This window comes from Sphaeramia orbicularis, chromosome 15 (genome assembly GCF_902148855.1).
Source record: "Sphaeramia orbicularis chromosome 15, fSphaOr1.1, whole genome shotgun sequence".
Lineage (NCBI taxonomy): Eukaryota > Metazoa > Chordata > Actinopteri > Kurtiformes > Apogonidae > Sphaeramia > Sphaeramia orbicularis.
In genome coordinates, this window is record NC_043971.1 from 2,008,440 (window position 1) to 2,144,486 (window position 136,047).

General features: G+C 40.3%; 1 protein-coding gene across 3 annotated transcripts; it reads left to right on the forward strand.

The window, feature by feature from the left end:
• Positions 1 to 6,835: 6,835 nt before the first annotated feature.
• Positions 6,836 to 117,697, forward strand: LOC115434568 (latent-transforming growth factor beta-binding protein 1). 3 transcript variants are annotated; one of them, XM_030156602.1, is made up of 25 exons: positions 6,836 to 7,198; positions 26,640 to 26,837; positions 31,944 to 32,242; positions 34,407 to 34,509; positions 38,606 to 38,665; positions 48,626 to 48,748; positions 55,301 to 55,468; positions 61,650 to 61,817; positions 69,447 to 69,533; positions 70,645 to 70,770; positions 72,261 to 72,386; positions 77,332 to 77,451; positions 85,815 to 85,937; positions 88,273 to 88,398; positions 89,763 to 89,891; positions 91,408 to 91,536; positions 96,126 to 96,263; positions 99,865 to 100,026; positions 100,289 to 100,378; positions 101,247 to 101,375; positions 106,127 to 106,264; positions 108,785 to 108,961; positions 111,427 to 111,588; positions 112,669 to 112,818; positions 116,838 to 117,697. In XM_030156602.1, exons 1-25 carry the CDS (start codon positions 6,955 to 6,957, stop codon positions 117,020 to 117,022), a joined length of 3,660 nt encoding a protein of 1,219 aa, XP_030012462.1. In that variant the 5' UTR covers positions 6,836 to 6,954; the 3' UTR covers positions 117,023 to 117,697. The 3 variants fall into 3 exon arrangements, with proteins under 3 accessions (XP_030012462.1, XP_030012463.1, XP_030012464.1); XM_030156603.1 differs by lacking the exon at positions 72,261 to 72,386; XM_030156604.1 differs by lacking the exon at positions 55,301 to 55,468.
• Positions 117,698 to 136,047: the final 18,350 nt, after the last annotated feature.

Sequence of the window (136,047 nt, forward strand, 5' to 3'; positions counted from 1 at the left end):
TAGAAATTCAGTGTCTTTTATAATTCCAAATCTGATGAGACAGATTTACTTCCATAGTTTTGACAGATTTGACGAAAAATTGGGTTTGAAAGTCTCCCGCAGCTTTAAATTGGAACATGAACTATCTATATCCATTTTTCTATTTGGTTTTGGAAATGAATGCTGGGAAAATACAAGTGATTCACAGACTTGAGTTCACATACTTTTTTTGTGTAATGTTCTGTAATGAGAAGTAGGATTATAATAGTTGGTGTTATTAGCTGCAGCACATTGTGATTGGTTGTACTTGTGACTCAGATTAAGATAAAAAAAAGTGGTGCCAGGCACAACAAGCCCCGCCCCTCACACTTATTATAGCTTATTTTGGCATCGATCCAGCTGATGTCATCATGTCTGTGTGTGCTGATGTCAGCACAGACCAGTGGTTCTAAATCTTTTTCTGTCGGCCCCCCCTTTGGAGGATGAATAATCTCCAGGCCCCCCTCAACCCCAATAACATTGTAACAGTGGTGCAATTATAACTTTTATTGAAAGAAACATCAATATTGTAACAATGCTTTTTGCTTTTCCTTGAATAATTTGTTGTGCAAATTAAAAATAATTTAGATTTTTGCTTGAACAACACAAATAAACTTAACATGACTGCTTGTGAGAGAGAGAGAGAGAGAGAAGAAGGTGGCGATGACCCTCACAAGGAAGTATCAACAATAATACAAACAGTAATAACCATGGTGATAATTATAATGGAAACAGTAACTAGAACCAGAATTGAGTAAAACTGGGCAGAAGAGAGAGAAAAAAACCAAACAAACTACAAAAAAATACAGTAAATACATAAGACCTATGAAATGATGAATATAAGAAAAGAAAGCATGAACAAAATATCGTATACCACGTTCGCACAAATAATACCTGTAACAGATAATCCTAGTACCAAATCCACACAACATCAGTTGTTGACATTCATCTGCTGTGACAGAGTGAACCAGGCAAACAGACTGAGTTGAAGAACACACACATGCAACCGCAGTAATGTTTTATGTAAAGCACTTTGAACTGTCTTGTACGTGAAATGTGCTATAGAAATAAACCTACCTTGCCTTGGCCAAGAGAGATCCCATGCCCTCCCCCCAGGGGGGGGCCTGGCCCACAGTTTGAGAAACTTTACTGGCACAGACAAACTTTGACCATTATGAGTAAATGGAAAAAAAAAAAGGTTTTAAAAATGCATAAAATATTTGAACTTTGACCTACTGTTCCCTGTGATGTAATCACATCTATTCTGGGTCACTGGCAATCTATAAACCCAGTATGATATGAATTCAAGCAGTAGTTTTCCATATGTTGGTGCGTCTGTACTGATTCTTTTCCGGGCCTCCTGTGTTAATGCTGGTGAACAGAATCCGTCAGTAGCAGCTGTGTATTGTGTATTTATGCCTCTGGATCGTTACTTGTGTTAGAGGCGTGGGCCGTTAGTGTGATCTATAGTGTGACAAAGAGAACTTTAAACACACCACCCGGGTCCAGGTCTCAGGTAATGTGGGTCAAAGCAGGTCTTTGAAGTCCCTTCAGTAAATCAGGACCGTTAAATACTGTATTCTCCAAAATATTCCCATTTGTGTGTTATTAGCCAGGTCATGTAATGGGGTCAGAGGTCATGTTGGGGTTAAGCTGATTGAAGAGCTGCTGTTTGAGGACACACATGTTTTATCTGTCCTCAGGGACAAAAATGAGGCAAGATACAGGACCAGATGGTCTAACACCTGGACTGAAAACTGTCGGTTAAGGCCAAACATCACTTTCAACCGCAGAAATTTGAAGCACTTTTAAACAAGACTTCGAGTTTAAGAATATATAATCATATTAGGGCTAGGGCTGTGCATTGGCAAGAATATGGCGATATAATACAAATCACAATACTAGGATCATGATACGATATATCACGATATGATATAGCACAATACTGTTAAAAAGGCAATTTTTTCACTTGTTTCTTTTTTTTAATGATTATTTCCTTGAAGAACTGAATTACACCAAAAATATGTAGAAATACTAAACACATTTTTATTTGATCAGAACAGGATCTAATGTTCTATCACCAAATGTTCAAACTGAAATTCTGTTTTCCAGACCTTCCAGTTTCAGATCCTGTTCAAATGTTCAGATTCTATTAGTTCACAACTAACATCAGAACAGGATTTGAGTTCAATCCCAACAAAGGAACGAACATTATTTAATAAGAGTGTTGAATGCTAATAAATAAAAAAGTAAAACAAAAAAACAAAAATTAACCTCCACAATATCTGCATTTAAATAAATACCTAAAAATATCGACAGTACTTTTTAATATCGATACAGTATTATGAAATGAAATATCGCAATATACTGGAGAACCGATATTTTCTTACACCCCTAATTAGGACTGCACGATATTGGAAAAAACTGACAATGCAATTTTCTTTAATCCTGCGATATATATTGCGATATGAAAAAATCCTCAGGAGGATACAACAGCTGTGTGGTGCTGATGTAAATGGTCAAACTAATTAGTTACATTACTTCTCGTTGTGTCGACAGGTGCATTACGGCACTATCGACACAGAACACGTGTTTCAGTTTCATCCTTCTGTAGCTGAAATAATTCCAGATAACTGACGTTGCTTTTCTTTTTGGGACCAAATCTTCGTTTTCAGTGATTTTCTCTGTTTTTTTTGCTCATTTTTCAACGTTGTTACCAGCGACTCACTCCATGTGCAGGGTCTGTTTCAGCTAACTGGTTAAGAACGATTGTGATTGGTGGAACGCTGTGCGCAGTGCCTGTCAGGTACTCAGGATTAGGACTGTTAGAAAATATCGGTTCTGCGATATATCACGATATTTCATTTCACAATACTGTATTGATATTAAAAAGTACTGTATCAATATTTGTAGGTATTTATTCAAATGCAGATATGGCGAAGGTTCATTTTGTCTTTTGGTTTTCTTTATTGTTTATATCTTATTTCTTATAATTTAACTCTGTTTTATTAAATAATGGTTTTATGAAGCATCCTAAAAGCACTTTTTTCTGTCTGAGAGGCAGATTTTAGTTCCTGTGGTGGTATCGCACAAAAATACTGTTCTGATGTTAGTTCTGAACTAATAGAATCTGAACATTTGAACAGGATCTGAAACTGGAATGTCTGTAAAACACAATTTCAGTTTGAACACAGGAACATTTTGTGATAGAACATTAGATCCTGTTGTGGTCAAATAAAATGTGTTTAGTATTTGTGCAGATTTCTGGTGTAATTCAGTTCTTCAAGGAAATAATCCTTTGAAAAAAGAAACAAACAAAAATGGCCTTTTTAACAGTATCATGATATATTGTGATATATCGTATTGTGATCCTAGTATAGTGATTTGTATCATATCCCCAGATTCTTGCTGATACACAGCCCTACTCTCCAAGTTCAGACAAATCCACCTGACAGTACTGAGACTACGTGTAACTGGTCACTTCACCGCTGCTTTAAACAACATAAAAACTGGATTCTACACAAACTTTGACTGGACTTTTAGAGCATTCAAACCAGTTGGAAATGGGCAGTTTCCAGTTGTCTCCAGTGGGTGAGGCTTTCGTTTGGTTTGTGAATTTTGTCTGTACAGAAGTAAGGAGGCTCACTTTCCCCTTTCAGAGCTACCTTGCCACACTCTTTTCCTTGTTTATTTCTTTTTGGAAATAATCTCCCCACCAAAGGGAATTGGGCGAACCATGTTTAGACTTGAAGTCTTGGATGGTCAAATCTGATCCTGGCAGCCTTTGGAAAACCACCTTTCCATTGGCATTTGGTTTTAACCACTACATCATATTAGGTCCCTCTTTAATAGTTAATTTTTGCACCTATTAGCAAATGTTTAGGTAGCCCGGGATGTCTTATCCAGCGGTTTTTTCCTGCCTCTCAGGTTTAGAAGACATTCCTTGGCTTGGCTTGGCTGGGCTCCATGCGTCTGAACAGCTGACAGCCACAGACAAAGCAGAGAGCGCTGGAGACAGGGGTTTGGACCTGACACCGGGATGCCAAGAAGCATCGCACAGGGCACAGATGTTATTAAAAGATCAGGAGAAGTTAATGACTGAAGAAAGGAGCTGAGAGAATAACAGGAAAGAACTAGAATTACTGGAGGAGACAGACCAAAATAAAGAAAAAAAAAGAGAAAAGTTTCAGATTGGATGCAGTGAAACGTTAAAGTTGTCTTTTTCTTCAGTCGTCTGTGTCATCGTAGTGAACAGAACCTTAACCTTCATTATCTGAAATAAAACCAGTAAAATGACAATAATCCAACTATCTAAAACTAAGATGATCTGCAGGTCTTTCTTCATATTTTGCCCCAGGGTTAATGGGTCCTGGTGAGCAGGAATCAAATGTAGAGACTTCAACAGCAAAACCATCAATGGGTCCCATATACCAGGACTGTCAAACTCATTTGAGTTCAGGGCCCAGATTCAGCTGAATATGATCTGAAATGGACCCAACCAGTAAAATAATAACAGAATAATATAGAAATAATGTCAACTCAGAACTTTGTTCTGTGTTTTAGAGTGAAAAAAGTTAATTTACTTTATGAACAGGTTTACATCTACAAACTATCCTTTCAAAAGATGTGAATAACATGAACAAACTGAAACAATAAGTGTAATTTGAACAGTATTCTGCCTCAGTTTATCATTTCCACATGTACATTGTAACTTACAGATCACAGTGGATCTACACACACAAAACATTTAATATCAGGCAGAATATTGGTAAAATTGTACTGACTTTCTAAGACATTTCACGTTATTCACATTTTTTTGCAAAATTATACATTGTTTTAGTGTAAATACATGAAAATATTTACATTTACATAGAGAAACATTTGCAGTTGTCATTATTTCTATGTTATTATGAAAGTATTTTACTGGTCCTGTCCACTTGAGATTGAATTGGTCTGAATGTGGAACCTGAACTAAAATGATTATTAATATCTTAGTGTAATTTTTGCATTTCACAAATCCATCCCAGGGCCAGACTGGATCCTGTGGTGGGCCAGTTCTGGACCCGGGGCCGCATGTTTGACACCTGTGCATTAGATCCTGTTGGGATCAAGTAAAAATGTGTTTAGTATTTATGCAGATTTCTGCAGTAATTCAATACTTCAAGGAAATTATCATTTAAAAAAAAAGAAACAAACAAAAAATTGCCTTTTTCACAGTATCATGATATATCGTATTGTGATCCTAGTTTTGTGATTTGTGTCGTATCGCCAGATTCTTGCCGATACACAGCCCTAGCCTTCAAGTGGATATTCAGTGAAGTGCAGGGTTTGTTCTGATGTTGTTACTTAGATACAAGTCAAAGCTTTTCTTATAATGCCTCAAAGAAGCACAGGAACTAAATAAAAGACTGATGTAAAAGTAGTCAGTGCATAAAATGAAGCTTCTTTTGTACTTGTAAAGCTAAACTAAAATAAACTAAACTAAAATACAGCCCCTGAAGGTGTCATCACAATAATAAGTGAGTGTACCGCGTAGGGGTGAAAGAAAATATCGGTTCTGCAATATATCGCGATATTTCATTTCACAATACTGTATCGATATTAAAAAGTACTGTATCGATATTTTTAGGTATTTATTCAAATGCAGATATTGTGGAGGTTCATTTTTGTTTTTCTTTTTGTTTATATTTTATGTATTATTATTTCACACTCTTTTATTAAATAATGTTCGTTCCTTTGTTGGGATTGAACTTAAATCCTGTTCTGATGTTAGTTGTGAACTAATAGAATCTGAACATTTGAACAGGATCTGAAACTGGAATGTCTGGAAAACAGAATTTCAGTTTGAACACAGGAACATTTGTGATAGAACATTAGATCCTGATGGGATCAAATAAAAATGTATTTAGTATTTGTGCAGATTTCTGCTGTAATTCAATTCTTCAAGGAAATAATCATTCAAAAAAAGAAACAAACAAAAAAATGGCCTTTTTAACAGTATCATGATATATCGTGATATATCGTATTGTGATCCTAGTATTGTGATTAGTATCGTATCGCCAGATTCTTGCCGATACACAGCTCTAGCCTTAAGTGGATATTCAGTGAAGTGCAGGGTTTGTTCTGATGCTGTCGCTTAGGCTTTTCTCATAATGCCTCAAAGAAGCACAGAAACTAAATAAAGACTGACGTAAAAGTAGTCAGTGCATAAAAATAAAGCTGCTTTTGTACTTGTAAAGCTAAACTAAAATAAACTAAACTAAAATACAGCCCCTGAAGGTGTCATCACTATAATAAGTGAGTGTACCGCGGCTGGTTTCATAAAGGGAGGGGGAAAACAGGAGTCACACATGAGTCGCTCAGATAAGCTTCAGTCTTACGCAGCTTCTTCCTGATCTCTGTACGGACTTGCCACAAAGAATCTCCGGGGCTTGGAGTTTTAATTTTAGGTGATAAACTCCCACAGCCCAGTTTTGTCAGAGTAAAAAAACCGAGAGGACAAAGAATGAACGGGAAAGCGGAGAGGGAGGAAAGGAAGCGCAGAAGGCTGAAGGTGGCATGAACGCTGTGGGTCTGCTGTGGGCAGACGCCAACATCCACCTCTCAGACTGATGAGGAGGATTTGGAAGACTTCCCAGAGTTTTGTTTGCTGACTTCTCCCTCTGCCTCATTTTTTTTTTTTCCTTAATTTCTGCTCACGTTTCAGAGGCGCCACTGGATTTAGGAGCCGTGGAAGAGGAGGAGAGTCTGACAGACAGGGCTAGTTTCAAGTGTTTAAGTGCAGGGAGGAGACACAAATTACCACTTTTTTTTTCATATTTGAAATTACTTTGAACATTTTTTCGTCGTCTTTGTTTTGACTGGAGACTCGCCATTTGTGTGTGACGAGCTCGAACTTGAAGGGGTTTTACTTTTTTTAACTTTTTTTTTTCCTCAATGGATCAAAGTGTAATCCGAGTGCCTGTGTGCTTCCTCCCACTTCTCTTGGTTTGTACCATGTTTTCGGCGGCAGTTGGGAACCATACAGGAAGGATCAAAGTGGTCTTCACCCCCACCATCTGCAAATTAACCTGCATAGGAGGCAGATGCCACAACAACTGTGAGCTGGGAAACACCACCACTATCATCAGTGAGAACGGCCACGCCACCGACACCCTGACAGCGCCCAACTTCAGAGTGGGTAAGTCCAGTTTACAGGCCGCACCTGCACTCACCTCTACCTGAACATCTGTCATAGCGTGTGCTTCCATGACAACTTTTATTCCTGGTTTAATCTGATTAAAGGTTCGATCCTATTTCAGATGTCCATGTAAACACCTTATTCCAGTTGAAAAAGAAAAGTTCAGATTAAATTTAAACCTGATTAAAGTCAGTGGTTTAATCCTCTTTTAGTTGTGGTCTAAATTCTTCCTGGACATGTAAAGCCTTTATTCCGTTTGGACTTTATTCCTTCCATTCTGCACATGCTCAGTGTCTTGTCCTGTGGCGATGACGCACACATTCTGCGCTGGTGGAAGAATCTGCACTGCAGTCTAGTCTTCCCAAAGCGTTCCAGTGGAATATTCTGATGGGATCTACCAGCCTGGAAAACCCTGAAGGAACAGTTCAACACTGGCTTTGGATTCATTCATTTGTCCTGAACTAATGAGTTCCACAAGTGGGACAAACAGTTTGAACTGCAGCCCTAACGTTAGCTTAGCTTAGCCTAGCTTAGCATAATGGCTTTGTTCCTCTGCTCAGACGTAGCCAGGCTTTTAGAGGTGATTTGTAGTATTTTAGGAGTGATTCTGGAAAATTCAGTTCTCCCTAATCATTCCTTTAGTCCGCTGGGGTCAATATGATCACAAACTGAGGCTCAGATCATGGTCATGTGACTTACTGCAGGAAGAAAATCTGGGAAATAAAAACTAATGCAAAGCTAAAACACTAAAGCAAAGCTAATTTAGCGCATGCATCCCTTCAACAAAAAGATTTTCCAACTTCCGTCAACACAACAGTCCACAGATTGTATGAGTGCAGTAAGTCGCAGATCTAAAGAAATAATTAGAGAGAATCGGATTTCGCAAAATCACTTGTACATGTGACCATGGAAATGCAGTGACTATGCTAAGCTAAGCTAACAGAAGGGCTGCCAGAACAAGGCAACGTCAGCACTGCAGCACAAACCCTTGTGCTCACTGATCTACCTCATTAATACCTCATGTAAACGTTCATTCGGGTTTAACATTTCCATGGAAACAGAAGAGAAAATACTTTAGTTCCGAATTAATTTCTTCTGGAAAAATAAATTGGATTTAAAAAAAACATCATGTAACTGTACCCATAGTGGACGTGCTCAGAGATGACAGGGATTTTTCATATTCCAACCACCTAAAAAGCTGTGTCTTTTTGAGTAAACTACCTTACTTATAGGGATGTACCAATCTAATACAGCACAGGTGTCAAACATGCGGCCCTGGGGCCAATCCGGCCCACTAGAGGGTTAAATCCGACCCCTGGGATGAATTTGTGAAATGCAAAATTTCACTGAAGATATTAACAATCAAGGACAATCAAGGATGTTAAAATAATTTTAATTCATGTTCCATGCACAGGGCAATTAGATCCCAACTGAGTCAGACCAGTAAAACAATATCATAATAACCTATAATATGACAACTGCAGATTTTATCTTTGTTGTAGTGTAAAAAAGTAAAATTACATTAAAATGTTTCTATTAACAAATATCCTTTTACAAAAAATGTGAATAACCTGAACAAATATGAACAACCTGTAATGTCTTAAGAGAAGCAAATGCAGCTTTACCAATATTCTGCCTGTTATTAAATGTTTTGTGCATTTGTAATCGTAATATAAGATATAATGCACATGTATAAATGATAAACTGTTAAACTGAGGCAGAATATTGTTAAAATTGCACTTGTTTTTTCTTAAGACATTTCAAGTTGTTCATGTTATTCAGATTTTTAAGGAAATGTTGTAGATGTAAACATTATCATAATGTCATTTTTCTTTTTTCTCTGTTCTTCTTTTACTGGTCTGGTCCACCTGAGATCATATTGGGGTGAATGTGGAACTGAACTGAAAATAGACAATACAGGGTGTATGAAAAAAAAAATTACATTTTTAAAAATTACCCCCAATTCCGCATTTGATAATTTTTGGAATTTTCTTTTCTGGACGTCAGTAGGTAGGGGATTGGTGGATATTCGTCCAAATTTACAGACCCCAGGTTTTCATGCATGAGTGAGCAGGGGCAAAACTGCACAATCCAAGTTAAAACTGGTTTGTGCAAAGTAGCGTTGGGATTTAAATCCAATCAAAGGTCATGGGAGGGGCCAATGGGAGGGGCCAATGGGCATCCATCTGGTCTTCCACCAAATTGCGAGGTTACAGCATGAATACTTTGGACACCATGTCAGTTTCATTTCTTTATCCATGGCAGCTGCTCCTGCCTTTCAAAGTTAATTCACTTGTTTAGGCCTGACAATGTCACTGAGGACCGGACAAGTCAGGGTTAGGGTTAACCCTGCCATACTCATCTTTCTGTATCGCTCTCCATCCCATTTCCACTCCTAAACAAGTGAATTAACTCTGAACGGCAGGAACAGCTGGTACCAGCTGGTAGCTTTTTCAAATCAAATTCAATCAAAAATTTTATTTGCTAGCGGCATTGTACCCATGGTGCTATTGTACAATAGCATGAGAGGCTAAAATTGCCCAGCATACCTCACAACATTTGAATACGGACATAAAAGTGTGCGTAGTAGATAGTCAGGTAATGTTTGTATTCATTTGGTGGTGATCTGGTCTGTGAAGGCTGAGGAAAACCCGTGCAAACGCACTCCTGAGCTGCAACATCGATCGGACAAAGACGTACCGGACAAAGATGCACAGAACATCCATTGTAGTAGGATATAGCACCAAATCATAATAAAAGTTATCTCATGACGCTTTACATATAGAGTTGGTCCAAATCAGACTCTAAGCCAATTTACAGAAACCGAACAGAATCCTCCAGGAGTAAACACTAGTGAGTGGAGACAGTGGAAGAAAAAAGTACCTTTAACAGGTTTAAAACCTGGAGCAGAACCAGACTGAGGAGGATGGACGAGTGACAGGAGGAGAGAGAGGGTTAAAGAGAGAGAGTAAAGGAGAAGAAAAAGAGAGAGAGATAGAGAGAGACTGGGGGAGAGGGGGGGAGAAGGGGGGAGGAGGGGAAGACACACGCTTTTGTTCTACAAAAAACACTACACTGAGTCAGGTCATGTAAAGAACTAAATCCAGTCCAATCCAGTATTTGTGGTTTATTATACCTCTTATAAAAATAAAAAAAAAAGAAAAAACCCAAAAACTTTTAAAATAAGATTAAAAAAAAATAATAATAATCAAGCAATCGGATAACTTAGATTGTACATATAAAATATCAGGTAAGCACTAACCCTTGTATTCTCTTGTCCATTCAGTTTCGCTGCAGCCTCTCATAGTTCTCATACTCGGTCTTGTGATACTTTTATTTGTGACAGATCTAACTGGTTGTATTAACAGTCAGCCCTGGTGCTCCCTCCTTACCCAGTTTACACATCTTACAAGTTGCTTCTTGACTTTCATTGCTTTCCAGTGAAAAGTATTCCCACACAGCGGACATGTTGCATGATGTTTTTGTTTTATTTTCTGCGCCGTTAAGCGGAACCACGCTGAACGCTCGTGTGAAAACTGGATTGGCCCGATCACGCGACTAAATCCGATCCAATCTGATCTTCTAAAACATTCCAGATCTTCAGATCGGATCAGGACATCCCTCACATTTCTATGTTGACAATGATGTCAGAGTTGTATTTGCTGCTGTATCTCACACAAGTCTCCAGTTCTGAATCTACAAACGGAGTTTACGTGTGCACTCAGATTCAGATTCAGATTCAGATTTATTAATTGTCATTCAATAAGAACATCCCAGATGCTGTTACAGAACGAAAATAGCAAAATGCACAGCATGAAATAAAACATGGAAAAAATCTTAAACACAAACTAAAAACAACCCATATATATGATAAAATACTTAAAAATGAATAAATAAATAAATAGTAAAGATAACAAAAGAAATACTGCACGATGGAGGGGTCACTATTGCACCTATTATTGCACATTCTTGTTTCACTTCACCCCCACAACTTTTTTTAAGCAGTCTTATGGCTGTTGGATAAAATATGCACTTTAAGGAGTTTAATGTGGGAGTGTTTAACCCAGTCTAGTTTAGTTTCCTCATCGCCATAGTAAACAAACTATTTAACTTTGTCAGATACTAGAGCGCTTAAAGCACAGGTGTCAAACACGCGGCCCGGGGCAAATCCGACCCACCAAAGGGTCCAATCCAGCCCCTGGGATGAATTGTGAAATGCAAAAATTATACTGAAGATATGAACAATCAAGGATGTTAACATGATTTTAGGTCAATTCAATCTGAAGTGGATCAGACCAGCAAAATACTATCATAATAACCGATAAATAATGAAAACCTGCAAATTTCCCTCTTTGGTTTTGTTGTGAAAAAAAGAAAAGTAAAATACACAAAAATGTTTACATTTACAGACTAGACTTTTACAAAAAATGTGAATAACCTGAACAAATATGAACAACCTGAAATGTCTTAAGAGAAGTATGTGGAATTGTACAGTATTCTACCTGTTATTAAATGTTTTGTGTTTTTTGTAGATCCACTGTGATCTGTAAGTTGTGATGCACATGGTATAAATGATAAACTGAGGCAGAATATGTTAAAATTGCACTTATTTTTCTTCAGAATTTTCAGGTTTGTTCCTATTTGCTCATGCTTACGTTCAAGTACAGTTTGTAGATGGAGAGATTTTCATTATGGAATTGTACTTTTTTCACTCAAAAACATCAGGGAAAACTGTGGAGATGACATTATGTCTAAATTCTGATTCTATATTTATATTATTTCAGTGGTCCGGCCCCCTTCATATCATATTAGGCTGAATGTGGCCCCCTGAACTAAAATGAGTTTGACACCCCTGGCTTAAAGATTCCCAAGTATGGTGGCTTGATCATGTCTGGTACGTTTTCCCTGGACACACAGGAATTAAATCGATATTCCCATCTGACTAGTTATGGATAAGGTATTATATTGCCCTGAGATGGAAGCATGAAAAGCATAGAGATATAAATCTGTCAGTAGGTTAGTGCAGTCTGCTTTAGAAATCTGGATCCTTTGGATTGGAAGAGGTTCCCTTCACAGAGTAAATCTGAACTGGAGGAAATGTGGGTGACTGGAGTGGAAGTCATGAAGCAGCTTCTGTGTAATGGAGCACATGACGTGGGTGTTCTTTAATGTTTTGCGCAGACGTGGACGGTAAACTGTGTCTGAAACCTGCTTTGTCCGAACACCGAACACGTCGGTGCGTCTGACACAAGCAGAAAACATGGGACGAGCGCAGAAGGTGAATTCCTGCGTGACTCAGCTGAACTAATGAGTAGAGGTGGAGTTAGAGTGGGACCAGCGTGGAGCGAACAGACGCTCTGATGACCACAGGGCTGGTTTTCACATGTTCACAGGAACAGACCTGTACGTGTGCTGCTGCTGCGCCGACACTGACATGACAAATAAAAGTACAGTCTGGAGAAGGAAGACCTCGGACCAGACCCCACAGTCCTGCCATCCAGTCAAACAGCCCTTTTCCTGGAACCAAGCTGATGGAAAACAAATCCAGCTTGAGCATCGTGATATCTAGGGATGGGAATCGAGAAACCGGTTCTTTTTGAGAACCGGTTCCCAGTAGCTAGATTCCTTGGAATCGTTTGCCTGCCTGCTTAACGATTCTGCCTTCGTTGTGCATGCACGATGACGTCACATGTATGCTGCATTGTTTGGTCAGAACTTAGCCAACATTGGTGTTGAGGCAGAAAACGGTCCAAACAGACCACAGCAGGTCCAAACAGACCACAGCAGGTCCAAACGGACACACCAGGTCTAAACAGACCACACCAGGTCCAAACAGACCACACCAGGTCCAAACGGACCCACAGCAGGTCCAAACAGACCACAGCAGGTCCAACGGACCACAGCAGGTCCAAACGGACCACACCAGGTCCAAACGGACCACAGCAGGTCCAAACAGACCACACCAGGTCCAACGGACACAGCAGGCTAAACCACAGCAGGTCAAACAGACCACAGCAGGTCCAAACAGACCACAGCAGGTCCAAACAGACACAGCAGGTCCAAACAGACCACACCAGGTCCAAACAGACCACAGCAGGTCCAAACAGACCACACCAGGTCTAAACAGACCACAGCAGGTCCAAACGGACCACAGCAGGTCACACAGACCACAGCAGGTCCAGTTGAACACTGTCAAAGCTTCCATTTCTTCTAAAGGTGGAATCCCTCCAGTCTGCTCAAACATTTGTCCACATGTGATTCATTTACAGGAATGTCATGGATTTGATTCTCTACTTAGCGACGCTTGTGAATGTAGCAGCAGAGTGAACACCGGGCCTGGTTCCGGTGCAGGCACCACACGTCGTACCCAAATACAATTTTCCGAAGGTAGGGGAAAGGAAATGAGGTGCACAACAACGGGAGATGAGCTGAGTCAAACTGGTTCCACGTAGTAGAAAAGTGGCAATAGAGGGAATTAGTAAAGAGTCTGGAGTTTCACTTTCACGGCATCCCGCTAACACCCCCCCCCCGAACCAGGCCTGGTGTCATCTTTATTATTATTTGTACATATTGTATATGTTCTATTTTCTGTGCAGAAGGAAATATAAAAGACAGTTAATGCAAACACACCCGTTTGTACTCTTTTATTCCCTCAGCCAGTGAGAATCAATAAGAGAATCGATAATGGAATCAGAATCATTAAATTCTTAACGATTCCCATCCCTAGTGATATCAGGACTCTCATAAATATACACACCACTTTTAATTAGCATGTTATCTGTACACATTATAAGTGTTCTGTGTGTATGTTCACGCTGTTATCAGCCCCCTGTCCAACCTGAATCGACGCGGTCAAATACCAGGCACTGAGGGTTTGGGTTAAATGAACTGCAGATCTTGGATAAATTGACACACAATCAAATGGTGTTGAATAACATGTGAAAGGTGGAAAATGCACAGGTATAGCAATGCCATCAGAACTGACGTCACATACAACACCATTTCATGAGCTCAGTCTGGCCTGAGCCCTCCTTTTATTTTATCTCACACACAAAACCACAAACCTAGTGAACATGGACAGAGGCAGGGTGCCAGTAGCTGTTTGAGTCTTCGAGGGTTAAGGAAACAAGAACACCACAACTCTTATTTTCATGTGATGAAACACTAATGAAAACATGTTTGTGAGTGGATTCTGTTTCTGCTGAGATGGTCCTGAACACTGAGCTCATACAGCTACAGTTGGTCAGAGGTGTTTTTTGGGCTGTGAACTAATGCTGAAGCAGGTTGGTGCATGAGGATGGTTTTCCAGACAGGATCTCAGAGCGCTGTAAAAGGTGCTGTTTACTTTTCAGAGGTGCAGCAGGAAATCATCAGTTTGGAGCGGTATTAGTAAGAAATGAGTCCAGCTGCCATTCAGCTCCAGAACAGACTGAGGACAAAGCCGGTGTGTCTTCACATGTGGTCCTCCAGTACAGACAGGCTGAGCGGTCAGCAGGGCTCCGAATGGAGCTTCTAATGCCACAGCTGTCAAACATGCGGCCCCAGGCCAAAGCGGCCCACCTAAGGGTCCAATGCAGACCCTGGGATGGATTTATGAAATGTAAAAATTACACTGAAGTTATTAACAGCTCAATGATGTTAAAGTCATTTTAGGGTCAGTTCAGTCTGAAGTGGGTCAGAGCTGGAAAATACTGTTCAGAATAACTGTAAAGACAGAAAACTGCACACTTCTGTTTTAGTGTTAAAAAAAGGTACAATTACCTTTTCCTCCTCCTCATCTTCCTCCTCCTCTTCTTCCTCCTCCTCTTCTTCATCATCCTCCTCCTCTTCTTCCTTCTCCTCCTCTTTCCTCCTCCTCTTCTTCCTCCTCCTCTTCTTCATCGTCCTCCTCCTCTTCTTCCTTCTCCTCCTCTTCTCCTCCTCTTCTTCCTCTTCTTTCTCCTCCTCCTCTTCCTTCTTCTCCTCTTCTTCATCATCCTCCTCTTCTTCCTCCTCCTCCTTTTCCTTCTCCTCTTCCTCCTCCTCTTCTTTGTCGTCATCCTCCTCTCCTCCTCTTCTTCCTCCTCTTCTTCATCATCCTCCTCTTCTCCGCCTTCCTCCTCCTCTTGCCTTTTCCGTCCTCCTCTCGTTCGTCATCCTCCAACTCCTCTTTCTTCTCCTCTTCCTTTCCTCCTCCTCCTCTTCGTCCTTCTTCTTCCTCCTCCTCTTCCTCTTCCTCTTCCTCCTCCTCCTCTTCTTCCCTTCGTCTTCCTCCCCTCGTCTTCCCTCCTCCTCCTCTTCTTCCTCGTCTTCCTCCTCCTCCTCCTCTTCTGTCCCTCTTCTTCTTCCTCTCTTCTCCTCCTCTCTCCTCCTCCTCCTCCTCCTCTTCTCCTCTTCTTCCGCCTCCTCTTCCTCCTCCTCCTCCTCTTCTTTCTCATCTCTCTCATAGACCTGGGCCAGTTTATTTTTGACAGTTTATTTGCATTATTTCGGCTGAGTTTCAAAGGTCACAGTCAGAATGCAATCATCACATGTGTCTTGTTGATCACACGGCCTGATGACAGAGGTTTGGAAGGAGGAGTGTCGACTCTGAGCACAATGGAAGGAAGAGGTGGACATGTTCAGATGTGCCCACAGCCACTGTGACATGGAAGCCAATAACGCAGATACAGAGTCCACCAGACAAGACTGCTGATGATTTATCAGCTGCTTCTGTATTTAACCTGATTGGAGGAAGTATAAAAGTCTGCCATGCATTGTGGATGTTTTTAGTGTCTTGTATTACAGTATATTTATTTCTGAAAGCACATCCTACTGAGGCTGAACTAGAACCAGAATACATTATTAACCCCAGGGGGAATTGTTGTGTGTTCCAGTTGTTCCAAAAGATGGTCCTCAGTTTTACACAGATGTTCTTGAACGGTATCAGCACTTGCAGAAGTGGACTGACCCAGTGGAGCATGGTGCTGTTTTAGGACTGGCCAGCCCAGTGTCAGAGCCGCTTCCAGCACCAGTTCCACTGGGAACCAAAGTGCTTGACCATGAACGATCTGCGTTCATTGCTACTGTTTTGTCCCTCGACACTTTACCGTAGATGTAGTAGAACTGACGCATGATGGGATAGGTTGTAGAAGAAAAACCGCAAGTCTGCAACAGGATGTATGAGCGGCAAAAAAGAGGACACAGAACTCTCAAAAGATGGTTTTTATTTAATGCAAACAGAATGTTACAACCTCGGTTTCTTGGTCAAATATTCAGTTCCTGAACGCTCTGACTTTCAGTGTGAACATGGCGGTTGTTTCGAGTTTAGGTGCAGAACCGGCACTGGCACGGTTCTCTGTCGGTCTGAAAACGCCACTACAGTATGTGCATGGTTCTACAGTGTTTCTGTTCCATTCTGTATGGATTCCAGATCATTGGCTTCAGTAGCGTAGGCAGAGGGGGGAGGGGGGAAGTTGGTTGGTTATGACGCCAAAGCATTAGCCAAGTTGGTTAACTAGGGGCTAACGATTTGCAATAAAATTTTGCACATCATTCATTCATTCATTCATTTTCTGAACCTGCTTTATCCTCACTAGGGTCACGGGGGTCGCTTGGGAGCCTATCCCAGCTACATAGGGGCGAAGGCGGGGTACACCCTGGACAAGTCGCCAGTTCATCGCAGGGCTTTTTGCACATCATGTTACTTCAAAATTTTTGTTGTTTCTTGCAGCAGCAGTGCTGAGGAGTCAGCAGCAGCGCCGCTGCAGAATGTATTTAAGGAAAACGGTGCAGATAGGTTTGGCACATCCACTATTATTCCCATACGGGGGAAAAATCATCAGGTTTTGTTTGGCCAGTTTACATTTCATTCAACAAATCACACTCCTGTTAAATGTTGCAGGATGCAGTCACAGTTAGGGCTGTGTATCGGCAAGAATCTGCAATACGATACAGATCACAATACTAGTGTCATGATATGACATATTGTGATATATCCTGATGCTGTTAAAAAGGCAATTTTTTGTTTGTTTCTTTTTTAAAAAATTATTATTTCCTTGAAGAATTGAATTACACCAGAAATCTGCACAAATACTAAACACATTTTTATTTGATCCCAACAGGATCTAATGTTCTATCACCAAATGTTCAAACTGTGTTCAAACTGAAATTCTGTTTTACAGACATTCCAGTTTCAGATCCTGTTCAAATGTTCAGATTCTATTAGTTCACAACTAACATCAGAACAGGATTTGAGTTCAATCCCAACAAAGGAGCTAACATTATTTAATAAAAGTGTGTTAAATAATAATAAATAAAATATAACAAAAAAGAAAAGCAAAAAAAGTAAACTGAACCTCCACAATATCTGCATTTGAATAAATACCTAAAAATATCAATACAGTACTTTTTAATATTGATACAGTATTGTGAAATGAAATATCATGATATATTACAGAATCGATATTTTCTAACAGTCCTATTTCTAAGTGTGTTTACTGACCATGTGACATCATGATACTCTGCTATATGAAAACAGATGAGTCTATTGGTCAAATACTCAATAATGTTCTAGGCTTCGTGCGGTCGTGTCAAAGGTGGAATGAAAACGTCTTTATCGCTCAATGAGGGGTTTTTGATTGTAGAAAGTATTTGGAATGACTTTGGATTCATGGGGAGGGTTGTTTTTTTTTTTTTTCTTTGTAAGTGTGAATGCCTGGGCCTGCGCTGTGTGGACCCTGCAGCCCCTGGGACAGTGAACTGAAGTGGTGTTTTTCCAGCTCCTCTGGCACATTTTCTCCCAGGTGAACACAGCGGCCGGCCAAGTGCTGAGAACTTTCTGGCCCTGGGCTCGTGCTTCCCTTATTAAAGATGCTCGGAGCTGCCAGCTCATTTGTGTCAGCTGCAGTCCAGACGATATCCAATCATTTACAGTCGGATTAGAACAAATTGAATTTTTTTTTTGGGTGGGTTTTTTGTTGTGTTTTTTTAGGAGGTATGGGAGATGAGCTGAGTGTAGAAAGGCGGGCTGGTCAGCTTAAAGGAGAAAGACAGGTGGAGCGCTTTATTTAGGGGAAAGTATTCTGGCAAACTGATTGACATGCCTTTGATTTTATATGCGTCGACTGCTGAAAATATGTCTGTCGGCTGCAGAGAAACATCTGGATGGTTTTTTCACTTTGCTTTCATTATTTTTTTGTTCTGCTGGTGACTGTTATAAGTTTGTGTTGAGTGGCAAATGGCAAAGCCGACCCATCGAAACACTGAGGTGCCAGATGGGAAACCTTAGGAGTTCTATTCAAATATAAACTTCATCTTGAGCAGTGATTCCTTCTATTTAAAGATGACACACTTCACAGTCTTACATAACCTCCAGGACTTATGATGCCTTCAGGTGCTGCCGGCAAGATGAGCCTTTCCTCTAGTGCAGGGGTGTCAAACTCATTTTAGTTCAGTTCCACATTCAGCCTATTACGATCTAAAGTGGGCTGGACCAGTAAAATAATGTAAATGACAGGATAAAAACTTAGAAATAATGTCAACTCCAAAGTATTTTCTCTGTTTTTGAGTAAAAAACAAAAAGTCAAATTCCGTAATGAAGATGTTTACATCTACAAACTGTACTCGAACATAACATTTACAAACAGAAACATTTGGAATTGTTATTATTTCTGTGTTATTATGATAGTATTTGACTGGTCTGACCCACTGGAGATGGAATTGGTCTGAATGTGGAACCTGAACTAAAAGGATTGCTCATATTTTAGTGTAATTTTTGCATTTCATACATTCATCCCAGGGGCCGGACTGGACCCTTTGGTGGGCCAGTTTTGGTCCTCGGGCCGCATGTTTGACACCTGTGCACTAGTGAATTCAAAATTCCGACTGCATTGTGTTCAAGTGGTTTTGTTGTCGTAGTGAAATGAAAAAATGGCTGAAACACAGTTTATCTTGATCTGTTGTTTGGATCAAACAGTTTTGGAGGTGATAATTCATCTGATACAGTATTCTGTTTTTGTAGCTTTTTTTGCAAGTTGTATATGCTATAAATGTGCAAAGTCATTCCCTAACAGCAGCAGAACATTAAAAAAAAGCACTGTTTATCATGAATCCCTCGTTTCTCCCCGCTGTGTTGAAAAGGTCAAAGGTTAGTTTCATCTCGTTGATCAATTTTTCCCAGTTCTTTAGTGGCAATAGGACATGAGGGGGCGTTCATGTGCAGTTTTCTGGATGAACTAGTATTTGCCATAATTCCCATAGCATGTGAAGGCAGCATTAGAGTTGTGATGTAGTTTGAAGCAGTGGTGTTAAATCCAGTGGCGTTACTGTCCAGGACGTCGAATCAGAATTGGTTTTATTAGACAGGTGTAGAAGCCAGTATGTAATAACAACTGATAACGTAATAATGGCCGATAATGTAATAAATTTGGTATTTTTAAAATGTAATAGGCTAATAATGTAATATCTGGCCAATAATGTAATAAAGTCCTAAACCAATAACGTAATAGCTTTTGGCCAATAACATTATAACTGATTACGTTATTGGCTCAGTTATTACATTTGCAAAGAATTTTTTTTTTTTTTTTTTACCAGGCTAATAACGTAATAACCAGCCAGTAAGTTATAAATAATAATAATAACAATAATAATAATACATTTTATTTATAGGCGCCTTTCAGGACACTCAAGGTCACCGTACAATGTTGTTAAAAATAAAATAAAACACAATTAAAACTACACATATACATATATAAAACACATAGGTACATAAAATGGCAGTAGATAAAAATGAAATTATGGAATTGAGTCGGCCTGTCTGAATAAATAAGTCTTAAGCTGCGATTGAAGGTGGTAATAGAGTCAGAGTTTTTTATGTGTTCAGTGAGGGCCTTCGAGAGGCGGGGGGGCTGAGCGGTCTGAACGCTCTGGACCCCATGGTGGTCCAGCGGGCAGGTGGGAGGGTGAGCTGGACAGATGAAGATGACCTGAGACTGCGGGTGGGAATAAAAGCTACAAAAAGCAAAATATCGAGGATAATATTATAATAAATGATGACAAATCACTAAAGAAAGGTTAAATATAAAGATGAAAATATTTTGGAACTGCCACAAAAGTATCACTGGGCTTTTATGGGTTAGACTTACAGGTCAATGAAAGCAGGAAATGGGTAACACCCCCCCCCCCCATGAGTTTAAACTGCAGTGGAGCGATGCTGATAACAGAACCAATGAAGACACATGAACATCTGAAGGATGGGGTGGTCCAGGGAAGGGGTCAGAGGTCAAAAACACAGTTGGACCGTAGCAAATGATACCGACGGCTTTTATGACGACATGCTGCAGAGTAAAACCAGGACATGACGTTAACTGACACAAAAACACAGGAGTACAAAACTGAAGGGCTGGGGGGGGGTGTAAGCAAGGTTCTAATAGTTTGGGATTTTTAATTATGGTTTAGTTTTATTTAGTTTTGACTTTTTTTTCTCTAATTCAGTTAGTTTAATTCGTTTTTAAAGCAGGTTTTACTAGTTTTTATTAGTTGTCATTTTTTTCTGAATGCTTAGTTTTAGTTTCATTTTTTTCATATATTTTATCTTCCATCCTATTCAAAGAAATAATTGAGGTTACCCTGGACCCTTTATTTGGGGGTGGGGTTAGGGTGGCTCTGACTGAGCACAGACACAAACACATGGATACATTCCGTATAGCACACAGGTGTCAAACATGGGGCCCGGGGCCAAAACCGGCCCGCCCAAGGTTCCAATCCGGCCCGCAGGATGAATTTACAAAGTGCAAGTTAGGACATCAAACTCAAAAGTAACATCATAATAATATATAAATAATGACAACACCATTTTTCCTCTTTGATTTAGTGCAAAAAACATTAAATTACAGGGTGGGGAAGCAAAATGTACAATATTTTGAGGCAGGGATTGAAAGACAGTGTATGACCAATTAGTTTATTGAAAGTCATGAGAATTTATTTGCCACAAGAAAATGTCCATAATAGAAAATGTTTTTATTCTATGTGTCCTCCTTCTTTCTCAATAACTGCCTTCACACGCTTCCTGAAACTTGTGCAAGTGTTCCTCAAATATTGGGGTGACAACTTCTCCCATTCTTCTTTAATAGTATCTTCCAGACTTTCTGGTAATAGTTTTGCTCATAGTCATTCTCTTCTTTCCATTATAAACAGTCTTTATGGACACTCCAACTATTTTTGAAATCTCCTTTGGTGTGACGAGTGCATTCAGCAAATCACACACTCTTTGACGTTTGCTTTCCTGATTACTCATATGGGCAAAAGTTTGTGAAAAGGTATGGATAATAGTGTTAGGTATGATTATGACGTCAGTATATGTTTGGGTTCAAAACAACTGACGTAGTGTCTGCTGAGAAAAAACAACTAAATGTTCAGTGTACATTTGGCTTCCCCACCCTGTATGAAAATGTTTACATGAACAAACTATAATTTAACAATAAAATGTGAATAACCTAAAATGTCTGAAGTAAATTAGGTGCAATTTGAACCATATTCTGCCTGTTACTGAATATTTTCTATCTTTGTAAAATCGGATCTGTGATGCATATTGTATTTATATTTCTTAACAAATTTCATTTTTTTCAGGTTATTCACATCCTTTTTGTTTGGATAGTTTGTAAATGTAAATATTGGCAGAATTGAATGTTATTTTTGCACTAAAACAATTTGGAGTTGTCATTATTTATTGGCTATCATATTATTATTTTACTGTTCCAGCCTACTTCAGATTAAATTGGGCTGAATGTGGTCCACAGAAGAAAATGGGTTTGACAGCCCTGCTGTTGCAGTTTTTAGGGGTTAATGTAGGTGGGGGTGAGATCCATACACAACGTCACTTACATGAAAATGTTACTGAAACTTTCCATCCTTTCACTGTTGGCCTCCAGACTTCTGTACCTCTGTTATTTCCACTGATCTGAGATAAAATGTTCACATGTTCTATTCTATATTAACACTGACAAAGACGAAAACCAAGGGAATTTTATCCATAATTTTTATCCGTTTTAAGTTAGTTTTGTAAACACACGATACAGTTTCAGTTAGTTTTTTTCTGTTTTCTTCTTTTTTTTTTATTAGTGATAATTAAGACAATGTGGACAGAAAAATAACAACACATAAACAAAGGGAAAATCAAACAAATAAACAAACAAACCAAAAACAACAACAGCAACAATGACAGAGTATTGACAAACAACAACGACAACATCATATTACAATGAAAAAGATCAGAAATGTTAAGAGCAACTAAACAGTATCTCTTGGTTAGGGGCGGTAGGAAAAAGGGGACGAGGGGGCGTGAGGGGGAAAATAAGAACTGTTGTAATAATACAGAAATATATCATAATAATACCAGTTGCCTAATTTGCTAGTAATATTGTGGCGGTGATATCGTTTTTTTCTTTTAATTATAGTTTTTATTTATTTCAGTTAACAAAAATGTTTTTTTTTTCAATTTTATTTTTGGTCATTTTGTTCGTTTTCGCTAACGATAATAACCTTGGTTGTATGTATGTGTTTGTGTCAGTGTAATGGATGATTGGTAGGAAGTACAGTTGGGGGGGGGGCTGCTGGTGTGGACAGTTATCTCATAAGGAAAATGGTGCAGTGACCCCCCCCCCCCCCCCACACACACACACACACACACACACACACACACAGGAGATAACTGCAGGAGAATGAGGTGAGGACCGGCTGCTGCAGTTTTCACCTGTGACTCATGAGCACGATCACTTTCCCTTTCCCAGGTTTGGGTTAATTCTTCGCAGACGCTGTGAAACTGAAGTGTCTTTGGAATGGAGAGATTAGAGGAGAGAAGACATGAATCAGCGAGGGCCGGGGGATGTGTACGTCCACTGCAGCTTCCAACCATGTGTGTGTTTTGTCTGTGTCTGGAAACGTGTTTTACATTTCTTTGGAACTCATTACAGCGTTTAGAGAAGAGCACAGCAGTGGAATGGAAGTGGAATGCACGGTCATGGAGCTGAGAACAGGCCTGTTTTTGGGTCAGCTCATTCAAATGTCATGTTTTACAGATAGCTGCTTCTGTACCACTGAAACATGGGATGAGCTTATAGAAAAGGACGCACCGCTGTGGATGAACGACTTTATGAAGCGCTTCAAATGAACTGAACACAAACCCATAAAAACCCAGTGTTACTTTAATGTTGTTGTCTTTATATTTAACCTTTCTTAAGTGATTTATTACCATTCTTATAATATTATCCTTCGTATTTTTCTTTTTTTCAGTGTAAATCATGTATTTTCCTATTTTTAATTCACTGATCATGTAGATGTTCATAAAAGCTCAGATTAAAGTTGAAGGTTATTATATAAAAAAACAGAGAAAACTGAATAAACTGTCTTTTTCAGTCCAATCTGTCATTAACTGAACACGAACCTGTAAAAACCCAGTGTTACTTTTGTGGCTCTGCCAAATATTATCTTTATATTTAACCTTTCTTAAATGATTTATTACCATTTATTATAATATTATCCTCTGTATTTTGTTTATTTTTTCAGTGTAAATCATGTATTTTCCTATATTTAAGTCACTGATCATGTAAATCACAGGTGTCAAACATCCATCCTGGGGCCCAAATCCGGCCCTCCAAAGGGTTCAGTCCGGCCCTGGGGATGAATTTGTGAAATGCAAAAATTACACTAAAGATATGAATCATTTTAGTTCAGGTTCCACAAACAGACCAGTGGGTTGGATCAGTCAAATACTATCAGAATAACCCATAATGACTCACAAATCCACATTTTGTCCTTTATAAATGTAAACCTTTTCATGTCATTTTACTGTATCTACACTAAAACAGACATTTCACAAAAACGCAAAAAAACCTGAACAACTAGAAAGCACCAGAGAGCGCAGACCTCCGCCAAGGCAGATCAGTGCTTTTTAAATATATTGTTATCACTGATCTTTGAACCTGCCCCCCCCCCATTCAGTCCAGTCACACATTCATACCTAGTGACAGAGAGGGAAGAACAGTGGTTATTGCACATTATTGATTATGGTTATTACACATTGGTGTTTTCCATTATTACACAATGTTGATTGTGATTATTAATTATTGTTGATTTTTCATTATCGCACATTATTAACTAGAAAAGCACTCGGAGAACGCAGACCTCCACCAAGGCAGATCAGTGCCCCCCCCCATCACCACCAAAACTTAATCATTTGTTCCTTGTGTCAGTATCAACATTTCCTGAAATTTTCATCCAAATCCGTCCATAACTTTTTGAGTTATCTTGCACACACACACACACACCACACACACACACACACACACACACACACACAGACACACACACACACACACACACACACAGACAGACAGACAAACCAACACTGACAAAAACAGAACCTCCTTGGCGGAGGTAATTATTACATGTGGTTTGTTATTGCAGAGTTCAGTGTGATGATTTCAACATTGAGCCCGTTTCCATGACTGTATAAATCCGATAACTGGGACTAATCTCATAATTGTCGTAATCAGATGTGACACATTTACAGTCACTTCAGAAATGCGATAATCTTAAAACCCTGGTTTACGTGTTTCAGTCCATTATTTGATTTTTTTCAGAGTACGTTCGTACGTTATGATGTAAGACGTGCACTTCCTGTCATTTTCAAAACATCTGGTCTTGTCTTGTTACCATGGCAACGCCTACGATGTCAGCATTAGCTGTCCTAATGTGGGAGGAGCTAATAAGACTACAAAATAGGTCACATGTTGCTGCTATCTTTCATTTCATTTCATTGTTTGTATATCTTTTTCCTTCGGTTCACGGTGTCGCTGCATAACTTCAGTTTATATAGATTTATTTTTACACAGATGGAAAAAAACCCAAAATAAATCGGTTAACCTGTATACATGTGTGAAGACATGGGAGTACTGGGGACAAATCCAGGTGTGTTAATCTGATTTCTTATAATCAGATTACTGCTGTTCTCGGATAAAGATGGTCAGATTATCCTGTTTACATGATCAATAATAATCTGATTAGGGATGTAATTATATGAAAATTTCATATCATGGTCATTGTGACCAAAATTATCAGTTATCATTATTATCACGGTATTGTTGAAATTGTGCTCAAAATGTTCAAAAAGTACTAATACACACACTGAAATAATTTAACCAAGTTGTGTTTTGAAAAAAAGAGAAACAAAAAAAACCAAAAAAACAACAAATAAAATAATTGGCACAATCTACTTTCTGTTGCAGAAACATTCAATATTAACATGTAAATATCAAATATACAGATGTGCATTAAAGATGGAACCTTGTGGACACTGTTTGACCATTTTCCAGATAAAGTTTGAGTTGAAAGTGCGGTAATCAAACACAGTTATCATGATAATTAGAATTTAAATGTAATACAAACCATCAGGAATTTTACCGCGGTTTATCGTTATATCGGTAATCGTTAAATTCCTTAATCTAATAACTCCAGAAATCAGATAATGATGGGAGTATTGGTGTGGATGTAAACGGGTGCACCACACAAATCCACTCAGATCCAAAACAACCTGTGTTTCACTTTTTCCCAACGATGTTTAGCAGAGCTGGAGCTGCTCCGATCTGACGCTGACATCCATGGGCCTAATTACTGTCTAGGGATGTAACGATTACCAGTATAATGATTAACTGCAGTAAAATCGCAGACGGTTAGTATTACCGTTTGAGTTCTAATTCTCATGATAACCGTGTTTGATTACCGCACTTTTAGAGGAAAAACCCTATGTAAAGATCTGCTTTTATGTCAAATATTTGAGTATAGTTTGAATTTATTACAATTTTAATTTTCTATACCTAATATTTGGAACCAATATTCACTTTTAAAGTCTGTGAAAAGGTTCATTAAGCATCTGTGTGTTATTTATGCAATAAATTATATACATTTTTCAAATCGGATTTTTTTCTTTTGTGTGTGTTTTCTGTCCTTTTATATTTTTATAGTAGCTTAAAGTGAAAAAATAATAGACAGATGATATAAATGAAGTTGTGCTGAACAAACAGATCCAAACATGGGTATAGTAAACATTTGTTTATATAGTATATAAAGGCCAAATCAAAAGGACTGAAAAACAGACAAAATAGACTCAGACCACTAAGGGTTAATATTGGAATGTTTCTGACACAGAAGGGACATTGGGTCTATTATTTTATTTGTTTTTTTAGTTGTTTTTTTTTTTTTTTCCAAAATACAACTTGGTTAAATTCTTTCAGTGTGTGTATCAATACTTTTTGAACATTTTGAGCACAATTTCAACAATATTGTGGTAATAATGATAACTGTGATAATTTTGGTCACAATAACCATGATATGAAATGTTCATCTGGTTCCATTCCAATTACTGTCAAATGTGTTGAACATGTGTTGAACTCATCCTGTGTTCTTCTTCTTCTTCTTCTGTCCTCAGTGGTGTGTCACCTGCCTTGTATAAACGGAGGGAAGTGCAGCGCCAGAGACAAGTGTCAGTGCCCGCCCAACTTCACCGGCAAGTTCTGCCAGATGCCGGTTCACGGCGGACAGCAGCAGAACGCCGGCGGCTTCAGTCAGAGCCAGGTCCACTCCACGCACACTCTGCCTCTGACCTACAGCAACGGCCAGACACCCGGTGAGTGGGCGGAGCCGACTGGCCCACGGGCCAATGAATGACAGGCTTCTGTGGAAACAAACCCAGTCCAACTTTCCTCTTCTTTATCGTTAAACTTCCTCTAAATTAGGACGCATGGTTTGGCCAATTTAGTTCAAGTCATGCACTGCAGCTGCTGAATGTCAGGAAAGAACAGAACTGACTAATGGAGGAGGAGGAGGAGGAGGAGGAGGAGAGGGAGGAGGAGGAGGAGGAGGAGGAGGAGGAGAGGGAGGAGGAGGAGGAGGAGGAGGAGGAGAGGGAGGGGAGGAGGAGGAGGAGGAGGAGGAGAGGGAGGAGGAGGAGGAGGAGGAGGAGGAGAGGGAGGAGGAGGAGGAGGAGGAGGAGTGGCAGCATTCAGGAGAACATGAGCTTTGACATAAACACCAGCTCAGTGCTTCAACAGGAAGGTTTGAACTCTTTCATGTGTGACGTCCATGTTTCTGGACACACAGTTTGACCCACACAGACCCAGTGTTACTGTCGTGTCAGTTCCCAAAGGGATTTTTCTCCATATTTAACATTTCTTAAGTGATTTATCACCATTTATCATCATATTATCTTCTTTATTTAGCATTTTTTCTCGGGATGCACCGATACCACTTTTTTCCAGACCAAGTATGAGTACTTCCATCTGAGTACTTGCCGATACCGAGTACTGATCCTAGTCCTTAATAATCCCATTCCAGTTGTTAGTTCCTTTTGTAAATGTGCTTTATTGTCGTTGTCATTAGTCTGACTGGAACAAAGTGCTGCTGCTGACATTTAATGTGTTGGAATGAGCGTTTGTCCATTAATCCACCAGGGGGCGCCGCTCTGAATTAACCATACTGGACAAATACCTCGAAGAAGAGGAAAGTTTAATGAGAAGAAGAAGAAAGTCAGTAATAACAAACCTGTAGACGACAGAGGAACACTACTGTGATACTAATGTTAGTGTTTTCTCTGTAAGGTTTAAAAGTTTAGCTTCAGCAGGAAGAGAACAGACAAATGAATGATCAGTTTGGTTTGCACTTCCGCTGGCGGCGGTCCGCACCGCTCCGTACTCCCGCTGGTATTCTGTGTCTGGGTACTCATCCTCCATCAGCTGGAAAACAGATGGAATGTACTCAGATTACAGACAGAAGGCTGCGTCTGTATCTGTCTGTGTCTGAACGCTACTGTCAGTCAGCCTTACTGTGATCAGCCTCATTTCTTGGTTCCATCTCCACACTCTTCACACTCACACACATTATTCCTCCTCCTCGTACCTGCTGCACTGAACTGGGAATGTCACACGGACACAAGTGGTACCAGTGCATTTGTATCGGATTACTTTTGTACAGAATAACCTATAAATAATGACAACTGCAAATTTATGTCTTTGTTTTTGGTGCAAAAAAAACCCCATTAAGTGATGAAAATACTTACTTTTATAAACTATCCAAACAAAAAAGGTGAATAACCTGAAAAAACTGAAATTTCTTCAGAAAAATCAGTGTAATTTTCTCAGTCTTCTTCCTCCACTTCTCATTAGTCCATGTGCATTCTGGATCAGATCTCCAAAGACACTAAACACTGAGGAACAGGAAGAAAAGAGTTCAAACTGGACTGAATTTAATACAGACATTTCAGGTTGGACACATTTGTTCAGGTTAGTCACATTTTATTGGTACAGGAGAGTTTGGAAATGGAAAGATTTTCATAATTTAATATCATTTTTTGCACTAAAACAATGAAAAAAAATTGAAGTTAATTCAACATTTTTTGCTAAATCTGAGATTTTCTTTTGGCTTAATTCAAGATTTTTTTTTTTACTTAATTGAAGATTTTTTTTTTTTCTTAATTCAAGCTTTTTTCCTTAATTCAAGCTACTTTGTTTTTTTCGCTTAATTCAATTCAAGACTTTGGAATTTTTGCACTTTGTAAATTCATCCCAGGGGTCGGATTGGAACCTTTGGTGGGACTCATTTGGCCCCCGGGCCACATGTTTGACAGCCCTGGAGTGGGCTGTCCGTCTGAGTGTCCCAGGTCCGTCTGCCCTGCCTCAGATCAGACATGTGACGGCCCACCACCGCTGGATCTGGTTCAGAGGAGGCTGGAGGCAGTGGGCTGTTTGGAATGTGGCAGTGCTCATTTCTCACACGGACTGTCTTGTTCTTAAAAATGTTACAGTACATAATGGAATCTATTTATTTATTTGCACATCACAAACAATAAGAAAAAAAAAAGAATTATGCAAGTAACACCGTTGTGCAGGAGAGGTTAGAAGCCAAAAAGGCTGATATAAATAAACACCTCTGCAAACCAATAAACTAAACACACAAAAAAGAAAAAAAGAATGAAAATTTGATATAATTAAAATAAAAAATCAAATGGTATAAAACACAACAGTTTTTCATAAATTAAAGTCCTTTTCATTTGTTTTTAACTCTTTAAGTCCCAGACAGTTAAGGGGCTAATAAGCCTTAAAAGTGCCACAGATTTTGGCCGTTTTTCAGTATTCCGCGTCGTTTTATAATATTTGAAGAATCCTGCAGGAAACCGCTCGGTAACATCCGACCGATTGCTGATTAGATTCAAAACGCACCAGACGCAGCCGATTCATTATTGACCGTAATTTGCATAATTTATAATAATAATAATAATAATAATAATCTTTATTTATATAGCACTTTTCATACATTAAAAACTGTAGCACAAAGTGCTTTACATATCAGTTTAAAAATCAGTACCGCCCCCCACCCACACCCACCCACTCACCCGCACACACACACACACATACACACACACAGACACACACACACACATATACATGCAAACCCACAAGCTCACACATACTTAAGAAGACTGACTGAGCACGGGTAGACCAGAACAAAAATGTACAAGTAAAAGTAAAACATCAGTTTAGGAGGCGCTGTCTCAGGGAGCCATCCGCACCAGGAGGCAGCCGCCGACCCCGGCGACCAGGCACCAGCAACACAGCCCCGCATCCCAACTAGTGGGAGAGGGCCAACTGGGACCCCCACCCACCAGAAAGGAGCGGACCCCAGTGAGAGAAGGCGCCACAGCCCCCGGAGTCCACAGCCGCCCCCCGGCATGGAGGGCTCCCTCTGATGAAACACCAGAGAATAAGAAACATTAAAAAGATATAAAAATATTATTCGGTCGCGTGACCTCAAATTCCCGTCTGCTTGGTCTCAAAAGGGGGACACAGAAAGAACGTCATCGAAATGTGAGAAAGAAATGGGGGTGGATGGTTTGTTTGTACACAAATGTGGCGTGTTCTCCAAAGCCGATCTGATCGGCCCGTGGCACTGAAAGAGTTAAATAAGAATAAAGAAGATGTGGTCCATGATATTTTGAGAATACTGACTGGCAGAAGTTCGGCAGGAAGGAAGATCACATTAGTTAGATCACCACAGGTGTGAAACATGCGGTCCGGGGGCCACATCCAGCCCGCCAAAGGGTCCAGTCCGGCCCTGGGGATGAATTTGTCAAATGCAAAAATTAGAATAGAATAGATAGAATAGTCTTTAGTGTCATTGTACAGACAACGAAACTGAAAGTGCAAACCTTTAAAGTGCATTTAAAACATAAATAAATAATATAAAAACAACATACACCAACTGAACCAACAAGTATAAGAGCATTATAAAAAACTGTCAGATTTAAAATAAGACTAAAATTATTTGTGTACTGAGTTCAGTGCACAAATAGCATTAGCATAAAAACTGTTCCTGAGTCTGTTTGTTTTTGTTTTTTGCACTCTGTACTGCCTGCCTGATGGCAGCAGTTTTTACACTGAAGATATGAATCCTTTTAGTTCAGGTTCCACAAACAGACCAATTTAATCTCCGGTGGGTCGGATCAGTCAAATACTATCAGAATAACCGATAATTACTCACAAATCCACATTTTTTCCTTTATAAATGTAAACATTTTCATGTCATTTTACTGTATCTACACTAAACAAACTGACATTTCACAAAAACGCAAAAATCTGAACACATATGAACATTTGAAATATCTGAAGTGTAATTTTAATATTCTGTTTGTTATTAAATGTTTCGCGTATTCGTTGATCCACTGTATGTTTTAATTTAATGTGTAAATGATAAACTGAGACAGAATATTATTAAAATTACACTTAGTTTTCTTAAGAAATTTCAGTTTGTTCATGTTATTCATATTGTTTTAAAGAATAGCTGGTAGATGTCAACATTTTCATCACATAATTTAACTTTTTTCGCTCTAAAACACAGGTGTCAAACATGCGTCCTGGGGGCCAAATCCGGCCCTCCAAAGGGTCCAGTCCGGCCCTGGGGATGAATTTGTGAAATGTAAAAATTACACTAAAATATGAACAATCCTTTTAGTTCAGGTTCCACATTCAGACCAATTCAATCTCAAATGGGTCAGACCAGTAACATACGATCATAATAACACAGAAATAATGACAACGCCAAATGTTTCTGTTTGTAAATGTAAATATTTTCATGTATTTACACTAAAACAAAGTATAATTTCGCAAAAAATGTGAATAACCTGAACAAATATAAACAACCTGAAATGTTTTAAGAGAAGTACAATTTTAACAATATTCTGCCTGTTATTAACTGTTCTGTGTGTTTGTAGATCCACTGTGATCTGTACGTAACTGTACACTGTACACTGATTTTTTCAGTTTGTTCATGTTGTTCACATCTTCTGAAAGGATAGTTTGTAGATGTAAACCTTTTCATAATGTAAATTTACTTTTTTTTTTTCGCTCTAAAACATATAGAAAAGTTTGGAGTTGACATTATTTATATATTATTCTGTGATTATGTAACTGGTTGGGCCCACTGCAGATCAGATTTAGCTGAATGTGGAACTGAACTAACATGACTTTGACAGCCCTGAGTTAGAGTATGGTGTAGGATAATTATGAATAACAGAAGAAAACATAAAAAGTTCTGGAAAACTTTAGGAAGGTCATGAGTAAAGCCTTGGTCTGTGTGGTGTTCACTGACGGGTGCTGTGTTTGTGTGTGTTGTGTGTGTGCTGTGTTTGTTGTGTGTTGTATATGTTGTGTGTGTGTTGTGTGTGTTGTGTGTGCGTCTCCAGTGTTCAGCCCCAGCTTCGTTAACATCCACATCAAACATCCTCCGGAGGCGTCGGTCCAGGTCCATCAGGTCTCTCAGCTGGACAACTACCACAACAACGGACGCACGCTCAAAGGCTCCCAGTCCGGCTCCGCCTCCTCCACGTACACCTACCACCACAGCGAGAGCAGCCAGAAGGTCCAGCACCACGGCTACAACGTGGTCTACCCCGGTCACCATGGATACCACGTCCCTCAGTACCAGCCGGTCTCATCCAAGAACACACTGGGCCGATGCTTCCAGGAGACGGCGGGCAGTCAGGTAGGCACTGCCGCCGCAAAAAAGGACCAACCAACATGTCAGTGAACATTAGGGCTATGTAAGAACCTGGTGATACAATACAAATCACAATACTAGGATCGCAATTCGATATATGACGATATATCGTGATACTGTTAAAAAGGCAATTTTTTGTTTGTTTCTTTTTTTTAATGATTATTTCCTTGAAGAATTGAATTCCACCAGAAATCTGCACAAATACTAAACACATTTTTATTTGATCCCAACAGGATCTAATGTTCTATCACCAAATGTTCAAACTGTGTTCAAACTGAAATTCTGTTTCACAGACATTCCAGTTTCAGATCCTGTTTAAATGTTCAGATTCTATTAGTTCACAACTAACATCAGAACAGGATTTGAGTTCAATCCAAACAAAGGAACCAACATTATTGAATATAAGAGTGTTAAATGTCACGCCCCGGCCTAGGGGTTCACCAGGGCCAACATAATATGCTCTACTTTGTCTCCTCCCAGCTCCTAAGCACACACGTCAGTCAAAAACTAAAGTTCACAATATTTATTTTTTTACAACTAAAGAAGGGTTAGGGGAGGGTGCGGCTAAAACAACAAACAAAATATCTTCTTCACAGTTCAAACTAAATTGCCTACTCCAAAATAAATGCAAGAAATAAAATACAGAAAACTAACCTAAACTCCCTAAGACAAAACAGGAGAAAACATGAAAATAAAAGAGCCGACCTCCTCTACCAGGAAAAAGGATCGATTTACAAAAACTCTATTTCCAACTATCTACAAATACAAATTATCACATGAAGGCACGAAGACTGACAACCACACACAGAAAACACAGTTGGGAGCTGGCAGTAGACAAGGAGAGAGAGAACGGCTGGTCCAGGGCCATTTAAAGGGGCCGGGCAATCACACTCCACCAATCAGCTTCCTGCAAAAACAAAAGACACAAGACACACACAGCACACCTACAGGACAGGGGGAGAACGCACTACACAGAAAACATATACATATAAACACAAATAGACAAATTATGACCCAGGGTGACAACATATATAAACAAAAAAGAAGAACAAAAAACAAAACTGAACCTCCACAGTATCTGCATTTGAATAAATACCTAAAAATATCCATACAGTACTTTTTAATATCGATACAGTATTGTGAAATGAAATATGGTGATATATTGCAGAACTGATATTTTCTTCCACCCTTGGTGAACGTGTCATCTAATCTGGACTCAAACAGACCCAGGCCTTCTGTTGTGGCAGTTCCAAAGTCTGTTTTTCTCTAGATTTAACTTTTCTTAAGTGATTTATCACCATCTATTATAACAATATCCTCTGTGTTTTGCATTTTTCAGTGAAAATCTGGTATTTTCCTCTTATTTAATGTAGTGACCATATACTTTACTCATCGTACTGAGATTATATTTGAGGGTTATTGTATCAACAACAGATAAAACTGAATAAACAGTGTCTTTTTCAGTCCAGTCTGTCATTAACTGAACATAAACACAGTGTGTCCATCCACTGGCATTGATGTTGGAGATGATGGTGTTTCCATGGTAACTACGGAGCCTCTGAACGTCCTAATGGGTCATATCTGATGCAAGGTTATTATCATTAATGAAAACTAATGAAATGACGAAAACTAGAATTGTAAAAACATTTTCGTTAACTGAAATAAATAAAAACTATAATTAAAAGAAAAAAATGATAACTAACTGAAACTGTATTGTGTGTTTATAAAACTAACTAAAACGGATAAAAATTATGGATAAAATTCCCTTCGTTTTCGTCTTTGTCAGTGTCGGATTGATATAAAATGGATTTCTTTGTCTCTCAGTTTTCTGTGCTGTCTCCATACGACACTTTTTGCTCCGTCACTTGTGTTCACTTGTGGTTTCCAGTCGTCTTCTGGTCCCCACTCTACCTGGAAACATCAGGTCCAAACCAACATGTACAGACAGTGAAAACCAAGTGTGCTCTAATAACCAAACATGTAAAATAGTCCAGTCCATGTGTAGAATGTCCTGTCGGACATGGCTCTTGGATAAATCAGTGCCGTTCATTCTCTTCTGTTTCTCGGAGGTTGTGTGGTTCAGGTGTAGAGCAGACAGATTTGGACTCATGTGTGTGTGTCCTTTTACATGTCGTCTTCTGTGGGTCAGTGTGGGAAGCTTCTACCTGGTCTCACCAAACAGGACCAGTGCTGTGGGATCATGGGGACGTCCTGGGGCTTCCACAAATGCCAGAAGTGTCCAAAGAAACCATGTGAGTACATCCAAAGTCCACCTGGAACACTTTAAACCCTGAAACTCTGTCCTTATTTATTCACTTCAATTTGTATTTTATTGCCAAATGTACAAAGAAAAGGTTTTCAGTGGTTTCACAACCAGTGGAATTGTATTTTATAAATATTTGCAATAATGAACATGCATTATTATTATTATTATTATTATTATTATTATTATTATTATTATTATTATTATTATTATTATTATTATTATTATTACACTGCAGAAAAGGCCTATACAAAAATAAGAAAATTAAACTCATTACTGGTTTAAAATGTTTTGTTTCAAGTAAAACCATCTGCCAGTGCAGCAGGAAAAAACTGCACTCATCAGGTTTTCTTAAAATAAGAAAATATTATAAATATTATTATAGAATGATCAAATTCTTATTTTAAGTAGAACACACTTGTTTCAGAACTGCATAAAGCCAGTTCAAATGTGTTGAGGGTAAACAGTTCCTGTGTCCTCCATCCTTATCTTCCTACAGTGGAGCTGGTTTTATGATAAATATTGTTTAAATTAGTTGTAATATCTCAGTGGGGTAGAGCAAGAAGAAAAATCTTGAAAGAAATCAAATCATCTGAACAAGATTAAGACTCAATAATTAAATAAATGTAAAAAAAAAATATATCTTTCAAGATAAATATTCCAGATTCAAGTCACTTTATCTAAGTCAGATTTTCCTTTTTTGCAGCGTATTATTATTATTATTATTATTATTATTATTATTATTATTATTATTATTATTATTATTATTATTATTATACCAGGAACTCCATCCATTTTAGATTTTTCTCCATCTTGCCTTTATATACTATATAAACAAATGTTTACTATTCCCATGTTTGGGATCTGTTTTTTCTGCACAACTTCATCTATATCATCTGTTTATTATTTTTTCACTTTAACCTACTATAAAAACATAAAAGGACAAAAAACACACAAAAAATATAAAATCTGATTTGAAAAATGTATATACTTTATTTCATAAATAACACACAGATGCTTAACGAACCTTTCAAGACTTTAAAAGTGAATATTGGTTCCAAATATTAGGTATAGAAAATTAAAATTGTAATAAATTCAAACTCTACTCAAATATTTGACATAAAAGCAGATCTTTTCATAGAGTGTTTTCCCCTAAAAGTGTGATAATCAAACACAGTTATCATGAGAATTAGAATTTAAATGGTAATACTAACCGTCTGCAGTTTTACTGCTGTTTATTGTTATACTAGTAATCGTTACATCCCTAATTGAATGTATTATCAAAGGCTCACACCATCATTTTGAACTTTAACCTTCTGATCAGAGCAGTGTGTGATGGTTGAAGTAGTTCCAGCATGTGTGTAGTTTGTATTCTGGTTGGACTGGCGTCCACACACAGGACTCTTCCAGTCAGTTCTTCACTCCCTTATGTCCAGAACAGTTCTGCTCATCGGGGTGGAGGTGGGGGTGGGGGGTCCGTGTGTTTGAGCAGCGGTTCATGTGTTGAAGGTCAATGTGTTTCCATTAAGGATGTAACGATTACCGGTATATAATTTTTTTTCAAAATACAACTTGGTTAAATTATTTCAGTGTGTGTATTAGTTGTTTTTTGAACATTTTGAGCACAATTTCAACAATACCATGATAATAATGATAACTGTGATAATTTTGGTCACAATAACCGTGATATGAAATTTTCATATGGTTCCATCCCTAGTTTCCATGTCATACTTTTGCTCTTTTGAATGGGGGGGGGGGTACTGAAGGGATGTAGTTCTATAAAGGGACAAAGGTTGAATAGTCAGCGACGACATAAAAAGCCCGGCCTCATTCAGACTGACCCCCCCTCCAACCACACACACTGTATCTGGGTAACAAGTCCTTTAAAAAGAGCTGTGGAGCAGGACCCCCCCACCCCCACCCCCCAGGCATTTACTGCTTTTCCTTCTCTAGAAATAACTCCACAGTGAAAGTCACCTGCCTTTTCATGCTCGGAGCAGCACAAGGCTCGTCTAACCAGTCCTACTGACTGTAGCTCAGCGTCTTTATTTTGCTGTTGAAGACAGTGACAGTCAGAGGATCTACACTACAGCAGGGGGTCAAACTCATGTTAGTTCAGTTCCACATTCAGCTAAATCTGATCTGCAGTGGGCCGGACCAGTAAAATAATATAAATAAGAATAAAATATAAATAATGTCAACTCCAAACTTTCCTCTATGTTTTAGAGCGAAAAAAGTACAATTATGCGATGAGAATGTTTCCATCTACCAACTATCCTTTAAAACAATGTGAATAACATGAACAAACTGAAATTTCTGAAGAAAATTAAGTGTAATTTTAATAATATTATGTCTCAGTTTATCATTTTAACATTAAATTAAAATGTACAGTGGATCAACGAATACACAAAACATTTAATAACAAACAGAATATTGGTAAAATTACACTTCAGACATTTCAAAATGTTCGTATTTGTTCAGGTTTTTTGCGTTTTTGTGAAATGTCAGTTTGTTTTAGTGTAAATACAGTAAAATGACATGAAAATGTTTATATTTATAAAGGACAAAATGTGGATTTGTGAGTAATTATAGGTTATTATGATAGTATTTGACTGATCCAACCCAGTGACATTATTTATATTTTATTCTGTTATTATTTCACTGGTCCAGCCCACTGCAGATTAAATTTAGCTGAATGTGGACCCTGAAAGAAAATGAGTTTGACAGCCCTGCTGATATACTGTGTGTGGTGTATTAGGTGATAAGGATAGGTTAAAAAAATAAACTTTTGCTTCTAGCCTGTTCCTTTTTTGGTTTTCATGTTTATTACAATTAAAGTACTGAGTACAATGATTGATGTAAAACTAAAAATGAATTCATTCATTCATTCATTCAAACTAAAGACAGTGCATTACCATTAATTTAAAAGCAATGTTAAACGATGTAAAAAGTTAATGCATGAACTAATCAAAGAAAAGACAGCAGAGACAGCACACGATGGTGGTAACAAACAAAGACTAAGAGGTGAACAGGAGCTGGTACCGCAGCAGCTCCATTAATCTGGACAAATAAGAAGTCAAAGTGTAAATCTGTACACAGAGCAGCTGCTGCTGAGGCACCGGCCGAGAGGTGGTACCAAATACCTGAAAGCAGATTGATAAGTTACTCAACTGAGGAACAAGGCCACACTTGTTTGAGCGCCAAAGCCAATGTATTTACCAGCAACTGGTGGCACAATGGAGCGATTGACTGGAAAGGAAACAAAAAGACCCAAACGCTGCTCCTGCTTTTGTCCTGCGGGGTTCACAACCTGGTTCTGCTGCAAAATATTAACGATCTGATGCAAAAAAAGCACAACAACAACGTCTATTATTTCTAAGCTCTATCTGTGCCTGTCAAAAGGCAAAGGAAAGTCAACAGATTATATTAAAAAAAGATGGGAGAGAGAATTGAATATTGTTCTATCATGTGGACCATGGGACAGTTTGTGTGAATCTGCTGCTTCTACCTCCTCTTCTTTTGTCGGAAAAATTTAGTACGGTTCTTTATAACACCAAAACCAAGGTTCTAATAGTTTTGGATTTTTCATTCTAGTTTAGTTTTATTTAGTTTTGACTTTTTTTTCTCTAATTCATTTAGTTTTAATTCGTTTTTAGAGCAGGTTTGCTAGTTTTTGTTATTTTCTAAATGTTTAGTTTAGTTTTAGTTTAGTCGTCTCTTTTCTTCTCTGTCGTCATGTGTTCACTTGTGGTTTCCAGTCGTCTTCTGGTCCCCACTCTACCTGGAAACATGGAGACTAAAGCAGCAGAGTCCTGTCTGGGATTGATTTGAATACGACGACAGAGAAGAAGAGAAAAGAGACGACTAAATTAAAACTAAACTAAAACTAAGCATTTAGAAAATAATGAAAACTCATAAAAAATAGAAAACCTGCTCTAAAAACGAATTAAAATGAACTGAATTAGAGAAAAAAAACTAAATAAAACAAAACTAGAATGAAAAACCCAAAACTATTCGAACCTCACTTCCAGTGTCTGTGATGAGACTAAAATGTGTGCCCTCTTTTCTGTTTCCTCTCTTCGCAGTTATTCCTCTGATAGATTGTCCTCAGGGCTACAAACGAGTCAACAGCTCTCACTGCCAAGGTAAGAGTCTGTGTGGGAACTTCAGCGGGGTCCTTTCCTCCTAATCCTGTGTCTCCGAAGCTCATGTCCCCATGAAATTACAAATCCAGTTCCGTTTAGTTATGAAGGTAAAACGCATCCTGCATCTGTTTTATTACACATATTTTCAGTCCTGTCAATAAGTTACAGCAAAATATAAATCAGGGGTGTCAAACATGCGTCCCGGGGCCCAAATCTGGCCCCCAAGGGTTCCAATCCGACCCCTGGGATGAATTTACAAAGTACAAAAATTCATGTCAAACTCATTTTAGTGTCGGTTCCACATCCAGACCAATCTGATCTACAGGCAAATAATAACAGAAGAAGAACCCACAAAAAAGAACGACTGCAGATTTACTACTGGGTTTGATGGGAAAAAATAATATTACATTATGTCTGTAAATAATGACAACTTGAAATTTTTTTCTTGTTTTAGTGCAAAAAATAACATTAAAGTATGAAAATATTGACATTTACAAACTATCCTGTAACAATAAAATGTGAATAACCTGAAATATCTGTATTAAATTCAGCCCAATTTGAACTCTTTTCTGCCTGTTCCTCAGTGTTTAGTGTCGTTGTAGTTGTAGTTGAGGCATAATATTGTTAAAATTGCACTTTTTTTTTGAGGAAATTTCAGTTTTTTCAGGTTATTCACATGTTTTTTATTTGGATAGTTTATAAAAGTAAGTATTTTCATAATTTAATGGGCTTTTTTGCACTAAAACAAAGACAAAAATTTGCAGTTGTCATTATTTCTAGGTTCTTCTGTTCTTATTTGACTGGTTCGGTCCACTGCAGATTAAATCGAGCTGAATGTGGAACCTGAAAGAACATGAGTTTGAGAACCCTGATACAGACAAGAAAAGCACTTGGAGACTGCAGACCTCCGCCAAGACAGACCTGCTGTCTGTTGTCTGTGTGACCCGCCCTTTTACAAAAACCAGATGTGGAAGTGTACAGTCAGTATAGTGGCAGGATGACAGTCTGTAAAACTACACCATTCAGTCAGGAGGTTCAGTCTTTGGTGGCCGACGTAAAAATTCAGCATGAGTTTGACGAGACAGCACGCAACGAGCGAGTTTATCAGCAACTCTGAGCAGACGACACGGAAGTAACACACTGCATCACCATGACGACCAGGTACTGTAAAGTGGGTAGTATCCTGTAATGGAATAGGACCTGGTACCAGAGTCGAGTCGAGCTGAGTCGAGTCGAGCCAGTTCCATGTAGTGGAAACGTGACAGAACATTCATACTTCCCCAAGTACTTTGCGGTTGGCTAGCTTGACAACTGTTGAGAACAAATGCCAGCAGAAGCTGTCACGAGACTATCTATGGTAGCCCATAAGTGATAAAGATCCCACTATAATGGACGTTCTGTATCCGGCACGTGTCCCGTGTCCCGATGTTGCAGCACAGGAGGACGTTTGTACGGGTTTTCCTCAGCCTTCACAGGACCAATCGCCGCCAAACTCACCAAATGAATAGAAACATTACCCGACTATCTACTAGGCACAATTTTATGTCCGTATTCAAATGTTGTGAGGTATTCTGGGAGATTTTATCTGTCCTGGCTCACTCAGCCAGGCACGAGAGATGTGACTTTCGCGGATGAGTCGACACTTTTCAACGGCTCTTTTAACTGAACGATAAGAACCGATTTGTTGCGAGCCCTTTGTTTACGAGCCGTTCTTCTGTTCAAACCCCCCACACTGCCTTCACGCTTCACCTGTGTGTCCATGAGTCTGAGTTGTCCACGCCCCCTTCACCTGAACCACTAATGACATCTGCGAGTTTGAGTTGTCCCAGCACAACACATGCACTTGAACGCAGCTACGTGCGCAGCTAATTTAGGGGAGGAGTTTTCAGCTAATTTAGGGGAGGAGTTATCAGCTAATTTAGGGGAGGAGTTATCAGTGAGTCCGACTGACTGGACTGGAGACATTTACTGCTGTATCCAGGAGTGACTGGAAAAAGTGGAGATGTGGGATTAACTGGAGGAGCATCTGCTTCTATAAATGCACATATGCATTCATGTGGTGGAAACGCCGGGCCCTGGTGGACCCCAGCCGGGCCCTGGTGGACCCCATCCAGACCCTGGTGGACCCCAGCCGGGCCCTGGTGGACCCCATCCAGACCCTGGTGGACCCCAGCCAGGCCCTGGTGGACCCCATCCAGACCCTGGTGGACCCCAGCCGGACCCTGGTGGACCCCATCCGGACCCTGGTGGACCCCAGCCGGGCCCTGGTGGACCCCAGCCGGGCCCTGGTGGACCCCAGCCTCACCACAGTCCTGGTCTTCAGTACCTGTCTGCTGTTCTACTCTATGCAAAGGGCCGTGAAACACGCTCAGAAATCAGTTTCCTTTTACATATTTGAAGGTTTTTCAAAAAACTAAGGCAATAATTACTTTCCCTGGTAACTAATTAAATTTATGAAGGAGTAATACCATTACTAATTCTATTACTTTTTTGGAAAAGTTATTAGTAACTGTAACTAATTACTCTTTTCGAAGTTATTTGCCCAACACTGGCTGTTCTGCTGCCGTTCAGGACGTTTCTACTGTTAGCAGATGATGCTCTGCTGTGAAGGCTACAGTTCACTACCGCTGGATGAATGTAATCCTGCTTGACAGGCCAAACAAATACATGCTCTTCCCTTCATTCCTTGCATGTTGGCTCAAATTATTACCCGCACAATGCATGATTAAATGGTAGTTTACAAATGGACAGTGGTGGCAGACAACTTCTACTTGTCATGCTATCGTACAATGGCACCACGGGTACAATGCCACTAGTAAATATAGTAAAAATGTGGCAAGACTTAGCAAAATCGTACGTTTGAGAACTTTGTGTGGGCCACACTAATACTAAACTTTGATGTCAAGTAGGAGGCCACAATATATCCCACGGGCCGCGAGTTTGAGACCCCTGATTTACAGGGTCTTCCTTTCCGACATCTAGTGTCTCCTCTACTATACCTTTGTGTTCCAAAAGCGAGGTGTAACCAGATAAAATAGTAAAGACTTCTGGACTTTCAGGACACGGATAACATGGAGGTCCACTAAGGCCGGCTGTCAGCAGCCTCTTAATCAAACTGAATCAAAAGCTTTTTTCCTTTCACCTGTGAGCTGGGATGTCCTGGTGGGATTACAGACATGAGTCACAGTCTGTTATCTGAGCCAAGGCTGCTCTCACTGAAGGGCTCGGACTGTAGAAACCACAACATATTTTACAGTTCAGTTCAAAAGACAACCTACAGTGAGTGGGACCGGACAGGAAGGACTTCTGACGTCCACCACTGACTGCACACCCAGGGCAGAATAGGTTTGGATTTTTCATTCTAGTTTAGTTTGATTTAGTTTGGACTTTTTTTCTCTAATTCAGTTCATTTTAATTCGTTTTTAGAGCAGGTTTGATAGTTTTTATTAGTTTTCATTTTTTTCTAAATGCTTAGTTGTAGTTTAGTTGTAATTTAGTGGTCTCCATGTTTCCAGGTAGAGTGGGGACCAGAAGACGACTGGAAACAAAGAGTGAACACAAGTGACGGAGCAAAAAGTGTCGTATGGAGACAGCACAGAAAACTGAGAGAGACAAAGAAATCGATTTCGTATCAATCCGACATTGACAAAGATGAAAACTGAGGGAATTTTATCCATAATTTTTATCTGTTTTAGTTAGTTTTGTAAACACACAATACAGTTTCAGTTAGGTATTGTTTTTTCTTTTAATTTTAGTTTTTATTTATTTCAGTTAATGAAAATGTGTTTAGAATTCTAGTTGTCGTCATTTCATTAGTTTTCGTTAACGATAATAACCTCACTGCACACAAGGTCCACTCAACCGTTTGGGATTATTCAGCAGCGACTCAAGTCTGAGTTGTTGTGTTTTAAAAAAAGACAAACATATCAGAGACATTTAGTTCTAGATGTCCGTCTGGCAGTGCTTCAGTGGTGTTTTACATAAATCTGAACCAGCCCACTGTAATTTAAGTCAAAGGACGTCAAATAAGGCTCCGTTCACACAGCAGGTCTGAATGCACAATTTGGATTTTTTGGTGAAATCTGATTTTTCTGTGTTGGTTCATATTCTACATTAAATGCAACTTCTATCAGTGTTGAGTCTGAATTGAATGTGACCCTGAAGTGACCCACATGCACTGAAGAGGTCCTGAAGTTACCCACATACACTGAAGAGGTCCTGAAGTGACCCACATACACTGAAGAGGTCCTGAAGTGACCCACATGCACTAAAGAGGTCCTGAAGTGACCCACATGCACTAAAGAGGTCCTGATGGAACATGTGACCACGCAGACACACACTGTGTTTACAGAAGGAAATATGGTTTTCCTCCTCTCCTCCTCCTGGGACGGAGAATGGTGACGTTTGTCGCATTTCAATGACGTAAAGGTCGGATAAATGTGACCTGGACATTCAGACTGAAGTCACATTGGAAAATATCAGATACATATCAGATGTAGAACCACATATGACAGTGGTCTGGCTCAGATGTAGGACCACATATGACAGTGGTCTGGGTCAGATTTAGAACCACATATGACAGTGGTCTGGGTCAGATTTAGAACCACATATGACAGTGGTCTGGGTCAGATTTAGGACCACATATGACCGTGGTCTGGGTCAGATTTAAGACCACATATGACAGTGGTCTGGCTCAGATGTAGGACCACATATGACAGTGGTCTGGGTCAGATTTAGAACCACATATGACAGTGGTCCGGGTCAGATTTAGGGCCACATATGACAGTGGTCTGGGTCAGATTTAGGACCACATATGACAGTGGTCTGGCTCAGATGTAGGACCACATATGACAGTGGTCTGGCTCAGATGTAGAACCACATATGACAGTGGTCTGGGTCAGATTTAGGGCCACATATGACAGTGGTCCGGGTCAGATTTAGGGCCACATATGACAGTGGTCCGGGTCAGATTTAGGACCACATATGACAGTGGTCCGGGTCAGATTTAGGGCCACATATGACAGTGGTCCGGGTCAGATTTAGGGCCACATATGACAGTGGTCTGGGTCAGATTTAGGGCCACATATGACAGTGGTCTGGGTCAGATTTAGGACCACATATGAAAGTGGTCCGGGTCAGATTTAGGGCCACATATGACAGTGGTCCGGGACAGATTAGGGCCACATATGACAGTGTTCTGGGTCAGATTTAGGACCACATATGAAAGTGGTCCGGGTCAGATTTAGGGCCACATATGACAGTGGTCCGGGTCAGATTTAGGGCCACATATGACAGTGGTCCGGGTCAGATTTAGGGCCACATATGACAGTGGTCCGGGTCAGATTTAGGACCACATATGACAGTGGTCCGGGTCAGATTTAGGGCCACATATGACAGTGGTCCGGGTCAGATTAAGGGCCACATATGACAGTGGTCCGGGTCAGATTTAAGACCACATATGACAGTGGTCCGGGTCAGATTTAAGACCACATATGACAGTGGTCCGGGTCAGATTTAGGGCCACATATGACAGTGGTCCGGGTCAGATTTAGGGCCACATATGACAGTGGTCCGGGTCAGATTTAGGGCCACATATGACAGTGGTCCGGGTCAGATTTAGGACCACATATGACAGTGGTCCGGGTCAGATTTAGGGCCACATATGACAGTGGTCCGGGTCAGATTAAGGGCCACATATGACAGTGGTCTGGGTCAGATTTAAGACCACATATGACAGTGGTCTGGGTCAGATTTAGGGCCACATATGACAGTGGTCCGGGTCAGATTTAAGACCACATATGACAGTGGTCCGGGTCAGATTTAAGACCACATATGACAGTGGTCTGAGTCAGATTTAAGACCACATATGACAGTGGTCCGGGTCAGATTTAGGGCCACATATGACAGTGGTCCGGGTCAGATTTAGGGCCACATATGACAGTGGTCCGGGTCAGATTTAAGACCACATATGACAGTGGTCCGGGTCAGATTTAGGGCCACATATGACAGTGGTCCGGGTCAGATTTAGGGCCACATATGACAGTGGTCCGGGTCAGATTTAAGACCACATATGACAGTGGTCCGGGTCAGATTTAGGGCCACATATGACAGTGGTCCGGGTCAGATTTAGGGCCACATATGACAGTGGTCTGGGTCAGATTTAGGACCACATATGAAAGTGGTCTGAGTCAGATTTAGGGCCACATATGACAGTGGTCCGGGTCAGATTTAGGGCCACATATGACAGTGGTCCGGGTCAGATTTAGGGCCACATATGACAGTGGTCTGGGTCAGATTTAGGGCCACATATGACAGTGGTCTGGGTCAGATTTAGGGCCACATATGACAGTGGTCCGGGTCAGATTTAGGACCACATATGACAGTGGTCCGGGTCAGATTAAGGGCCACATATGACAGTGGTCCTGGGTCAGATTTAAGGACCACATATGACAGTGGTCCGGGTCAGATTAAGGCCACATATGACAGTGGTCCGGGTCAGATTAAGGCCACATATGACAGTGGTCTGGGTCAGATTTAGGGCCACATATGACAGTGGTCTGGGTCAGATTTAGGGCCACATATGACAGTGGTCTGGCTCAGATTTAGGGCCACATATGACAGTGGTCTGGCTCAGATTTAGGGCCACATATGACAGTGGTCCGGGTCAGATTTAGGGCCACATATGACAGTGGTCCGGGTCAGATTTAGGGCCACATATGACAGTGGTCCGGGTCAGATTAGGGCCACATATGACCGTGGTCCGGGTCAGATTTAAGACCACATATGACAGTGGTCCGGGTCAGATTTAGGGCCACATATGACAGTGGTCCGGGTCAGATTAAGGGCCACATATGACAGTGGTCTGGGTCAGATTTAAGACCACATATGACAGTGGTCCGGGTCAGATTAAGGGCCACATATGACAGTGGTCCGGGTCAGATTAAGGGCCACATATGACAGTGGTCTGGGTCAGATTTAAGACCACATATGACAGTGGTCTGGGTCAGATTTAGGGCCACATATGACAGTGGTCTGGCTCAGATTTAGGGCCACATATGACAGTGGTCTGGCTCAGATTTAGGGCCACATATGACAGTGGTCCGGGTCAGATTTAGGGCCACATATGACAGTGGTCCGGGTCAGATTTAGGGCCACATATGACAGTGGTCCGGGTCAGATTTAGGGCCACATATGACAGTGGTCCGGGTCAGATTTAGGGCCACATATGACAGTGGTCCGGGTCAGATTTAAGACCACATATGACAGTGGTCCGGGTCAGATTTAGGGCCACATATGACAGTGGTCCGGGTCAGATTTAGGACCACATATGACAGTGGTCCGGGTCAGATTTAGGGCCACATATGACAGTGGTCCGGGTCAGATTTAAGACCACATATGACAGTGGTCTGAGTCAGATTAAGGGCCACATATGACAGTGGTCTGAGTCAGATTTAGGGCCACATATGACAGTGGTCCGGGTCAGATTTAGGGCCACATATGACAGTGGTCTGGGTCAGATTTAAGACCACATATGACAGTGGTCTGGGTCAGATTTAGGGCCACATATGACAGTGGTCTGGGTCAGATTTAGGGCCACATATGACAGTGGTCCGGGTCAGATTTAGGGCCACATGTGACAGTGGTCTGGGTCAGATTTAGGACCACATATGACAGTGGTCTGGGTCAGATTTAGGGCCACATATGACAGTGGTCTGAGTCAGATTTAGGGCCACATATGACAGTGGTCTGGGTCAGATTTAGGGCCACATATGACAGTGGTCTGAGTCAGATTTAGGGCCACATATGACAGTGGTCCGGGTCAGATTTAGGACCACATATGACAGTGGTCCGGGTCAGATTTAGGGCCACATGTGACAGTGGTCCAGGTCAGATTTAGGGCCACATATGACAGTGGTCCAGGTCAGATTTAGGGCCACATATGACAGTGGTCCGGGTCAGATTTAGGGCCACATATGACAGTGGTCCGGGTCAGATTTAGGACCACATATGACAGTGGTCCGGGTCAGATTTAGGGCCACATATGACAGTGGTCCGGGTCAGATTTAAGACCACATATGACAGTGGTCTGAGTCAGATTTAGGGCCACATATGACAGTGGTCCGGGTCAGATTTAGGGCCACATGTGACAGTGGTCCAGGTCAGATTTAGGGCCACATATGACAGTGGTCCGGGTCAGATTTAGGGCCACATATGACAGTGGTCCGGGTCAGATTTAGGGCCACATATGACAGTGGTCCGGGTCAGATTTAGGGCCACATATGACAGTGGTCCGGGTCAGATTTAGGGCCACATATGACAGTGGTCCGGGTCAGATTTAGGGCCACATATGACAGTGGTCCGGGTCAGATTTAGGGCCACATATGACAGTGGTCCGGGTCAGATTTAAGACCACATATGACAGTGGTCCGGGTCAGATTTAGGGCCACATATGACAGTGGTCCGGGTCAGATTTAGGGCCACATATGACAGTGGTCCGGGTCAGATTTAGGGCCACATATGACAGTGGTCCGGGTCAGATTTAAGACCACATATGACAGTGGTCCGGGTCAGATTAAGGGCCACATATGACAGTGGTCCGGGTCAGATTTAGGACCACATATGACAGTGGTCCGGGTCAGATTTAGGACCACATATGACAGTGGTCCGGGTCAGATTTAGGGCCACATGTGACAGTGGTCCGGGTCAGATTTAGGACCACATATGACAGTGGTCCGGGTCAGATTTAGGACCACATATGACAGTGGTCCGGGTCAGATTTAAGACCACATATGACAGTGGTCCGGGTCAGATTTAGGGCCACATGTGACAGTGGTCCGGGTCAGATTTAGGGCCACATATGACAGTGGTCTGGGTCAGATTTAAGACCACATATGACAGTGGTCCGGGTCAGATTTAGGGTAAGGTGATCCCTTGCGCCCCTTCAACTTGTGGAAAACCAGTCTAATGTCTGTGCTATAACTTGTATATTACAATGTTCTTTATTTTCCTATGTGTATATTACATTATTATTATATTAGTATGTTCTGTTAACATGTGACTTTCTGCAGCTGGACTCTGCAGACCTGAAAACAGGAGGTTTCTGTGTTCTGTGTAAGCGGTCCTGTGTGTCTCCAGCTAATGTTGATAAATGTTAACCCTTAGGTGTTTGGAACACATAATGACTGTAATGCCTCTGTTAATAGGAGTTCGATTAGTGCTGTTCTTTACAGTCTGTGTTCAGCCTAATGTCTAATGTATAATATGTGTGTATTGTCATTAGAGATGGAACCATATGAACATTTCATATCACAGTTATCATTATCACGGTATTGTTGAATTTGTGCTCAGACTCTTCAAAAAGTACTAATACACACACTGAAATAATTTAACCAAGTTGTATTTTGAAAAAAAAAAAAAAAAAAATAGACACAATGTCCTTTCTGTGTCAGAAACATTCAAATATTAACCCTTAGTGGTCTGAGTCTATTTTGTCTGTTTTTCAGTCCTTTTGATTTTGCCTTTATATACTATAGAAACAAATGTTTACTATACCCATGTTTGGGATCTGTTTTTTCAGCACAACTTCATCTATACCATCTATTAACGAACCTTTTCAAAGACTTTAAAAGTGAATATTGGTTCCAAATATTAGGTATAACAAAACAAAATTGTAATAAATTAAAACTCTACTCAAATATTTGACATAAAAGCAGATCTTTAAATAGGGTTTTTTCAAACACGGTTATCATGAGAATTAGAATTTAAACGGTACTACTAACCGTCTGCAATTTTACCACAGTTTATCGTTATACCGATGATCGTTACATGCCTAATTGTCACCATGGAAATGGTTTTTATTCTGGAAAGAATAGCTGTTTCATTATGGAAGTGAAATGTGTCACCATCCAATTTAAGAGAATTCCTTTGCATTAATCATTGTGTCCTTATTTTGATGGACAGATTTGGACGAGTGCCAGCTGCAGGGGGTGTGTCCTAATGGGAACTGTGTGAACACCGTGGGCAGCTACAGGTGCATGTGTAAACCTGGATACATGCCCGACTCCACGCTCAGCACCTGCATACGTAAGTACATCCTCAACACCCCCCCGCTGCATCTGTGTTGTGGCTTCTCATTCATTATTGGACACATTTGTTGTCAGTCTGAGATGGAGGTTTGACACAAATGAATGTGTTACATTTGCATGGCGGCTGTGGACAGGCGGAGCCGCACAAACAAAAGCTTTCCTGTCACTTTGACACTTTCCATCGCTTTGTGACAAAAGACGTGGCAAATGTGTTTTCCATCTGCCACCGATCTGCCCGTAACAAGGATGGCTTCAGAAGCAGCACTGAGACATGTGATCAGGGTGGGATATGACTGCACCACCCAGCAGCCAGCATGGAGGACGCATGATGCATCCTGGGTAATGAGTATGGACAGCACAGTGGAAACCCAACAGAGGGAGGGGCCAAAGAGAGCAGACAGACAGGGGAGGGAGGAGCCAAAGAGAGCAGGCAGACAGAGGAGGGAGGAGCCAAAGAGAGCAGACAGACAGGGGAGGGAGGAGCCAAAGAGAGCAGGCAGACAGAGGAGGGAGGAGCCAAAGAGAGCAGGCAGACAGAGGAGGGAGGAGCCAAAGAGAGCAGGCAGACAGAGGAGGGAGGAGCCAAAGAGAGCAGACAGACAGGGGAGGGAGGAGCCAAAGAGAGCAGGCAGACAGAGGAGGGAGGAGCCAAAGAGAGCAGACAGACAGGGGAGGGAGGAGCCAAAGAGAGCAGGCAGACAGAGGAGGGAGGAGCCAAAGAGAGCAGACAGACAGGGGAGGGAGGAGCCAAAGAGAGCAGGCAGACAGGGGAGGGAGGAGCCAAAGAGAGCAGGCAGACAGAGGAGGGAGGGGCCAAAGAAGCTTTATATACTATATAAACAAATGTTTACTATACCCATGTTTGGGGTCTGTTTTTTCAGCACAACTTCATCTATATCATCTGTTTATTATTTTTTTTACTTTAACCTACTATAAAAACACAAAAGGACAAAAAACACAAAAAAATATAAAATCCAATTTGAAAAATGTATATAATTTATTGCATAAATAACACACAGATGCTTAACGAACCTTTTCACAGACTTTAAAGGTGAATATTGGTTCAAATATTAGGTATAGAAAACCAAAATTGTAATAAATTCAAACTCTACTCAAATATTTGACATAAAAGCAGAACTTTCCATAGGGTTTTTTCCCCTAAAAGTGCAGTAATCAAACACAGTTATCATGAGAATTAGAATTTAAATGATAATACTAACCGTCTGCAATTTTACCGCATTTTATTATACCGGTAATCGTTACATCCCTAATTGTGATTAAATATAAGTAAAATGATATTGTGGTCTTATTATGGGATAGATGGTGTCCTAGTTTTAATGTAATTTTGTCTTTTATTGCAATAACAACAGGCTAAGGAATAAGAAAACAGCCTCAGAGGAATCCTCCGTCAATATACGCGAACACCAGATTCTGCTGTGATGGTTCCCTGTGTCTGGTTTTCCTTTTTGGTTTTTTGTTTTGTTTGTCATCTTCACCCTTTTGTAAAAGACCTGCAGACCCCCCCCCCTGTCCTGCCTCTCCTCAGGCTGCAGGGCCGTTCTCCTCCTCCTCCTCAGACTGTTGCAGTGTGCTTTGGCCTCCTGCAGGTCTCTGTCGTTAACTCGCTCTTATCGCTCCGTCATTAACTCCGGATCGCTGCAGTGATAGTTTCCTTCTCCTGGCAGATCCAGTCCTTTCTCCAGTGAACAGCCGCTCATTTCTTGGTTACCTGCCTGACCGAGGCCCTCCCTCCTCCTAGGTCCTAATTTTTACCAGATGCTCGACAGTAGGAAGAGTCCTGGTGGTTTCAGACTTCTGCCATACAACTAGAATGGAGTTAACTGTGCTCCTGGGAACTTTACACACTGAAGCATTTATTTATTTATTTATTTCCTTTTCCTTCAATTTATTGACACAGTTACATTCCACAAATCGGTGGTCTTTTTTGGATTAGGATTCATTAGGTTGATATTGTATTAATCATGTAAAAATAAGGGTTTTTGTCAGGTTAAGGGAACACACACACATCTATGAGAAACATCTACGTTTCTCTGATCCTATTCTGTTTGCACTCATTTGTTAGCTTATTACTGTGATGTAGAATAAACGCTTACATTAAAAATATTGAATTGTTTTCTGGACACATTAGTCTTTCCGTCATAATAGGATCCAGAACTGAAATTGTGTCACTCTGCCCACTGAAACCCGGTTTAAATCTGTGGCGTAAACTTTGTCAAAATCAGTAACATTTTGATGAAACCGTGTCACCGAGCACATTTTACAATATTTTTGGCAAAAGTTTTATTTTATGCACTCATCATCCGTACTATGCTTAAGTACTTACAAATACCTGCTGATATAAGATCAGATAAGATCAAATCAAATCAAAAAGCACTATATAAATAAAATTATGTAGCGCCAAATCATAATAAAAGTTCTCTCATGACACTTTACATATAGACTTGGTCCAAACCAGACTGAAGCCAATTTACAGAAACCAACAGAATCCTCCAGGAGTAAACACTAGTGAGTGGAGACAGTGGAAGGAAAAAGTACCTTTAACAGCAGAAACCTGGAGCAGAACCAGACTGAGGAGGATGGACGAGTGACAGGAGGAGAGAGAGGGTTAAAGAGAGAGGAAAGGAGGAGAAAAGAGAGAGAGAGAGACTGGGGGAGAGTGGGAGAGGAGGGGGAGACACATGGATAGAACTGATGCACAGAAAACTGAACTAGAACATCTATGGAACTGTAGAATAAACACTATCAGAACTATATGGAGAGGTGAGTGATGATGATAAAGGAGGAGAGAGGCAGGAGCACAGCAGCAGGTCCAGAGAGGATCCAGGGAAAACCTGTGATGATCCAGGGAAAACCTGTGATGATCCAGGGAAAACCTGTGAGGCGATAAAGCACAGAGACTCCTGGGAAGAAGTCAAGTCAATAACATAATAAGATCAGATAAGATAAGATCAGATCAGATGATATCAGAAAAGATCAGATCAGATAAAACTTTACTGAACTCATCATGGGGAGATTTCACAGCTGACAGCAGCAACAAACAACACATCAGTGCAAAAGAAAGACAAGTAGAATTAAACATTCTTAAAAATTTAAAATATAAAATGGTATTTACATTGTTTACATTGTGGTTGCACTTATACATAGTGTGATATGGGGTGGGGGTGTGTTGGGGGGTGTGGGGGGGAGGGGTCAGTGAACTGTTGTACAGTCTGATGGCTGTGGGAGGAATGACCAGTGGAAGAACTCCTTCTTTCACAGTGGATGTAAAAGTCTGGAGCTGAAGGAGCTGCTCAGGGCCTCTCCTTGGGGGGGGGGGGGGGGGGGGGGGGCTTATCTATGATGGAAGTCAGCTTTGCCAACATCCTTCTGTCTGTCCCCCACCTCCTGGATGCAGTCCAGTGGGTATCAGTCTGTATCAGTTTATTGAGTCTCCTCCTGACAGAATCTGGAACACACATTGGTGAAGCTTCTATCTGGACACAGTTAGAGCCCATTGAACACCAAACATGGAACTGTGTCCCCACTGGACCTGACCCCTTTGTAACAGAAACTTCTCACTATAATCATTTTGGAAACATTTTCCAACTCCTTCCACAGTAGTGGAGGGTGTACAGTTTATTAGAAATTATTAGAAATTATCTGCCTCAGAGATAAAACATAATAAATCAAACATACTTTAAAAAGACAAATTGAACCCAAATGACCAAAGAGCTGGTTAGCTGATGTTTTCAATGTATATGATAAAGTATTATTACAAATATATATTATTTTTTGCTCATTCTGATGTTTCTGTTCCCTATATTTTGATTTTTTTATTCATCTCCTTCATTATTGTCTTCATTTTACCATCGTTTTATTCTTTTATCGTAATTTTGTTGTGTAATTTCTTAATTGTGTTGATTATCTTCCTCATTTTTGTTAATTTCGTTGATTATTTTATTAATTTGTGTTCTTTTTAGTGAGTACTTTTCACTTGTGTATTATTCTATCTTATTTTTTCATTATTCTCTTCAGTCTGCTAATTACTTTATGCATGTTTGTTTATTTTGGTGTTTGATTTCTTCATTTTGTTGATTATATTCTTAATTTTACACATTATTACATTACTTTTTGTTCATTTTCAAATTCAAAATTTTACTTATATAGCACCAAATCATAACAAAAATTATCTCATGACACTTTACATATGGAGTTGGTCCAAACCAGACTCTAAGCCAATTTACAGAAACCAACAGAATCCTCCAGGAGCAAACTCTGTAGTGTAGTTCAGCAATTAGCCCGAAATAAAAACTGGAAAAAGTCCACCAGGCCCAAGTCTCATCTATTGAATCTGTCCTCATACTGAAATGGGAAATGATGATTTGTGATTGTTTTTTGGACGATCATAAATAATCGTACCAGAGCAGTTTGTTTATGAACAACAGTTGGACGCCAGGATGGAACGTCCTGTGGTCGGGGTGAGGTCAGGAGGTTTGGGACCGTCACAAATCTGTCAAGAAATCAGTCCAACAGGGATGGGCTCACAAATACTCACTGTCAAATGAAGGAACGGAGATAAATGAGTCATAAAAAAATGAGCTCTACAGATACTGTGGAGCTTATTTTTAAATACAGATGATTAAAAAAAAAAAAAAAAAAAAAAAAACATACAGTGGTAAAAGGAACTGGGAGTCTGTGGTCTTTATTCTTTTTTTTTTTCTTTTCTTTCTTTTCTTTTTCTGTGGTCTTTATTCAACCTGTCAGTGTCAATAAAAGGAACTGATCAAACAAATCTGATGGATCCACCTCCAAATGTATGGTGGCCCAGAGGTGCAACAGTCCAAAAAATTATCCACTGTATGAAAAAGAAGAAAACAGCCCAAAAATTATCCACTATAAGAAAAAAAGAGAGCAGCACGAAAAATGATCCACTATAAGAAAAAAAGAGAATCACCCAAAAAATTATCCACTATAAGAAAAAAAAGAAAACAGCCCAAAAATGATCCACTATAAGAAAAAAGAGAACCGCCCAAAAAATTATCCACTATAAGAAAAAAAGAACAGCCCAAAAAATTATCCACTATAAGAAAAAAAGAACAGCCCAAAAAATTATCCCCTATATATTTTTAGAAAAACTTTACTTTTAGTGCACCGACCTCCACTTACAGTGGGTTACTTCGTTAGCATTAGCCACATTAGCTCAAGGCCTTAAAAATTTTCAGCCTATGCTTTTATTTTTTGTGGTGGCCTTGATTTTAAAGTAAGAGACCTTTGGGTAAACAGCGCCCCCTTAACTGAAAAGGTGGATGATGTTTGTTTTTTTTTCTTATAGTGGACAATTTTTGGGGCTGTTCTCATTTTTTTTCTTAGAGTGGATACTTTTTTGGGTTGTTCTCTTTTTTTTCTTATAGTGGATAATCTTTTGGGCTGTTCTCTTTTTTTTCTTAGAGTGGATAATTTTTGGGGCTGTTCTCTTTTTTTTCTTATAGTAGATCTTTTTTTTGAGTTGTCTTTTTTCTTAGAGTGGATAATTTTGGGGGCTGTTGCACCTCTGGGCCACCGTACAAACATGTCCACATTTGTACTGACCCAAAGGACAGCAACATTCTGAGATCAAGCAGAAATGTAAAAGGATCATTTCTGAGAAGTCTGAATGAAAAGGCCTTGGTGTCACTGCTCATCCGGTCCATGTGACCCGTTCCAGCAGCTGCTCAGGGGTTCGGATGTTCTGATGTCCCATTATTTGTTAGGAAAATAGGTCAAGTATTAAACCAGTAACTGAAATGATTTGCTCCTTTTGATTTATTTGATTTCATCTTTTTTTTTTTTTTTGTCAGTAAGGAGAAGTTGGAGTGAACGTTCCTCCCTCTGGAGGTCTTTGTTTTGTGTGTTTTATTCAGAACAGTTTCCACTTAGCATTTGTTTGTGAAAATGTTTGACTACAGCGTACGCCTTGGAAACCCCCCCAAACTGAGCCAAAGTGTCCTGCATGTGCTGATGGGAGCCAGTCCTCCACCTCCATTAGTGCATGAAGCGCTGGCATGGAGCTGCTGTAGAGTTCAGTTCATTAGTGTGTCTGCTTGGTGTTGTTTCACTGCTGTCTCTGGTGCACTTTAACTGTTTTAATGTAGTTATTCACATGAAATGTCTGTTTTTCTGGTGATATTTAAACCATGTGAGGTTTGTGCAGAGTCTCTTTTGGTGAAGGGGAGCTCTTTATTTCTCTGCTTTTTCTTTCCTCTTTCCCCACCGTGTCTGTGTCCTTCACTGTGGTGCACCCTCCTCCTCCTCCTCCTCCTCCTCCTCCTCCTCCTCCTCCTCCTCCTCCTCCTCTTCTTCCTCCTCCTCCTCCTCCTCTTCTTCCTCCTCCTCCTCCTCCTCCTCCTCTTCCTCTTCCTCTTCCTCTTCCTCTTCTTCCTCCTCCTCCTCCTCTTCTTCCTCCTCCTCCTCCTCCTCCTCTTCCTCTTCTTCTTCCTCCTCCTCTTCCTCTTCTTCCTCCTCCTCCTCCTCCTCTTCCTCCTCCTCCTCCTCCTCCTGCTCTTCTCTTCAGCCAACATACCCGCCGTCCCAGAGGAGAAGGGGGCTTGCTTCCGTTTGGTCAGCTCAGGGAGGCAGTGTTTACACCCAGTGTCTGCCCAGCTGAGCAGACAGCTCTGCTGCTGCAGCGTGGGCAAAGCCTGGGGCCCTCGCTGTGACAAATGCCCCCTTCCAGGAACAGGTAAGGCCCCCCAGACGCTCAGTCACCACCTAAGACCCTCTATATGGTTTTCACATGCAGAGGACTTCATGTAGAATACAGCACATTCAGTCTAAAGCAGGGCTTCAGGGGCCACATGCAGCCTCATGTGATCTGAAGTGGGCCGGACCGGTCCAATACTGAGACTAATTAAAACTGCAAGAGCTGGAACAGAATGAACAGTGGTGTGACGGACATGTATGAGGAGGATGTGGGGGGTTGTACAGCTGTGTGGATGGAGCTGGGAGAACGGCAAAGGGAGCTCCACTGCCCTTATCACTGACCCCCCACCCCCTCGCACGCACACATGACAGTGTCACTTATGACCCCCCCATGTGATTATGCCACCCTGGGAGGGTGTGCCCATCCCCCCCAAGCTGAGAACCACTGTTTTTTGTTGTTGTTTTTTAAACTTAAAGGTGCGGTGTGTAGGAGTTCTGTTCTCAGTCATTCTAAAATGGCTCTGACTGTCCCAGACGTGAAGGAATCCAGTTCATTTCAGTCCTGATCTCACTGACAGTAGTAGTCCAGACAGAAGATTCACATTTGAAAAGCTCAGTGTCAGCCCCAAATGACGTTTATGATGTCATTGTGTGTTTTGGTCTGAGGCTCCGCCCATCACCTGTCTGCCAATCACAGAGTCAGTACCTTTGTTCATCCAAGTTGGCAGTTCCACTGAGCTGCAGCTGAACATTTATGAGCACAAATGTCTGACCTGAAGAAACCTAAAAGGACTAAAGGGATTATTCCAAATACGACAGAGACAACGTGAGAAACAAAACAAGGACATGTATAGGAGATGATTTAGAAACATGGAGACGACTGAAAGAGGAGAAGGATTTGAAGACCGACGCCGGCTCTGCCTTAGCGATCCATGCCACTTGTACTTGGCAAAAGTAAAAGTGAAACTTGCGGCTCATTTCCCTTTTCCATATCTCCTGAATCTTCGCAAACTTTCATTTGAGTGGGCAGGACGTTTGTCCTGTTCTATTATATATTATCTGAGTCTGAGCCGTACAAAAAAACCCAAACATTCTTACCTTCACAAACACCAGAACGTCTCTCAATTCACCTTGAATATAATCAACAGAATTCTAAGGATATTAATTAACTAGCTGCCCCTAACCCAAGACTGTAGTTCAAGTTTGTGTTAATGGGATTTTTTTCCCCAGTAAATTTCTTTGCGACTTATAAAATTATTAAACTTAGTAAATTCCTTAGCCTCGTAGCATAATTGCTTACGTCATATTTTTGGCCAAATTGTGATATCAGTGTAACTCATTGTTCTAATAGTTTTGGATTTTTCATTCTAGTTTAGTTTTATTTAGTTTTGACTTGTTTTTCTCTAATTCAGTTCGTTTTAATTTGGTTTGCTAGTTTTTATTAGTTTTCGTTATTTTCTAAATGCTTAGTTGTATTTCAGTTGTATTTCAGTTGTAGTTTAGTTGTAGTTCAGTTGTAGTTCAGTTGTAGTTTAGTTGTAGTTCAGTTGTTGTTTAGTTGTAGTTTAGTTGTAGTTCAGTTGTAGTAGTGTAGTTCAGTTGTAGTTCAGTTGTAGTTTAGTTGTATTTCAGTTGTTGTTTAGTTGTAGTTCAGTTGTAGTTCAGTTGTAGTTCAGTTGTAGTTCAGTTGTAGTTTAGTTGTAGTTCAGTTGTAGTTTAGTTGTAGTTCAGTTGTTGTTAGTTGTAGTTCAGTTGTAGTTCAGTTGTAGTTCAGTTGTAGTTCAGTTGTAGTTCAGTTGTAGTTCAGTTGTAGTTCAGTTGTAGTTCAGTTGTAGTTCAGTGGTCTCTTTTCTCTTCTTCTCTGTGCTCCTATTCAAATCAATCCCAGACAGGACTCTGCTGCTTTAGTCTCCATGTTTCCAGGTAGAGTGGGGACCAGAAGACGACTGGAAACCACAAGTGAACACAAGTGACGGAGCAAAAAGTGTCGTATGGAGACAGCACAGAAAACTGAGAGAGACAAAGAAATCCATTTTGTATCAATCCGACACTGACAAAGACGAAAACAAAGGGAATTTGATCCATAATTTTTATCCGTTTTAGTTAGTTTCGTAAGCACACAATACAGTTTCAGTTAGTTATCGTTTTTTCTTTGAATTATCGTTTTATTTATTTCAGTTAACAAAAATGTTTTTACAATTCTAGTTTTCATCATTTCGTTCGTTTTCGTTAACGATAATAACCTTGCCGTAGAGTAGAGAGTCCTTGAATGCAGCATTTAACTTCACTGTCCACTTGTTAGAAAAACCACATCAAACATAGATGTGTTCCGTCCTTTTGTCCTCAGTTCTGCCTCTGCATGGATGTCACAGCTTTGCTCAGTAGATGCTTTTATACAGTAGAAATGCTTCTGCAGTAGCTGTTAGCGCACACATTTTTGCTGTTTCCTACGCAGCTTCATGTTGTTTCTACAAAACTATATGACCTCACTAAAATCCAAAAATGGTAAGATGTTTGAAAAGTGTGTCTGGGACATTTGGCATTTGTTTCCTTTGAATCTGATGTTTTCAGCAGCGTGTTTAATGATGATGAGTTCCAGGTAGAATGTTCTTTTTCACTGACTTTTACATATCGCTCTGTTCTGTGTCGGAGACAGTCAGCATCTTCGTATCATTGGATGAGCTCCAGATTGTTGTTAACATGCTGTAAAGAGTGTTGTTTGCTTCCCACCGTGCCTCCAGTTACAGAAAAGCAACATTTTACCGTTACAACAGGATGAAACGAAGCCAAACCTTCCATTACGCAAGGGCATCCAGTCCTGGAACAGATAGAAGCCTGAACCGTCTGTGCAAACACATTCCTGGACGCCGTTCACATAAATTATTGCTTTTTAGATCTGAGGTTGCCAGATCTGCTTTGTTGCCAGTTCCATAAGACAAAGGAATAGAATAGAATAGAATGGAATGGAATGGAATGGAATGCCTTTATTGTCCTTATACATATGTACAATGAAATTAAGAGACAACTCTCCAGTGGTGTGTACTGCAAAACAGTTTAAAAGAAAAGTATAAATATATACACTCAATAAAAACAAGCATGTCAACCAACAAGGGATGTAATGATATGAAAATGTCATATCACGATTATTGTGACCAAAATTATCACGGTTATCATTATTATCGTGGTATTATTGAAACTGTGCTCAAAATGTTCAAAAAGTATTAATACACACACTGAAATAATTTAACCAAGTTGTATTTCGAAAAAAAATTGATAAATGAATAAATAAAATAATAGTCCCTTCTGTGTCAGAAACATTCCAATATTAACCCTTAGTGGTCTGAGCCTATTCTGTCTGTTTTTCAGTCCTTTTGATTTGGCCTTTATATACTATAGAAACAAATGTTTACTATACCCATGTTTGGGATCTGTTTTTTCAGCACAACTTCATCTATATCATCTGTCTATTATTTTTTCACTTTAACCTACTATAAAAACATAAAAGGACAGAAAAGCACAAAAAATATATAAAATCTGATTTGAAAAATGTATATACTTTATTTCATAAATAACACACAGATGCTTAATGAACCTTTTCAAAGACTTTAAAAGTGAATATTGGTTCCAAATATTAGGTATATAAAATTAAAATTGTAATAAATTCGAACTATACTCAAATATTTGACATAAAAGCAGATCTTTACATAGGGTTTTTTTCCCCTAAAAGTGCAGTAATCAAACACAGTTATCATGAGAATTAGAATTTAAACGGTAATACTAACCGTCTGTGATTTACTGCGGTTTATCGTTGTACCGGTAATCGTTACATCCCTACAACCAACCAAGAAACAGTAGAAATAAACATATATTGTACTTTGACCCTGGCTGGAAACACTAAGGATATATGAGCAGGTCTTTACAGATGCGACGGTCAGTGTCGGTGCTCGGTTTTTTCAAGCCATTGAATGAAAATTAGACCAAAGAACATCGCAGACACACCAGTTTGTTCCATGAGTCAGTACCAAACCGTCTACTGTATGATACTGTTCTGAAATTCTGTACTGATTTGCACTTGTTTTCATTTTTCAAACTCTGTTCTTCACTTTTTTCTGGACATAAATGACATGTTAGGATGTTTCCATCTCATTAACAGTCTATTTTAGAACTTATTGGCTGGTTATTAGTGCTGGGACTGTTGGCTCTGTGAAGGAGTCGTTCAATCAGGAGTCGTTCACTGAAAAGAGTCGTTCAACAGACTGGCTCTTTTATGTTTTTTGCATTCTTTTGAAACACCAATGTTTGAATGACTAAATAGGCTACATGTGATGATTGACATTCCATTTTAAAGGTGTTTAATTGGCGCGGCAGTAAATATTATCTTACCGTAAAAAAGAATCATTAGTTCAAATGTGTGGGTTAAATCCATGACATGAGAGGTGACATTAGACAAATGATGGAACTGGAGCAAAAACATCCCAATACATTATGTGGACTAGTCTGTAGAATAAAAATGAAGAAGAAAATAAAACATTTTCTTATGAAATAACATTTTATTCTCCTCAAAACAAGAACAATAAATGTGTGGAAGCATACAGAAAAAAATGCACAAAACACAACAGTGATTAATCGCTGCAATTACTGAAATACCTGAACTGGAGTGACATTCTCAGAACAAGAACAGCATGTTGGTAAATTGACAGGCAATCGGACACTCCCTCCTTAAAAAAAAAAAAAAAAAAAAAAAAAAAAAAGAACAGCTCTTTACAAAGACTCGGTTCCCATCGTTCATTTCAAGTTCAAAAGATTCGATTCGTTCGTGAACGTCACATCACTACTGGTTATTACGTTATTGGCTTGGTTAAAAAAAAATCTTTGCAAATGTAGTAACTGAGCCAATAACGTAATAAGTTACAATGCTGTTGGCCAAAAGCTACTATGTCAGGACTTTTATTACGTTACTGGCCGATTACATTTTAAAAATAGCAAATTTATTACATTATCGGTCGTTATTTAATAATTACCATCATATTTGCAGGTTCTAAATACACACCATTCAATGTGGACGTGCTCCTTTGTCTAGTTTTGGTTTATAGAGCCTGGTTAGTCTTGGATCTTGGGTTAGTAAAGGGTCGGCTGTGTCCACGTTTGAACCCACTGACTGATGATATGAGGCAGAACTCCTTTTTCATCACCCCCGACCCATTTCATCCACTGCACCGGTCCCATTGGCAGAAACCGCCCCATGATGATGTTTCCACCATGAGGCCAAAGATGACATGAAATGAGACGACGACAACGATGATGATGATGATGATGATGCACTTTGGTCACATGTAGCACAGACTTTAACCCTCCAACTAAAAGCTCTCAGGTTAATCCAAGAATGTGTGTCACCGATCCATAGGGGTGTTGGAAAATATCAGTTCTGCAATATATCGCGATATTTCATTTCACAATACTGTATTGATATTAAAAAGTACTGTATCGATATTTTTAAGAATTTATTCAAATGCAGATATTGTGGAGGTTCATTTTTGGTTTTCTTTATTGTTTATATTTTATTTATTATTATTTAACACTGTTTTGTTAAATCACCTCAGGGTTATTTGAAGCATCCTAAAAGCACTTTTTTCTGTCTGAGAGGCAGATTTTAGTTCCTGTGGTGGTATCGCACAAAAATCTTGTTCTGATGTTCATTGTGAACTAATAGAATCTGAACATTTGAACAGGATCTGAAACGGTAATGTCTGTAAAACAGAATTTCAGTTTGAACACAGGAACATTGTGTGATAGAACATTAGATCCTGTTCTGATCAAATAAAAATGTTCAGTATTTGTGCAGATTTCTGGTGTAATTCAATTCTTCCAGGAAATAATCCTTTAAAAAAAAAAAAGAAACAAACAAAAATGGCCTTTTTAACAGTATCATGATATATCGTGATATATCGCATCGTGACCCTAGTATTGTGGTTTGTATCGTATCGCCAGATCCTTGCTGATACACAGCCCTACCGATCCACAACATTATTTACTCTAGTGACCATTTTCTGAAATCTTATACAAGTATAATGACTGTGACGTGGCTCAGTTTTCCTACTGAAGCCGTGGTCGTTAACTCTGAAATCTGTGAAACTTCTACACAAACTAACTCACCAAGTCTTCATAGTAGACACACAGTTAACCATTGTCAGAATTTTAACATATGTTTTCTCATTATTTAGCTAAATTCAAAGAGACGTGCCCTGGTGGAATGGGTTACACGGTTCTACCAAATCCACCAGCCAATAAACCAGTTTACCAGGAGCCCGTGGAGCCGCTGCCTCCTCAGCCTCTGCCCACGCCAGAGAGACCGGTGGAGGCTTTTGGGAAACCAGAGGACCACATACCAGGTGAGTCAAACCACATTCAGCCACGTAACAGTTCTGCATTCAAATAAAACTACTGGGGTTGTGTCATACCTTTAACAAATGTTTGAACGGCAAAGTTCAGATGGAAAGAAAGGATCAATTATGTCACAAGCTTTTCATGAGCGAGCACATTGAGTAGATATCAAAAATCCTACTTTCCCATCAGAATCCAGCAGTAGTTCTGTCACGCTGCACCATTTTTATTATTTGTCTACCATTTTGTAACATTATTAAACTTTACTAAAGTGTTGACTTAATTTATTGATGTGTGGCTGACTATGATACGTGACCAGTAAGAACTAATTTAACATAAATGAATCACATCTTCAGTTAAAACTGTTTAAACTGTTCAATCTACATGTTACTCTGTGCACATGTTTACAGTTGGATGTGTTTTTTACAGTACTGTTCTGGAAACCACAGCTGCCAGTTTTTTTCTGTAAAAACAACAGGATTTTTTTTACAGTGTAGTGTTGCTTTAATAAATGCAGGCTGAGCCTTTAAATACCTCCTCTGCACTTTGTAAAAAGGCGTTGACACAACTGAACCCACAACAGCCTCATTGTGGAGACAGGACTTATTTTTATTTTTTTATTTGTGTTCCATCTGGCATGAGTTTCAGCAAAACTAAACTCAATATTCTGTCGGAGAAATCCATATTTGTGACAGACTGTGTTCCGGGCGTACAGAAGTCATTTATAAAGCTGTTTCTCCTCCCTCTTTAATGAATGAAGAAGCAGTGGAACAAATGATCTTCCCTGTGTCTTGTTTGAAGTGGGCTCTTCATTTGTGGGCCTCCCAGTGCCAGGATCCCAATAAAAGTGTCCACACTGGGATGAACAGCAGTCCACACTTTTCCAAATGACTGCTCCAAAGTAACACTGGAGTCCTCAGATTTATGATGCCTCTTGCATGTGATTAGGAACCAAGTTCTTAAAAGAAACATCCCTCTTGTGACACTTGTTTGAAAAGGACGAGGGTTAAAGTCTTTTGGCACAACTTCAAATACAAAGAGGGAGGGAGAGGAGGGCGAGTACGACGAAGGCCCCGTCCATACGAACATGGTTTCGGTCGTATTCGCCTAAGTGTAGTATCATAGGTCTTTAGTCCACATGAAACTGGTGTTTTCAGTCACTGAAACCACAGCAGGTCCCAGCGTGAGTGGATCCATTTGAAAACGCTGGTTTCGCATCTTCATCTGTACGACCAAACTGCAGCTTTTGTAAAATGATGACGTCATGGCTATGGCTGTAAGAAGATATCAGTTCTGCAATATATCGTGATATTTCATTTCACGATATTAAAAAGTACTGTACCGATATTTTTAGGTATTTATTCAAATGCAGATGTGGTGGAGGTTCACTTTGGTTTTTTGGTTTTCTTTTTTGTTTATATTTTATTTATTATTATTTAACACTGTTTTATTAAATAACGGTTATCTGAAGCATCATAAAAACACTTTTTTCCATCTGAGAGGCAGATGGGAGTTCCTTTGTTGGGACTGAACTCCAATCCTGTTCTGATGTTCATTCTGAACTAATGGAATCTGAACATTTGAACAGGATCTGAAACTGGAATGTCTGTAAAACAGAATTTCAGTTTGAACACAGGAATATTTTGTGATATAACATTAGATCCTGTTGGGATCAAATAAACATGTGTTTAGTATTTGTGATTTTGGGTGTAATTCAATTCTTCAAGGAAATAATCATTTAAAAAAAAGAAACGAACAAAAAATTGCCTTTTTAACAGTATCATGATATATCGTGATATATCATATCGTGATCCTAGTATTGTGATTTGTATCGTATCACCAGATTCTTGTTGATACACAGCTGTAGTCATAGCCCCACCTCTCTAACCTTTCACCCCAGAAGCAGGACAACACTTCACAACAGCAGGAGTGGTGGCCTACAGAGTAGAGCTGGTGCTGCAACAACTACTGAGCTGATTGGAAATGTTGAATCCAAAGCTTCAGCTACTCTGTCATTAAAATAAGCAACAAACAACCACAGCAACAATGTTCACTACATGCTCTGGATCTACCATGGAGAGGGGCACTGCAGACCACTGATTGGTCAGAGTTGTCTCTGTGACCCGCCCTTTTACACAAACAGATGCAGGAGTTGACAGTAAATACAGCAGTAGGTGAATCCACATGATGACAGCCTGTAAAACTACACCGTGGTTTGTCCAGGAGAGTCAGCCTTTGGTGGCCGATGTAAAAGTTCAGCATGAGTTTGATGAGACAACACGCAACGAGTGAGTTTATCAGCAACTCTGAGCAGACGACGCAGAAGTAACGCACCGCACCGCTATGACGACCAGGTACTGTGAAGTGGGTAGTATCCTACAGTGGAAACGGTCTGGAACAGGACCTGGTACCAGAGTGGAGCCGGTTCCATGTAGTGGAAATGCGTCATAAATAAGCTTTGTGTACATGCTCCATGTCTTCTTCTCTGTTTTTTATAAGAGCAGTACAACACCACCTACAGGCCTGGCATCAGTACTACAGAGTTTTCAGGGGTTTTCGTGTGGATGCAGATATTTCCTGAAATGACTCTGTGTTTATGGAGCACTTTTTTGAAAACAACAAAGAAAAAGATCAGATAGGAAAAGATGTGGTTTTGTGTGGACATGGCCGAAGAAGCCCCCCCCCGCTGTTATTATTCAGGGCATGCTTGGCATCCGCCGGCAGAAGGAGGAACTATGCGGTGGCATCTCAGCCAAAGCCAGACCCAGTCCACATGACCACGAAGCTTTTCTGGAGCCGAGGAGCGCTGAGCGTTCCAGACAAACAGGGCTCAGGTCTGCAGAACGGTCCCACACACACACACCCCCCACCTTAAACCTGTGCACACGACTGTTTGGATTCCTCCACAGTCATGTGGCAGCGTTTGGACTGTGCATAAAGCTGTTCTGGGTTAGACGATGAGACGCAGGATTCCTTTATATCCTGGTGTTGTTCCAGTTGACTCACAGTCATATGGGCTGTGTTATTCCAGTATCATATCTGTATTTGAACAAGTACTTGGGTCATTTACTTCAGTAAAAGTACAATTAGGACACTGGAAAGGCTACTTTTCAAAACATGGTTTGAGTAAAAGTGGTCATTGTATGGGATGGGAATCGATAAAAATTTAACGATTCCAATTCCATTATCGATTTTGCTCATCGATCCGATTCCTTATCGATTCTCATTAAAAGAATAAAAGAGGACAAACAGGTGTGTTTGCATTAACTGTCTTTTAGAATCAGAATCAGTTTTATCGGCCAAGTATGTGAACGCATACAAGGAACGTAGCTTCGGTTTTTACATCACTCACAACATACAGTTCTGACATGAACCCAGAACAACATGTGGACCTGGACACAATATGGACAAACAGTCCACTGGAGACAGACAGTCCACTACAGACAGTCCACTACAGACAGACAGTCCACTGGAGACAGACAGTCCACTACAGACAGACAGTCCACTACAGACAGTCCACTACAGACAGACAGTCCACTACAGACAGTCCACTACAGACAGTCCACTACAGACAGACAGTCAACTACAGACAGACAGTCCACTACAGACAGTCCACTACAGACAGACAGTCCACTACAGACAGACAGTCCACTACAGACAGTCCACTACAGACAGTCCACTACAGACAGACAGTCCACTGGAGACAGGCAGTCCACTACAGACAGACAGTCCACTACAGACAGTCCACTACAGACAGTCCACTACAGACAGACAGTCCACTGGAGACAGGCAGTCCACTACAGACAGACAGTCCACTACAGACAGTCCACTACAGACAGACAGTCCACTACAGACAGACAGTCCACTGGAGACAGACAGTCCACTACAGACAGACAGTCCACTACAGACAGACAGTCCACTACAGACAGTCCACTACAGACAGTCCACTACAGACAGACAGTCCACTACAGACAGTCCACTACAGACAGACAGTCCACTGGAGACAGGCAGTCCACTACAGACAGACAGTCCACTACAGACAGTCCACTACAGACAGACAGTCCACTACAGACAGTCCACTACAGACAGTCCACTACAGACAGACAGTCCACTACAGACAGTCCACTACAGACAGACAGTCCACTGGAGACAGACAGTCCACTACAGACAGACAGTCCACTACAGACAGTCCACTACAGACAGACAGTCCACTACAGACAGACAGTCCACTACAGACAGTCCACTACAGACAGTCCACTACAGACAGACAGTCCACTGGAGACAGACAGTCCACTACAGACAGACAGTCCACTACAGACAGTCCACTACAGACAGACAGTCCACTACAGACAGTCCACTACAGACAGTCCACTACAGACAGACAGTCCACTGGAGACAGGCAGTCCACTACAGACAGACAGTCCACTACAGACAGTCCACTACAGACAGACAGTCCACTACAGACAGACAGTCCACTACAGACAGTCCACTACAGACAGACAGTCCACTACAGACAGACAGTCCACTACAGACAGTCCACTACAGACAGTCCACTACAGACAGACAGTCCACTGGAGACAGGCAGTCCACTACAGACAGACAGTCCACTACAGACAGTCCACTACAGACAGACAGTCCACTGGAGACAGGCAGTCCACTGGAGACAGGCAGTCCACTACAGACAGTCCACTACAGACAGTCCACTACAGACAGTCCACTACAGACAGACAGTCCACTGGAGACAGGCAGTCCACTACAGACAGTCCACTACAGACAGTCCACTACAGACAGACAGTCCACTGGAGACAGGCAGTCCACTACAGACAGACAGTCCACTACAGACAGTCCACTACAGACAGTCCACTGGAGACAGGCAGTCCACTGGAGACAGGCAGTCCACTACAGACAGTCCACTACAGACAGACAGTCCACTGGAGACAGGCAGTCCACTACAGACAGACAGTCCACTACAGACAGTCCACTACAGACAGTCCACTACAGACAGACAGTCCACTGGAGACAGACAGTCCACTACAGACAGACAGTCCACTACAGACAGTCCACTACAGACAGACAGTCCACTACAGACAGTCCACTACAGACAGTCCACTACAGACAGACAGTCCACTGGAGACAGGCAGTCCACTACAGACAGACAGTCCACTACAGACAGTCCACTACAGACAGTCCACTACAGACAGACAGTCCACTACAGACAGACAGTCCACTACAGACAGTCCACTACAGACAGACAGTCCACTACAGACAGACAGTCCACTACAGACAGTCCACTACAGACAGTCCACTACAGACAGACAGTCCACTGGAGACAGGCAGTCCACTACAGACAGACAGTCCACTACAGACAGTCCACTACAGACAGACAGTCCACTGGAGACAGGCAGTCCACTGGAGACAGGCAGTCCACTACAGACAGTCCACTACAGACAGTCCACTACAGACAGTCCACTACAGACAGACAGTCCACTGGAGACAGGCAGTCCACTACAGACAGACAGTCCACTACAGACAGTCCACTACAGACAGACAGTCCACTGGAGACAGGCAGTCCACTACAGACAGACAGTCCACTACAGACAGTCCACTACAGACAGACAGTCCACTACAGACAGTCCACTACAGACAGTCCACTACAGACAGACAGTCCACTGGAGACAGGCAGTCCACTACAGACAGTCCACTACAGACAGACAGTCCACTGGAGACAGGCAGTCCACTACAGACAGTCCACTACAGACAGACAGTCCACTGGAGACAGACAGTCCACTACAGACAGAGACAACAGTGGGTTCAGATTTACAGTGGAATGTGTTCAGAGTGTAAACTGGAGTTTATATACAGTGAGTGGATGTGTGGATCTGGTCTATTAAATATGTATGTTTATGTATATATTATTTACAGTGGGTTTTACATTGTAGTATGTACAGAAAAAGTGCAAATTAAAGTATTTATATAGTGAATGGATATGTACAGTCTGTAAAAATATGTTTATGTATATATATAAAAATTATCATGGTGCAAATACAGTTTTTTACATCCAATATTTTATATTTCCATCTGCACAGAAAATATAACATATACAGTACGCACAAATTATAATAACAGATGATAACAGATAACAGATTTTCCATCTATAGTACATAGGTGTCCAACATGTGGCCCGGGGGCCAAATCTGGCCCAACAAAGGGTCCGATCCAGTCCCTGGGATGAGTCTGTGAAATGCAGAAATTACACTGATGATATTCACAATCAAGGATGTTAGAATCATTTGAGTTCAATTCAATCTCAAGTGGGTCAGACCAGTAAAATACTGTTATAATAACCTATAGATAATGAAAACTACACATTTTTCTCTTTGTTGTAGTGTAAAAAAAAAAGTAAAATTACACAAAAATGTTTACATTTACAGACTATCTTTTTGCTAAAAATGTGAATAACCTGAAATTTCTGAACAGAAGTCTGTGGAATTGTACCAGTATTCTGCCTGTTACTAAATGGTTTGTGTATTTGTAGATCCACTGTCATCTGTAAGTTGTGATGCATATGGTCGGCTTCCTGATAAAACCTGCTGTGACCTGTTTGGTTGGGAATAAAAACCTGCTATCTCCCCTATTATAGCTTCAAATGTCAGTCTCCTGTGAAAGTTTTTTACATTCCATCAGAAGTCCCAACATTAAAGGAACAGATTGTTTGTCATATTTCACAGTTTCCTGTTATAGAAACAGTTTTTTATTTCTCCTGTAAAATTTGCCAAAAGTCACAAAGCAGGTTTTATCAGGAAGCCGACGATGTGTAGAAATGATACACTAAGGCAGAATCTTGTTCAAATTGCACTTATTTTTCTGAAGAATTTTCAGGTTCATATTTGTTCTTATGTTCAAGTACAGTTCATAGATGGAAACATTTTCATGACAGAATTTGACTTTTTTCACTCAAAAACAGAGAAAATACTTAGGAGTTGACATTATCTCTCAGTTCTTATCCTCTTATCTGTGTTCTTGTGCTGGTCCGGCCCACTGCAGATCAGATCAGGCTGAATGTGGAACTGAACTCACAGGAGGCTGACCCCCCTGATCTATAGTTTCATTAATTTTTGATTATTGATGATAGAGAATCGGAACGCTGCATCAAGTCTTCATCACATCTCAGATCAGAGAGGTGTACACTGTACATGACAGGACGAGCTCCGCCCCTGCCCTGGGCACAAGCTCCGCCCATGAATACCATAATGTGTGTTTGAGTGTGTGGATCTGGGATTTTTATCTTTATTTTAACTCTATTAAAATATGGAGAAAATACGCCTAAAAAGATGAAACTAAAGAAATGAACGTCCTCTGAACGTCCCCATGGGTCATATCTGATGACCATGAAACGACAACAAACTGTATTTGATATGAATTATTTCAAAGTGTAGATAAGTTTAGTGGTTAAGAAGTTATTCAACATGTTTGATTGACAGGTGCTTCTGGTGTGCAGTGGCTGTTTGGGTCTGTATGGGTTAAATAAACCCTGGGTCAGACGTAGACCTGGTCCGCTGATCCACAGACTTGTCCAGAAGTCTGGTGTCAGAACATCCATCCGCTTGAATCCACTGTGTGTGTGTTTGGTTTGACAGAGGTCGTAGAGAGGACGTCTCCTCCTGCTCCAGTAGAGATCCTCCCATCGAATGCAGGACAGGACATCGCTCCGACGCAGTCGGCCGGTAAGACTCTGCATCTGACACCCTGAACCCAGCAGTCAGTAGGACACCCTGGAGAAACGCAGCGCTGCTGGTTTGAATCCTCCACTCAAACGTGTGTACAGCTGAAGGAAGAGAAGTTCCAAACAGAAGCTCTAGTGTGTGGTTTACCCTGGAGAGGTCACCCAGACAGGGGTGGGAGCAAGAAGAAGTTAAACACTCCTCCCTCCCTCCTTCCTTCCTTCCTTCCTTTCTTCCCTCCTTCCATCCATCCTTCCTTCCTTCTGTCCTTCCTTCTTTCCTTTCTTCCCTCCTTCCTTCCTTCCCTCCTTCTTTCCTTCCTTCCTTCCCTCCCTCCTTTCTTCCATCCCTCCTTTTTTCCTTCCTTCCTTCCTTCCTTCCATCCTTCCCTCCCTCCCTCCTTCCTTTCTTCCTTCCTTCCTTCCATCCTTCCATCCTTCCTTCCTTCCTTCCTTTCTTCCATCCTCCCTTCCATCCTTCCTTCCTTCTGTACTTCCTTCCTTCCTTTCTCTCTTCCTTCCTTCCCTCCATCCTTCCTTCCTTCCTTTCTTTCTTCCTTCCTTTCTTCCATCCTTCCTTCCTTCCTTCTTTCCTTCCTTCTTTCCTTCCTTCCTTCCTTCCTCCCCCTCTCCTCCCATAGTTTTCCAGAGCCCATGTGCTTGTTTTACATTTAGGTAAATAATGTTCCTTGGTCCCTGGATGTGGAGGTTTCCTTGTGGTCTTCCTCTTTTCCAGGTCTTTATTGGACCTGTTCCAGGTTTTTATTGGACCTGTTCCAGGTCTTTGTTGGACCTGTTCCAGGTCTTTGTTGGACCTGTTCCAGGCCTGAATGGGAGGATGGTCGTTGGACAGGTGGAACTTGGGCAGACTAAATACTAATTCCGACAGACGTGAATGTAAAAACTGCAGCTTGACTGGACTGAAAAACCATCAGAGGAAAACTATGAGTCAAACCTGTGTCTGTCAGGGGTCCGACTGTTCAGCCGTTCCCGTTAACGGCCTCTGTATGGTTCACTCTGTAAATCTTTACATTGGAAGCGGTTCACTCACAGGTGGATGATGTTCTGTTCCTTCCTGTGGTTCTTACTTGTTGAACTGTTCTCTCCTGACTCAGAGGTGGACGAGTGCCAGATTAACCCGTACATCTGCGGTCGGGGCATTTGTTACAACATGGCCGACGGCTACACCTGCCACTGTGACGAGGGCTACCAGCTGGACCACGCCCACAACACCTGCGTAGGTAAGGAACCCAGCGCTCAGCTCCATTACTGAGGTCAGAGGTCAGTTTGTGTTGTAGCCGTATGCTGGAGTTAAGACACAAAGGTGTGCGTTAGTTCTTACAGATATGTACGATTACCCCTGAACGCAACATTTCACAAAACACAGCATTTCAGAAACATTTTAGAAAACAACAACATGGAATATAGGTAAAGCAATATATCGCGATATTTCATTTCGCTATACTGTATTGATATTAAAAAAGTACTGTATTAATTTTTTTAGGTATTTATTCAAATGCAGATATTGTGGAGGTTCATTTTTGTTTTTTTGCTTTTCATTTTGGCTTATATTTTATTTATTCTTATTGAACACTCTTTTATTAAATCATGTTCCTTTGTTGGGATTGAACTCAAATCCTGTTCTGATGTTAGTTGTGAACTAATAGAATCTGAACATTTGAAGAGGATCTGAAACTGGAATGTCTGTAAAACAGAATTTCAGTTTGAACACAGTTTGAACATTTGATGATAGAACATTAGATCCTGTTCTGATCAAATAAAAATGTGTTTAGTATTTGTGCAGATTTCTGCTGTAATTCAATTCTTCCAGGAAATAATCATTTAAAAAAAAAGAAACAAACAAAAAAATGGCCTTTTTAACCGTATCATGATATGTCGTGATATATCATATCGTGATCCTAGTATTGTGATTTGTATTGTATCTCCGGATTCTTGCCGATACACAGCCCTAATAATAATAGTCATTAAAACTATACCTACTGTCATGGTGGCGACCCATGCCCTGTGAGTGGCTTGAATCTGTATCCTTTGTTCTCAGGCTCTGGTTCTGGTTCTGGTTCTGGTTCTGGGTCGGAGTAGCAGGGTGGAGCAGAGGCTTTGGCCTGCTGGCCTAGCTGGTCTAGTTTTGTTTGTTTCTACTAATCATATTTTCATCCTTTTTTGCATCCTTAGAAATATTTACATATTGGGCCCACGGATCAGAATACATTTTGCGTAGCCTAGTGTTCTTCTTTTGTTTCTTTTGTTTCCTAAATATTTGATGCTCATTCCATCTCATCAGCAGGTTCCAGGCCTGACAGTCAAACAGGAAGAAGGAGGTTCCCAAACCTGTTACAGCAGAAGGCATCAGGAACATACTTATTAACAGTATCATGAGATATCGTATCGGGATCCTAGTATTGTGATTTGTATCGTATCACCAGATTCTTGCCGATACACAGCCCTACACATGACGTTAGAAACAGATGTACCTATTTACATACTGTACGTCAAGCGAACATAAATGAGCCTTAATTGGACCAAACGAACTGAGCTGCAGAAACATAAGAAGCTGTGAAACCAGCAGAGTCTTCAAACGGCTCTAAATTTGTCCCTGGCTTTTAACATCCACGGTCACCACAGCTCTATGTGTAAACAGCCTGGAAGTGCTGGGCTCTGTCCAACTGGGGCCTTTTCTGCTCTGACGCCGTGTGTTCTGGTGTGTGTCCAGATGTAGACGAGTGCGTGGAAAGCCCGGCGCTGTGCTTGGGCGGCCGCTGCAGGAACACGGAGGGCAGTTTCCTGTGTGTGTGTCCGCTGGGATTCTTAGTGGATGAAGAGGGCACCAGTTGTGTTGGTGAGTACTGTACCAAGGGTCCAGTAGTTTGGGATTTTTCATTCTAGTTTAGTTTTATTTAGTTTGGACTTTTTTTCTCTAATTCAGTTCGTTTTAATAAGTTTTTAGAACAGATTTGATAGTTTTTATTAGTTTTTGTTCTCTCTAAATGCTTAGTTGTAGTTCAGTTGTAGTTCAGTTGTAGTTCAGTTGTAGTTCAGTTGTAGTTCAGTTGTAGTTCAGTTGTAGTTCAGTTGTAGTTCAGTTGTAGTTCAGTGGTCTCTTTTCTCTTCTTCTCTGTGCTCCTATTGAAATCAATCCCAGACAGGACTCTGCTGCTTTAGTCTCCATGTTTCCAGGTAGAGTGGGGACCAGAAGACGACTGGAAACCACAAGTGAACACAAGTGACGGAGCAAAAAGTGTCGTATGGAGACAGCACAGAAAACTGAGAGAGACAAAGAAATCCATTTAACATCAATCTGACATTGACAAAGACCAAAACCAAGGGAATTTGATCCAGAATTTTTATCCGTTTTAGTTAGTTTTATAAACACACAATACAGTTTCAGTTAGTTACGTTTTTTTCTTTTAATTACAGTTTTTATTTATTTCAGTTAACAATAATGTTTATTCAGTTCTAGTTTTCATCATTTCGTTAGTTTTCATTAACGATAATCACCTTGGTCTGTACATGTTCATGGACGGTTTACTCAGGTCTCAGTCATGTGACTTTTCTTTTTCAAACACTGGTCTGATAAATCCAGGTGATCCAGAATGTTTCAATACAAACCACATGACAGTTCTCATTTGTGTTAATGTCAGAGATGAATAAAACAGAGAAAGTCAGGTTCATTTTCAATCATGTGTTTGAGCTCTAAGATGAATCATATGACATATTTTATTTATTTATTTATTTATTTACTTGGATCCTCATTAGCTGATGCAGGACATCAGCTCCTCTTCCTGGGGTCCTCCCATTCCAAACACACATACGAGGGTACGTTCAATAAGTTCATGGCCTCACCCAGAAATACTGGTTGTTATAATACAGGATGTTACATTCTTTCGTGATGGGATAGTGATGCTTGAACATCGATGGACCAAGTGCATTGCTGTAAATGGAGATTATGTTGGAAAATAAAATATAAATTATCAGTCTGTGTTGTTCTGTTCTGGGTGAGGCCATGAACTTATTGAACGGCCCTCGTACTGTATCTGTTTCCAAGCATAAAAACAATGTGATTCACCCTTATATGTCCTTCTTTAGAGCACTCAACAGTCAAACAAAACAACATTAACAATAATAACAATACTGCAAGATCAAATTCAAAACAGAAAAAAACTAACAAAAAACCACAGCAAAACAAAGTAATAATAATATTAAATAAATAACCCTAATTATAATTGTGTGTGTTTGTCTTCATGTCTTCTGAATTGTTGACAGGCCTTGGGTTATTTGATGTTGCTTCAGTTGTTTTTTAAATCTGGCTTTTGTTTGTTCTTTGGTGATCTGTTCTGGAAGACAAAATGAGAGCCGTTAGCGTGGCTTTGACATCACACAAACACAAACACACAGTCTCTGAAGAGGGAATCCAGTGGCTCAGTTACTCCGATTATTGGGTCTAGACTTAATGAATGGAATTGAATTCAATAGAAGGGATTTTGTAAACATTCAGATGATGCATGTTCATTGACTGTCAGAACGGTCAGGTCAGCTGTGGGTTATGGCTCTACTTTAAACAAGTCCCAAACAAGGTTATTATCATTAACAAAAACTAACGAAATGACCAAAACTAGAATTGTAAAAACATTTTCATTAACAGAAATAAATAAAACTATAATTAAAAGAAAAAATGATAACTAACTGAAACTGTATTGTGTCTTACAAAACTAACTAAAACGTATAAAAATTACGGATAAAATTCCCTTCATTTTTGTTTTTGTCAATGTTGGATTGATATGAAATTGATTTATTTTTTATTTATTTTGCTCGAGCAGTTTTAGCTAGCGGCACCATACGACACTTTTTGGTCCGTCACTTGTGTTCATTTGTGGTTTCCAGTCGTCTTCTGGTCCCCACTCTACCTGGAAACATGGAGACTAAAGCAGCAGAGTCCTGTCTGGGATTGATTTGAATAGGAGCACAGAGAAGAAGAGAAAAGAGACCACTAAACCAAAACTAAGCATTTAGAAAAGAGCGAAAGTTAATAAAAACTATCAAACCTGCTCTAAAAACAAATTAAAAGGAACTGAATTAGAGAAAAAAAAGTCAAAACTAATTAAAACAAATAAACAAATAATGAAAAATCCCAAACTTTTCTAACCTTGGCCCCAAACCTCCTCTTGACTCCGTTTGTCCATTCGTCTTATTAATAGACACTTATAAAGCAGTCCATGAAGTCCTAACCTGATTCCTCACCCTGTCCTGTTGAGGACACCAGGTTTTATTGCAGCTGTGTGGAAATCAGCGTCAGGCCTGTTTGGCCTCACAGCCTTAATTCAGTATCATTTTGGTGGGTGGGGAAACCTGTGCTGAAATGGCAGGAAACCGCGTAATGACAGAGGGCTTCATATTTATATCCCAATAAGTGGAACGAAGCAGGAGGAGGGAGGTGCAGCCGCAGTACCGCTGCGGTCCCGTCCAGAATTCCACTGCCTTCTAATTCCATTAGTATGAACGTGTTAGTGTTGAGCTTCTGTTTGACCAAGTGTCTGAGCAGAGTCTGTGGGCGAGCACGTCCTGGACCCACACCTGAGTCTGGGTCTGACACCAGAACCCCCACTGCATCTGTCCTGATCAAGGTTATTATCGTTAACGAGAACTAACGAAATGACCAAAACTAGAATTAAAAAAACATTTTCATTAACTGAAATAAATAAAAACTATAATTCAAAGAAAAAAAACAATAACTAACTGAAACTGTATTGTGTGTTTACAAAACTAAAACAGATAAAAATTATGGATAAAATTCCCTTCATTTTTGTTTTTGTCAATGTTGGATTGTTATGAAATAGATTTATTTCCCTCTCTCAGTTTTCTGTGCTGTCACCATCCGACACTTTTTGCTCCGTCACTTGTGTTCACTTGTGGTTTCCAGTCGTCTTCTGGTCCCCACTCTACCTGGAAACATGGAGACTAAAGCAGCAGAGTCCTGTCTGGGATTGATTTGAATAGGAGCACAGAGAAGAAGAGAAAAGAGACCACTGAACTACAACTGAACTACAACTGAACTACAACTGAACTACAACTAAACTACAACTGAACTACAACTGAACTACAACTAAACTACAACTGAACTACAACTAAACTACAACTGAACTACAACTGAACTACAACTAAACTACAACTAAACTACAACTGAACTACAACTAAACTAAAACTAAGCATTTAGAAAAAAAATGAAAACTAATAAAAACTATCAAACCTGCTCTAAAAATGAATTAAAACAAACTGAATTAGAGAAAAAAAAGTCCAAACTAAATCAAACTAAACTAGAATGAAAAATCCATGTGCACGTGAGTCAACACAAAAATACAACAGAGATGAGGTTCAACCTGAGCAACTGAACAAACAGAACAGCGTCACATCATCCATAAAAAGGAACCATTCTGCAGAAAACACAACCGTCTGATGTCCACTCTGTTGTAAATATGAATATAGTCAGTATAGTTTTTAATACTATTATTATTAGAGGTGTGTATCAGCAAGAATCTGGCAATACGACACAAATCACAATACCAGGATCACGATACGATGTGTCACAATATATCACGATACTGTTAAAAAGGCAATTTTTTTGTTTCTTTTTTAAAATGATTATTTCCTTGAAGAACTGAATTACAGCAAAAATCTGCACAAATACTAAACACATTTTTATTTGACCCCAACAGGATCTAATGTTCTATCACCAAATGTTCAAACTGTGTTCAAACTGAAATTCTGTTTTACAGACATTCCAGTTTCAGATCCTGTTCAAATGTTCAGATTCTATTAGTTCACAACTAACATCAGAACAGGATTTGAGTTCAATCCCAACAAAGGAATGAACATTATTTAATAAAACAGTGTTAAATAATAACTGATAAAATATAAACAAAAAAAGAAAAACAAAAAAACCCAAAAATGAACCTCCACAGTATCTGCACTTGAATTAATACCTGAAAATATCAATACAGTACTTTTCAATATTGATACAGTATTGTGAAATGAAATATCGTGATATATTGCAGAACTGATATTTTCTTACACCTTTATTTATTATTATTATTATTTATATTGTTTATTTGTACTTTACTTTATGCATACTCACTTTTTTCTCGCACTTTATTCTGTTGCTGCCTTGACCGTTGAATTTCCTCGTTGTGGGATCAATAAAGTCTAATCTAATCAAATAAAATCTAATAAAATATAATAAAATATAATATAATCTATTGTCATTTAATTAGACACAAATAAAAACATGATTATGAATATTCATCAATATTCCATTTCTTCCGTTTGTTCCTCAGTCTCCCTAAATCGTACTCACCTTTTTTCACTGTGTCCAGAAATCAAACTTCACCTTTTGAACTACCGTAGGCCTGTACCATATATTTAGTTAGTTAGTTGGTTTATTTTCAGTCACATATGCGTTTCAGAACAACGGAAAAAGAGAGAAATAATACCGTTTGAGTGAAACAGGCTCAGGCAGATGCAAAGCTTATTAATGCCGCCTACTTTACAGCTTAAACTACAGGAGGATGCAGTCTGTGCAGAGGTGGTCTCTGCTTCAGTCACTTTATCTCTGTTAATAACAGGATCTGACACGTTCAGGTCAACTTTTCTGCTCTTTGACTCTGCTGATGGTGAGACCCTTGACCCTTGACCCTTGACCCTGGCTCCACCATGTCCATCATACAGGGGAAACAACTGTCCCTATAACCAGGGGATGTATTCTGGATTCATGTTCTGTTGTGTGTTTGCAGATATTGACGAATGTGAGAACAGAACCGTGTGTCCGTCTGGTATCTGCTTCAACGTCCCGGGGGGGTACAGCTGTGGATCCTGCCCCCGCGGCTTCATGGGACAAGGAGGCCGATGCGTAGGTGAGTCTTAGAATGTCACAAACTCCATGGTAGGTAATAGGGCTGTGTATCAGCAAGAATCTGGAGATACGACACAAATCACAATACTAGGATCACGATACGATATGTCACGATATATCATGATACTGTTAAAAAGGCCATTTTTTGTTTGTTTCTTTTTCTTTTTTTTTTAAAGATTTTTTCCTGCAAGAATTGAATTCCAGCAGAAATCTGCACAAATACTAAACACATTTTTATTTGATCAGAACAGGATCTAATGTTCTATCACCAAATGTTCCTGTGTTCAAACTGAAATTCTGTTTTACAGACATTCCAGTTTCAGATCCTGTTCAAATGTTCAGATTCTATTAGTTCACAACTAACATCAGAACAGGATTTGAGTTCAATCCTAACAAAGGAACCAACATCTGCCTCTCAGACAGAAAAAAGTGCTTTTAGGATGCTTCAAATAATCATTATTTAATAAAACAGTGTTAAATAATAATAAATAAAATATAAACAAAAACATGAATGAACCTCGTCAATATCTGCATTTCAATAAATACCTAAAAATATCGATACAGTACTTTTTAATATTGATACAGTATTGTGAAATGAAATATTGCAATTAGGGATGTAATGATAACCGGTATAACGATAAACCGCAGTAAAATTGCAGACTGTTAGTATTACCATTTAAATTCTAATTCTCATGATAACTGTGTTTGATTACCACATTTTTAGGGGAAAAACCCCTATGTAAAGATCTGCTTTTATGTCAAATATTTGAGTATAGTTTGAATTTATTACAATTTAAATTTCCTATACCTAATATTTGGAACCAATATTCACTTTTAAAGTCTTTGAAAAGGTTCGTTAAGCATCTGTGTGTTATTTATGCAATACATTATATACATTTTTCATATAGGATTTTATATATTTTTTGTGTTTTCTGTCCTTTTATGTTTTTATAGTAGGTTAAAGTGAAAAAAATAACAAAACAGATCCCAAATATGGTGAAAAAACAGATCCCAAATATGGGTATAGTAAACATTTGTTTCTATAGTATATAAAGGCCAAATCAAAAGGACCGAAAAACAGACAAAATAGACTCAGACCACTAAGGGTTAATATTTGAATGTTTCTGACACAGAAGGGACATTGGGACTGTTATTGTATTTTTTTGGGGGGGGGGGTTCAAAATCCAACTTGGTTAAATTATTTCAGTGTATGTATCAGTACTTTTTGAACATTTTGAGCATAATTTCGACAATACCACAATAATAATGATAACTGTGATAATTTAGGTCCCAATAACCGTGATATGAAATTTTCATATCGTTACATCCTTAATTGCAATATCTTGCAGAACTGATATTTTCTTACAGCCCTAGTAGGTAATAAAAGTTACACAATACCACACTGTATTCTTCCATTCAGCGTTTCAACAAGTCTGAATATTTGAATGAATTATGGGATTGAATTGCATGTCATGCTGTGTACAAATCCTGCCTCTTTAGCTCAGTATTTAAGAACAGTTTTCCTCACACCTCAACTCCAGGCAGTTTGAGCTTCATTTTGTTGGACTTGGAAGAAGTGATTACACACTTTAACCTCACAGTGCATACCTTCTACCCATCAACACATACAGAAATCAGTTCAGGAAACACACACACAGGATAAAATACCACCAGTCAAGCAGCAAAAGAACCGACCCTTCCAAAGTCCACACAGAGCAGGCCCACATTTTCCTGGAAGTGGTCTTATTTGGACCAGAAAGCCAAGGTGTGCCCGTCTCTCGTCTTTCACTGCTCTGCTGCCGCTGCGTCCCATGTGACACAGGGTTAGCGTTGAGGTTTTCCCTGTTCACACACCACTCAGGACCGGCCAAACCACAGTGGGGTGGCACCGAGCGACGGTGGTGACAAGAGGAAATAATTAGGCTGTGAGCGGAGTCCGTTATAGAAGTTATAACCCTGCGCACAGATGTTTGTATGACACTGCCAAACACAGGGAAATGTCATATGTACTGTGAGTGTGAGTGTGTGTGTGTGTGTGTGTGTGTGTGTGTGTGTGTGTGCGTGTGTGTGTGTGTGTGTGCGTGTGTGTGTGTGTGTGCGTGTGTCCGTGTGTGTCAAGGTTATTATCATTAACAAAAACGAACGAAATGACAAAAACTAGAATTGAAAAACACATTTTCGATAACTGAAATAAATAAAAACTATAATAAAAAGAAAAAATGATAACTAACTGAAACTGTATTGTGTGTTTATAAAACTAACTAAAACAGATAAAATTATGGATAAAATTCCCTTTGTTTTCATCTTTGTCAATGTCAGATTGACACGAAATGGATTTCTTTGTCTCTCTCAGTTTTCTGTGCTGTCTCCATCCGACACTTTTTGCTCCGTCACTTGTGTTCACTGTGGTTTCCAGTCGTCTTCTGGTCCCCACTCTACCTGGAAACATGGAGACTAAAGCAGCAGAGTCCTGTCTGGGATTGATTTGAATAGGAGCACAGAGAAGAAGAGAAAAGAGACCACTGAACTACAACTGAACTACAACTGAACTACAACTAAACTACAACTGAACTACAACTGAACTACAACTGAACTACAACTAAGCATTTAGAAAATAATGAAAACTAATAAAAACTAGAAAACCTGCTCTAAAAACTAATTAAAACGAACTGAATTAGAGAAAAAAAGTCCAAACTTTCGTCTAGAACTACACCAGTCTGACTTTTTCAGTTCTGGTTCTGATACTGATGCTGGGGCCTTGCGTATCAGTTGATACCCAATACCGATTCGATATCATTGTTGATTTCAGAAGCTCCAAGCCTTACCTGGTGTGGTTCGGCTCAAATCCCTCTGATGGGACTAATTTATTTAAGTTTAGAGAAAACCAGGCAATTCATGTTGGTTTAAGTTTATATTAAAAGGAAGCATTATTTATTTATTTATTTTCAGATGTTTCAGTCGATTGTGAAAGGTGCAAGAGACTTTCGTTACCAATTTTTCATCAGATCTGTAAAACCCCAGTCGTATCCTCAGTATCACAAATCCGTTAAGGCGTCCATACACTGTGTAATAAAGACCATTTGTCACTGGTGCTTCTCTTTCTGGGCTGGGTCCAGATGTGCCTCTGATGGTGTGTGGTGTTTGGTGCAGTGGACATGGGCTAAGGAGAAGACATGAACACCTCACCACCAGCAATCGTGTGTTCGCAAGGAAAACGCAGCTGTTTGAAATCCTGCTCGCTCCTGGTGAGGGTATGGCACTGTCAAAGCACTGCCACGAGCCCATGGGCCTCAGATTCTCACACTGTGCATGCACCAGTACAATAATATCCAGCTACTGAAAGCTAATGCTAAGCTAACAGTAGCTGCTATTGTCCTAGTGCAGTTTATCTGTTGCATCTTCCCTCTCGTTCCCTTTGCTGTAGGACTGACAGCCCATACTGTCCACGTCTGGACAAACAAGTCCTGCACCAAACATGTGCTTGTCTGTTCTTCTTTGTTGATTCCTCACAGATAATGTCACATGTTACCAAAGCAGCTCGTTGGTTTGTGTTTAGCACTACTGTTTGGTGACTCACACCAATACACAATCGTCTATGCACTTTCGGATTCCTTGTATTTTAACGTTGTATTTCCAGATCCAACACTGGAACGTGTGGTGCGTCCTCTGGTGTATGGTCCTACAGTGTGGTGCATCCTCTGGTGTATGGTCCTACAGTGTGGTGCATCCTCTGGTGTATGGTCCTACAGTGTGGTGCATCCTCTGGTGTATGGTCCTACAGTGTGGTGTATCCTCTGGCGTATGGTCCTACAGTGTGGTGCATCGTCTGGTGTATGGTCCTACAGTGTGGTGCCTCCTCTGGTGTATGGTTCTACAGTGTGGTGCATCCTCTGGTGTATGGTCCTACAGTGTGGTGCATCCTCTGGTGTATGGTCCTATAGTGTGGTGCGTCCTCTGGTGTATGGTCCTACAGTGTGTATGGTCCTACAGTGTGGTGCATCCTCTGGTGTATGGTCCTATAGTGTGGTGCGTCCTCTGGTGTATGGTCCTACAGTGTGTATGGTCCTACAGTGTGGTGCATCCTCTGGTGTATGGTCCTGTAGTGTGGTGCATCCTCTGGTGTATGGTCCTACAGTGTGTATGTTCCTACAGTGTGGTGCGTCCTCTGGTGTATGGTCCTACAGTGTGGTGCGTCCTCTGGTGTATGGTTCTACAGTGTGGTGCGTCCTCTGGTGTATGGTCCTGCAGTGTGAGAACATGAATCGTGAGCCTGACTTTACCATTGATTCGCACAGTTTGAGATGGAGCTGTGTGCAACGATTGAAATAATCGCACAGTGTACGGACGCCTTAAGTCTTTCCATGATTACTCACCTGAATCTCTTCCCTCATGGAAATTTGTTGTGATGTACATTGTGGGAAGCAGAGCTCCAGCTGTTTCCACATCGTGTTTGTTGCAGCCATATGATATCATATGGTTTTGCTGCCACTGCCAGGCGGCTGCACAAACCTCCGCTTCCCACAATGCATGTCACGAAAAAATTCCAAAGATGCCAGAGTTACCTACTGGCTCTGTAAACAAATGGTTCGTTTGTGGTGGAGTACACTTCAAAATTGTTCACTGTGAAGGAAGAGATTCAGATGCGTACTCATGAAAAGACTTACGGATTCGTGATACTGAGGATATGACTGGGGTTTGACAGATTTGATGAAAAATAGGTAAGGAAAGTCTCCCGCAGATTTAATAGTAGAAGAGTCATAACAAAGCTGATAATTATTAAGAGAAAATGCTTTAATTTAAGTAATTTCAGGAAGTGCGTCTGCTGAAACAGGAAGTACATTAGATTGTTTTGACAAAAGAAAGCCACTTTCCCCTTTCCAGATGCTGAGGTCCAGTTCCCTGTTTGTGTTCTGGAGCTGCAGCACGTTCTAGAATAAACGCTCAGTCTGGTCATTAAACGACCTAATATCGGATCGGTGGAACCTTACTCCTGCCCTGCGCCGTCCCGCCCTTCTGCTGTAATCATCAGACACACTGGACCTAATTTAGTCCAATGATGAAGCTGTTGGTCAGGAACTGCAGTGGTCAGAGTCCATTCTAAATATACAAGTGCCCCAGTGTAAAATAAGATGCTACCTCAGAACTGTGCGTTCAGTCTGGCTTCACCCAAACTCCTTCCAAACATCAGCTCCAACACCAGTGTGTTGTTGATACACCTCAAACCAGGTTCAGCCGGAACAATCGTTTCCTCAGAGGTCTGCTGCGGTCATCTGAGGAAAAAAACAAAACAGTATGAGTCTGATCAACCAATCATTAGGGCTGTACGAAAATATTGGTTCTGCAATATATCACGATATTTCATTTCACAATACTGTAGTAGTAGTAGTAGTTTGTCTGGAGCACACAGGATCATCAGACAACACAGAATCATACAACATGGTCAAAAAAAATAAACAAATACAATTTTTCTGCATTTGAAAAGGAGTGTCACTAATAAAAAGTACTGTGTCTATATTTTTAGGTATTTATTCAAATGCAGACATGGCGGAGGTTCATTTTTGTGTTTTGGTTTTCTTTATCGTTTATATCTTATTTATTATTATTGAACACTCTTGTATTAAATAATGTTCGTTCCTTTGTTGGGATTGAACTCAAATCCTGTTCTGATGTTAGTTGTGAACTAATAGAATCTGAACATTTGAACAGGATCTGAAACTGGAATGTCTGGAAAACAGAATTTCAGTTTGAACACAGTTTGAACATTTGGTGATAGAACATTAGATCCTGTTGTGGTCAAATAAAAATGTGTTTAGTATTTGTGCAGATTTCTGCTGTAATTCAATTCTTCAAGGAAATAATTTGTTTAAAAAAAACAAAAATTGCCTTTTTAATAGTATTGCGATATATCATGATTTATCGTATTGTGATCCTAATATTGTGATTTGTATCGTATCACCAGATTCTTGCCGATACGCAGCCCCACTAATCACACTGTTGCATAAATAAGTTTAATTATTAAAGACTCCTTAATGATGCTGATGTATGTCAATGTCCCACTGACCAATGAAATCCCAGCGCTGGAGTCCATTAGTCTGTTCCAAGGTTATTATTGTTTATGACAACTAACGAAATGATGAAAACTAGAATTGAAAAAAACATTTTCCTTATCTGGAATAAATAAAAACTAGAATTAAAAGAAAAAAAGATAACTAACTGAAACTGTATTGTGTGTTTACAAAATTAACTAAAATGTATAAAAATGTGTCCAGTCTATGTCCAGTCGATGTCCAGTCTGTGTCCAGTCTATGTCCAGTCCATGTCCAGTCTATGTCCGGTCTGTATCCAGTCTGTATCCAGTCTGTGTCCAGTCTATGTCCAGTCTGTGTCCAGTCTGTATCCAGTCTGTATCCAGTCTGTATCCAGTCTATGTCCAGTCTGTGTCCAGTCTGTATCCAGTCTGTATCCAGTCTGTGTCCAGTCTATGTCCAGTCTGTGTACGGTCTGTATCCAGTCTGTATCCAGTCTGTGTCCAGTCTATGTCCAGTCTGTGTCCGGTCTGTATCCGGTCTGTGTCCAGTCTATGTCCAGTCTGTATCCAGTCTGTGTCCAGTCTGTGTCCAGTCTATGTCCAGTCTGTGTCCAGTCTGTGTCCAGTCTGTATCCAGTCTGTGTCTGGTCTGTATCCGGTCTGTATCCAGTCTGTATCCAGTCTGTGTCCAGTCTATGTCCAGTCTGTGTCCGGTCTGTATCCAGTCTGTATCCAGTCTGTGTCCAGTCTATGTCCAGTCTGTGTCCAGTCTGTATCCAGTCTGTGTCCAGTCTATGTCCAGTCTGTGTCCAGTCTGTGTCCGGTCTGTATCCAGTCTGTGTCCAGTCTATGTCCAGTCTGTGTCCAGTCTGTGTCCGGTCTGTATCCAGTCTGTGTCCAGTCTATGTCCAGTCTGTGTCCAGTCTGAGTCCGGTCTGTATCCAGTCTGTGTCCAGTCTATGTCCAGTCTGTGTCCAGTCTGTGTCCAGTCTATGTCCAGTCTGTGTCCAGTCTGTATCCAGTCTGTGTCCAGTCTATGTCCAGTCTGTGTCCAGTCTGTGTCCGGTCTGTATCCGGTCTGTATCCAGTCTGTGTCCAGTCTATGTCCAGTCTGTGTCCAGTCTGTGTCCGGTCTGTATCCAGTCTGTGTCCAGTCTATGTCCAGTCTGTGTCCAGTCTGTGTCCAGTCTGTGTCCAGTCTATGTCCAGTCTGTGTCCAGTCTGTGTCCAGTCTATGTCCAGTCTGTGTCCGGTCTGTGTCCAGTCTGTATCCAGTCTGTGTCCAGTCTATGTCCAGTCTGTATCCAGTCTGTGTCCAGTCTATGTCCAGTCTGTGTCCGGTCCACATGGTCTGGACTTCAGACAGCAGATTCAGACCCAGGGCAGATGGAAACACCCAGAATGGACTCCAGGAGGATCCAGTCCATTCACGTCTAATAAAAACACAAGTGATGGAACACATGGTAAACACTGTCCAGACTTTTACAGTGTGTGTTACAGGCACTAAAATCTAAATGAGTTTATGTTTACAAAATACAATTAAGTAGGTTCGTTTGAAAACTATCTGTTCTAAATAAAGGCATGAGTGAGTGAACGAACAAGTGAACGAGTTGAATTGGGCTTTTATCTTCATGTGCTGTAGTTTTTGTACATTTTCATGCTACACTGAGTCAGAAAGTGACTTTTTCTACTCGGCCCAAAAACCCTGAAGGAACAGACAGTAAATGTGTTTGTGCACAGACTCAGTGTCATCCATCAGAATAACACATCACATATGGTCACACAAGTACCCGCTGATGTTCCCAGAATGGAAGACAACAGGAAGTCTACGACAGTCAGACCATGACTTTACTTTGGCCCAACCCCAATTCACCCCTCGGCCCTCCCCTTTACCCCTTCCCCTTGGCCCTCCCCTTTACTCCTGCCCCTTGGCCCTTACCCTTACCCTTGCCCCTTGGCCCTCCCCCTTACTCTTACCCCTGCCCCTTGGCCCTCCCCTTTACCCCTACCCCTTACCCCTACCCCTCGGCCCTCCCCTTTACTCCAAAAAAAAGGAAAAAAAAGAAAATCCAAAGTGAACCTCCACAATATCTGCATTTGAATAAACACCTAAAAATGTCGACACAGTACTTTTTAATATAGATACAGTACTTTTTAATATAGATACAGTACTTTTTAATATAGATACAGTACTTTTTAATATCGATACAGTATTGTGAAATGAAATATTGCAATATTTTGCAGAGTCAGTGTTTTCTTCCAGTCCTACTTGCCACCTCTGTTTACCGTTCATGAGTACGCTCTGATTAAAGGCCTGTCCCTCGTGTTTGTTTCAGATGTGGATGAGTGCCAGGATCCGCAGGTCTGTACCAGAGGTCACTGCCAGAACACCGAAGGCTCCTTCATGTGTCAGTGTGGACCAGGATTCAGAGTGTCCGCAGACGGACACCAGTGTGACGGTACGACATCAGACCAAAGGTGTACAGCAGCCCTCCAGTCAAAACGGGTTCACTTAAGCTACATGAGCAATATCCAGCAAACACAGATGTGTGTGTGTGTGTGTGTGTGTGCGTGTGCGTGTGCGTGTGTGTGTGTGTGTGTGTGTGTGCGTGTGTGTGCGTGTGTGTGTGTGTGTGTGTCAGGGTGGTTTCATCATTTAACTGAATGTTTTAGAACACAGGTGTCAAACATGCGGCCCGGGGGCCAAATCCGGCCCGCCAAAGGGTCCAGTCTGGTCCTTGGGATGAAGTTGTGAAATGCAAAAATTACACTAAGATGTTAACAATCCTTTTAGTTCAGGTTCCACATTCAGAACAATTCAATCTCAGGTGGATCATATTAACCTATAAATACTCACAACTCCAAATTTTTCTCTTTGTAAATGTAAATGTTTTCATGTGTTTACACTAAAACAAAGTATAATATTGCAAAAATATCTGAATAACCTGAACAAATACGAAGAACCTGAAATGTCTTAAGTAAGTGAAATTTTAATAATATTCCACCTGTTACTAAATGTTTTGTGTCTTTGTAGATCCACTGTGATCTGTAAGTTATAATGTACATGTGGAAATGATAAACTGAGGCAGAATATGATTAAAATTACACATTTTTTTTTCAGTTTATTCATATTATTCACATTGTTTGAAAGGATAGTTTGTAAATGCAAACCTTTTCATAATGTAATTTTACTTTTTTCATTCTAAAACATGGAGAAAAGTTTGGAGGTGACATTATTTATATATTATTATATTATAATTTTAGTGGTTCAGCCCACTTCAGATCAAATTTAGCTGAATGTGGCCCCTGAACTAAAATGAGTTTGACAGCCCTGATTTAGAAAGAAGTAAAGCATCTGTTCAGATGCAGGGAGTCTCAGTCTGAGGACAAAACAACCAAAACACTGGCCTCCAGAGGGTCCAGTCATTCAAATACACTGCTCTACGATTGTTTTACAAATGATCTGCCTCAGATTAAATGTGCAAAATATTACGTATTTTAATCAGAGTAATTCAAAATAAATGACCCAAGTGTTGGTTTGCTGATGTTTTCCTGGTATCTGATGGTGTGTTCTTCCACATATATGCAGGTTTGTGTCCATTTATCCAACAGAGGTATAAATGTTCCACTGATAGAACCTGTCCAGTCCATGCATTGTCATGTGTAGGGCTGTGTGTCGGCAAGAATCTGGCGAAAAGATACAAATCACAATACAAGGATCACGATACAATTAGGAATGGAACCATATGAAAATTTCATGTCATGGTTATTGTGACTAAAATTATCACAGTTATCGTTATTATCGCAGTATTGTTGAAATGTGCTCAGAATGTTCAAAAAGTACTGATACACACACTGAAATAATTTAACCACATTGTATTTTGAAAAAAAAAAAAAAAAAGGAAATAGGCACAATGTACCTTCTGTTGCAGACACATTCAAATATTAGCATGTAAACATCAAACATACATGTGCAGTAAAGATGGAACTGAATGGACACTGTTTAAGCATTTTCCAGAACACGTTTGAGTTGTTTGTGTTTCTTTTTCAGAGGTATTTCCAATAGGTAAGCGTCTTCTCTTTTAATTCCATCATCAGGTATTAAACCAGTGGTTCCCAACTTTTTTTACCTCCTGACCCCATTTTAACATCACACATTTCTGGTGACCCCAGACATTCAAAACGGAGACTTTTTATTTTTTTTTGCTAAAATTAATTTGTTTTTGATCATGTAACAGATTGCTATACTATATTGCAAATAAACGTTAATTTTAGATGACACTGAGTCTATATAATGTGGTTTTTTTATTAGTAAGTTTTAATTTTTAATTTTTTTTTTTTACCTTTTTTATCAATTACTAGAAATTCCAGGTGACCCCACATGGGGTCCGGACCCCAAGGTTGAAAAACACTGCATTAGACCCAGGTAGCAGGTCTGAGGGTCCATTTAAAATGACCTCCACTGTCTGAACAGCACTGTTCCAAAACGTGCATTTGTACACAGGTCCAAAACATATGGGAGTGGCTGCTGTTCATGTGGCCACACCCTCTGCCGCTGTTTTCCTAATGGTTTGATTTTTATGTTTGGTGTAAAAAAAAAAAACAAAAAAAAAACCCAAATGAGGTTTTTCAGCCAAATTGTTGCCAACCTTTTGAGCAGGTGGACGTTTGTGTTTTACACAGAGAATGTCACTCACTTTCAGAGTATTCTGGAAGGATTTTACCTGTAGACCAGTGTTATTTAGTAACCTGTGTGTGTGTGTGTGTGTGTGTGTGTGTGTGTGTGTCTTTTAGATGTGAATGAGTGTGTAGAGGAGGCGAGGCCGTGTGGTTCTATAGGAGACTGTGTGAACAACATGGGCTCTTACACCTGCACCTGTCCACCAGGATACCGACAGACCAACGGCACCAGCTGCACAGGTCAGTCCTGACGTCACACCCACTGTGGGTCCACAGACACACACACACACACTGTGGGTCCACAGACACACACACACACACTGTGGGTCCACAGACACACACACACACACTGTGGGTCCACAGACACACACACACACAGACACACACCCACTGTGGGTCCACAGACACACACACACACACTGTGGGTCCACAGACACACACACACCCACTGTGGGTCCACAGACACACACACACACACTGTGGGTCCACAGACACACACACACCCACTGTGGGTCCACAGACACACACACACACACTGTGGGTCCACAGACACACACACACCCACTGTGGGTCCACAGACACACACACACACACACACACACACACACACACACACCCACTGTGGGTCCACAGACACACACACACACACACACACCCACTGTGGGTCCACAGACACACACACACCCACTGTGGGTCCACAGACACACACACACACCCCCACTGTGGGTCCACAGACACACACACACACACCCACTGTGGGTCCACAGACACACACACACACACCCACTGTGGGTCCACAGACACACACACACACACCCACTGTGGGTCCGTGGACTAGGGATGTAACAGTTACCAGTATAGCAATTAATCGCGGTAAAATTTCCGATGGTTAGTATTACCGTTTAAATTCTAATTATTGTGGTAACTGTGTTTGATTACCGCACTTTGAAAATCACAGTAATACTGCTCATTTCCTGGGGAAGCAGATCAGCCTGACATGTTTTATATTCCTAACTCTTTCAGCATATTTACATTTGTTCATTAAACAGTTCAGGAAAACATGCCTGTTTCACCTGTGTGTACAATAGTGTATATGTGTGACACTGTGAATGATTAGGTCTGGAAAATGTTTAAACAAACTCCACTCTGACCTGTCTGACTACTGTTTTTCCCACTCAAAAACCACTCAGGAATCAATAGGAGAATTGATAAGGAATTGGATTGGTAAACAGATTGGACAATGGTATTGGTATTGATAAAAATCCTATTAATTCCCACCACTAGTGAAGGTATCTCTTCTGTCCATAAGGTTCCATCTTTAATGCACATTTGTATATTTCATGTTCACATATGTCAATGTTTCTGCCAACAGAAAGTAGATTGTGCATGTTATTTCCTTTTTTTTTTTCTAAATATAACTTGGTTAAATTATTTCAGTGTGTGTATGAGTATTTTTTGAACATTTTGAGCACATTTCAACAATACCGCGATAATAATGATAACCGTGATACTTTTGGTCACAATAACCATGATATGAAATGTTCATATGGTTCCATCCCTGCTGTGGACACACACACTGATGATGTGAGCGTCTCTGTCCTCAGATGTGGACGAGTGTATGGATGAAGCAGAGCTCTGTTCTCCCAACGGCGACTGTCTGAACACTGAAGGGTCGTATCTGTGTGTGTGTGAGAGTGGATTCACAGCCAACCTGGACACACCCTCCTGTGACGGTAAGAAAACACACACCGTCACACACACACCATCACCTTTAAACAACCACTTCCAATTGTAGTTTCCCAGTGATTTCATCTTTTTTTATTTTTTTACAAACTGCAAATTCTCATCCCATCTTTTCTAGTTGTCATAAACTGTCAATAAACACAGTGAAGAACTGGTTTCAAATAACCGTTGTTGTACTTCACCTCATTTTTCTGTTCTTTCATTTGGAAATCCCCAAACGTAACAGAATTTTCAGAAAATCAGTTTAAGTAAATGAATAATTATGTGTGTTTGCATTCATTACTGTTATTCAAGTAATAAAAGCTTGTTCTTCATCATAGGTTTTCAGATTCAAAGTAGTGTTTCATACAACATAGACCTACAGAGAGAGTGTGTGTGTGTGTTTCTGTGATTCACTTTCACTCTCATTTCTTTCATTCACACATCTGTTTTAGTTTCCATATGACTCCACACATGCAGACGTACACAATTATTCACTAAATCTGTTTCCGTTGCACTTATTCTGTTATCGATACACTGACTGTTCCACCTCTTTGAACAGTAAAAATGTTTTTGGAGAATTTTTTTGTTTCGACTCGAAGTTTTGTCGTGAAAATGTGAATGACAATGAATGGATGTCCACATATCTGAGTTCTGATCTTTGTCTCTTTTATCCTTCTTTTCATCCCTCCTTCTCCACCTTTGATGGGTCTTTTTAAACTTCTACAGATGAAACCAAGTCCTGGATGTCTTTGGCATGTGCTGCAGTATTTTCTTCAGCATTAGCAGGAGGGCTGGTCTGTTTGTAATGCCCCTTTACTGCCTTAGAAAAATAGAGTGAAAAGAAAAAAAAAAGTGAGAGGAAAAGAAGCAGACGGAAGCCTTTGAGCTGGCTGTCTAGACGAGGAGGGATATTTGTTGCTCTGTGCCTCATGATTTATGCAGAGGTTCAGACTCCAGTAGAAGAGTGTGTCTGCGCTCACTTCTGTCAAACAGCAGCTGCAGAAGCGGACCAGGTTCTGTGGACCCGGGTTCTGTGGACCCGGGTTCTGTGGACCCGGTCCACTCCTGAACAGGCCTGGGAATCTAAGGGTACCTCATAATACGTGATACACGGCTCACGATCACGATAATATCTCAATATGGCGATACTGCGATTATTGATATGTTGCTCTTAATAACCTATCATATATCTGTGTGTTTATAGAGGTGAAACAAAAACAAACAAAACTAAATAAATGTCATAGTTTATATTTTGCAGCATAACTAACCCCCCCCCCAATCACCACCAAAATTTAATCATTTCTTCTTTGTGTCAGTTTCAACATTTCCTGAAAATTTCATGAAAATCTGTCCATAACTTTTTGACTTATCATGCTAACAAACAAACACACACACAAAGCAGAGCGATCACAATCCCTCCTGGCGGAGGTAAAAATCCAAAACTATTCTAACCTTTGTGTGTAAACGTGTAACACACACTTGTTCGTAGAGTGAACTGTGCGCTGACTGTGGGTGTGTTCACAGATATCGATGAGTGTGGGCTCAATGAAACTGTGTGCGGTCCTCATGGATTCTGTGAGAACAGACTGGGCTCCTTCAGGTGTCTGTGCGACCAGGGTTACCAGGAGTCTGCAGACGGACACCGCTGTGAGGGTAAGGGTTCCACACCTACTGCAGGTCACAGTCCAGTCTACAGCAGGTCACAGTCCAGTCTACAGCAGGTCACAGTCCAGTCTACAGCAGGTCACAGTCCAGTCTACTGCAGGTCACAGTCCAGTCTACTGCAGGTCACAGTCCAGTCTACTACAGGTCACAGTCCAGTCTACAGCAGGTCACAGTCCAGTCTACTGCAGGTCACAGTCCAGTCTACTGCAGGTCACAGTCCAGTCTACACCAGGGCCACAGTCCAGTCTACAGCAGGTCACAGTCCAGTCTACAGCAGGGCCACAGTCCAGTCTACAGCAGGTCACAGTCCAGTCTACTGCAGGTCACAGTCCAGTCTACAGCAGGGCCACAGTCCAGTCTACAGCAGGTCACAGTCCAGTCTACTGCAGGTCACAGTCCAGTCTACAGCAGGGCCACAGTCCAGTCTACTGCAGGTCACAGTCCAGTCTACAGCAGGTCACAGTCCAGTCTACTGCAGGTCACAGTCCAGTCTACTGCAGGTCACAGTCCAGTCTACAGCAGGTCACAGTCCAGTCTACTGCAGGTCACAGTCCAGTCTACTGCAGGTCACAGTCCAGTCTACTGCAGGTCACAGTCCAGTCTACTGCAGGTCACAGTCCAGTCTACTGCAGGTCACAGTCCAGTCTACAGCAGGGCCACAGTCCAGTCTACTGCAGGTCACAGTCCAGTCTACGGCAGGTCACAGTCCAGTCTACTGCAGGTCACAGTCCAGTCTACAGCAGGTCACAGTCCAGTCTACTGCAGGTCACAGTCCAGTCTACTGCAGGTCACAGTCCAGTCTACAGCAGGGTCACATGACACTGTTGACCAAGATGGCTGCATAACCCTTTAGCCCAGTTCTGTCGAACTCCTGTTAGTTCAGTTCCACATTCACCCCAGTACGATCTGCAGTGGACCAGACCAGTAAAATAAGAACAATGAAAAAAGTAAAATGACATCATGATAATGTTTACATCTACAACGTTTCCTTAAAAATCTGAATAACATGAACAACTTGAAATGTCTTAAAAAAACGAGTGCAATTTGAACAATATTCTGCCTCAGTTTATCAGTTTATAATTTACACGTGTTACAACTTACATGACAATTACAAACACACAAAACATTTAATATCAGGTATAATATTGGTAAAATTGCATTTACTTCACTTAAGACATTTCAGGGGGTTCACATTCAGGTTACTCACATTTTTTGTAAAATGATAGTTTGTTAATATAAATGTTTTCATGTAATTTTACTTTTTTACACTAAAACAAAGATAAAATCTGCAGTTGTCATTATTTATAAGTTATTATAATAATATTTTACTGGTCTGACCCAATTGAGATCTTATTAGTCTGTATGTGGAACTTGAATTAAAATGATTTTTACACCACTGATATTTAATATCTTCAGTGTAATTCTTGCATTTCACAAATTCATCCTAAGGGCCGGATTTGGCCCCCGGGCCGCATGTTTGACACCAGTGCTTTAACCCCTGAACCCTGGTTCCAGGTAAAGGTTCACACACACTCCTGATCAAAATTTTTAGACCAGTTGAAAAACTGCAATAATTTACATTTTGCACTGGATCCTCAGAAGGTTCTACGTAGAGTTTCAAAATACAAAAAGAAGAAATGGGAGTGAGACAAAAAAAATAAAAATTACATAACCAATGTATTGAAAACAACAGTTAAACTGAACTAGTCTGTTCATCAGCCCATCAGCAGTTTCAGAGCGCAGCCTTTAACAGACCAAATATGAGCATAAATGTGGATTCAGTGTTCACACTGTCAGGACCTCCTGATGGAAAAGGAGCCAAAGCTTTGTCTGTTTGAACGTGGTCGGACTGTTGAGCTGCAGAAACAAGGAACATACCATCACTGCTGAGGTTGGACCTGAACGCACCATCACTGCTGAGGTTGGACCTGAACGCACCATCACTGCTGAGGTTGGACCTGAACGCGCCATCACTGCTGAGGTTGGACCTGAACGCGCCATCACTGCTGAGGTTGGACGCACTGAAGAACAGTTCAGGTTCTTCAATATGTCCAACCTCAGCAGTGATGGTGCGTTCCCAGAGGCCTCAACAATCCAACCACATTACCAAGGTTATTATCATTAGCGTAAACTAAGGAAATGACGAAAACTAGAATTGTAAAAACATTTTCATTAACTGAAATAAATAAAAACTATAATTCAAAGAAAAAATGATAACTGACTGAAACTGTATTGTGTGTTTACAAAACTAACTAAAACAAATAGAAATTATGGATAAAATTCCTTTTGTTTTCGTCTTTGTCAATGTAGGATTGATATGAAATCAATTTATTTCCCTCAAGCAGTTTTCTGTGCTGTCTCCATACGACACTTTTTGCTCCGTCACTTGTGTTCACTTGTGGTTTCCAGTCGTCTTCTGGTCCCCACTCTACCTGGAAACATGGAGACTAAAGCAGCAGAGTCCTGTCTGGGATTGATTTGAATACGACGGAGAAGAAGAGAAAAGAGACCACTGAACTACAAGTAAACTACAAGTAAACTACAAGTAAACTAAAACTAAACTACAACTAAGCATTTAGAAAAAAACGAAAATGAATACAAACTAGTAAACCTGCTCTAAAAACAAATTAAAACAAACTGAATTAGAGAAAAAAAAAAGTCAAAACTAAATAAAACTAAACTATAATAACAAATCCAAAACTATTAGGACCTTGGTTCAAACAGACAAAGCTTTGGATCCTTTTCCATCAGTTGGAATGTTGTTTTCAATAAATTGCTTCCACAAAATTTTTTTTTGTCTCCCATTTCTTCTTTTTGCATTTTGAAACTACTTAGAACCTTCTGAAGTGGTGCAGGCTCTTTTGAGTGCATCCAACTTGTAATTTGTCTAAAAACATGTCTCTGAGTCCAACCCTAGTAATGAACTGGACTTCTGATATGAATGTGTGTTTTCTCTTCTGGTAGTTGGATCTATAGTTGAATCTATAGTTGAATCTATAGGACTACATCATATTCTATAAGTTCATCATATATTCGTCCTGTGACGACCACAGAAGCTCAGGGAAACAGGCTTAATTATTCCAGATTTTATGACTATATATTTTCTGAGAGTTTTTAAGAGTTTATTTAGTTGAAGAGTTTGAAGTTGAGCCTCCTCAGTCCTCCGTCAGTTGATCACATGGTCTTTCAGTGAACGTCCGTATATGAGCAGCTGCAGCAGTGGGTTTCCTCTGGGGCTTTTCTCTCGGGCCAACTGCAGACCAACTTTACCCCTGAGGAAGAAATGGAAATAATGTTGAAGTGAGTTTGGTTTGGAGCGACGGTGCTGCTGCTCCGTCCAGCTCCGGCCACGCCCATTTCCTCCAACAGGAAGTAGCGAGAGGCAGAACAGACTTCCCCCGCTGATAGAAAACTTCCCCCATACACTCTGTAACAGTGACCAGACACACACACACACACACACACACATCAAATACAATACTCTAAACCACCACATGCTCTCATTCAGACCTCAATACAGTGTGTGCTTTACACACACTTACACACACTTACACACACTTACACACACTAACCATCTGTGCTTTGGCAGAACCGCTGAGTCCCACCCAGGTCCAGTCCAGCAGCCAAACCATCACTCACACACACACACACACACACACACACACACATTAAACCCAGCGGCGGTGGTGTACCACTAAGTGTTTGGAATGTGCGTCGTCTCCCTCTCTTCCTTCGTGCTCTTTATCACACACTGGTTTCCATCTGGACTCATCTCCTTTCTTCTCACTGACCAGGACCAGGAGTTTACAGCTGGACTCTTTGGTTTTTGGCTTCAGTGACTTCAAACTCCTGAAAATTCACCTCTCAGAAATATTACACAGCCCACCAAAGACACTGTGTCTTCATATTTAGGACAATGAATCTGCCAGTATGTACTGGAATGCAGACAGTGTCAGTGGATTTTTTTTCATACTTTGTTTTTTAAGATAGAAAAATATTATCATATTAATTTTATACATATATATATTAGTGCTGTCAAACGATTAAAATGTTTAATCAGATTAATTACCAGGTTGCGATAGATAGATAGATAGATAGATAGATAGATAGATAGATAGATAGATAGATAGATAGATAGATAGATAGATAGATAGATAGATAGATAGATAGATCATCAAGTGCAGACCTCTGCCAAGACAGATCTGCCCCCCCCCCCCATCACCACCAAAATGTAATCATTTCTTCCTTGTGCCAGTATCAACATTTCCTGAAAATTTCATGAAAATCCATCCATAACTTTTTGACTTATCTTGCTAACAAACAAACAAACACACAAAGTGATCACAGTCCCTCCTGGCAGAGGTACAAATATAAAAACACATAAAGTGCAGAGTGCTTCTGCTTTTCCAATGAATTAAATGCTTGTGTACCATATAACTAGGGCTGTGTATCGGCAAGAATCTGGTGATACGACACAGATCACAATACTAGGATCATGTGTATATATATATATGTATAATATGAGTATGAAGTTAGTGGAAGCACCTAATGTGTGTGTGTTTTCTCCCCCTGTTCAGATGTGAATGAGTGTGAGCTGCTGAGCAGTGTGTGTGGAGAAGCCCAGTGTGTGAACGTGGACGGCTCCTTCCTGTGTGTGTGTCCCAGCGGGCAGGACTACAACGTCATGGTGGCCAAGTGTGAACCTGTTCCCACAGGTGAGAGACGCCGTCAGCCAGCCTTCACACAGACTGCTGACGTCCCAGTGGATGTGGGTTTACAGACGTCTGCCAGTGGTGGACACATAGCAGGACATGAGTGGACCTGAACATGTGGACCAGGGACTGGAGTCATGAAGCACATCCACACACACACCACCTGTGTCTACTTTCATCTCCATTTACTCAGATTTGTCAGCGTGCGTTGTGAAGCTGGTGTTTGTGAGTGTGTTTATGTCCAGAGCAAGGTTCCAGTAGTTGTGGATTTTTCATAATAGTTTAGTTTTAGTTACTTTTGACTTTTTTTTCTCTAATTCAGTTCATTTGAATTCGTTTTTACAACAGGTTTGATAGTTTTTAGTAGTTTTTGTTTTTTTGTAAATGCTTAGTTGTAGTTCAGTTGTAGTTCAGTTGTAGTTCAGTTGTAGTTCAGTTGTAGTTGTAGTTCAGTTGTAGTTCAGTTGTAGTTCAGTTGTAGTTTAGTTGTAGTTTAGTTGTAGTTTAGTTGTAGTTCAGTTGTAGTTCAGTTTTAGTTCAGTTGTAGTTCAGTTGTAGTTCAGTTGTAGTTCAGTGGTCTCTTTTCTCTTCTTCTCTGTGCTCCTATTCAAATCAATCCCAGACAGGACTCTGCTGCTTTAGTCTCCTTGTTTCCAGGTAGAGTGGGGACCAGAAGACGACTGGAAACCACAAGTGAACACAAGTGACGGAGCGTCATATTTATCTGTTTTAGTTAGTTTTGTAAACACACAATGCTGTTTTAGTTAGTTAGTTTTTTTTTCTTTTAATTATAGTTTTTATTTATTTCAGTTAAGGAAAATGTTTTTTCAATTCTAGTTTTGGTCATTTCGTTAGTTTTTGTTAATGATAATAACCTTGGTTCAGAGCGTGTTGGTCCAGAAGGACTGGAGCTGGTCCTGTTGATGGACAGGTTTAGACCCACAGCCTTCTGCAGGTATTAGAGCAGGTCCAGGTCTACAGAGACCACAACAGGTCCAGGTCTACAGAGACAACAACAGGTCCAGGCCTACAGAGACCACAACAGGTCCAGGTCTACAGAGACCACAACAGGTCCAGGTCTACAGAGACCACAACAGGTCCAGGTCTACAGAGACAACAACAGGTCCAGGTCTACAGAGACCACAACAGGTCCAGGTCTACAGAGACAACAACAGGTCCAGGTCTACAGAGACCACAACAGGTCCAGGTCTACAGAGACAACAACAGGTCCAGGCCTACAGAGACCACAACAGGTCCAGGTCTACAGAGACCACAACAGGTCCAGGTCTACAGAGACCACAACAGGTCCAGGTCTACAGAGACAACAACAGGTCCAGGTCTACAGAGACCACAACAGGTCCAGGTCTACAGAGACAACAACAGGTCCAGGTCTACAGAGACCACAACAGGTCCAGGTCTACAGAGACAACAACAGGTCCAGGCCTACAGAGACCACAACAGGTCCAGGTCTACAGAGACCACAACAGGTCCACTGTATGAATGTGTCCGTTAACGTTCTAATTAGTTCCAGGTCACTCAGACATGTGACAGCTGTGTTAGATGAGTGTGTTCTGATGGGGTTAGGGTCCGAACGCTGCTGAACATCTGATAGGACCTAAGATCAGGTATAAACACAAACCTTATCAGGTCAATATGTGAGTGTGTGAAACATGAATGAGACCAAACACACCCCGGTCTGAGGACACAGATGAAAGTGTACATGTGTTCATCTATATGACAGACTGGAGACCTGCCTTATATGGGCGTCACCTGTCAACACCTCAAAGGGACATTCAATGAGGGACAGAACCGACTGGAAAGACCCCGAGGCTGGGGCCTGTTTCCACCCACAGATTACAATCTGTCATCTTTAGTCAAAACATCATAACTCCATCATTAGGTCATGATGAAGAACAGGATTAGAGGACACGTCCTGCATGACTTCACTCACACGTATGCATTAGTTTAACATGACCACAGTATATGATTCATAGGCAGTGGAAAATGACTGAGTTTTTAGTTCAACAGTAACATTTACCCTGACCCCAACCCTTATATACCATATAACCATATATGCATATATATATATATGTGTGTATATATATATACATACATACATATATATATATATATATATATATATATATATATATATATATATATATATATATATATATATATATATATATATATATACAGTGTTGGGAATAACAGCATTACTAATGCCACTATTGTTTTCCAGTAACAGGTAATCAAATTAATTACTATTTGAAACATTCCAACGCCGTTACCAACGGTGAACTGTGGTGCGTTACTGTGCACTGATATCTAACAGCTGTTATCTGTCTGACTCGCTCAGCCAGGCACTAGATGTGTGACATTCAAGGACGAGTCGAGTCTTTTGAACAGTGAACAATAAGAACCGATTTGTTACCAGCCCTTCGTTTACGAGTCGTTCGTTTACGATCTGTTCTTCTATTCAAACCCCCCACACTGCCTTCATGCTTCACCTGTGTGTCCATGAGTCTGAGTTGTCCACGCTGCCTTCACCTGAACGACTGATGACATCTGAGTTTGAGTTGTCCGCAGCACACTACAGTCACTTGAACACAGCTATGTGCGCATCTAATTTAGGGGAGGAGTTATCAGCTAATTTAGGAGAGGAGTTATCAGTGACAGTTCGACTGACTGTATCCAGGAGGAGCGACTGAAAAAAGTGGAGATGCTGGACTAACTGGAGGAGCATCTGCTTCTGTAAATGCAGATATGCACTTAGGTGGTGGACCCCAGCCGGGCCCTGGTGGACCCTGGTTTTACCGAAGTCATGGTATAGAAGCTCCGTTTAGTGGGAACATCAGTTCCATCTGAATGAGTATTTTCTCTGAGACAGGACTAATATTATCAGAGAAGTCACCTCAAGACACTAAAGTGAGATCAGGTGTTTTCCTTAACACAAATTTGCCAAAGGATCAGAAGGAGAGGCAGTAGAACCAACACTAATGACTTTTTAAAAGTAATTTGCCCAACTCTCTCTCTATATATACACACACACACACACACACACATACAGGTAATATAGTGTGTACAGATTCAGAGAACAGGTCCATGGGTTCTGAGTATTACAGGGTAAATACTGGACTGTCTGTTCGATCCAGCTCCACTCTGTTCAATAACTAGTTTTATTTGAGGTAAAAACACAGACTCACAGTTCTTGTCGTTTTCTGTTTGGTTGAAATGTGAATCTGAAGTGGCTCTATGTGTCTGTCTGTCCGTCTGTCTGTGTGTCTGTCCGTCTGTCTGTGTGTCTGTCCGTCTGTCTGTGTGTCCGTCCGTCTGTCTGTGTGTCTGTCCATCTGTCTGTGTGTCTGTCCATCTGTCTGTGTGTCCGTCCGTCTGTCTGTGTGTCCGTCCGTCTGTCTGTGTGTCTGTCCATCTGTCTGTGTGTCTGTCCATCTGTCTGTGTGTCCGTCCGTCTGTCTGTGTGTCCGTCCGTCTGTCTGTGTGTCTGTCCGTCTGTCTGTGTGTCCGTCCGTCTGTCTGTGTGTCCGTCCGTCTGTCTATGTGTCTGTCCGTCTGTCTGTGTGTCTGTCCGTCCGTCCATCAGTGTCTTCCATTGGACAGAAGGAATGCTACTACCGTCTGAACGATGAGAACCTGTGTGAGAGCGTCCTGACCAGCTCCGTCACCCTGCAGGAGTGCTGCTGCACCCTGGGCGCCGGCTGGGGGGACAACTGTGAGGTCCACCCCTGTCCTGTCAACGGCACAGGTGGGTCCCCCAGGACACGGGTCTACGCTAGACCGAGTCCACATGTGGTCCAGAATATGAGCCAAAGCTGACTGCAGTGAGGATCAGGCAGAGTTGGATGTCAGTCGTCATTCTCAGTTGTTGTGTTGAAGGTTGATTAACAGAAGTGGTAACAGTTCCAGGACTGTTTCCCAGTGTGTGGACTTCAGCTGAAGAAACAGAGCTGTGCTCTGCATCCTGTAGTTCTACATGATGTGAATGTTCACTCATGGTTTGATTTCAGACCAGTTCAATCAGATGTGTCCGTCTGGAAGAGGTTTTATCCCCAGTGGAGATCAGCTGTATGGAGTTCAAACCACTGACAGCTACAGAGGTAACACACACACACACACACACACACACACACACACATGCACACACACACTTTACTGAGCAGAAGGAACATTTAGTTTTTGCCTTGTCTATGTCTACATATGGATTTGGTGTGTTTTTATTGGTGTGTGTAGAAGTGCTGTTATATTCTGTTTTAGGGATGGAACATATGAACCTTTCATATCACAGTTATTGTGACCAAAATTATCACTGTTATCATTATTATCACAGTATTGTTGAAATTATGTTCAAAATGTTCAAAAAGTACTGATACACACACTGAAATAATTTAACCAAGTTGTATTTTGAAAAAAAAAAAAAAAATAATAGTCCCAATGTCCCTTCTGTGTCAGAAACATTCAAATATTAACCCTTAGTGGTCTGAGCCTATTTTGTCCATTTTTCAGTCCTTTTGATTTGGCCTTTATATACTATAGAAACAAATGTTTACTATACCCATGTTTGGGATCTGTTTTTTCAGCACAACTTCATCAAATGTATATAATTTATTGCATAAATAACACACAGATGCTTAACGAACCTTTTCAAAGACTTTAAAAGTGAATATTGGTTCCAAATATTAGGTATAGAAAATCAAAATTGTGATAAATTCAAACTATACTCAAATATTTGACATAAAAGCAGATCTTTACATAGGGTTTTTTCTCTAAAAGTGCGGTAATCAAACACAGTTATCATAATTAGAATTTAAACAGTAATATTAACTGTCTGGGATTTTACCACCGTTTATCGTTACATGCCTAGTCCTGTGTAATGTGTGTAATGTGTGTAATGTGTGTAATGTGTACCCGTTGTTAGTGCTCAGTGGGTAACAGTGTAAATGTGTGTGTGTGTGTGTGTGTCCACAGATGCAGATGAATGCGTGCTGTTCGGTCAGGAGGTGTGTAAAGGAGGCTTCTGTCAGAACACCGAGGGCAGCTACGAGTGTTACTGTAAGACCGGCCAGGACTACGACCCCGCCAAGCTGGAGTGCAGAGGTCAGAGTTCACCGTGCGCTTCTGACGTGAAGCCGCCGCCTTTTGTCTCCTACGTTTCCAACACTAAACTACGACCTGTTTGACGTCTCACATAAACGATGCATTTGTGTGGACAGAAGGTTCTGACCCGTCTGCTGGGACCAGCAACACTGGAGAGCATCCAAAAGACTGGAGTTTATATGTGTCTGCAGAGAGAGAGAGGGAGGGAGGGGGGAGAGGGAGAGAGAGGGAGAGAGAGGGGGGGAGAGAGAGAGGGAGAGAGAGAGGGGAGTGGGGGAGAGAGAGAAAGAGAGGGAGAGAGAGAGAGGGAGGAGAGAGAGGGGAGAGAGAGAAAGAGAGGGAGAGAGAGAGAAAGAAGGGGGGGAGAGAGAAAGACAGAGGGAGAGAGGAGGGAGAGAGAGATGGATAGATAGAGAGAGATAGAGAGACAGACATAGAGATTGTTGGTTCGTTCGTTGGTTCGTTCGTTGGTTCGTTCGTTGGTTCGTTCGTTGGTTTGTTCGTTGGTTCGTTCGTTGGTTTGTTCGTTGGTTCGTTGGTTCGTTCGTTGGTTTGTTCGTTTGTTGGTTCGTTGGTTCGTTGGTTTGTTCGTTGGTTGGTTGGTTGGTTGGTTGGTTGGTTGGTTCGTTGGTTTGTTCGTTCGTTGGTGGGTTTGTTGGTTCGTTGGTTCGTTCGTTGGTTCGTTCGTTGGTTCGTTCGTTGGTTCGTTCGTTGGTTTGTTCGTTGGTTGGTTCATTGGTTGGTTGGTTGGTTGGTTGGTTGGTTCGTTGGTTTGTTCGTTGGTTGGTTCATTGGTTGGTTGGTTGGTTGGTTGGTTGGTTCGTTGGTTTGTTCGTTCGTTGGTGGGTTTGTTGGTTTGTTCGTTGGTTGGTTCATTGGTTGGTTGGTTGGTTGGTTGGTTCGTTCGTTGGTTTGTTCGTTCGTTGGTGGGTTTGTTGGTTCGTTGGTTCGTTCGTTGGTTCGTTCGTTGGTTCGTTGGTTCGTTCGTTGGTTTGTTCGTTCGTTGGTTCGTTGGTTTGTTCGTTCGTTGGTTCGTTCGTTGGTTCGTTGGTTTGTTCGTTGGTTGGTTCATTGGTTGGTTGGTTGGTTGGTTGGTTCGTTCGTTGGTTTGTTCGTTCGTTGGTGGGTTTGTTCATTCGTTGGTTCGTTCGTTGGTTCGTTCGTTGGTTCGTTCATTGGTTCGTTCGTTGGTTCGTTCCAGGCTGTGGTTCAGGTTGGTATATTTACAGACAGTTGCTGAACTCCCTGTAAAAGTCCGTCCTGTACAAAACTGTAAAGACACACTTGTGATTGTATTCACACGTTTCAGGACAGTGACCTAAAGTCTAACAGTTACTGAAGGGTTGGATGTTGGTTTGAAACGTGGGTGTAGTCCAACTGCATGAGCTGCTTGGATAGATTCAGTATATTCACAAAAATGTCATCACTTTCTGTTTGACTGTATTTTCTGCGTAAACAGCTTAATCAGCTGATCGTCCGTTTACGTTTCAGTGTGTTATAGATCGCATTTCTGCGGTTTGTGGTGAGGTTCTAATAGTTTAGGATTTTTCATTCTAGTTTAATTTTATTTAGTTTTAACTTTTTTTCTCTAATTCAGTTCATTTTAATTCGTTTTTAGAGCAGGTTTGATCGTTTTTATTCATTTTCGTTTTTTTCTAAATGCTTAGTTGTAGTTCAGTTGTAGTTCAGTTGTAGTTCAGTTGTAGTTTAGTTGTAGTTCAGTTGTAGTTCAGTTGTAGTTCAGTTGTAGTTCAGTGGTCTCTTTTCTCTTCTTCTCTGTGCTCCTATTCAAATCAATCCCAGACAGGACTCTGCTGCTTTAGTCTCCATGTTTCCAGGTAGAGTGGGGACCAGAAGACGACTGGAAACCACAGTGAACACAAGTGACGGAGCAAAAAGTGTCGTATGGAGACAGCACAGAAAACTGAGAGTGAAATAAATCGATTTTATATCAATCCGACATTGATAAAAATGAAGGGAATTTTATCCATAATTTTTAACTAAAAACTAAAATTAATACTGAACTAAAACTAAACTAAAACTAAGCATTTAGAAAAAAACAAAAACTAATACTAGAAGCACTTGGAGAGTGCAGACCTCCGCCAGGGCAGATCAGTGGGCCCCCGTGCCCCCCACCCCTGATCACCACTAAAATTGAATCATTTGTTCCTTGTGTCAGTATCAACATTTCCTGAAATTTTCATCCAAATCCGTCCATAACTTTTTGAGTTATCCTGCACACAGACAGACAGACAAACCAACGCTGACAAAAACAGAGCCTCCTTGGTGGAGGTGATAAACTAGCAAACCTGCTCTAAAACAAATTAAAACGAACTGAAACAGAGGAAAAAAAGTCAAAACTAAATAAAACTAAACTTTAATGAAAAATCCCAAACTATCATAACCCTGGTGTACAGCAGAGGGTTGAAGTCAAAATGTCTTATAAAGGTTTCTGTCCTGTACAAATGTCAATACTCATACCTGGAACAGTAAAAAAAAGCATAATTCATCCAAATGTGACGACAGAACTGACACAGAAGTGACTGGAATGTCAGATGTCCATGGGAATGTTGACACGCTGAGCAGCAGTGATAACAGACAGATCCATGATGTGATCTGATCAGACGTGTGTGTTATTGACGCACAGGTGAGGTGACAGCTCATGGGTTCGTTGTGTTTCAGTTGTGTGTTCATCCAGTGTGTGCGGTGTGTTTGGACTGTGTCAAACACACGCATTCATCTGAACAGGAACGGACAGGACGTCAAACCCTCAACACCTGTCTGGGTTCGGACTGTAAAACTGTCCAAAAGTCCATCCACACTGGTCCTTTGGCACTTCAGTGCATTTCTGAAATATTTGGACGGGACCCGGCTGGACTTATAGAGTACAGTATGTCTGGAAAACGTCCTGGATCAGATGAACGCTTTTGTAACAGAAGGACGACTTCTGTTCGGACCAAACGTGAGCAGAATGAAAAACATGGTCTGGTCTGTGCATGTGGGAAAGAACGGGACGAAGGGAAAAAGAAATGGGATTGGTCGTTTTGGCAGAGGATGGACAGTTCAAGTGTGTGTGTGTGTGTGTGTGTGTGTGTGTGTACTGTATTTTCCAGACTATAGGCTGCACCTGAGTATAAGCCACAGGTGTCCACGTTGTAACATGACATATTTACACAGAAAGATGGTAAACAGACAGATGATTTAAATATTTACTTCCATCCCTTAACTCCGGGCTGTTAAACTCATGTTAGTTCAGTTCCACATTCAGACTCATCTGAGCTAAAGTGGGCCGGACCAGGAAAGAATAGAAATAACAGGATGAGAACTGAGAAATAATGTCAACTCCAAAGTTGTTTCCTCTGTTTTTGAGTGAAAAAAGTCAAATTCCGTCATGAAAATGTTACATCTATGAACTGTACTTGAACATAACATGAACAAATATGAACCTGAAAATTCTTAAGAAAAATAAGTGCAATTTGAACAATATTCTGCCTCAGTTTATCATTTATACATGTGCATCACAACTTGCAGATCACAGTGGATCTACAAAAACACAAAACATTTAGTAACAGGCAGAATACTGGTAAAATTCCACATACTTTTATTAAGAAATTTCAGGTTATTCACATTTTTTGTAAAAGGTTAGTCTGTAAATGTAAACATTTTTGTGTAATTTTACTTTTTTTTTTACACAACAAAGAGAAAAATTCGTAGTTTTCATGATTATTTCTAAGTTATTATAATAGTATTTTACTGGTTCTGACCCACTTGAGATGGAATTGACCTAAAATGCTTCTAACATCCTTGACTGTGAATATCTTCAGTGTAATTTCTGCATTTCACAAATTCATCCCAGGGGCCAGATCGGACCCTTTGGTGGACCGGTTTTGGACCCCAGGCCACATGTTTGACACCTGTTCCTTCACTGCTTTTTTCCAAACAGTGTCTGGAACACGTCAGTAACACTGCAGGAACAGGCTGGTTCACAAACCCAGAACAGTCACTGATCTGTACGTTCCTCTTCCTTCTGCTCATTAAACCACTGCAGTCGTCTTCTTCAGTTGAACCTCCTCCAAGGCTCCGTCACACTCCTCCGTCTCTCTTCCGTTGTCTGTCAGTGTCTCTTCGTGCTGCAGCTCTGTGTCCTTCTGTTCAGACTCATCCATTGGTTTGAACTTCAAAGCTCCATCAGATGCATTTGTTCGTGTGTTTTCCATGATGAGGGTTTGAACAAAATGATGAAGTTCAGCTTCAGACTTCTCCTCTTCATCACCTCTTCCACCTGTCTGTCTGGCTTTTGTGCTTCCTGTTAGAGCGCCCCCTGGAGGACGTTAGCCCCTAAAAATCTGTACTGGAGCCACATCGACAGATAAGCAGCAGGGTTTAAAGAGTGAGAAAAAAGAAAAAAGTAGTGGCTTATAGTCCGGAAAGTACGGTGTGTGTGTGTGTGTGTGTGTGTGTGTGTGTATATATATATATATATATATTTTTTTTTTATATATATATACATATATATATATATATATATATATATATATATATATATATATAAACCCTGTAGGAAGCCTGTCAGTAAAATGACATGGAATTCATCCTCACTATCTCCTGTCATACTTCTGTCTTCAGAGACTTCTCCAGTTTTCCAGTTTTTTTTTTGCATTTTTTCAAATATTGATCATTGATAATTGCTGTTAATGTAATTATTTTCCTTCATGTTTTGTTCTTATTCATCTGTTTGTGTTTTTGTGCAGATATTAACGAGTGTCTGGACGAGTCGGTGTGTTCTGGAGGCCAGTGTCTGAACACCGACGGCTCGTACATGTGTTTCTGTTCCCATCCCATGGTGTTTGACCTGGACAGTAACCGCTGTGTGTTCCCTGAACTGGCTGGTGAGGACAGGAGGGATGTTTGATTCACACTCTAGAGCTACGGCATTCCACTTCTACAATCGGGTCCATTTTTGTTCATACACAAAAAAAGAATATCTGACTTAGATAAACTGACTTGAATGTGGAATATTTATACAAACCATGTGTTTACAGAGTCGGTAGGGAACTCAGGTTTGTTCAGAATTTTGTTGTGACGTGCATTGTGGGAAATGGAGGTTCACACAGTCGCCTGACAGCAGCAGTGCATCCATATGATATTATATGTTTACAACTAGGGATGGAATGATGTGAAAATGTCATATCACGGTTATTGTGACCAAAATTATCGCAGTTATCATTATTATCGTGGTATTGTTGAAATTGTGCTCAAAATGTTCAAAAAGTACTAATACACACACTGAAAGAATTTAACCAAGTTGGATTAAAAAATAAATAAGTTAATAAAATAACAGTCCCAATGTCCCTTCTGTGTCAGAAACATTCCAATATTAACCCTTAGTGGTCTGAGTCTATTCTGTCTGTTTTTCAGTCCTTTTGATTTGGCCTTTATATACTATAGAAACAAATGTTTACTATACCCATGTTTGGATCTGTTTTTTCAGCACAACTTCATCTATATCATCTGTCTATTATTTTTTTCACTTTAACCTACTATAAAAACATAAAAGAACAAAAAAACGAAAAAAAAAAAAAAGAAAAAGTAAAGTCCAATTTGAAAAATGTATATAATTTATTGCATAAATAACACACAGATGTTTAACGAACCTTTTCACAGACTTTAAAAGTGAATATTGGTTCAAATATTAGGTATAGAAAATTAAAATTGTAATAAATTCAAACTATACTCAAATATTTGACATAAAAGCAGATCTTTCCATAGGGTTTTTTCTCTAAAAGTGCAGTAATCAAACAGTTATCATGAGAATTAGAATTTTAACGCTAATACTAACCGTCTGCAATTTTACTGTCGTTTATTGTTATACCGGTAATCGTTACATCCCTAGTTACAACAAACACAATGCGGAAACAGCTGAAACATGGAAACGGCTGCAGCTCCGCTTCCCTTCAGCCGTTTCCACATTGTGTTTGTTTCATTCATATAATACCATACGGTCGTGCTGCTGCTGTCAGGCGGCTGTGTGAACCTCCATTTCCCACAATGCACGTCGTGACAAACTTCCTCAGATGTCCAGTTCCTCCTGCCTCTGTCTGTAAACACATGGTTTGTTTGTGGTGGATGGAACTAAGAAACTGTTCAGTGTAATGAAAGAGATTCAGCTGAGGAATGACAGACAGACGAACAGACGAATGAAAGTGAGGAGATGACTGAGGATGGACAGATCTGAGGAAACACTGGTCAGGAAAGCCTACCGCACCTTTAACTGAGAATAAATTGGTCTGATGTGAGGCTTCCAGTTCTCAAGTTGTCTGAACACATTCTGTCCATGTCTGGAACAAAACCAACAGCAGGAAAAGAGCACATGAGTGGCAGAGCGTGGTACTGGACCATTCCTATAGTACCTACCATACAGTACCTTTACTGGGATTTAGTACCAAACATGTGTTTTCTGTTTGTACCATTGAACCCATTTCTTCAGCAGAACACACACTCACTGATATGAACAGATGAGACACTGAGGATCTAAACCAGGGCTGTCAAACATGTGTCCCCCCAAAGGTTCCAGTCCCACCCCTGGGATGAATTTACAAAGTGTATAAACTCCACAGTTCAGGCTGTGGAACTCATGTTAGTGTGGGTTCCACATCCAGACCAATCTGATCTACAGTCCAATAATAACAGCAGAAGAACCCACACAAAAGAACCACTGCAGATTTACTACTGGGTTTGATGGAAAAATAATATTACATTATGTCTGTAAATAATGACAACTTAAAAGTTTTGTCTTTGTTTTAGTGCAAAAAATCACATTAAATTATGAAACTCTTTCCATTTCCAAACTCTCCTGTACCAATAAAATGTGACTAACCTGAACAAATGTGTCCAACCTGAAATGTCTGTATTAAATTCAGTCCAGTTTGAACTCTTTTCTTCCTGTTCCTCAGTGTTTAGTGTCTGTAGATCTGATCCAGAATGCACATGGACTAATGAGAAGTGGAGGAAGAAGACTGAGAAAATTACACTGATTTTTCAGGAGAAATTCCATTTTTATCAGGTTATTCACATCTTTTTTTTTTTGGATAGTTTATAAAAGGAAGTATTTTCATAATTTAATGGGTTTTTTTGCACTAAAACACAGACAAAAATGGTCAGTTGTCATTATTTCTAGGTTCTTCTGTTCTTATTTTCCTGGTTCAGTCCATTGCAGATCAGATCAGATTGAGCTGAATGTGGAACCTGAAAGAACAGGAGTTTGAGAACCCTGGTTTAAACACCATCACTGTCAACATGGATTTGATCGTGGTCTTGTTTTGACCCTTTTGGTTCTGTGTGACACTTTAATGGACTTTATTGTGTGTGTGTGTGTGTGTGTGTGTGTGTGTGTGTGTGTGTGTGTGTAGAACAACATGAGGCGGCGCAGATCGACTACCAGGGGATCTGCTGGCAGATGGTGACGGAAAACAAGATGTGCACTCGTCCTCTGGGTCCGAACAGGAAGACCACGTACACGGAGTGCTGCTGTCTGTACGGGGAGGCCTGGGGCATGGACTGTGCCCTGTGTCCACACACAAACACTGGTACGTTCACACTGACCACAGCCCACTGACAGCACCAGGGCTTTAAAGGCGTCCATACACTGTGTGATAGAGACCATTTGTCACTGGTGCGACTCTTTCTGGGCTGGGTCCAGATGTGCCTCTGATGGTGTGTGGTGTTTGGTGCAGTGGACATGGGCTAAGGAGAAGACATGAACACCTCACCACCAGCAAATGTGTGTTCAACAGGAAAACGCAGCTGTTTGAAATCCTGCTCGCTCCTGGTGAGGGTATGGCACTGTCAAAGCACTGCCACGAGCCCATGGGCCTCAGATTCTCACACTGTGCATGCACCAGTACAATAATATCCAGCTACTGTAAGCTAATGCTAAGCTAACAGTAGCTGCTATTGTCCTAGTGCAGTTTATCTGTTGCATCTTCCCTCTCGTTCCCTTTGCTGTAGGACTGACAGCCCATACTGTCCACATCTGGACAAACAAGTCCTGCACCAAACACGTGCTCGTCTTTTCTTCTTTGTTGATTCCTCACAGATAATGGCACATGTTACCAAAGCAGCTCAATGGTTTGTGTTTAGCACTACTGTTTGGTGACTCACACCAATACACAATCGTCTATGCACTTTCGGATTCCTTGGTATTTTAACGTTGTATTTCCGGATCCAACACTGGAACATGTGGTGCGTCCTCTGGTGTATGGTCCTACAGTGTGGTGCATCCTCTGGTGTATTGTCCTACAGTGTGGTGCATCCTCTGGTGTATGATCCTACAGTGCGGTGCGTCCTCTGGTGTATGGTCCTACAGTGCGGTGCGTCCTCTGGTGTATGGTCCTACAGTGTGGTGCGTCCTCTGGTGTATTGTCCTACAGTGTGGTGCGTCCTCTGGTGTATGATCCTACAGTGCGGTGCGTCCTCTGGTGTATGGTCCTACAGTGCGGTGCGTCCTCTGGTGTATGGTCCTACAGTGCGGTGCGTCCTCTGGTGTATGGTCCTACAGTGCGGTGCGTCCTCTGGTGTATGGTCTACAGTGCGGTGCGTCCTCTGGTGTATGGTTCCTACAGTGCGGTGCGTCCTCTGGTGTATGGTCCTACAGTGCGGTGCGTCCTCTGGTGTATGGTCCTACAGTGCGGTGCGTCCTCTGGTGTATGGTCCTACAGTGCGGTGCGTCCTCTGGTGTATGGTCCTACAGTGCGGTGCGTCCTCTGGTGTATGGTCCTACAGTGCGGTGCGTCCTCTGGTGTATGGTCCTACAGTGCGGTGCGTCCTCTGGTGTATGGTCCTACAGTGCGGTGCATCCTCTGGTGTATGGTCCTACAGTGCGGTGCGTCCTCTGGTGTATGGTTCTACAGTGCGGTGCGTCCTCTGGTGTATGGTCCTACAGTGCGGTGCGTCCTCTGGTGTATGGTCCTACAGTGCGGTGCATCCTCTGGTGTATGGTCCTACAGTGCGGTGCATCCTCTGGTGTATGGTCCTACAGTGTGGTGCGTCCTCTGGTGTATGGTCCTACAGTGTGGTGCATCCTCTGGTGTATGGTCCTACAGTGTGGTGCGTCCTCTGGTGTATGGTCCTACAGTGTGGTGTGTCCTCTGGTGTATGATCCTACCATGTGAGAACATGAATCGTGAGCCTGACTTTACAATTGAGTCGCACAGTTTGAGATGGAGCTGCGTGCAACGATCGAAATAATCGCACAGTGTATGGACGCCTTTACAAGGGTGACCTGGCCCAGAGGTCAGAGGTCAAAGCAGCGCACACTATGATGACAGAGGTCATTCAGGAATGTCACAAAATAATAACAACAGTTTGATAATATTTTATTTCGCAGTTTTCAGTAGGGCTGTGTATCAGCAAAAATCTAGGATCACGATACAATATATCACGATACTGTCTACAAGGCAATTTTTTTAGTTTTTTTTCTGTTTGTTTCTTTTTGAAAAAAAAAAATTCCTTAAAGAATTGAATTACACCAGAAATATGCACAAAAAATTTTAACATAACATTTTAACAATTTTTTTTTATTTGATCACAACAGGATCTAATGTTATATCACAAAATTTTCCTGTGTAAAAACTTAAAAATCCAATTCTGTTTTACAGACATTCCAGTTTCAGATCCTGTTCAAATGTTCAGATTCTGTTCGTTCAGAACTAACATCAGAACAGGATTTGAGTTCAATCCAAACAAAGGAACAAACATCTGCCTCTCAGACAGAAAAAAGTGCTTTTAGGAGGATTCAAATTACGATTATTTAATAAAACAGTGTTAAATAATAAGAAATAAGGTAGAAAGAATGAAGAAAAACAAAAAACAAAATTGAACCTCCACAATATCTGCATTTGAATAAATACCTAAAAATATCCATACAGTATTATTTTCTTAGACCTCTACAGAACAGTGTTATTTCCTGTGCAGTTAACTGTGTCCACATGAACTCACAGCTGTTCAGTGGTTTATGTGTGTGTGTGTGTGTGTGTGTGTGTGTGTGTTGCAGAGGACTACGCCTCCATGTGTAACCTCCCCCTGGCCGGTGGGCGTCGGCCTTACGGTCGTGACGCCCTGGTTGCCGGACCGGTCCACGAGTACGAAGTGAACCCTGACTATTCGACTCCTCCAGAGCAGCAGGAGGCGCTGGCCTTTTATGAGCAGGAGGAGCGTGAGTATCTGCTGTGGTGTGTTTTCAAACAGCTGTGTCCACCTGAGTACAGACGCTGAGGACGAGGTGAACCAGGACACAGACACTGGTACTGTACAACAGTAACATCAGTACTGACAGATGTTCACATTCATGAACAGAAGTCACTGCTGACTCCACCATGAACATGTGAGAACAGTTCAGAACCAGATCTGACGCATTAGATCAGGCTCCAGCTGAAATGCATTTTGAATTTTTTTAAGAATATGGTTTTATTAAGAAGATATTTAACCTTCTGAGACCCAGGGAAGGACTATTATTGGCTGTTTTAATTAAATTATTGTCTATTTTGGAAACATCACAATGCAACAGTTTTCAGACGCATTTTTATTTTTATGGAATGTCCTTTACAGCGGACAGTTGTTGTTTTGTTGTTTTTGTCTAAAGCTGTGAAACTTTTCTCCAGTCGTGGACAGTAGACCCATGTGTGGGTCTGAGGAGGTTCACTTCAGCAGATCCAGTTCAGTCCACATTCTACAGCTCAGAGGGTCCTTTAGTTCAGAGTCTGTCTGAGGGTCTGAACCAACTGGACCCATGTGGTCTGGACTAGAGGACCTTTAGAACCCATGTGGTCTGGACTACAGGACCTTTAGAACCCATGTGGTCTGGACTAGAGGACCTTTAGAAGTAGTACTATAGCACTAGTCCAGTAGTACTAGTCCAGTAGTACTATAGTACTAGTCCAGTAGTACTAGTCCAGTAGTACTATAGTACTAGTCCAGTAGTACTATAGTACTAGTCCAGTAGTACTAGTCCAGTAGTACTATAGTACTAGTCCAGTAGTACTAGTCCAGTAGTACTATAGTACTAGTCCAGTAGTACTAGTACTGTGTGTGGTGTGGTTGAACTGGTTGAAGCTGCATTTCTCTGAATATTCGTGGCGTTTTGCTGTTGGCGTCATGTACAAAATTAACTAAAAACCTGATAAATTGTCCGTTTTCGTTCACAGAACTGTGTATTTGTCTCGGTAGCGTTCTCGTGCGTGTCCAAATCAAAGCAGACCCACCTGTGATGACGGCCTTGTCCATGTTTGTGCCACAGACTCGTACAAGGCGTTCGAAGGTCTGCGAGCGGAGGAGTGCGGCATCCTGAACGGCTGCGAGAACGGCCGCTGCGTTCGCGTCCAGGAGGGATACACCTGCGACTGCTTCGACGGATTCACCCTGGACCTGTCCCGCATGGCCTGCATCGGTACCACACCGGACAGAACCCAGGGCTTAGAGGGACACCCGGGACTGTAGACGAGAGAGGGATTCAAGAAAGAAAGAAAGATCTGGAAGTAAATCTGTCTCATCAGATTTTGAATTATAAAAGCTACGGAATTTCTAGCACTGAATTTTTTTGCACTGAAATTAAGTATCGGAATTTTTTGTCTCTGAATTCAACTATGTTCATAAATTTAGAATTCAAAAAATTCAGACGCAAAAAATTCAGATGCAAAAAATTTTGACGCAAAAAATTCAGATCACACATCCGGGACACCAAGGATAAGCAATGATTTTATCTCAAGTCAAACCGACGGCCAATCAAGTTATGTTAGGTTGGTCATGTGACACTGATGCAAGAAGACGGTCAGCGCGGATGTGTGATCTGAATTTTTTGCTTTTGAATTTCTTCTATCTGATTTTTTTTTATTCTAAATTTATGAACATAGTTAAATTCAGAGACAAAAAATTCCGATACTTAATTTCAGTGCAAAAAAAAAAAAATCCGATACTTAATTTCAGTGCAAAAAAAAAAAAATTCAGATACTTAATTTCAGTGCAAAAAAAATTCAGTGCTAGAAATGCAATAGCTTTTATAATTCAAAATCTGATGAGACAGATTTACTTCCATAGATAGACAGAAGAGTGATTTTTAGGAAGGGGCTTTAAAAATAAATAAAAAGTACCAGCCAGACAACAGGTGTAATATTTGTAGGTTTGATTCATGTCGTACATTTAGAAAAAAAAAGAGATTACCATGGAAAATGTTTAAGCTGTAGTTGGGATGTCGTCTGTTGTCACAAAGTCATATTTACAAGAAAATTCACTATTAAAAACAAATCCTCAAGAAACAAAAAAAAGAAAGAATTCAGAAATTTTATGAGATTAAAGTGATAATTAGGACAAAAAATCTAAAAATGTACAAGAAATAACTAAGATATATGTTTTTATTCATAGTCATATTTGTGAGACAAAACGACTTTGACGTTAAAGTGGTAAATTTAAGTTTAACTAAACCAATGTATGAGAAAAAAACTGTGAATTAAACTTATATATGCGTAAGAAGAAAAGCCTGAATATTCTCAGTATAAATAACTCATATATTTGCAGGAAAAAACACCAAAACAGGAGGTCAGGAGGGGTTTTAGAGTGTGTCTGATCTACAGACTGAGGCTCATTAATGGTTTGAACTGAATGAACTGGACTGAACTGACGCTTGTGTACATTTCAATGTCATACCATGAAATCGCATAAATATACACACCACTTTTAATTACCGTTAATTGGTGTGTTATCTGTACGCATTAGAAGCTGCCTGTGTGTACGTTCATCAAATTTATTTATTTTTTAATTATATTTCGGCTAAAATGTCCTTAGGGGGTCACATGAGTGTCCATTTATGTCAAAAAAACAAAACCAGTTTTCCTACAGTCATAGAAGTGTGTGTAAATAATGCTAATCCATTAGTGCACAGACTACTGATATTCTCTGACAGTGGAAGCTCTATTTTCATAAATATTGGATTTGGAATAGCATGCGTATGTGAAAACTTTTGCTGGTGGACGGACGTGACATTACCCATGATGCTCTGGTCAGTACCAGTACTTTATTAGGAATAAACTTCTAGACTTCCTATTGCTAATTGTGCTCTTCTTCATAAATGTTCGTATTGTGGATCTACATCAGGGATGTCAAACTCCTGTTCTTTCAGGTTCCACATTCAGCCCAATTTAATCTGCAGTGGACCGGACCAGTAAAATAAGAACAGAATAACCTATAAATAATGACAACTGCAAATTGTTTTAATGTAAAAAATAACATTAAATTATGAAAAACATTTACATTTTACAAACTATCCAAACAAAAAGGATGTGAATAACCTGAAAAAAACTGAAATTTCTGAAGAAAAATAAGAAGAAATAATGAGAAAAATATGATCAATATTCTGCCTCGACTTCTGATTTCTACATGTGCACTACAGCTCAGATCTACCAAGACACAAAACAGGCAGAATATTGTTAATTTTATTTTATTATTTATAATTATTTATATATTATTGACCTTTTATTACTAAAGGACATCAAAATTTAATGTTCTTTGCAATAAATCAAAGAGAAAAAATCGGTGTTACCATTATTTAGAGGCATAATGTCATATTATTTTTTTCACATTAAACCAAGAAGAACATTTGGAGTCATCATTTCTAGGTTATTATGCTGTTATTTTTGAGTTTGACACCCTTGACTGTTAATATCTTCTGCACTTTGTAAATTCATCCTGTGGGCCGGACTGGACCCTTCAGCGGGCCAGTTTTGGCCCCCGGGACACATGTTTGACACCTGTGATCTGAAACAATCCCAGCTGACACAAAAACACTAAATGTGTCAGTGGACGGATGTGACATGGTTGTTGTGGATCCCATCATACTGATGCTCTGCAGCCATGTCAGCGTTTACACTAATGATCCCTGTGCAAAAACTAGGAGCACTATTATTTATTGGATAGTTTAGCATCAGACTAAAGAGGAAAGAACAATCTAGAATTGTTCTTTGTGTCTAAAAATGCTTCTTATTGTAAAAGTGTTGATTTAAACAGTGCTGTGTGCCATTCTTCATGTATGTATTGGTGGAACACACAGGTGTCCAACATGTGGCCCGGGGGCCAAATGCGGCCCACCAAAGGGTCCAGTCCGGCCCATAGGGTGGATTTGCAAAGTCAAAAATTCCACAGTCTTGAATTGAATTAAGCAAAAAAAAAAAAAAAAAATTAGCTTGAATTAAGGAAAAAATGTTGAACTGAGCAAAAAAAAAAAAATCTTCAATTAAGTTAAAAAAAAATCTTCAATTAACAACTTCAAATTTTTGTCCTTGTTTTAGTGCAAAAAATAACATTAAATTATGAAAATATTTACATTTACAAACTATGGGATGAATTTGTAAAATGCAAAAATTACACTGAAGAAACTATCAGTCAGTGGTGTCAAAATCATTTTAATTCAGGTTCCACATACGGAGCAGTTAGATCTCAATTGGGTCAGACCAGTAAATTATGTTTCAGTGTAAAAAAAAAAAGGAAAATTACGTCAAAATGTTTATATTTGCAAAAATGTGAATAACCTGAACAAATATGAGCAACCTGAAATTGCTTTCAAAGAAATAAGTGCAATTTTAATAATATTCTGCCTGTTACCAAATGTTTTGTGTGTTTGTAATTGTAACATAAGTTGTAACGCACATGTGTAAATGATAAACTGAGGCAGAAATTGCCCTTGTTTTTCTTAAGATTTTTCAAGTTGTTTGTGTTTTTCAGATTTTTAAGGAAACGTCGTAGATGTAAACATTATCCTAATGTATTTTTGCTTTTTTTTACTGTTATTCTTTTACTGGTCCGGCCCACTGCAGATCATACTGGGGTGAATGTGGAACTGAACTAACAGGAGTTTGACAGAAGTGGTGGAACAGAAGCAGGACGGATCAGCACCATACTGTACAAATAAAACATGTGATCTGGAGGAGAGAATCTGGGAAGAAAAACTGGGGAATCCAAAAGAAGAGAAGATTTGTTTTTCAGCTCAGTTCAGTTCAAATAGAACTTGTCCATTTGTGACATGAAAATATAGCATTAATTGTGCTGAAATGGTTCATTTTGGAGCTGAAAACATAGTTCATATGAGCATCAACATGTTGAACAGAACTGAAATCCTGTCCATTTGAACAACTGTCATTTACCAACACAAAGTTCCTTTGGATTCACTGAGACTGATTTAATATGAACACAGACACAGAAGAGCTGTGAGCACATTTTAGCTATTTATATGTTTGTGTTTTTCCTTTTTAATGGTTCTATTGAAATTCTATCCAGCATGTCTCAAATTTCTATCGAGGAAAAGTTATATCACGATATATCTCTTTATCGTCCCGCCCTATCCCCTCGTATTTGTCTGTTTTCGGTCGTTTCTGTCCGTTTGTGAGGCGTCATCCCGTCCATTCTTCTCTGTTTTCTCAGACGTCAACGAATGTTCGGAGCTCAACCGTCGCATGTCGCTGTGTAAGAACGCCAAGTGCATCAACACGGTGGGTTCGTACCGCTGCGTGTGTCTGCCCGGGTTCACCGCCTCCGACAAACCCAACTACTGCGTGGAGGCGGAGGCGGCGACGACGACACGCCACACGTCGACGCAAACGCAGTGAGCGCAGAACAACACCAGGGGGCGACGGCGAGACGGTCAAACCACACGCACAAGTTTGTATTACTATACTTGTGAGGACGCTCAACCTTAAGAACTCAGTTCAGATCCTCCTCAGCAACCAATGGTTTACAGCATCAAACAGCACACACACACACACACACACACACACACACACACCTACACACACACACACACACACCTACACACACACACACACACACACACCTACACACACACACACACACACACACAGCTCTGCAACAGTCACATAACAATGAACATTTAAAAGCACTTAAATCTACACATGTCACAGGTTCACCCAGACCCTCCTAATAGTTGGAAACCCGTTCATTTCATTTATATACATGTTTGTTTGTTTTTTAGTTTAGATTCAAATGTTTGGGTTTTTTTTGTTTTATTATTTTGAGAATTTGACTCGTTAGTTTGGACGTTTGTTGCATTTCAGCAGCAAATATCTGATCATGGTGCTAAAAAAATATCCTGTTTTAGCTGAAAATAATGTGTCCAAAGAAAAGGATGAAGTCTGCAGAAGGTCCGTCTGCAGGTGTGGACCAAGGTTCTAATGGTGTTGGATTTTTCATTCTAGTTTAGTTTTCTTTAGTTTGGACTTTTTTTCTCTAATTCAGTTCATTTTAATTCATTAATTCATTTTTAGAGCAGGTTTGATAGTTTTTATTAGTTTTCATTACTTTCTAAATGCTTAGTTGTAGTTCAGTTGTAGTTCAGTTGTAGTTTAGTTGTAGTTCAGTTGTAGTTCAGTTGTAGTTCAGTTGTAGTTCAGTTGTAGTTTAGTTGTAGTTCAGTTGTAGTTCAGTTGTAGTTCAGTTGTAGTTCAGTTGTAGTTCAGTTGTAGTTCAGTTGTAGTTCAGTTGTAGTTCAGTGGTCTCTTTTCTCTTCTTCTCTGTGCTCCTATTCAAATCAATCCCAGACAGGACTCTGCTGCTTTAGTCTCCATGTTTCCAGGTAGAGTGGGGACCAGAAGACGACTGGAAACCACAAGTGAACACAAGTGACGGAGCAAAAAGTGTCGTATGGAGACAGCACAGAAAACTGAGAGAGACAAAGAAATCCATTGAACATCAATCTGACATTGACAAAGACCAAAACCAAGGGAATTTGATCCATAATTTTTATCTGTTTTAGTTAGTTTTGTAAACACACAATACAGTTTCAGTTATTTTTCGTTTTTTTCTTTGAATTCTAGTTTTTATTTATTTCAGTTAACGAAAAATGTTTTTACAATTCTAGTTTTCGTCATTTCGTTAGTTTTCGTTAATGATAATAACCTTGCTGTCGATTCTGTGACAGTCACATGACCTCTGTGACCTTTAACGTCTTCTCCGTAGACGAGTAAATGATCAGCTCCAACATCAATGACATCAGTGACAGGGACGAACATGTACACAAACTAAGGCTCCGCCCACAGCAGGTCTGAGTGCACACTTCAGATTTTTGGGTGAAATCCGATTTTTTTTGTCCGTTTGTTCATATTATACATTAAATGTGACTTCTATCAGTTTTGAGTCTGAACTGAATGTGACCCTGAAGTGACCCACATGGACTAAAGAGGTCCTGAAGTGACCCACATGGACTAAAGAGGTTCTGATGGAATACGTGACCACGCAGACACACACTGTGTTTACATTAATAACACTCCTGGGACACCGAATTGTGACGTTTGTCGCATTTCAATGACGTAAAGGTCGGATAAATGTGACCTGGACGTTCAGACTGAAATCACTTTGGAAAATATGAGATACATATTGGATGTACAGGGTTCCTACCAAGGTCATTATCGTTAACGAAAACTAATGAAATGGCGAAAACTAGAATTGAAAAAAAAACCCAAAACATTTCATTGACTGAAATAAATAAAAACTATAACTAAAAGAAAAAAACAAAAACTTACTGAAACTGTGTTGTGTGTTTACAAAACTAACTAATATGTATAAAAACTATGGATAAAATTCCCTTTGTTTTCATCAATGTTGGATTGAATTGATACGAAATCAATTTATTTCACTCTAGCAATTTTAGCTAGCAGCACCATCCGACACTTTTTGCTCCGTCACTTGTGTTCACTTGTGGTTTCCAGTCGTCTTCTGGTCCCCACTCTACCTGGAAACATGGAGACTAAAGCAGCAGAGTCCTGTCTGGGATTGATTTGAATATATGGGGGGGGGTCAAACTCATGTTAGTCCAGTTCCACATTCAGCCTCACATGATCTAAAGTGGGCCGGACCAGTACAATAATATAAATAATAGAATAACAACTGATAAATACTGTCAACTCTAAAGTTTTATGCGTTTTTGAGTGAAAAAAGTCAAATTCCGTCATGAAAATGTTTACATCTGCGAACTGCACATGAACGTAACATGAACAAATATGAACATCCTGAAAATTCAGTAGAAAAATCAGTGTAATTTTAACAATATTCCACCTCAGTTTATCATTTATACACGTGCATTATAACGCACAGACCACAGTGGATCTACAAATACACATTTAATAACCGACAGAATATTATTAAAATCCCAGACTTCTATTTAGACATTTCAGGTTATTCATATTTTTTGTAAATGGATAGTCTGTAAATGTCAACATTTTTATGTCATTTTACTTGTTTTTTGTTTTTACTCTTGAACAAAGAGAAAAATGTTCTTTTTTCATTATTTGTAGTTTATTATGCTAGTGTTTTACTGCGCTGACCCACTTTAAATGGAATTGACCTAAAATGATTTGAACATCCTTGAGTGTGAAAACCTTCAGTGATTTTCATTCATCCCAGGAGCCTGACTGGACCCTTCGGTGGGCTGGTTTTGGACTCTTCGGTGGGCTGGTTTTGGACCCTTCGGTGGGCTGGTTTTGGACTCTTCGGTGGGCTGGTTTTGGACTCTTCGGTGGGCTGGTTTTGGACTCTTCTGTGGGCTGGTTTTGGACTCTTCGGTGGGCTGGTTTGGACCCTTCGGTGGGCTGGTTTTGGACTCTTCGGTGGGCTGGTTTTGGACTCTTCGGTGGGCTGGTTTTGGACTCTTCTGTGGGCTGGTTTTGGACCCTTCGGTGGGCTGGTTTTGGACTCTTCGGTGGGCTGGTTTGGACTCTTCGGTGGGCTGGTTTTGGACCCTTCGGTGGGCTGGTTTTGGACTCTTCGGTGGGCTGGTTTTGGACTCTTCGGTGGGCTGGTTTTGGACTCTTCTGTGGGCTGGTTTTGGACTCTTCGGTGGGCTGGTTTTGGGCCCTTCGGTGGGCTGGTTTTGGACTCTTCGGTGGGCTGGTTTTGGACTCTTCGGTGGGCTGGTTTTGGACTCTTCTGTGGGCTGGTTTTGGACCCTTCGGTGGGCTGGTTTTGGACTCTTCGGTGGGCTGGTTTTGGACTCTTCGGTGGGCTGGTTTTGGACCCTTCGGTGGGCTGGTTTTGGACTCTTCGGTGGGCTGGTTTTGGACTCTTCGGTGGGCTGGTTTTGGACTCTTCTGTGGGCTGGTTTTGGACTCTTCGGTGGGCTGGTTTTGGGCCCTTCGGTGGGCTGGTTTTGGACTCTTCGGTGGGCTGGTTTTGGACTCTTCTGTGGGCTGGTTTTGGACTCTTCTGTGGGCTGGTTTTGGACTCTTCGGTGGGCTGGTTTTGGACTCTTCTGTGGGCTGGTTTTGGACTCTTCGGTGGGCTGGTTTTGGACTCTTCTGTGGGCTGGTTTTGGACTCTTCTGTGGGCTGGTTTTGGACCCTTCTGTGGGCTGGTTTTGGACTCTTCTGTGGGCTGGTTTTGGACTCTTCGGTGGGCTGGTTTTGGACTCTTCGGTGGGCTGGTTTTGGACTCTTCGGTGGGCTGGTTTTGGACTCTTCTGTGGGCTGGTTTTGGACTCTTCGGTGGGCTGGTTTTGGACTCTTCTGTGGGCTGGTTTGGACTCTTCGGTGGGCTGGTTTTGGACCCTTCTGTGGGCTGGTTTTGGACTCTTCTGTGGGCTGGTTTTGGACTCTTCTGTGGGCTGGTTTTGGACTCTTCTGTGGGCTGGTTTTGGACTCTTCGGTGGGCTGGTTTTGGACCCTTCTGTGGGCTGGTTTTGGACTCTTCGGTGGGCTGGTTTTGGACTCTTCGGTGGGCTGGTTTTGGGCCCCGGACCACATCTTTGATCCCTGTGCTTTAGAGGCCTGTGTGCCTTGGGTCCAGACGTGGCGCTGTAGACGCAGCGGTGACGGTCCACAGTTCAGCACATGTGGACCTCCTGAACACGTCAGCCTTTGAATGTACAGATGTTCTTCCAGTGACAGGTTCATGGTTTTAGGGGCAGGTTCTACATCTGGACACAAAACTGAATCCTGTTCCAGACAAAGTCCTGTGAGATGAAAACTTATTCAGATGGTTTTTATATTTGATACTTCTGCTCTAAAACAGCGGTCTCAAACCTGCGACCCCCAAAAGTTCCAGTCCGACCCCTGGGATGAATTTCCAAAGTGTCTAAATTCCACAGTCCAGGCTGTGGAACTCATGTTAGTGTGGGTTCCACATCCAGACCAATCTGATCTACAGTCCAATAATAACAGCAGAAGAACCCACACAAAAGAACCACTGCAGATTTACTACTGGGTTTGATGGAAAAAAAATAAAATTACATTCTGTCTGTAAATAATGACAACTTCAAATTTTTGTCTTTGTTTTAGTGCAAAAAATCACATTAAATTATGAAAATATTTCCATTTCCAAACTCTCCTGTACCAATAAAATGTGAATAACCTGAACAAATGTGTCCAACCTGAAATGTCCAAAGAAAAGTGTTGTCTTTGTAGATCTGATCCATAATGCACATGTAGAAATGATAAATTGAGGCAAAATATTGTTAAAATTGCTCTTATTTTTCTGAACAGATTTCAGTTTTTTCAGGTTATTCACATCTTTTTTGTTTTAATAGTTTATAAAATTAAGTATTTTCATAATTTAATGGGTTTTTTGCACTAAAACAAGGACAAAAATTGTCAGTTGTCATTATTTATAGATTATTCTGTTCTTATTTTACTGGTTCTGTCCACTGCAGATCAAATCGAGCTGAATGTGGAAAGAACAGGAGTTTCAGAACCCTGTTCTAAACTTATTTACAATCACCTTTAAAAAAGTTCATCTTACAGAAAACAGAAATACCTTCAGTCTTTGTCACAGACTGTGTACAGGTGAACGCTGTTACATCTAAAAGTGGAGCCAGTGCACCTCCATCTCCCCCTAGTGGTCGGCTGCAGTATAGGTCAGTACTGGCACGGCTTTATTACCCATGAACACCCAGTGCTACTTCTGTGGCAGTTCCATATTTTTTCTGTATATTTAACTTTTCTTAAGTGATTTCTCACAATTTATTATGACATAATCCTCTGTATTTAATGTTTTTTCAGTAAACATCAGGTATTTCACTATATTTAATTCACTGTTCATGTAGATGTTCATAAAACTTTAGATTCAAGTTGAGGGTTTTTATATCAGAGACAGAAAAGACTGAATAAACAGTGTCTTTTCAGTCCAGTCTGTCATTAACTGAACACAAACCCAGTGTGTCCTTCCACTGGCACTGATCCAACTGCATGGGTTTGACTGGAGAATCAATGTTGGAGAAGATGACAGTGTTTCCATGGTAACTACAGAGCCTCTGAACGTCCAAATACGGTCATATCTGATGACCATGAAAAGATGAAGAACTGTATTTGACACCAATTATTGACATGAATTGATAGGATTAGTGGATCAACAGGAATTAAACAGTTTAGATCAGTAGGTGGTTTAGGTTAAAGGTGTCAAACTCAGTCTAGTTCAGTTCCACATTCAGCTACATTAGATCTGCAGTGGGCTGGACCAGTGAAATAATAACAGAATAACATAAATAATGTCAACTCCACACTTATGTTTTAGAGCAAAAAAAGTAAAATTATGCGATGAAAATGTTTCCATCTACCAACGATCCTTTAAAACAATGTGAATAACATGAACAAACTGAAGTTTCTTATGAAAACTAAGTGTAATTTTAATAATATTCTGTCTCAGTTTATCATTTACACATTAAATTAAAGCTCTACCTACTGATGTGGCATTTCTCTCAGCACTTAGTAAAAGTTTGAACATGAACAACCCGCCTCCCTCCAAAGCCCCGCCCCCTTCCCTCTGCCTGAGCTCTGAGGCTCCTCCTCCTCTAATCTGATGCGCAATGGAAACGGAGGAGGAAGCAGAGGCGGAGGTCCGGTCCGTTTTGACGTGTCCGCAGACCCCTCCCTCAGTAATCAGATGCATCATCCACCTGCCGCGGGCCCACGGCTCCTGTTCCATCAGTAGACCTGTTCCATCAGTAGACCTGTTCCATCAGTAGACCTGTTCCATCAGTAGACCTGTTCCATCAGTAGACCTGGTCTGTGCAGTACTGGGTCAGGGTCTTCACTGCAGTCCCAGGGGATGGGCACGCGCACTGTGAACGCGCGGCCTCCGCAAATTTTCCGTGGACATTTGAGGTTTCATAGTCCATACAGTTATCATCCTACATCATCTTACATGTGTGACACCAGGTACATGTACCTGTATGAGTCCCACCGTCAGAAAAGCTGAGCTTTATGCAGACCTGTTCAGTCCAGTACAGCTGACTTCCAGACTTTTATCTCCATCCTTCATTCATCAGACTCCTGTTTGTTCCCCTCAGTTGTCGTTTCTGTTGATAAATCATTTTTTTTCCTTCCACATGTGCATGTCAGTTCTATCCAAACACATCCTAGAAAGACTGTGGTCAGTGGTCAGTAGACTGTGGTCAGTGGTCAGTAGACTGTGGTCAGTGACAGGAGAAGCAGTGCCAGTGAAGCGTCAGATTCAGAGGGACACATATTGGATGTGAGGCGGAGATAATGGATCGGATGCTGGACGGCCGTAATAGATGATTGACAGGAGGCTCAGTCAGGTTCGGCCAATTATTTTATTCGGACCGATTAAAATGATTGGTCAGACTTTTATTAGAAATATATGAGAATTAAACATTTTTGAGTTTCAATAGCTGGTGGATTTCTTTTACATTTTAGTTTGACACACACTTATTAGGAGCATTTGAAGATGACAAAAGAAAAGTGTAAAAATGCCACATCATACGGTATAGCTTTAAACCGTACAGTGGATCAACGAATACACGAAACATTTAATAACAAACAGAATATTGGTAAAATTACACTTCAGACATTTCAAAATGTTCATATTTGTTCAGGTTGTTTTCATTTTTGTGAAATGTCAGTTTGTTTTAGTGTAAATACAGTAAAATGACATGAAAATCTTTACATTTATAAAGGACAAAATGTGGATTTGTGAGTAATTATGGGTTATTCTGATAGTATTTGACCGATCCGACCCACTGGAGATTAAACTGGTCTGTTTGTGGAACCTGAACTAAAAGGATTCATATCTTCAGTGTAATTTTTGCATTTGACAAATTCCTCCCCAGGGCCGGACTGGACCCTTTTGGGCCGGATTTGGCCCCTGGACCTCATGTTTGACACCTGTGCTTTAGGTTAAAGGTGGACGTTTGGGTCTTTATGGGTTAATCTGTGTTTATTCGTCCAGACAACCTTAGTTGTACCGGCTCCTGTTTCTGCGATACTTTGGCTGGACTTTTCCACTGCAGCAGAAACCACATGTGACTAGCAACGGTATTATTAACGAAAACTAACAAAATGACCAAAACTAGAATTGAAAAAATATTTACTTTAACTGAAATAAATTAAAGCTATAATTAAAAGAAAAAACCATAACTAACTGAAACTGTATTGTGTGTTTACAAAACTAACTAAAATGGATCAAAATTATTGATAAAATTCCCTTCATTTTTGTCTTTGTCAATGTCGGATTGATACGAAATCAATTTATTTCGCTCTAGCAATTTTAGCTAGCGGCAGCATACGACACTTTTTGCTCCATCACTTGTGTTCACTTGTGGTTTCCAGTCGTCTTCTGGTCCCCACTCTACCTGGAAACATGGAGACTAAAGCAGCAGAGTCCTGTCTGGGATTGATTTGAATAGGAGCACAGAGAAGAAGAGAAAAGAGACGACTGAACTACAACTGAACTACAACTGAACTACAACTGAACTACAACTAAACTACAACTGAACTACAACTGAACTACAACTGAACTACAACTAAACTACAACTGAACTACAACTAAACTACAACTGAACTACAACTGAACTACAACTGAACTACAACTAAGCATTTAGAAAGAATAAAAACTATCAAACCTGCTCTAAAAATGAATTAAAACTGAATTAGAGACAAAAAGTCCAAACTAAATAAAATTAAACTACAATTAAAAATCCAAAACTGTTCGAGCCTTGGTGACTGGATAAACCAAAGGAACGAGTTCAGCCTCTGGCTCCTACAGTTCTCATCAGTCTGGACCAAAGCGGTAGACTCAGCTCTACGCCTCAAATACGTGCGAATGACTATTTTATTTGGAGCTTTATCGGACAATTTACCGACACACGCCTCACAGAAAACAGACACTAAGTCAACAAGTTGGACCTCAGTCATTATCTGCTTAATCATCTTAAACTGCGCCTCCGTATCCAATAGGATGCACCGATCCCACTTTTTCAGTTCCGACGCTGGGGCCTTGTGTATGACATGTACCGACGTTAGCTGTGTTCTACCTCCAGCGGCGGCGGCTCTGTCTAATCTGTGGAACTGCTGGTGCTCCTGTGCATGGTGTTTCTGCAGGTGCTTCATTAAATGTGTGCTGTTGGGTCCGTCAGTGCGTCCAACAGCCCCACAAACATTCACTTTACAAACATTACAAACTGCTGTGGAGCTGCTTCACTGCAAAAAAAAATCTAAATCTGACCACGTGGATGTGTCTCATTTCTGTTCCAAATATCTGATCAGACTTAAATCAGACAGAATCACCTACAGAGGAACTGTTCACTGAGACAGAAGAACTGATTTATAGACAATAGATCTGGAAAATCTGATTTACACTAATCTGACCAAGGTAGTTTACACTTGTTCTATTGGCAGATTTTATTTTTGTTTGAATTAAGCAAAAGAATCTTGAATTAAGCAAAAAAAAATCTCAAATGAAGCAAAAAATCTTGGATGAAGCAAAAAAATCTTGAATGAAGAAAAAAAATCTTGAATTAAGCAAAAACAAAATCTCAAATGAAGCAAAAAATCTTGAATTAAGCAGAAAATCTTGAATAAGGCAAAAAAAAATCTCAAATGAAGCAAAAAATCTTGGATGAAGCAAAAAAAAAATCTTGAATTAAAACAATTTATTGAATGAAGCAAAAAAAAAAAAACTCTTAAATGAAGGAAAAAAATCTTGAATTGGAGTGGAGCTCATTCACTGCAAAAAAAAATCTAAATCTGACCACGTGGATGTGTCTCATTTCTGTTCCAAATATCTGATCAGACTTAAATCAGACAGAATCACCTACAGAGGAACTGTTCACTGAGACAGAAGAACTGAATTTAAGCGACGGAACAGGTGAATATTGTCTTGGTCAGATGAGTGTAAATCAGATTTTCCAGATCTATTGTCTATAAATCTTATATCTGACTGTAAAGTTCCTCTGTAGGTCGGGGGGGTTAACTCATGTTAGTTCAGTTCCACATTCAGCCTAACATGAGGTCAAAACTAAATAAAACGAAGCTACAATGAAAAATCCAAAACTATTATAAGCTTGATCCAGACTGATTTAAATGGATGAAATAATAAAACGCAGAAAAGACGACACAAACACCAGACAACAACACAACATGGAAACCATGGAAACAACAGAAGAATAAAAGATGCAACAAAACCGATGTAAAACAAAAAAACTGAACAAATGTCACACATGATCAACACAATGAAACGGAAATGACACAACAAGATGAAAAACAATGATGAAAACTATGGAAAAAAAACAAAAGTATACGAGCTGAAAACTACGCAACAAGATTAAAATGATACAAAAAGATTTTTAAAAAAAAGACTAGAAAAATACTATTCAGTAAGACAATAAAGATGAAAACTAAAGACAGAAGATGCAGCAAGCTGTAAAAGACAGAAATATGAGACAAAAATGACATAAAAGACTAAAACAAACTAAACTAAACCATTCAAACATGACAAAACAATGTAATGATGCACTTTTCTGCGCTGTCTCCATACGACACTTTTTGCTCCGTCACTTGTGTTCACTTGTGGTTTCCAGTCGTCTTCTGGTCCCCACTCTACCTGGAAACATGGAGACTAAAGCAGCAGAGTCCTGTCTGGGATTGATTTGAATACGACCACAGAGAAGAAGAGAAAAGATTAGGGCTGGGCAAGTTAACGCGTTATTACTGCGTTAACGCATTAATAAATAACACCAACAATGTTTTTTCCTCTCCCATTAATGCCGTTTTATTCTAACTCCTATTCTTCTGCTTGTGTGCATGTAGCGATTAGCTGCAGATAGACAACAGGTTTAACAAGAAAAGCTGAACGCCTGAAACTTCTGTCCAAATCTGTTCCTGTAGACTCACTGTAAAACTGACACATACAAACAAATCTGTCTGAGTTCTGTTCACTGCCTTAGTACATTTACATGGCATTATACATTTAAATAAATGAATGGGAAAAAAGATCGCTAGCTCGATGCTAACTTGAATGAGAAAATCCATAGACATGCTAACGATTAGCATTTACAGATTAATTTAAGATTTACGTCTTTTTATCCAGCAACAAAGGTTCACATCACAGATATTTGATACTGTTCATTCTTACAACAACTGAACAGAAAATACCCACAGACAAACGTTTTTGGGGCCATACAAACAGAGTGAAAGAAACGTGTCTGTTAGTTCCTTCTTATGTCTGAACTAACTACGGGAACACCGCAAGGACAAAACATACGTTAGTGACACTTATTCCCACCACTAGAGGGCCCCCTTTGTTTACTTTGAACAACGGAACATCACATATTATTGGGCTTATTAGTATTAGTACTGATTAGTGGGACTAAGACTCCTGTCAATCACTCACAACTGGAAATAAACTGGTGTGGACATAAACATGTGTAACAGTAGCGGTCTGTTCCATGGACATTTTCATTTTAAATGTCTTCAGATGGTGGGGGGGGAGGACACAGGTGTTTGGAAGCACTGACATGTGCAATTATTTTTATCAGCGGAGTACTGCAGTCTGAAATATCACTGAAAGGAAATACACACTGTTGATGCTGGCAAACACCCCCCCATATAACTATGCGATTAATCGTGATTAATCACAGAAATCCATGTGATTAAAATTTTAATCGCTGCCCAGCACTAGAAAAGATATTTAAAACAAAAATAAAACTAAGCATGTAGAAAATAACAAACACTATCAAACCTGCTGTAAAGACAAATTAAAACAAACTGAATTAAAGAAAAAAAAAGTCCAAACTAAATAAAACTAAACTAGAATGACAAATCCAAAACTATTAGAACCTTGGTTTGAACAACTCCGCTCAAATCTGACGGAGCTCGTGTCGCAAAAAAAATTGAAAGGGGAAGGATCGGTTTTACGGATCAGTTGTTTTGACAGATCCACGATCCAGATAAAAATGTCGATATCGGGGCCGACATCTGATCCTGAGATCGGATCGGTGTAACCTGAATATCTGAGCTTTTTTCTTCCTTCAGCAGATACACATGTGGTCCTTAAAAGTATAGCAATACAAAACACACACACACACACACGTATAATCAAAGCCCATATAATCTGCACTGTATAAAACACACACACGAAATGAAACAAAAGGTAATTTACTTGAGATGAAGATTGAACTTAATCTACTTTGTGGTGCCTTTGTGGGGAAATCGAAAACACAGAATTGTATAAAATGTATGTTTTTGTCTGTTGCTTTTCTAATTTGTTTCTTATTGTTTTTAAAGGACTCGGTCTGTGCTTGTGTGTTATTCCGACGCCTCTGTTCATTTAACGTATTGACAAACCCGATGGACTTTGCGCTGGGGGATCCAGGTGTATTTTCTACCCGCTCAAGACTGATTGTGGATATTTAATTCTGTGAAGAGGCCAGCTGTCTGCTCCCTCTCTTCCTCCATCGCCTGCCCTTTTTTTTTCTGCCGTAAGAAGCGCTTGTTTTTTTATTTTTTTTTTTTACACCAAATCGTGTCGTCTGCACATTTCAGCGTTGGTGCAAAAGAATAAAAACACTCGTGTTAATAAGCTTTGATTCTCCTAAATTCACACAGATTCATTTTTCTTACATAGAGCTGTTTTTGTTACGTCTTCTTCTTCTTCTCTGACTGTGTTGACACGACTGAATTTCTGATTATTTTTATTTTTCGTACTTCTCTTATCTGCGTTTCACTGCGAAGTCTTGCCAGGTTGCAAAGCTGCTATGGGACAGCGATGGGAGAGAGGAACCATGTGTACATTTAAACCCAGGAGGGGAGAACACAGCTGATGTATTTGTAATTTGTACATGAATAAATAGCTTTTTTTCTATTACATTGTACATTAAACCCCTTGGTAATAAACCACAAATTTTAATATTTACATTGGTCAGCCTGTGTCTTTCCTTTGTTTTGTTTCTGTGCTCACCTCACAACTCAACAGCACTTTTGGAACTCCAATGACACATTTTCAACAAAATATTCAAATCTCTGGGACGTGGTTTTGGCATCAGTGGGCAAAGTTCTGGAATGACACATGTAAAAAGGGTCATTTTGGACCACCTTCAGATCTAATTAAAAACTGCTCTAGATCATTGTTTATGCTCATCTACGTGTTTCCAGAGGTGTTTCAAGAAGTTTTGAGAATTTTTTGTATGTGCTCCAAAAACGGTAATTTTTGAACCATCTTCAAATCTGATTAAAAAGTGTTCTAGATCATTTTAAAAGCCCACCTAAGTGTTCCTGGAGGTATTTCAAGATGTTTTAACCCTTTATTCAAACGTTCATTGGCGCCCCCTGGTGGTCAAATATTAAGGCTATAGTATGTGCTCCAAAAGGGTAAATTTGGACCGTCATCAAATCTGATTAAAGTGTTCTAGATCATTTTACAAACCCACCTAAGTGTTTCTGGAGGTATTTCAAGATGTTTCAAGCCTTTCTTCAAACATTCATCAGAGCCCCCTGATGGTCAAATGGTAAGGGCTATAGTATGTGCTCTAAAAATGGTAAATTTGGACCATCTTCAAATCTGGTTAAAAAGTGTTCTAGATCATTAAACAAGCCCACCTCAGTGTTTCTGGAAGTGTTTAAGATGATTCAAGCCTTCATTGAAACATTCATCGGAGCCCCCTGGTGGTCAAATGGTAAGGCTATAGTATGTGCTCAAAAAAATGGTCATTTTGACCATCTTCAAATCTGATTAAAAAGTGTTTCTAGATCATTTTACAAGCCCACCTAAGTGTTTCTGGAGGTATTTCAAGGCTTTTCATGCCTTTGTTTAAACATTCATTGGCGCGTCCTGGTGGTCAAATAGTAAGGCTATAGTATGTGCTCCAAAAAGGGTAAATTTGGATCGTCATCAAATCTGATTAAAAAGTGTTCTAGATCATTTTACAAACCCACCAAAGTGTTTCTGGAGGTATTTCAAGATGTTTCAAACCTTTGTTCAAACATTCATCAGAGCCCCCTGGTGGTCAAATAGTAAGGCTATAGTATGTGCTCAAAAAAAAAGGTCATTTTTGACCATTTTCAAATCTGGTTAAAAAGTGTTCTAGATCATTTTAAAAGCCCATCTAAGTATTTCTGGAAGTATTTCAAGAAGTTTTAACCCTTTATTCAAACTTTCATTGGAGCCCCCTGGTGGTCAAATGGTAAGGCTATAGTATGTGCTCCAAAAAGGGTAAATTTTGCACCATCTTCAAATCTGGTTAAAAAGTGTTCTAGATCATTAAACAAGCCCACCTCAGTATTTCTGGAAGTGTTTCAAGATGTTTCAAGCCTTCGTTCAAATATTCATCGGAGCCCCATGGTGGTCAAATGGTATGTGCTAAAAAAAGGATAAATATTGGACAGTCTTCAAATCTGGTTAAAAAGTGTTCTAGATCACGAAACATTCCCACCTCAGTGTTTCTGAAAGTATTTCAAGATGTTTTAATCCTTTATTCAAACGTTCATTGGAGCCCCCTGGTGGTCAAATGGTAAGGCTATAGTATGTGCTCCAAAAAGGGTAATTTTTGGACCATCTTCAAATCTGGTTAAAAAGTGTTCTAGATCATTAAACAAGCCCACCTAAGTGTTTCTGGAAGTTTTTCAAGATGTTTCAAGCCTTCATTGAAACATTCATCGGAGCCCCCTGGTGGTCAAATGGTAAGGCTATAGTATGTGCTCAAAAAAATGGTCATTTTTGACCATCTTCAAATCTGATTAAAAAGTGTTCTAGATCATTTTAAAAGCCCACCTAAGTGTTTCTGGAGGTATTTCAAGGCTTTTCATGGCTTTGTTTAAACATTCATCAGAGCCCCCTGGTGGTCAAATGGTAAGGCTATAGTATGTGCTCCAAAAAGGGTAATTTTTGGACCATCTTCAAATCTGGTTAAAAAGTGTTCTAGATCATGCTACAAGCCCACCTAAGTATTTCTGGAAGTATTTCAAGATGTTTTAACCCTTTATTCAAACATTCATCAGAGCCCCCTGGTGGTCAAATGGTAAGGCTATAGTATGTGCTCCAAAAAGGGTCATTTTTGACCATCTTCAAATCTGATTAAAAAGTGTTTGAGATCACTTTACAAGCCCACCTAAGTGTTTCTGGAGGTATTTCAAGGCTTTTCATGCCTTTACTTAAACATTCATCAGAGCCCCCTGGTGGTCAAATGGTAAGGCTATAGTATGTGCTCTAAAAATGGTAAATTTGGACCATCTTTAAATCTGGTTAAAAAGTGTTCTTGATCAATAAACAAGCCCACCTCAGTGTTTCTGGAAGTGTTTCAATATGTTTCAAACCTTCATTGAAACATTCATCGGAGCCCCCTGGTGGTCAAATGGTAAGGCTATAGTATGTGCTCCAAAAAGGGTAAATTTGGACCATCATCAAATCTGATTAAAAAGTGTTCTAGATCATTAAACAAGCCCACCTAAGTGTTTCTGGAGGCATTTCAAGGCTTTTCATGCCTTTGTTTAAACATTCATCAGAACCCCCTGGTGGTCAAATAGTAAGGCTATAGTATGTGCTCCAAAAAGGGTAAATTTGGACCATCTTCAAATCTGGTTAAAAACTGTTCTAGATCATGAAACAAGCCCATCTAAGTATTTCTGGAGGTATTTGAAGAAGTTTTAACCCTTTAGTCAAACATTCATTGGAGCCCCCTGGTGGTCAAATGGTAAGGCTATAGTATGTGCTCCAAAAAGGGTAAATTTTGCACCATCTTGAAATCTGGTTAAAAAGTGTTCTAGATCATGTTACAAGCCCACCTAAGTATTTCTGGAAGTATTTCAAGATGTTTTAACCCTTTATTCAAACATTCATCGGAGCCCCCTGGTGGTCAAATGGTAAGGCTATAGTATGTGCTCTAAAAATGGTAAATTTGGACCATCTTCAAATCTGGTTAAAAAGTGTTCTAGATCATTAAACAAGCCCACCTCAGTGTTTCTGGAAGTGTTTGAAGATGTTTCAAGCCTTTGTTCAAACATTCATCGGAGCCCCCTGGTGGTCAAATGGTAAGGCTATAGTATGTGCTCCAAAAACGGTAAATATTGGACCATCTTCAAATCTGGTTAAAAAGGGTTCAAGATCACTTTAAAAGCCCACCTAAGTGTTCCTGGAGGTATTTCAAGGCTTTTCATGCTTTTGTTTAAACATTTATTGGCGCGTCCTGGTGGTCAAATAGTAAGGCTATAGTATGTGCTCCAAAAAGGGTAAATTTGGACCGTCATCAAATCTGATTAATAAGTGTTCTAGATCATTTTACAAACCCACCTAAGTGTTTCTGGAGGTATTTCAAGATGTTTCAAGCCTTTGTTCAAACATTCATCAGAGCCCCCTGGTGGTCAAATGGAAAGGATATAGTATGTGCTCCAAAAACGGTAATTTTTGGACCATCTTCAAATCTGGTTAAAAAGTGTTCTAGATTATGTTACAAGCCCACCTAAGTATTTCTGGAAGTATTTCAAGATGTTTTAACCCTTTATTCAAACTTTCATCGGAGCCCCCTGGTGGTCAAATGGTAAGGCTATAGTATGTGCTCCAAAAAGGGTAAATTTTGCACCATCTTCAAATCTGGTTAAAAAGTGTTCTAGATCATTAAACAAGCCCACCTCAGTATTTCTGGAAGTGTTTCAAGATGTTTCAAGCCTTCGTTCAAATATTCATCGGAGCCCCGTGGTGGTCAAATGGTATGTGCTCAAAAAAGGATAAATATTGGACAGTCTTCAAATCTGGTTAAAAAGTGTTCTAGATCACGAAACATTCCCACCTCAGTGTTTCTGGAAGTATTTCAAGATGTTCTAATCCTTTATTCAAACGTTCATTGGAGCCCCCTGGTGGTCAAATGGTAAGGCTATAGTATGTGCTCCAAAAAGGGTAATTTTTGGACCATCTTCAAATCTGGTTAAAAAGTGTTCTAGATCATTAAAAAAGCCCACCTAAGTATTTCTGGAAGTATTTCAAGATGTTTTAACCCTTTATTCAAACGTTCATTGGCGCCCCCTGGTGGTCAAATAGTAAGGTTATAGTATGTGCTCCAAAAAGGGTAAATTTGGACCATCATCAAATCTGATTAAAGTGTTCTAGATCATTTTACAAACCCACCTAAGTGTTTCTGGAGGTATTTCAAGATGTTTCAAGCCTTTCTTCAAACATTCATCAGAGCCCCCTGATGGTCAAATGGTAAGGCTATAGTATGTGCTCTAAAAATGGTAAATTTGGACCATCTTCAAATCTGGTTAAAAAGTGTTCTAGATCATTAAACAAGCCCACTTAAGTGTTTCTGGAAGTTTTTCAAGATGTTTCAAGCCTTCATTGAAACATTCATCGGAGCTCCCTGGTGGTCAAATGGTAAGGCTATAGTATGTGCTCAAAAAAAAGGTCATTTTTGACCATTTTCAAATCTGATTAAAAAGTGTTCTAGATCATTTTACAAGCCAACTAAGTGTTTCTGGAGGTATTTCAAGGCTTTTCATGCCTTTGTTTAAACATACATCAGAGCCCCGTGGTGGTCAAATAGTAAGGCTATATAGTATGTGCTCCAAAAATGGTAATTTTTGGACCATCTTCAAATCTGGTTAAAAAGTGTTCTAGATCATTTTAAAAGCCCATCTAAGTATTTCTGGAAGTATTTCAAGAAGTTTTAACCCTTTATTCAAACTTTCATTGGAGCCCCCTGGTGGTCAAATGGTAAGGCTATAGTATGTGCTCCAAAAAGGGTAAATTTTGCACCATCTTCAAATCTGGTTAAAAAGTGTTCTAGATCATTAAACAAGCCAACCCAGTATTTCTGGAAGTGTTTCAAGATGTTTCAAGCCTTCGTTCAAATATTCATCGGAGCCCCGTGGTGGTCAAATGGTATGTGCTCAAAAAAGGATAAATATTGGACAGTCTTCAAATCTGGTTAAAAAGTGTTCTAGATCACGAAACATTCCCACCTCAGTGTTTCTGGAAGTATTTCAAGATGTTTTAATCCTTTATTCAAACGTTCATTGGAGCCCCCTGGTGGTCAAATATTAAGGCTATAGTATGTGCTCCAAAAAGGGTAAATTTGGACCGTCATCAAATCTGATTAAAGTGTTCTAGATCATTTTACAAACCCACCTAAGTGTTTCTGGAGGTATTTAAAGATGTTTCAAGCCTTTCTTCAAACATTCATCAGAGCCCCCTGATGGTCAAATGGTAAGGCTATAGTATGTGCTCTAAAAATGGTAAATTTGGACCATCTTCAAATCTGGTTAAAAAGTGTTCTAGATCATTAAACAAGCCCACCTCAGTGTTTCTGGAAGTGTTTAAAGATGATTCAAGCCTTCATTGAAACATTCATCGGAGCCCCCTGGTGGTCAAATGGTAAGGCTATAGTATGTGCTCTAAAAATGGTAAATTTGGACCATCTTCAAATCTGGTTAAAAAGTGTTCTAGATCATTAAACAAGCCCACCTCAGTGTTTCTGGAAGTGTTTAAAGATGATTCAAGCCTTCATTGAAACATTCATCGGAGCCCCCTGGTGGTCAAATGGTAAGGCTATAGTATGTGCTCCAAAAAGGGTAATTTTTGGACCATCTTCAAATCTGGTTAAAAAGTGTTCTGGATCATTAAAAAAGCCCACCTAAGTATTTCTGGAATTATTTCAAGATGTTTTAACCCTTTATTCAAACGTTCATTGGCGCCCCCTGGTGGTCAAATATTAAGGCTATAGTATGTGCTCCAAAAAGGGTAAATTTGGACCGTCATCAAATCTGATTAAAGTGTTCTAGATCATTTTACAAACCCACCTAAGTGTTTCTGGAGGTATTTCAAGATGTTTCAAGCCTTTCTTCAAACATTCATCAGAGCCCCCTGATGGTCAAATGGTAAGGCTATAGTATGTGCTCTAAAAATGGTAAATTTGGACCATCTTCAAATCTGGTTAAAAAGTGTTCTAGATCATTAAACAAGCCCACCTCAGTGTTTCTGGAAGTGTTTAAAGATGATTCAAGCCTTCATTGAAACATTCATCGGAGCCCCCTGGTGGTCAAATGGTAAGGCTATAGTATGTGCTCAAAAAAATGGTCATTTTTGACCATCTTCAAATCTGATTAAAAAGTGTTCTAGATCATTTTACAAGCCCACCTAAGTGTTTCTGGAGGTATTTCAAGGCTTTTCATGGCTTTGTTTAAACATTCATTAGAGCCCCCTGGTGGTCAAATAGTAAGGCTATAGTATGTGCTCCAAAAAGGGTAATTTTTGGACCATCTTCAAATCTGGTTAAAAAGTGTTCTAGATCATGAAACAAGCCCATCTAAGTATTTCTGGAAGTATTTCAAGAAGTTTTAACCCTTTAGTCAAACATTCATTGGAGCCCCCTGGTGGTCAAATGGTAGTATGTGCTCAAAAAATGGTA

What these genes read in the sequence shown, in the direction of transcription:
- LOC115434568 (XM_030156602.1), top strand. Translation starts at nt 6,955, where the DNA reads ATGGATCAAAGTGTAATCCGAGTGCCTGTGTGCTTCCTCCCACTTCTC. An exon ending in CGCCCACAACACCTGCGTAG is followed by an intron (nt 70,771 to 72,260) that starts GTAAGGAACCCA and finishes GTGTGTGTCCAG; the next exon opens with ATGTAGACGAGTGCGTGGAA. An exon ending in GTGTGAACCTGTTCCCACAG is followed by an intron (nt 96,264 to 99,864) that starts GTGAGAGACGCC and finishes TCCGTCCATCAG; the next exon opens with TGTCTTCCATTGGACAGAAG.